At 36.5% G+C, this 144179-nt stretch overlaps 4 protein-coding genes across 5 annotated transcripts; 2 read left to right on the top strand and 2 right to left on the bottom strand.

Annotated features, from left to right (window-relative positions):
- The first annotated feature begins 56073 nt into the window (after window positions 1-56073).
- Window positions 56074-59160, top strand: LOC146739524 (uncharacterized). The gene has a single exon (XM_085502841.1). The coding sequence runs from the start codon at window positions 56074-56076 to the stop codon at window positions 59158-59160; it is 3087 nt and encodes a 1028-aa protein (XP_085358967.1).
- A 35-nt stretch (window positions 59161-59195) lies between these two features.
- On the top strand, window positions 59196-60791 carry LOC102802649 (uncharacterized). Its single transcript, XM_085502842.1, has one exon. The coding sequence runs from the start codon at window positions 59196-59198 to the stop codon at window positions 60789-60791; it is 1596 nt and encodes a 531-aa protein (XP_085358968.1).
- Window positions 60792-67020: 6229 nt separating this feature from the next.
- On the bottom strand, window positions 67021-120512 carry LOC102803519 (transient receptor potential cation channel subfamily M member-like 2). Its single transcript, XM_085502843.1, has 27 exons — window positions 120390-120512; window positions 116434-116964; window positions 115685-115779; window positions 114628-114793; window positions 113858-114038; window positions 111533-111702; window positions 100630-100849; window positions 99292-99457; window positions 98297-98447; window positions 96497-96569; window positions 95140-95246; window positions 94725-94859; window positions 92621-92713; window positions 92452-92493; window positions 92054-92210; window positions 91484-91615; window positions 90621-90720; window positions 89636-89861; window positions 88958-89260; window positions 87996-88139; window positions 87205-87459; window positions 72599-72773; window positions 72101-72257; window positions 71660-71847; window positions 71331-71463; window positions 70600-70707; window positions 67021-68059 (listed from the first exon to the last, which is right to left on the bottom strand). The coding sequence occupies exons 2-27, from the start codon at window positions 116932-116934 to the stop codon at window positions 67240-67242; spliced, it is 4998 nt and encodes a 1665-aa protein (XP_085358969.1). The 5' UTR covers window positions 116935-116964; window positions 120390-120512; the 3' UTR covers window positions 67021-67239.
- Window positions 120513-124282: 3770 nt separating this feature from the next.
- Window positions 124283-144039, bottom strand: LOC100367784 (xanthine dehydrogenase/oxidase-like). 2 transcript variants are annotated; one of them, XM_085502997.1, is made up of 32 exons: window positions 143949-144039; window positions 140933-141072; window positions 140242-140299; window positions 140020-140116; window positions 139171-139276; window positions 138577-138765; window positions 138331-138390; window positions 138087-138161; window positions 137785-137926; window positions 136881-137045; window positions 136601-136677; window positions 136263-136359; window positions 136049-136158; window positions 135413-135606; window positions 134927-135086; window positions 134646-134729; window positions 134120-134237; window positions 133555-133606; window positions 132691-132826; window positions 132101-132220; window positions 130693-130911; window positions 130420-130553; window positions 130095-130269; window positions 129434-129625; window positions 128778-128923; window positions 128522-128597; window positions 127803-128027; window positions 126897-126971; window positions 126750-126802; window positions 126174-126360; window positions 125462-125650; window positions 124283-124683 (listed from the first exon to the last, which is right to left on the bottom strand). In XM_085502997.1, exons 2-32 carry the CDS (start codon window positions 141008-141010, stop codon window positions 124510-124512), a joined length of 3963 nt encoding a protein of 1320 aa, XP_085359123.1. In that variant the 5' UTR covers window positions 141011-141072; window positions 143949-144039; the 3' UTR covers window positions 124283-124509. The 2 variants fall into 2 exon arrangements, with proteins under 2 accessions (XP_085359123.1, XP_085359124.1); XM_085502998.1 differs by lacking the exons at window positions 140020-140116; window positions 140242-140299; window positions 140933-141072; window positions 143949-144039 and adding an exon at window positions 139429-139850.
- Between the last annotated feature and the right edge of the window lie 140 nt (window positions 144040-144179).

Genomic DNA, 144179 nt, shown 5'->3' on the forward strand with positions numbered 1-144179 from the left:
ATTCCCGATATGTAAGCAGATTATCGCCACTGCGAACCGAAAATCGAAGAAAAACTGCTTACAAAGTTATAAAAAGCGATTGCAAAGATTGTACATTCGTTTGGCAATGTTACATATGATATTATATTGACGGGTTCCATAGTCAAAAGTTCGAAAACGTAAATATATATTTCGCACATTGCCGTTAAAGTAGCGTACTATCAGTCGGAGCATGTAGAGGTCATAGGTCAATTCAAGAAGTTACTTGTACAAACGCTACCAAGTTTGAAACAGTTTCAAAAATGAAATAGCCGCCAGTTCGAGTATATTTCAAATTACGTAAGCAGGAGTGTGGGTAGTTGAAGAGACAAAGTTTAAAGTTAAGTTCAATCGGGCATGGTTAGTTCTTGCATGGGAGACTGCCTGAAAAAAACAGCCGGGGATTTTTTTTTTGATTTCATCACTTACATATCAAAGATATGAGACAACGTTCGTGCATCTTTTTTTCACTGTGATGTAAATTATTGTTAGTAGAAAGAAATGGAAATTTAGGCTTGTTTCCAAATTCATGAACATTTTTCCAATTTCCCTATTATTTTCGGAGATCAAGTTGGTGACGCTGTCGGCACATAGTCGGGTTTGACCTGTTAAGTTACCGTGAAAAGTCGTACAAAGTGAACGCAAAGTTGTGCAAAGTGATCACAAAGTTTGTAGATGTATTTGTATGTTTGCCCTAAGTTGTTGGCATATAGAAACACGCAATTGTAAAGTTAAACAAATGAATAAAAGCGAGATGAAAACAGCCTATATTAGCAGAGTATCAAATGAGCTGACAGACCGTAAAGATGATAGAAACAGCATGCAAAGTTGATAAAAGCGTTCAAAACGTTGGCGGAGTTGCATGTATATATAACCTAAGTCATTGCAATGCCAATCCCGCAGTTAAATTTCGAAAACATTAAGTATATGTCTAGAAAATTCCCGATATGTAAGCAGATTATCGCCACTGCGAACCGAAAATCGAAGAAAAACTGCTTACAAAGTTATAAAAAGCGATTGCAAAGATTGTACATTCGTTTGGCAATGTTACATATGATATTATATTGACGGGTTCCATAGTCAAAAGTTCGAAAACGTAAATATATATTTCGCACATTGCCGTTAAAGTAGCGTACTATCAGTCGGAGCATGTAGAGGTCATAGGTCAATTCAAGAAGTTACTTGTACAAACGCTACCAAGTTTGAAACAGTTTCAAAAATGAAATAGCCGCCAGTTCGAGTATATTTCAAATTACGTAAGCAGGAGTGTGGGTAGTTGAAGAGACAAAGTTTAAAGTTAAGTTCAATCGGGCATGGTTAGTTCTTGCATGGGAGACTGCCTAAAAAAAACAGCCGGTGATTTTTTTTTTGATTTCATCACTTGCATATCAAAGATATGAGACAACGTTCGTGCATCATTTTTTCACTGTGATGTAAATTATTGTTAGTAGAAAGAAATGGAAATTTAGGCTTGTTTCCAAATTCATGAACATTTTTCAAATTTCCCTATTATTTTCGGAGATCAAGTTGGTGACGCTGTCGGCACATAGTGGGGTTTGACCAGTTAAGTTACCGTGAAAAGTCGTACAAAGTGAACGCAAAGTTGTGCAAAGTGATCACAAAGTTTTTAGATGTATTTGTATGTTTGCTCTAAGTTGTTGGCATATAGAAACCCGCAATTGTAAAGTCAAACAAATGAATAAAAGCGAGATGAAAACAGCCTATATTAGCAGAGTATCAAATGAGCTGACACTGACCGTAAAGATGATAGAAACAGCATGCAAAGTTGATAAAAGCGTTCAAAACGTTGGCGGAGTTGCATGTATATATAACCTAAGTCACTGCAATGCCAACCCCGCAGTTAAATTTCGAAAACATTAAGTATATGTCTAGAAAATTCCCGATATGTAAGCAGATTATCGCCACTGCGAACCGAAAATCGAAGAAAAACTGCTTACAAAGTTATAAAAAGCGATTGCAAAGTTTGTAGATTCGTTTGGCAATGTTACATATGATATTATATTGACGGGTTCCATAGTCAAAAGTTCGAAAACGTAAATATATATTTCGCACATCGCCGTTAAAGTAGCGTACTATCAGTCGGAGCATGTACAGGTCATAGGTCAATTCAAGAAGTTACTTGTACAAACGCTATCAAGTTTAAAACAGTTTCAAAAATGAAATAGCCGCCAGTTCGAGTATATATCAAATTACGTAAGCAGGAGTGTGGGTAGTTGAAGAGACAAAGTTTAAAGTTAAGTTCAATCGGGCATGGTTAGTTCTTGCATGGGAGACTGCCTAAAAAAACAGCCGGGGATTTTTTTTTTATTTCATCACTTGCATATCAAAGATATGAGACAACGTTCGTGCATCTTTTTTTCACTGTGATGTAAATTATTGTTAGTAGAAAGAAATGGAAATTTAGGCTTGTTTCCAAATTCATGAACATTTTTCCAATTTCCCTATTATTTTCGGAGATCAAGTTGGTGACGCTGTCGGCACATAGTGGGGTTTGACCAGTTAAGTTACCGTGAAAAGTCGTACAAAGTGAACGCAAAGTTGTGCAAAGTGATCACAAAGTTTGTAGATGTATTTGTATGTTTGCCCTAAGTTGTTGGCATATAGAAACCCGCAATTGTAAAGTCAAACAAATGAATAAAAGCGAGATGAAAACAGCCTATATTAGCAGAGTATCAAATGAGCTGACACTGACCGTAAAGATGATAGAAACAGCATGCAAAGTTGATAAAAGCGTTCAAAACGTTGGCGGAGTTGCATGTATATATAACCTAAGTCATTGCAATGCCAATCCCGCAGTTAAATTTCGAAAACATTAAGTATATGTCTAGAAAATTCCCGATATGTAAGCAGATTATCGCCACTGCGAACCGAAAATCGAAGAAAAACTGCTTACAAAGTTATAAAAAGCGATTGCAAAGATTGTACATTCGTTTGGCAATGTTACATATGATATTATATTGACGGGTTCCATAGTCAAAAGTTCGAAAACGTAAATATATATTTCGCACATTGCCGTTAAAGTAGCGTACTATCAGTCGGAGCATGTAGAGGTCATAGGTCAATTCAAGAAGTTACTTGTACAAACGCTACCAAGTTTGAAACAGTTTCAAAAATGAAATAGCCGCCAGTTCGAGTATATTTCAAATTACGTAAGCAGGAGTGTGGGTAGTTGAAGAGACAAAGTTTAAAGTTAAGTTCAATCGGGCATGGTTAGTTCTTGCATGGGAGACTGCCTAAAAAAAACAGCCGGTGATTTTTTTTTTGATTTCATCACTTGCATATCAAAGATATGAGACAACGTTCGTGCATCATTTTTTCACTGTGATGTAAATTATTGTTAGTAGAAAGAAATGGAAATTTAGGCTTGTTTCCAAATTCATGAACATTTTTCCAATTTCCCTATTATTTTCGGAGATCAAGTTGGTGACGCTGTCGGCACATAGTGGGGTTTGACCAGTTAAGTTACCGTGAAAAGTCGTACAAAGTGAACGCAAAGTTGTGCAAAGTGATCACAAAGTTTTTAGATGTATTTGTATGTTTGCTCTAAGTTGTTGGCATATAGAAACCCGCAATTGTAAAGTCAAACAAATGAATAAAAGCGAGATGAAAACAGCCTATATTAGCAGAGTATCAAATGAGCTGACACTGACCGTAAAGATGATAGAAACAGCATGCAAAGTTGATAAAAGCGTTCAAAACGTTGGCGGAGTTGCATGTATATATAACCTAAGTCACTGCAATGCCAACCCCGCAGTTAAATTTCGAATACATTAAGTATATGTCTAGAAAATTCCCGATATGTAAGCAGATTATCGCCACTGCGAACCGAAAATCGAAGAAAAACTGCTTACAAAGTTATAAAAAGCGATTGCAAAGTTTGTAGATTCGTTTGGCAATGTTACATATGATATTATATTGACGGGTTCCATAGTCAAAAGTTCGAAAACGTAAATATATATTTCGCACATCGCCGTTAAAGTAGCGTACTATCAGTCGGAGCATGTACAGGTCATAGGTCAATTCAAGAAGTTACTTGTACAAACGCTATCAAGTTTAAAACAGTTTCAAAAATGAAATAGCCGCCAGTTCGAGTATATATCAAATTACGTAAGCAGGAGTGTGGGTAGTTGAAGAGACAAAGTTTAAAGTTAAGTTCAATCGGGCATGGTTAGTTCTTGCATGGGAGACTGCCTAAAAAAACAGCCGGGGATTTTTTTTTGATTTCATCACTTGCATATCAAAGATATGAGACAACGTTCGTGCATCTTTTTTTCACTGTGATGTAAATTATTGTTAGTAGAAAGAAATGGAAATTTAGGCTTGTTTCCAAATTCATGAACATTTTTCCAATTTCCCTATTATTTTCGGAGATCAAGTTGGTGACGCTGTCGGCACATAGTGGGGTTTGACCAGTTAAGTTACCGTGAAAAGTCGTACAAAGTGAACGCAAAGTTGTGCAAAGTGATCACAAAGTTTGTAGATGTATTTGTATGTTTGCCCTAAGTTGTTGGCATATAGAAACCCGCAATTGTAAAGTCAAACAAATGAATAAAAGCGAGATGAAAACAGCCTATATTAGCAGAGTATCAAATGAGCTGACACTGACCGTAAAGATGATAGAAACAGCATGCAAAGTTGATAAAAGCGTTCAAAACGTTGGCGGAGTTGCATGTATATATAACCTAAGTCATTGCAATGCCATCCCCGCAGGTAAATTTCGAAAACATTAAGTATATGTCTAGAAAATTCCCGATATGTAAGCAGATTATCGCCACTGCGAACCGAAAATCGAAGAAAAACTGCTTACAAAGTTATAAAAAGCGATTGCAAAGTTTGTAGATTCGTTTGGCAATGTTACATATGATATTATATTGACGGGTTCCATAGTCAAAAGTTCGAAAACGTAAATATATATTTCGCACATTGCCGTTAAAGTAGCGTACTATCAGTCGGAGCATGTAGAGGTCATAGGTCAATTCAAGAAGTTACTTGTACAAACGCTATCAACTTTAAAACAGTTTCAAAAATGAAATAGCCGCCAGTTCGAGTATATTTCAAATTACGTAAGCAGGAGTGTGAGTAGTTGAAGAGACACAGTTTAAAGTTAAGCTCAATCGGGCATGGTTAGTTCTTGCATGGGAGACTGCCTGAAAAAAACAGCCGGAGATTTTTTTTTTGATTTCATCACTTACATATCAAAGATATGAGACAACGTTCGTGCATCTTTTTTTCACTGTGATGTAAATTATTGTTAGTAGAAAGAAATGGAAATTTAGGCTTGTTTCCAAATTCATGAACATTTTTCCAATTTTCCTATTATTTTCGGAGATCAAGTTGGTGACGCTGTCGGCACATAGTGGGGTTTGACCAGTTAAGTTACCGTGAAAAGTCGTACAAAGTGAACGCAAAGTTGTGCAAAGTGATCACAAAGTTTGTAGATGTATTTGTATGTTTGCCCTAAGTTGTTGGCATATAGAAACCCGCAATTGTAAAGTCAAACAAATGAATAAAAGCGAGATGAAAACAACCTATATTAGCAGAGTATCAAATGAGCTGACTGACCGTAAAGATGATAGAAACAGCATGCAAAGTTGATAAAAGCGTTCAAAACGTTGGCGGAGTTGCATGTATATATAACCTAAGTCATTGCAATGCCAACCCCGCAGTTAAATTTCGAAAACATTAAGTATATGTCTAGAAAATTCCCGATATGTAAGCAGATTATCACCACTGCGAACCGAAAATCGAAGAAAAACTGCTTACAAAGTTATAAAAAGCGATTGCAAAGTTTGTAGATTCGTTTGGCAATGTTACATATGATATTATATTGACGGGTTCCATAGTCAAAAGTTCGAAAACGTAAATATATATTTCGCACATTGCCGTTAAAGTAGCGTACTATCAGTCGGAGCATGTAGAGGTCATAGGTCAATTCAAGAAGTTACTTGTACAAACGCTATCAAGTTTAAAACAGTTTCAAAAATGAAATAGCCGCCAGTTCGAGTATATTTCAAATTACGTAAGCAGGAGTGTGGGTAGTTGAAGAGACAAAGTTTAAAGTTAAGCTCAATCGGGCATGGTTAGTTCTTGCATGGGAGAGTGCCTGAAAAAAACAGCCGGGGATTTTTTTTTTGATTTCATCACTTACATATCAAAGATATGAGACAACGTTCGTGCATCTTTTTTTTCACTGTGATGTAAATTATTGTTAGTAGAAAGAAATGGAAATTTAGGCTTGTTTCCAAATTCATGAACATTTTTCCAATTTCCCTATTATTTTCGGAGATCAAGTTGGTGACGCTGTCGGCACATAGTGGGGTTTGACCTGTTAAGTTACCGTGAAAAGTCGTACAAAGTGAACGCAAAGTTGTGCAAAGTGATCACAAAGTTTGTAGATGTATTTGTATGTTTGCCCTAAGTTGTTGGCATATAGAAACCCGCAATTGTAAAGTTAAACAAATGAATAAAAGCGAGATGAAAACAGCCTATATTAGCAGAGTATCAAATGAGCTGACTGACCGTAAAGATGATAGAAACAGCATGCAAATTTGATAAAAGCGTTCAAAACGTTGGCGGAGTTGCATGTATATATAACCTAAGTCATTGCAATGCCAATCCCGCAGTTAAATTTCGAAAACATTAAGTATATGTCTAGAAAATTCCCGATATGTAAGCAGATTATCGCCACTGCGAACCGAAAATCGAAGACAAACTGCTTACAAAGATATAAAAAGCGATTGAAAAGTTTGTAGATTCGTTTGGCAATGTTACATATGATATTATATTGACGGGTTCCATAGTCAAAAGTTCGAAAACGTAAATATATATATCGCACATTGCCGTTAAAGTAGCGTACTATCAGTCGGAGCATGTAGAGGTCATAGGTCAATTCAAGAAGTTACTTGTACAAACGCTATCAAGTTTAAAACAGTTTGAAAAATGAAATAGCCGCCAGTTCGAGTATATTTCAAATTACGTAAGCAGGAGTGTGGGTAGTTGAAGAGACAAAGTTTAAAGTTAAGCTCAATCGGGCATGGTTAGTTCTTGCATGGGAGACTGCCTGAAAAAAACAGCCGGGGATTTTTTTTTTGATTTCATCACTTACATATCAAAGATATGAGACAACGTTCGTGCATCTTTTTTTCACTGTGATGTAAATTATTGTTAGTAGAAAGAAATGGAAATTTAGGCTTGTTTCCAAATTTATGAACATTTTTCCAATTTTCCTATTATTTTCGGAGATCAAGTTGGTGACGCTGTCGGCACATAGTGGGGTTTGACCAGTTAAGTTACCGTGAAAAGTCGTACAAAGTGAACGCAAAGTTGTGCAAAGTGATCACAAAGTTTGTAGATGTATTTGTATGTTTGCCCTAAGTTGTTGGCATATAGAAACCCGCAATTGTAAAGTCAAACAAATGAATAAAAGCGAGATGAAAACAGCCTATATTAGCAGAGTATCAAATGAGCTGACTGACCGTAAAGATGATAGAAACAGCATGCAAAGTTGATAAAAGCGTTCAAAACGTTGGCGGAGTTGCATGTATATATAACCTAAGTCATTGCAATGCCAACTCCGCAGTTAAATTTCGAAAACATTAAGTATATGTCTAGAAAATTCCCGATATGTAAGCAGATTATCGCCACTGCGAACCGAAAATCGAAGAAAAACTGCTTACAAAGTTATAAAAAGCGATTGCAAAGTTTGTAGATTCGTTTGGCAATGTTACATATGATATTATATTGACGGGTTCCATAGTCAAAAGTTCGAAAACGTAAATATATATTTCGCACATTGCCGTTAAAGTAGCGTACTATCAGTCGGAGCATGTAGAGGTCATAGGTCAATTCAAGAAGTTACTTGTACAAACGCTATCAAGTTTAAAACAGTTTCAAAAATAAAATAGCCGCCAGTTCGAGTATATTTCAAATTACGTAAGCAGGAGTGTGGGTAGTTGAAGAGACAAAGTTTAAAGTTAAGCTCAATCGGTCATGGTTAGTTCTTGCATGGGAGACTGCCTGAAAAAAACAGCCGGGGATTTTTTTTTTGATTTCATCACTTACATATCAAAGATATGAGACAACGTTCGTGCATCTTTTTTTCACTGTGATGTAAATTATTGTTAGTAGAAAGAAATGGAAATTTAGGCTTGTTTCCAAATTCATGAATATTTTTCAAATTTCCCTATTATTTTCGGAGATCAAGTTGGTGACGCTGTCGGCACATAGTGGGGTTTGACCAGTTAAGTTACCGTGAAAAGTCGTACAAAGTGAACGCAAAGTTGTGCATAGTGATCACAAAGTTTGTAGATGTATTTGTATGTTTGCCCTAAGTTGTTGGCATATAGAAACCCGCAATTGTAAAGTTAAACAAATGAATAAAAGCGAGATGAAAAGAGCCTATATTAGCAGAGTATCAAATGAGCTGACTGACCGTAAAGATGATAGAAACAGCATGCAAAGTTGATAAAAGCGTTCAAAACGTTGGCGGAGTTGCATGTATATATAACCTAAGTCATTGCAATGCCAATCCCGCAGTTAAATTTCGAAAACATTAAGTATATGTCTAGAAAATTCCCGATATGTAAGCAGATTATCGCCACTGCGAACCGAAAATCGAAGAAAAACTGCTTACAAAGTTATAAAAAGCGATTGCAAAGTTTGTAGATTCGTTTGGCAATGTTACATATGATATTATATTGACGGGTTCCATAGTCAAAAGTTCGAAAACGTAAATATATATTTCGCACATTGCCGTTAAAGTAGCGTACTATCAGTCGGAGCATGTAGAGGTCATAGGTCAATTCAAGAAGTTACTTGTACAAACGCTATCAAGTTTAAAACAGTTTGAAAAATGAAATAGCCGCCAGTTCGAGTATATTTCAAATTACGTAAGCAGGAGTGTGGGTAGTTGAAGAGACAAAGTTTAAAGTTAAGCTCAATCGGGCATGGTTAGTTCTTGCATGGGAGACTGCCTGAAAAAAACAGCCGGGGATTTTTTTTTTGATTTCATCACTTACATATCAAAGATATGAGACAACGTTCGTGCATCTTTTTTTCACTGTGATGTAAATTATTGTTAGTAGAAAGAAATGGAAATTTAGGCTTGTTTCCAAATTTATGAACATTTTTCCAATTTTCCTATTATTTTCGGAGATCAAGTTGGTGACGCTGTCGGCACATAGTGGGGTTTGACCAGTTAAGTTACCGTGAAAAGTCGTACAAAGTGAACGCAAAGTTGTGCAAAGTGATCACAAAGTTTGTAGATGTATTTGTATGTTTGCCCTAAGTTGTTGGCATATAGAAACCCGCAATTGTAAAGTCAAACAAATGAATAAAAGCGAGATGAAAACAGCCTATATTAGCAGAGTATCAAATGAGCTGACTGACCGTAAAGATGATAGAAACAGCATGCAAAGTTGATAAAAGCGTTCAAAACGTTGGCGGAGTTGCATGTATATATAACCTAAGTCATTGCAATGCCAACTCCGCAGTTAAATTTCGAAAACATTAAGTATATGTCTAGAAAATTCCCGATATGTAAGCAGATTATCGCCACTGCGAACCGAAAATCGAAGAAAAACTGCTTACAAAGTTATAAAAAGCGATTGCAAAGTTTGTAGATTCGTTTGGCAATGTTACATATGATATTATATTGACGGGTTCCATAGTCAAAAGTTCGAAAACGTAAATATATATTTCGCACATTGCCGTTAAAGTAGCGTACTATCAGTCGGAGCATGTAGAGGTCATAGGTCAATTCAAGAAGTTACTTGTACAAACGCTATCAAGTTTAAAACAGTTTCAAAAATAAAATAGCCGCCAGTTCGAGTATATTTCAAATTACGTAAGCAGGAGTGTGGGTAGTTGAAGAGACAAAGTTTAAAGTTAAGCTCAATCGGTCATGGTTAGTTCTTGCATGGGAGACTGCCTGAAAAAAACAGCCGGGGATTTTTTTTTTGATTTCATCACTTACATATCAAAGATATGAGACAACGTTCGTGCATCTTTTTTTCACTGTGATGTAAATTATTGTTAGTAGAAAGAAATGGAAATTTAGGCTTGTTTCCAAATTCATGAATATTTTTCAAATTTCCCTATTATTTTCGGAGATCAAGTTGGTGACGCTGTCGGCACATAGTGGGGTTTGACCAGTTAAGTTACCGTGAAAAGTCGTACAAAGTGAACGCAAAGTTGTGCATAGTGATCACAAAGTTTGTACATGTATTTGTATGTTTGCCCTAAGTTGTTGGCATATAGAAACCCGCAATTGTAAAGTTAAACAAATGAATAAAAGCGAGATGAAAAGAGCATATATTAGCAGAGTATCAAATGAGCTGACTGACCGTAAAGATGATAGAAACAGCATGCAAAGTTGATAAAAGCGTTCAAAACGTTGGCGGAGTTGCATGTATATATAACCTAAGTCATTGCAATGCCAATCCCGCAGTTAAATTTCGAAAACATTAAGTATATGTCTAGAAAATTCCCGATATGTAAGCAGATTATCGCCACTGCGAACCGAAAATCGAAGAAAAACTGCTTACAAAGTTATAAAAAGCGATTGCAAAGTTTGTAGATTCGTTTGGCAATGTTACATATGATATTATATTGACGGGTTCCATAGTCAAAAGTTCGAAAACGTAAATATATATTTCGCACATTGCCGTTAAAGTAGCGTACTATCAGTCGGAGCATGTAGAGGTCATAGGTCAATTCAAGAAGTTACTTGTACAAACGCTATCAAGTTTAAAACAGTTTCAAAAATGAAATAGACGCCAGTTCGAGTATATTTCTAATTACGTAAGCAGGAGTGTGGGTAGTTGAAGAGACAAAGTTTAAAGTTAAGCTCAATCGGGCATGGTTAGTTCTTGCATGGGAGACTGCCTGAAAAAAACAGCCGGGGATTTTTTTTTTGATTTCATCACTTGCATATCAAAGATATGAGACAACGTTCGTGCATCTTTTTTTCACTGTGATATAAATTATTTTTAGTAGAAAGAAATGGAAATTTAGGCTTGTTTCCAAATTCATGAACATTTTTCCAATTTTCCTATTATTTTCGGAGATCAAGTTGGTGATGCTGTCGGCACATAGTGGGGTTTGACCTGTTAAGTTACCGTGAAAAGTCGTACAAAGTGAACGCAAAGTTGTGCAAAGTGATCACAAAGTTTGTAGATGTATTTGTATGTTTGCCCTAAGTTGTTGGCATAGAGAAACCCGCAATTGTAAAGTCAAACAAATGAATAAAAGCGAGATGAAAACAGCCTATATTAGCAGAGTATCAAATGAGCTGACTGACCGTAAAGATGATAGAAACAGCATGCAAAGTTGATAAAAGCGTTCAAAACGTTGGCGGAGTTGCATGTGAATATAACCTAAGTCATTGCAATGCCAACCCCGCTGTTAAATTTCGAAAACATTAAGTATATGTCTAGAAAATTCCCGATATGTAAGCAGATTATCGCCACTGCGAACCGAAAATCGAAGAAAAACTGCTTACAAAGTTATAAAAAGCGATTGCAAAGTTTGTAGATTCGTTTGGCAATGTTACATATGATATTATATTGACGGGTTTCATAGTCAAAAGTTCGAAAACGTAAATATATATTTCGCTCATTGCCGTTAAAGTAGCGTACTATCAGTCGGAGCATGTAGAGGTCATAGGTCAATTCAAGAAGTTACTTGTACAAACGCTATCAAGTTTAAAACAGTTTCAAAAATGAAATAGCCGCCAGTTCGAGTATATTTCAAATTACGTAAGCAGGAGTGTGGGTAGTTGAAGAGACAAAGTTTAAAGTTAAGCTCAATCGGGCATGGTTAGTTCTTGCATGGGAGACTGCCTGAAAAAAACAGCCGGGGATTTTTTTTTTGATTTCATCACTTGCATATCAAAGATATGAGACAACGTTCGTGCATCTTTTTTTCACTGTGATGTAAATTATTTTTAGTAGAAAGAAATGGAAATTTAGGCTTGTTTCCAAATTCATGAACATTTTTCCAATTTCCCTATTATTTTCGGAGATCAAGTTGGTGACGCTGTCGGCACATAGTGGGGTTTGACCTGTTAAGTTACCGTAAAAAGTCGTACAAAGTGAACGCAAAGTTGTGCAAAGTGATCACAAAGTTTGTAGATGTATTTGTATGTTTGCCCTAAGTTGTTGGCATATAGAAACCCGCAATTGTAAAGTCAAACAAATGAATAAAAGCGAGATGAAAACAGCCTATATTAGCAGAGTATCAAATTAGCTGACTGACCGTAAAGATGATAGAAACAGCATGCAAAGTTGATAAAAGCGTTCAAAACGTTGGCGGAGTTGCATGTATATATAACCTAAGTCATTGCAATGCCAACCCCGCAGTTAAATTTCGAAAACATTAAGTATATGTCTAGAAAATTCCCGATATGTAAGCAGATTATCGCCACTGCGAACCGAAAATCGAAGAAAAACTGCTTACAAAGTTATAAAAAGCGATTGCAAAGTTTGTAGATTCGTTTGGCAATGTTACATATGATATTATATTGACGGGTTCCATAGTCAAAAGTTCGAAAACGTAAATATATATTTCGCACATTGCCGTTAAAGTAGCGTACTATCAGTCGGAGCATGTAGAGGTCATAGGTCAATTCAAGAAGTTACTTGTACAAACGCTATCAAGTTTAAAACAGTTTCAAAAATGAAATAGCCGCCAGTTCGAGTATATTTCAAATTACGTAAGCAGGAGTGTGGGTAGTTGAAGAGACAAAGTTTAAAGTTAAGCTCAATTGGGCATGGTTAATTCTTGCATGGGAGACTGCCTGAAAAAAACAGCCGGGGATTTTTTTTTTGATTTCATTACTTGCATATCAAAGATATGAGACAACGTTCGTGCATCTTTTTTTCACTGTCATGTAAATTATTTTTAGTAGAAAGAAATGGAAATTTAGGCTTGTTTCCAAATTCATGAACATTTTTCCAATTTCCCTATTATTTTCGGAGATCAAGTTGGTGATGCTGTCGGCATATAGTGGGGTTTGACATGTTAACTTACCGTGAAAAGTCGTACAAAGTGAACGCAAAGTTGTGCAAAGTGATCACAAAGTTTGTAGATGTATTTGTATGTTTGCCCTAAGTTGTTGGCATATAGAAACCCGCAATTGTAAAGTCAAACAAATGAATAAAAGCGAGATGAAAACAGCCTATATTAACAGAGTATCACATGAGCTGACTGACCGTAAAGATGATAGAAACAGCATGCAAAATTGATAAAAGCGTTCAAAACGTTGGCGGAGTTGCATGTATATATAACCTAAGTCATTGCAATGCCAACCCCGCAGTTAAATTTCGAAAACATTAAGTATATGTCTAGAAAATTCCCGATATGTAAGCAGATTATCGCCACTGCGAACCGAAAATCGAAGAAAAACTGCTTACAAAGTTATAAAAAGCGATTGCAAAGTTTGTAGATTCGTTTGGCAATGTTACATATGATATTATATTGACGGGTTCCATAGTCAAAAGTTCGAAAACGTAAATATATATTTCGCACATTGCCGTTAAAGTAGCGTACTATCAGTCGGAGCATGTAGAGGTCATAGGTCAATTCAAGAAGTTACTTGTACAAACGCTATCAAGTTTAAAACAGTTTCAAAAATGAAATAGCCGCCAGTTCGAGTATATTTCAAATTACGTAAGCATGAGTGTGGGTAGTTGAAGAGACAAAGTTTAAAGTTAAGCTCAATCGGGCATGGTTAGTTCTTGCATGGGAGACTGCCTGAAAAAAACAGCCGGGGATTTTTTTTTTGATTTCATTACTTGCATATCAATGATATGAGACAACGTTCGTGCATCTTTTTTTCACTGTGATGTAAATTATTTTTAGTAGAAAGAAATGGAAATTTAGGCTTGTTTCCAAATTCATGAACATTTTTCCAATTTCCCTATTATTTTCGGAGATCAAGTTGGTGATGCTGTCGGCATATAGTGGGGTTTGACATGTTAACTTACCGTGAAAAGTCGTACAAAGTGAACGCAAAGTTGTGCAAAGTGATCACAAAGTTTGTAGATGTATTTGTATGTTTGCCCTAAGTTGTTGGCATATAGAAACCCGCAATTGTAAAGTCAAACAAATGAATAAAAGCGAGATGAAAACAGCCTATATTAACAGAGTATCACATGAGCTGACTGACCGTAAAGATGATAGAAACAGCATGCAAAATTGATAAAAGCGTTCAAAACGTTGGCGGAGTTGCATGTATATATAACCTAAGTCATTGCAATGCCAACCCCGCAGTTAAATTTCGAAAACATTAAGTATATGTCTAGAAAATTTCCGATATGTAAGCAGATTATCGCCACTGCGAACCGAAAATCGAAGAAAAACTGCTTACAAAGTTATAAAAAGCGATTGCAAAGTTTGTAGATTCGTTTGGCAATGTTACATATGATATTATATTGACGGGTTCCATAGTCAAAAGTTCGAAAACGTAAATATATATTTTGCACATTGCCGTTAAAGTAGCGTACTATCAGTCGGAGCATGTAGAGGTCATAGGTCAATTCAAGAAGTTACTTGTACAAACGCTATCAAGTTTAAAACAGTTTCAAAAATGAAATAGCCGCCAGTTCGAGTATATTTCAAATTACGTAAGCAGGAGTGTGGGTAGTTGAAGAGACAAAGTTTAAAGTTAAGCTCAATCGGGCATGGTTAGTTCTTGCATGGGAGACTGCATGAAAAAAACAGCCGGGGATTTTTTTTTTTGATTTCATTACTTGCATATCAAAGATATGAGACAACGTTCGTGCATCTTTTTTTCACTGTGATGTAAATTATTTTTAGTAGAAAGAAATGGAAATTTAGGCTTGTTTCCAAATTCATGAACATTTTTCCAATTTCCCTATTATTTTCGGAGATCAAGTTGGTGATGCTGTCGGCACATAGTGGGGTTTGACCTGTTAAGTTACCGTGAAAAGTCGTACAAAGTGAACGCAAAGTTGTGCAAAGTGATCACAAAGTTTGTAGATGTATTTGTATGTTTGCCCTAAGTTGTTGGCATATAGAAACCCGCAATTGTAAAGTCAAACAAATGAATAAAAGCGAGATGAAAACAGCCTATATTAGCAGAGTATCAAATGAGCTGACTGACCGTAAAGATGATAGAAACAGCATGCAAAGTTGATAAAAGCGTTCAAAACGTTGGCGGAGTTGCATGTATATATAACCTAAGTCATTGCAATGCCAACCCCGCAGTTAAATTTCGAAAACATTAAGTATATGTATAAAAAATTCCCGATATGTAAGCAGATTATCGCCACTGCGAACCGAAAATCGAAGAAAAACTGCTTACAAAGTTATAAAAAGCGATTGCAAAGTTTGTAGATTCGTTTGGCAATGTTACATATGATATTATATTGACGGGTTCCATAGTCAAAAGTTCGAAAACGTAAATATATATTTCGCACATTGCCGTTAAAGTAGCGTACTATCAGTCGGAGCATGTAGAGGTCATAGGTCAATTCAAGAAGTTACTTGTACAAACGCTATCAAGTTTAAAACAGTTTCAAAAATGAAATAGCGGCCAGTTCGAGTATATTTCAAATTACGTAAGCAGGAGTGTGGGTAGTTGAAGAGACAAAGTTTAAAGTTAAGCTCAATCGGGCATGGTTAGTTCTTGCATGGGAGACTGCCTGAAAAAAACAGCCGGGGATTTTTTTTTTGATTTCATTACTTGCATATCAAAGATATGAGACAACGTTCGTGCATCTTTTTTTCACTGTGATGTAAATTATTTTTAGTAGAAAGAAATGGAAATTTAGGCTTGTTTCCAAATTCAAGAACATTTTTCCAATTTCCCTATTATTTTCGGAGATCAAGTTGGTGATGCTGTCGGCACATAGTGGGGTTTGACCTGTTAACTTACCGTGAAAAGTCGTACAAAGTGAACGCAAAGTTGTGCAAAGTGATCACAAAGTTTGTAGATGTATTTGTATGTTTGCCCTAAGTTGTTGGCATATAGAAACCCGCAATTGTAAAGTCAAACAAATGAATAAAAGCGAGATGAAAACAGCCTATATTAGCAGAGTATCAAATGAGCTGACTGACCGTAAAGATGATAGAAACAGCATGCAAAGTTGATAAAAGCGTTCAAAACGTTGGCGGAGTTGCATGTATATATAACCTAAGTCATTGCAATGCAAACCCCGCAGTTAAATTTCGAAAACATTAAGTATATGTCTAAAAAATTCCCGATATGTAAGCAGATTATCGCCACTGCGAACCGAAAATCGAAGAAAAACTGCTTACAAAGTTATAAAAAGCGATTGCAAAGTTTGTAGATTCGTTTGGCAATGTTACATATGATATTATATTGACGGGTTCCATAGTCAAAAGTTCGAAAACGTAAATATATATTTCGCACATTGCCGTTAAAGTAGCGTACTATCAGTCGGAGCATGTAGAGGTCATAGGTCAATTCAAGAAGTTACTTGTACAAACGCTATCAAGTTTAAAACAGTTTCAAAAATGAAATAGCGGCCAGTTCGAGTATATTTCAAATTACGTAAGCAGGAGTGTGGGTAGTTGAAGAGACAAAGTTTAAAGTTAAGCTCAATCGGGCATGGTTAGTTCTTGCATGGGAGACTGCCTGAAAAAAACAGCCGGGGATTTTTTTTTTGATTTCATTACTTGCATATCAAAGATATGAGACAACGTTCGTGCATCTTTTTTTCACTGTGATGTAAATTATTTTTAGTAGAAAGAAATGGAAATTTAGGCTTGTTTCCAAATTCATGAACATTTTTCCAATTTCCCTATTATTTTCGGAGATCAAGTTGGTGATGCTGTCGGCACATAGTGGGGTTTGACCTGTTAACTTACCGTGAAAAGTCGTACAAAGTGAACGCAAAGTTGTGCAAAGTGATCACAAAGTTTGTAGATGTATTTGTATGTTTGCCCTAAGTTGTTGGCATATAGAAACCCGCAATTGTAAAGTCAAACAAATGAATAAAAGCGAGATGAAAACAGCCTATATTAGCAGAGTATCAAATGAGCTGACTGACCGTAAAGATGATAGAAACAGCATGCAAAGTTGATAAAAGCGTTCAAAACGTTGGCGGAGTTGCATGTATATATAACCTAAGTCATTGCAATGCAAACCCCGCAGTTAAATTTCGAAAACATTAAGTATATGTCTAAAAAATTCCCGATATGTAAGCAGATTATCGCCACTGCGAACCGAAAATCGAAGAAAAACTGCTTACAAAGTTATAAAAAGCGATTGCAAAGTTTGTAGATTCGTTTGGCAATGTTACATATGATATTATATTGACGGGTTCCATAGTCAAAAGTTCGAAAACGTAAATATATATTTCGCACATTGCCGTTAAAGTAGCGTACTATCAGTCGGAGCATGTAGAGGTCATAGGTCAATTCAAGAAGTTACTTGTACAAACGCTATCAAGTTTAAAACAGTTTCAAAAATGAAATAGCGGCCAGTTCGAGTATATTTCAAATTACGTAAGCAGGAGTGTGGGTAGTTGAAGAGACAAAGTTTAAAGTTAAGCTCAATCGGGCATGGTTAGTTCTTGCATGGGAGACTGCCTGAAAAAAACAGCCGGGGATTTTTTTTTTGATTTCATTACTTGCATATCAAAGATATGAGACAACGTTCGTGCATCTTTTTTTCACTGTGATGTAAATTATTTTTAGTAGAAAGAAATGGAAATTTAGGCTTGTTTCCAAATTCATGAACATTTTTCCAATTTCCCTATTATTTTCGGAGATCAAGTTGGTGATGCTGTCGGCACATAGTGGGGTTTGACCTGTTAACTTACCGTGAAAAGTCGTACAAAGTGAACGCAAAGTTGTGCAAAGTGATCACAAAGTTTGTAGATGTATTTGTATGTTTGCCCTAAGTTGTTGGCATATAGAAACCCGCAATTGTAAAGTCAAACAAATGAATAAAAGCGAGATGAAAACAGCCTATATTAGCAGAGTATCAAATGAGCTGACTGACCGTAAAGATGATAGAAACAGCATGCAAAGTTGATAAAAGCGTTCAAAACGTTGGCGGAGTTGCATGTATATATAACCTAAGTCATTGCAATGCCAACCCCGCAGTTAAATTTCGAAAAATTAAGTATATGTCTAGAAAATTCCCGATATGTAAGCACATTATCGCCACTGCGAACCGAAAATCGAAGACAAACTGCTTACAAAGTTATAAAAAGCGATTGCAAAGTTTGTAGATTCGTTTGGCAATGTTACATATGATATTATATTGACGGGTTCCATAGTCAAAAGTTCGAAAACGAAAGTACATATTTCGCACATTGCCGTTAAAGTAGCGTACTATCAGTCGGAGCATGTATAGGTCATAGGTCAATTCAAGAAGTCACTTGTACAAACGCTATCAAGTTTAAAACAGTTTCAAAAATGAAATAGCCGCCAGTTCGAGTATATTTCAAATTACGTAAGCAGGAATGTGGGTAGTTGAAGAGACAAAGTTTAAAGCTAAGCTCAATCGGGCATGGTTAGTTCTTGCATGGGAGACTGCCTGAAAAAAACAGCCGGGGATTTTTTTTTTGATTTCATCACTTACATATCAAAGATATGAGACAACGTTCGTGCATCTTTTTTTCACTGTGATGTAAATTATTTTTAGTAGAAAGAAATGGAAATTTAGGCTTGTTTCCGAATTCATGAACATTTTTCCAATTTCCCTATTATTTTCGGAGATCAAGTTGGTGACGCTGTCGGCACATAGTGGGGTTTGACCTGTTAACTTACCGTGAAAAGTCGTACAAAGTGAACGCAAAGTTGTGCAAAGTGATCACAAAGTTTGTATATGTATTTGTATGTTTGCCCTAAGTTGTTGGCATATAGAAACCCGCAATTGCAAAGTCAAACTAATGAATAAAAGCGAGATGAAAACAGCCTATATTAACAGAGTATCACATGAGCTGACTGACCGTAAAGATGATAGAAACAGCATGCAAAGTTGATAAAAGCGTTCAAAACGTTGGCGGAGTTGCATGTATATACAACCTAAGTCGTTGCAATGCCAACCCCGCAGTTAAATTTCGAAAACATTAAGTATATGTCTAGAAAATTCCCGATATGTAAGCAGATTATCGCCACTGCGAACCGAAAATCGAAGACAAGCTGCTTACAAAGTTATAAAAAGCGATTGCAAAGTTTGTAGATTCGTTTGGCAATGTTAAATATGATATTTTATTGACGGGTTCCATAGTCAATAGTTCGAAAACGAAAGTACATATTTCGCACATTGCCGTTAAAGTAACGTACTATCAGTCGGAGCATGTAGAGGTCATAGGTCAATTCAAGAAGTTACTTGTACAAACGCTATCAAGTTTAAAACAGTTTCATAAATAAAATAGCCGCCAGTTCGAGTATATTTCAATTTACGTAAGCAGTAGTGTGGGTAGTTGAAGAGACAAAGTTGAAAGTTAAGCTCAATCGGGCATGGTTAGTTCTTGCATGGGAGACTGCCTGAAAAAACAGCTGGGGATTTTTTATTTGATTTCATCACATACATATCAAAGATATGAGACAACGTTCGTACATCTTTTTTTTCACTGTGATGTAAATTATTTTTAGTAGAAAGACATGGCAATTTAGGCTTTTTTCCAAATTCATGAACATTTTTCCAATTTCCCTATTATTGTCGGAGATCAAGTTGGTGACGCTGTCGGCACATAGTGGGGTTTGACCTGTTAAGTTACCGTGAAAAGTCGTACAAAGTGAACGCAAAGTTGTGCAAAGTGATCACAAAGTTTGTAGATGTATTTGTATGTTTGTCCTAAGTTGTTGGCCTATAGAAACCCGCAATTGTAAAGTCAAACAAATGAATAAAAGCGAGATGAAAACAGCCTATATTAGTCAGAGTATCAAATGAGCTGACTGACCGTAAAGATGATAGAAACAGCATGCAAAGTTGATAAAAGCGTTCAAAACGTTGGCGGAGTTGCATGTATATATAACCTAAGTCATTGGAATGCCAACCCCGCAGTTAAATTTCGAAAACATTAAGTATATGTCTAAAAAATTCCCGATATGTAAGCAGATTATCGCCACTGCGAACCGAAAATCGAAGAAAAACTGCTTACAAAGTTATAAAAAGCGATTGCAAAGTTTGTAGATTCGTTTGGCAATGTTACATATGATATTATATTGACGGGTTCCATAGTCAAAAGTTCGAAAACGTAAATATATATTTCGCACATTGCCGTTAAAGTAGCGTACTATCAGTCGGAGCATGTAGAGGTCATAGGTCAATTCAAGAAGTTACTTGTACAAACGCTATCAAGTTTAAAACAGTTTCAAAAATGAAATAGCGGCCAGTTCGAGTATATTTCAAATTACGTAAGCAGGAGTGTGGGTAGTTGAAGAGACAAAGTTTAAAGTTAAGCTCAATCGGGCATGGTTAGTTCTTGCATGGGAGACTGCCTGAAAAAAACAGCCGGGGATTTTTTTTTTGATTTCATTACTTGCATATCAAAGATATGAGACAACGTTCGTGCATCTTTTTTTCACTGTGATGTAAATTATTTTTAGTAGAAAGAAATGGAAATTTAGGCTTGTTTCCAAATTCATGAACATTTTTCCAATTTCCCTATTATTTTCGGAGATCAAGTTGGTGATGCTGTCGGCACATAGTGGGGTTTGACCTGTTAACTTACCGTGAAAAGTCGTACAAAGTGAACGCAAAGTTGTGCAAAGTGATCACAAAGTTTGTAGATGTATTTGTATGTTTGCCCTAAGTTGTTGGCATATAGAAACCCGCAATTGTAAAGTCAAACAAATGAATAAAAGCGAGATGAAAACAGCCTATATTAGCAGAGTATCAAATGAGCTGACTGACCGTAAAGATGATAGAAACAGCATGCAAAGTTGATAAAAGCGTTCAAAACGTTGGCGGAGTTGCATGTATATATAACCTAAGTCATTGCAATGCCAACCCCGCAGTTAAATTTCGAAAAATTAAGTATATGTCTAGAAAATTCCCGATATGTAAGCACATTATCGCTACTGCGAACCGAAAATCGAAGACAAACTGCTTACAAAGTTATAAAAAGCGATTGCAAAGTTTGTAGATTCGTTTGGCAATGTTACATATGATATTATATTGACGGGTTCCATAGTCAAAAGTTCGAAAACGAAAGTACATATTTCGCACATTGCCGTTAAAGTAGCGTACTATCAGTCGGAGCATGTATAGGTCATAGGTCAATTCAAGAAGTCACTTGTACAAACGCTATCAAGTTTAAAACAGTTTCAAAAATGAAATAGCCGCAAGTTCGAGTATATTTCAAATTACGTAAGCAGGAATGTGGGTAGTTGAAGAGACAAAGTTTAAAGCTAAGCTCAATCGGGCATGGTTAGTTCTTGCATGGGAGACTGCCTGAAAAAAACAGCCGGGGATTTTTTTTTTGATTTCATCACTTACATATCAAATATATGAGACAACGTTCGTGCATCTTTTTTTCACTGTGATGTAAATTATTTTTAGTAGAAAGAAATGGAAATTTAGGCTTGTTTCCGAATTCATGAACATTTTTCCAATTTCCCTATTATTTTCGGAGATCAAGTTGGTGACGCTGTCGGCACATAGTGGGGTTTGACCTGTTAACTTACCGTGAAAAGTCGTACAAAGTGAACGCAAAGTTGTGCAAAGTGATCACAAAGTTTGTATATGTATTTGTATGTTTGCCCTAAGTTGTTGGCATATAGAAACCCGCAATTGCAAAGTCAAACTAATGAATAAAAGCGAGATGAAAACAGCCTATATTAACAGAGTATCACATGAGCTGACTGACCGTAAAGATGATAGAAACAGCATGCAAAGTTGATAAAAGCGTTCAAAACGTTGGCGGAGTTGCATGTATATACAACCTAAGTCGTTGCAATGCCAACCCCGCAGTTAAATTTCGAAAACATTAAGTATATGTCTAGAAAATTCCCGATATGTAAGCAGATTATCGCCACTGCGAACCGAAAATCGAAGACAAGCTGCTTACAAAGTTATAAAAAGCGATTGCAAAGTTTGTAGATTCGTTTGGCAATGTTAAATATGATATTTTAATGACGGGTTCCATAGTCAATAGTTCGAAAACGAAAGTACATATTTCGCACATTGCCGTTAAAGTAGCGTACTATCAGTCGGAGCATGTACAGGTCATAGGTCAATTCAAGAAGTTACTCGTACAAACGCTATCAAGTTTAATTTAAAACAGTTTCAAAAATGAAATAGCCGCCAGTTTGAGTATATTTCAAATTACCTAAGCAGTAGTGCTGGTAGTTGAAGAGACAAAGTTTAAAGTTAAGCTCAATCGGGCATGGTTAGTTCTTGCATGGGAGACTACCTGAAAAAACAGCTGGGGATTATTTTTTTGATTTCATCACATACATATCAAAGATATGAGACAACGTTCGTACATCTTTTTTTCACTGTGATGTAAATTATTTTTAGTGGAAAGACATGGAAATTTAGGCTTTTTCTCCAAATTCATGAACATTTTTCCAATTTCCCTATTATTTTCGGAGATCAAGTTGGTGACGCTGTCGGCACATAGTGGGGTTTGACCTGTTAAGTTACCGTGAAAAGTCGTACAAAGTGAACGCAAAGTTGTGCAAAGTGATCACAAAGTTTGTAGATGTATTTGTATGTTTGTCCTAAGTTGTTGGCATATAGAAACCCGCAATTGTAAAGTCAAACAAATGAATAAAAGCGAGATGAAAACAGCCTATATTAGCAGAGTATCAAATGAGATGACTGACCGTAAAGATGATAGAAACAGCATGCAAAGTTGATAAAAGCGTTCAAAACGTTGGCGGAGTTGCATGTATATATAACATAAGTCATTGGAATGCCAACCCCGCAGTTAAATTTCGAAAATATTAAGTATATGTCTAGAAAATTCCCGATATGTAAGCAGATTATCGCCACTGCGAACCGAAAATCGAAGACAAACTGCTTACAAAGTTATAAAAAGCGATTGCAAAGTTTCTAGATTCGTTTGGCAATGTTACATATGATATTATATTCACGGTTTCCATAGTCAAAAGTTCGAAAACGTAAATATATATTTCGCACATTGCCGTTAAAGTAGCGTACTATCAGTCGGAGCATGTACAGGTCATAGGTCAATTCAAGAAGTTACTTGTACAAACGCTATCAAGTTTAATTTAAAACAGTTTCAAAAATGAAATAGCCGCCAGTTTGAGTATATTTCAAATTACCTAAGCAGTAGTGTTGGTAGTTGAAGAGACAAAGTTTAAAGTTAAGCTCAATCGGGCATGGTTAGTTCTTGCATGGGAGACTGCCTGAAAAAACAGATGGGGATTTTTTTTTGATTTCATCACATACATATCAAAGATATGAGATAACGTTCGTACATCTTTTTTTCACTGTGATGTAAATTATTTTTAGTGGAAAGACATGGAAATTTAGGCTTTTTCTCCAAATTCGTGAACATTTTTCCAATTTCCCTATTATTTTCGGAGATCAAGTTGGTGACGCTGTCGGCACATAGTGGGGTTTGACCTGTTAAGTTACCGTGAAAAATCGTACAAAGTGAACGCAAAGTTGTGCAAAGTGATCACAAAGTTTGTAGATGTATTTGTGTGTTTGTCCTAAGTTGTTGGCATATAGAAACCCGCAATTGTAAAGTCAAACAAATGAATAAAAGCAAGATGAAAACAGCCTATATTAGCAGAGTATCAAATGAGATGACTGACCGTAAAGATGATAGAAACAGCATGCAAATTTGATAAAAGCGTTCAAAACGTTGGCGGAGTTGCATGTATATATAACCTAAGTCATTGGAATGCCAACCCCGCAGTTAAATTTCGAAAATATTAAGTATATGTCTAGAAAATTCCCGATATGTAAGCAGATTATCGCCACTGCGAACCGAAAATCGAAGACAAACTGCTTACAAAGTTATAAAAAGCGATTGCAAAGTTTGTAGATTCGTTTGGCAATGTTACATATGATATTATATTCACGGTTTCCATAGTCAAAAGTTCGAAAACGTAAATATATATTTCGCACATTGCCGTTAAAGTAGCGTACTATCAGTCGGAGCATGTACAGGTCATAGGTCAATTCAAGAAGTTACTTGTACAAACGCTATCAAGTTTAATTTAAAACAGTTTCAAAAATGAAATAGCCGCCAGTTCGAGCATATTTCAAATTACGTAAGCAGTAGTGTGCGTAGTTGAAGAGACAAAGTTTAAAGTTAAGCTTAATAGGGTATCGTTAGTTTTTGCATGGGAGACTGCCTGAAAAAAACAGCCGGGGATTTTTTTTTTGATTTCATCACATATATATCAAAGATATGAGACAACGTTCGTGCATCTTTTTTTTTCACTGTGATGTAAATTATTTTTAGTAGAAAGACATGGAAATTTAGGCTTGTTTCCAAATTCATGAACATTTTTCCAATTTCCCTATTATTTTCGGAGATCAAGTTGGTGACGGTGTCGGCACATAGTGGGGTTTGACCTGTTAAGTTACCGTGAAAAGTCGTACAAAGTGAACGCAAAGTTGTGCAAAGTGATCACAAATTTTGTAGATGTATTTGTATGTTTGCCCTAAGTTGTTGGCATATAGAAACTCGCAATTGTAAAGTCAAACAAATGAATAAAAGCGAGATGAAAACAGCCTATATTAGCAGAGTATCAAATGAGCTGACTGACCGTAAAGATGATAGAAACAGCATGCAAAGTTGGTAAAAGCGTTCAAAACGTTGGCGGAGTTGCAAGTATATATAACCTAAGTCATTGGAATGCCAACCCCGCAGTTAAAATTCGAAAATATTAAGTATATGTCTAGAAAATTCCCTATATGTAAGCAGATTATCGCCACTGCGAACCGAAAATCGAAGACAAACTGCTTACAAAGTTATAAAAAGCGATTGCAAAGTTTGTAGATTCGTTTGGCAATGTTACATATGATATTATATTGACGGGTTCCATAGTCAAAAGTTCGAAAACGAAAGTACATATTTCGCACATTGCCGTTAAAGTAGCGTACTATCTGTCGGAGCATGTATAGGTCATAGGTCAATTCAAGACGTTACTTGTACAAACGCTATCACGTTTAATTTAAAACAGTTTCAAAAATGAAATAGCCGCCAGTTCGAGCATATTTCAAATTACGTAAGCAGTAGTGTGGGTAGTTGAAGAGACAAAGTTTAAAGTTAAGCTTAATAGGGTATCGTTAGTTTTTGCATGGGAGACTGCCTGAAAAAAACAGCCGGGGATTTTTTTTTTTATTTCATCACATATATATCAAAGATATGAGACAACGTTCGTGCATCTTTTTTTCACTGTGATGTAAATTATTTTTAGTAGAAAGAAATGGAAATTTAGGCTTGTTTCCAAATTCATGAACATTTTTCCAATTTCCTTATTATTTTCGGAGATCAAGTTGGTGACGCTGTCGGCACATAGTGGGGTTTGACCTGTTAAGTTACCGTGAAAAGTCGTACAAAGTGAACGCAAAGTTGTGCAAAGTGATCACAAATTTTGTAGATGTATTTTTATGTTTGACCTAAGTTGTTGGTATATAGAAACCCGCAATTGTAAAGTCAAACAAATGAATAAAAGCGAGATGAAAACAGCCAATATTAGCAGAGTATCATATGAGCTGACTGACCGTAAAGATGATAGAAACAGCATGCAAAGTTGATAAAAGCGTTCAAAACGTTGGCGGAGTTGCATGTATATATAACCTAAGTCATTGCAATGCCAACCCCGCAGTTAAATTTCGAAAACATTAAGTATATGTCTAGAAAATTCCCGATATGTAAGCAGATTATCGCCACTGCGAACCAAAAATGGAAGACAAACTGCTTACAAAGTTATAAAAAGCGATTGCAAAGTTTGTAGATTCGTTTGGCAATGTTACATATGATATTATATTGTCGGGTTCCATAGTCAAAAGTTCGAAAACGTAAATATATATTTCGCACATTGCCGTTAAAGTAGCGTACTATCAGTCGTAGCATGTAGAGGTCATAGGTCAATTCAAGAAGTTACTTGCACAAACGCTATCAAGTTTAATTTAAAACAGTTTCAAAAATGAAATAGCCGCCAGTTTGAGTATATTTCATATTACCTAAGCAGTAGTGTTGGTAGTTGAAGAGACAAAGTTTAAAGTTAAGCTCAATCGGGCATGGTTAGTTCTTGCATGGGAGACTGCCTGAAAAAAACAGCCGGGGATTTTTTTTTTGATTTCATCACTTACATATCAAAGATATGAGACAACGTTCGTGCATCTTTTTTTCACTGTGATGTAAATTATTTTTAGTAGAAAGAAATGGAAATTTAGGCTTGTTTCCGAATTCATGAACATTTTTCCAATTTCCCTATTATTTTCGGAGATCAAGTTGGTGACGCTGTCGGCACATAGTGGGGTTTGACCTGTTAACTTACCGTGAAAAGTCGTACAAAGTGAACGCAAAGTTGTGCAAAGTGATCACAAAGTTTGTATATGTATTTGTATGTTTGCCCTAAGTTGTTGGCATATAGAAACCCGCAATTGCAAAGTCAAACTAATGAATAAAAGCGAGATGAAAACAGCCTATATTAACAGAGTATCACATGAGCTGACTGACCGTAAAGATGATAGAAACAGCATGCAAAGTTGATAAAAGCGTTCAAAACGTTGGCGGAGTTGCATGTATATACAACCTAAGTCGTTGCAATGCCAACCCCGCAGTTAAATTTCGAAAACATTAAGTATATGTCTAGAAAATTCCCGATATGTAAGCAGATTATCGCCACTGCGAACCGAAAATCGAAGACAAGCTGCTTACAAAGTTATAAAAAGCGATTGCAAAGTTTGTAGATTCGTTTGGCAATGTTAAATATGATATTTTATTGACGGGTTCCATAGTCAATAGTTCGAAAACGAAAGTACATATTTCGCACATTGCCGTTAAAGTAGCGTACTATCAGTCGGAGCATGTACAGGTCATAGGTCAATTCAAGAAGTTACTCGTACAAACGCTATCAAGTTTAATTTAAAACAGTTTCAAAAATGAAATAGCCGCCAGTTTGAGTATATTTCAAATTACCTAAGCAGTAGTGTTGGTAGTTGAAGAGACAAAGTTTAAAGTTAAGCTCAATCGGGCATGGTTAGTTCTTGCATGGGAGACTACCTGAAAAAACAGCTGGGGATTATTTTTTTGATTTCATCACATACATATCAAAGATATGAGACAACGTTCGTACATCTTTTTTTCACTGTGATGTAAATTATTTTTAGTGGAAAGACATGGAAATTTAGGCTTTTTCTCCAAATTCATGAACATTTTTCCAATTTCCCTATTATTTTCGGAGATCAAGTTGGTGACGCTGTCGGCACATAGTGGGGTTTGACCTGTTAAGTTACCGTGAAAAGTCGTACAAAGTGAACGCAAAGTTGTGCAAAGTGATCACAAAGTTTGTAGATGTATTTGTATGTTTGTCCTAAGTTGTTGGCATATAGAAACCCGCAATTGTAAAGTCAAACAAATGAATAAAAGCGAGATGAAAACAGCCTATATTAGCAGAGTATCAAATGAGATGACTGACCGTAAAGATGATAGAAACAGCATGCAAAGTTGATAAAAGCGTTCAAAACGTTGGCGGAGTTGCATGTATATATAACATAAGTCATTGGAATGCCAACCCCGCAGTTAAATTTCGAAAATATTAAGTATATGTCTAGAAAATTCCCGATATGTAAGCAGATTATCGCCACTGCGAACCGAAAATCGAAGACAAACTGCTTACAAAGTTATAAAAAGCGATTGCAAAGTTTCTAGATTCGTTTGGCAATGTTACATATGATATTATATTCACGGTTTCCATAGTCAAAAGTTCGAAAACGTAAATATATATTTCGCACATTGCCGTTAAAGTAGCGTACTATCAGTCGGAGCATGTACAGGTCATAGGTCAATTCAAGAAGTTACTTGTACAAACGCTATCAAGTTTAATTTAAAACAGTTTCAAAAATGAAATAGCCGCCAGTTTGAGTATATTTCAAATTACCTAAGCAGTAGTGTTGGTAGTTGAAGAGACAAAGTTTAAAGTTAAGCTCAATCGGGCATGGTTAGTTCTTGCATGGGAGACTGCCTGAAAAAACAGATGGGGATTTTTTTTTTGATTTCATCACATACATATCAAAGATATGAGACAACGTTCGTACATCTTTTTTTCACTGTGATGTAAATTATTTTTAGTGGAAAGACATGGAAATTTAGGCTTTTTCTCCAAATTCGTGAACATTTTTCCAATTTCCCTATTATTTTCGGAGATCAAGTTGGTGACGCTGTCGGCACATAGTGGGGTTTGACCTGTTAAGTTACCGTGAAAAATCGTACAAAGTGAACGCAAAGTTGTGCAAAGTGATCACAAAGTTTGTAGATGTATTTGTGTGTTTGTCCTAAGTTGTTGGCATATAGAAACCCGCAATTGTAAAGTCAAACAAATGAATAAAAGCAAGATGAAAACAGCCTATATTAGCAGAGTATCAAATGAGATGACTGACCGTAAAGATGATAGAAACAGCATGCAAAGTTGATAAAAGCGTTCAAAACGTTGGCGGAGTTGCATGTATATATAACCTAAGTCATTGGAATGCCAACCGCGCAGTTAAATTTCGAAAATATTAAGTATATGTCTAGAAAATTCCCGATATGTAAGCAGATTATCGCCACTGCGAACCGAAAATCGAAGACAAACTGCTTACAAAGTTATAAAAAGCGATTGCAAAGTTTGTAGATTCGTTTGGCAATGTTACATATGATATTATATTCACGGTTTCCATAGTCAAAAGTTCGAAAACGTAAATATATATTTCGCACATTGCCGTTAAAGTAGCGTACTATCAGTCGGAGCATGTACAGGTCATAGGTCAATTCAAGAAGTTACTTGTACAAACGCTATCAAGTTTAATTTAAAACAGTTTCAAAAATGAAATAGCCGCCAGTTCGAGCATATTTCAAATTACGTAAGCAGTAGTGTGCGTAGTTGAAGAGACAAAGTTTAAAGTTAAGCTTAATAGGGTATCGTTAGTTTTTGCATGGGAGACTGCCTGAAAAAAACAGCCGGGGATTTTTTTTTTGATTTCATCACATATATATCAAAGATATGAGACAACGTTCGTGCATCTTTTTTTTTCACTGTGATGTAAATTATTTTTAGTAGAAAGACATGGAAATTTAGGCTTGTTTCCAAATTCATGAACATTTTTCCAATTTCCCTATTATTTTCGGAGATCAAGTTGGTGACGGTGTCGGCACATAGTGGGGTTTGACCTGTTAAGTTACCGTGAAAAGTCGTACAAAGTGAACGCAAAGTTGTGCAAAGTGATCACAAATTTTGTAGATGTATTTGTATGTTTGCCCTAAGTTGTTGGCATATAGAAACTCGCAATTGTAAAGTCAAACAAATGAATAAAAGCGAGATGAAAACAGCCTATATTAGCAGAGTATCAAATGAGCTGACTGACCGTAAAGATGATAGAAACAGCATGCAAAGTTGGTAAAAGCGTTCAAAACGTTGGCGGAGTTGCAAGTATATATAACCTAAGTCATTGGAATGCCAACCCCGCAGTTAAAATTCGAAAATATTAAGTATATGTCTAGAAAATTCCCTATATGTAAGCAGATTATCGCCACTGCGAACCGAAAATCGAAGACAAACTGCTTACAAAGTTATAAAAAGCGATTGCAAAGTTTGTAGATTCGTTTGGCAATGTTACATATGATATTATATTGACGGGTTCCATAGTCAAAAGTTCGAAAACGAAAGTACATATTTCGCACATTGCCGTTAAAGTAGCGTACTATCTGTCGGAGCATGTATAGGTCATAGGTCAATTCAAGACGTTACTTGTACAAACGCTATCACGTTTAATTTAAAACAGTTTCAAAAATGAAATAGCCGCCAGTTCGAGCATATTTCAAATTACGTAAGCAGTAGTGTGGGTAGTTGAAGAGACAAAGTTTAAAGTTAAGCTTAATAGGGTATCGTTAGTTTTTGCATGGGAGACTGCCTGAAAAAAACAGCCGGGGATTTTTTTTGTTATTTCATCACATATATATCAAAGATATGAGACAACGTTCGTGCATCTTTTTTTCACTGTGATGTAAATTATTTTTAGTAGAAAGAAATGGAAATTTAGGCTTGTTTCCAAATTCATGAACATTTTTCCAATTTCCTTATTATTTTCGGAGATCAAGTTGGTGACGCTGTCGGCACATAGTGGGGTTTGACCTGTTAAGTTACCGTGAAAAGTCGTACAAAGTGAACGCAAAGTTGTGCAAAGTGATCACAAATTTTGTAGATGTATTTGTATGTTTGACCTAAGTTGTTGGTATATAGAAACCCGCAATTGTAAAGTCAAACAAATGAATAAAAGCGAGATGAAAACAGCCAATATTAGCAGAGTATCAAATGAGCTGACTGACCGTAAAGATGATAGAAACAGCATGCAAAGTTGATAAAAGCGTTCAAAACGTTGGCGGAGTTGCATGTATATATAACCTAAGTCATTGCAATGCCAACCCCGCAGTTAAATTTCGAAAACATTAAGTATATGTCTAGAAAATTCCCGATATGTAAGCAGATTATCGCCACTGCGAACCAAAAATGGAAGACAAACTGCTTACAAAGTTATAAAAAGCGATTGCAAAGTTTGTAGATTCGTTTGGCAATGTTACATATGATATTATATTGTCGGGTTCCATAGTCAAAAGTTCGAAAACGTAAATATATATTTCGCACATTGCCGTTAAAGTAGCGTACTATCAGTCGTAGCATGTAGAGGTCATAGGTCAATTCAAGAAGTTACTTGTACAAACGCTATCAAGTTTAATTTAAAACAGTTTCAAAAATGAAATAGCCGCCAGTTTGAGTATATTTCATATTACCTAAGCAGTAGTGTTGGTAGTTGAAGAGACAAAGTTTAAAGTTAAGCTCAATCGGGCATGGTTAGTTCTTGCATGGGAGACTGCCTGAAAAAACAGCTGGGGATTTTTTTTTGATTTCATCACATACATATCAAAGATATGAGACAACGTTCGTACATCTTTTTTTTCACTGTGATGTAAATTATTTTTAGTAGAAAGACATGGAAATTTAGGCTTGTTTCCAAATTCATGAACATTTTTCCAATTTCCCTATTATTTTCAGAGATCAAGTTTTTGACGCTGTCGGCTCATAGTGGGGTTTGACCTGTTAAGTTACCGTGAAAAGTCGTACAAAGTGAACGCAAAGTTGTGCAAAGTGATCACAAAGTTTGTAGATGTATTTGTATATTTGCCCTAAGTTATTGGCATATAGAAACCCGCAATTGTAAAGTCAAACAAATGAATGAAAGCGAGATGAAAACAGCCTATATTAGCAGAGTATCTAATGAGCTGACTGACCGTAAAGATGATGGAAACAGCATGCAAAGTTGGTAAAAGCGTTCAAAACGTTGGCGGAGTTGCAAGTATATATAACCTAAGTCATTGGAATGCCAACCCCGCAGTTAAATTTCAAAAATATTAAGTATATGTCTAGAAAATTTTCTATATGTAAGCAGATTATCGCCACTGCGAACCGAAAATCGAAGACAAACTGCTTACAAAGTTATAAAAAGCGATTGCAAAGTTTGTAGATTCGTTTGGCAATGTTACATATGATATTATATTCACGGGTTCTATAGTCAAAAGTTCGAAAACGTAAATATATATTTCGCACATTGCCGTTAAAGTAGCGTACTATCAGTCGGAGCATGTACAGGTCATAGGTCAATTCAAGAAGTTACTTGTACAAACGCTATCAAGTTTAATTTAAAACAGTTTCAAAAATGAAATAGCCGCCAGTTTGAGTATATTTCATATTACCTAAGCAGTAGTGTTGGTAGTTGAAGAGACAAAGTTTAAAGTTAAGCTCAATCGGGCATGGTTAGTTCTTGCATGGGAGACTGCCTGAAAAAACAGCTGGGGATTTTTTTTTGATTTCATCACATACATATCAAAGATATGAGACAACGTTCGTACATCTTTTTTTTTCACTGTGATGTAAATTATTTTTAGTAGAAAGACATGGAAATTTAGGCTTGTTTCCAAATTCATGAACATTTTTCCAATTTCCCTATTATTTTCGGAGATCAAGTTTTTGACGCTGTCGGCTCATAGTGGGGTTTGACCTGTTAAGTTAACGTGAAAAGTCGTACAAAGTGAACGCAAAGTTGTGCAAAGTGATCACAAAGTTTGTAGATGTATTTGTATGTTTGTCCTAAGTTGTTGGCATATAGAAACCCGCAATTGTAAAGTCAAACAAATGAATAAAAGCGAGATGAAAACAGCCTATATTAGCAGAGTATCAAATGAGCTGACTGACCGTAAAGATGATAGAAACAGCATGCAAAGTTGATAAAAGCGTTCAAAACGTTGGCGGAGTTGCATGTATATTTAACCTGAGTCATTGCAATGCCAACCCCGCAGTTAAATTTCGAAAACATTAAGTATATGTCTAGAAAATTCCCGATATGTAAGCAGATTATCGCCACTGCGAACCGAAAATCAAAGACAAACTGCTTACAAAGATATAAAAAGCGATTGCAAAGTTTGTAGATTCGTTTGGCAAAGTTACATATGATATTATATTGACGGGTTCCATAGTCAAAAGTTCGAAAACGTAAATATATATTTCGCACATTGCAGTTAAAATAGCGTACTATCAGTCGGAGCATGTAGAGGTCATAGGTCAATTCAAGAAGATACTTGTACAAATGCTATCAAGTTTAAAACAGTTCCAAAAATGAAATAGCCGCCAATTCGAGAATATTTCAAATTACGTAAGCACTAGTGTGGGTAGGTGAAGAGGCAAAGTTAAAAGTTAAACATAATCGGGCATGGTTAGTTCTTGCATGGGAGACTGCCTCAGAAAACCAGCTGGGAATTTTTTTTTGATTTCATCACATATATCAAAGATATGAGACAACGTTCGTGCATCTTTTTTTTCACTGTGATGTAAATTATATTTAGTAGAAAGACATGGAAATTTAGGCTTGTTTCCAAATTCATGAACATTTTTCCAATTTCCCTATTATTTTCGGAGATCAAGTTGGTGACGCTGTCGGCACATAGTGGGGTTTGACCTGTTAACTTATCGTGAAAAGTCGTACAAAGTGAACGCAAAGTTGTGCAAAGTGATTACAAAGTTTGTAGATGTATTTGTATGTTTGACCTAAGTTGTTGGTATATAGAAACCCGCAATTGTAAAGTCAAACAAGTGAATAAAAGCGAGATGAAAACAGCCTATATTAGCAGAGTATCATATGAGCTGACTGACCGTAATGATGATAGAAACAACATGCAAAGTTGATAAAAGCGTTCAAAACGTTGGCGGAGTTGCATGTATATATAACCTAAGTCATTGCAATGCCAACCCCGCAGTTAAATTTCGAAAACATTAAGTATATGTCTAGAAAATTCCCGATATGTAAGCAGATTATCGCCACTGCGAACCAAAAATGGAAGACAAACTGCTTACAAAGTTATAAAAAGCGATTGCAAAGTTTGTAGATTCGTTTGGCAATGTTACATATGATATTATATTGACGGGTTCCATAGTCAAAAGTTCGAAAACGTAAATATATATTTCGCACATTGCCGTTAAAGTAGCGTACTATCAGTCGGAGCATGTATAGGTCATAGGTCAATTCAAGAAGTTACTTGTACAAACGCTATCAAGTTTAAAACAGTTTCAAAAATGAAATAGCCGCCAGTTCGAGCATATTTCAAATTACGTAAGCAGTAGTGTGGGTAGTTGAAGAGACAAAGTTTAAAGTTAAGCTTAATAGGGTATCGTTAGTTTTTGCATGGGCGACTGCCTGAAAAAAACAGCCGGGGATTTTTTTTTTGATTTCATCACATATATATCAAAGATATGAGACAACGTTCGTGCATCTTTTTTTCACTGTGATGTAAATTATTTTTAGTAGAAAGAAATGGAAATTTAGGCTTGTTTCCAAATTCATGAACATGTTTCCAATTTCCCTATTATTTTCGGAGATCAAGTTGGTGACGCTGTCGGCACATAGTGGGGTTTGACCTGTTAAGTTACCGTGAAAGGTCGTACAAAGTGGACGCAAAGTTGTGCAAAGTGATTACAAAGTTTGTAGATGTATTTGTATGTTTGACCTAAGTTGTTGGCATATAGAAACCCGCAATTGTAAAGTCAAACAAATGAATAAAAGCGAGATGAAAACAGCCTATATTAGCAGAGTATCATATGAGCTGACTGACCGTAAAGATGATAGAAACAACATGCAAAGTTGATAAAAGCGTTCAAAACGTTGGCGGAGTTGCATGTATATATAACCTAAGTCATTGGAATGCCAAGCCCGCAGTTAAATTTCGAAAACATTAAGTATATGTCTAGAAAATTCCCGATATGTAAGCAGATTATCGCCACTGCGAACCGAAAATCGAAGAAAAACTGCTTACAAAGTTATAAAAAGCGATTGCAAAGTTTGTAGATTCGTTTGGCAATGTTACATATGATATTATATTCACGGGTTCCATAGTCAAAAGTTCGAAAACGTAAATATATATTTCGCACATTGCCGTTAAAGTAACGTACTATCAGTCGGAGCATGTAGAGGTCATAGGTCAATTCAAGAAGTTACTTGTACAAACGCTATCAAGTTTAATTTAAAACAGTTTCAAAAATGAAATAGCCGCCAGTTTGAGTATATTTCAAATTACGTAAGCAGTAGTGTTGGTAGTTGAAGAGACAAAGTTTCAACTTAAGCTCAATCGGGCATGGTTAGTTCTTGCATGGGAGACTGCCTGAGAAAACCAGCTGGGTTTTTTTTTTGGTTTCATCACATACATATCAAAGATATGAGACAACGTTCGTACATCTTTTTTTTTCACTGTGATGTAAATTATTTTTAGTAGAAAGACATGGAAATTTAGGCTTTTTCTCCAAATTCATGAACATTTTTCCAATTTCCCTATTATTTTCGGAGATCAAGTTGGTGACGCTGTCGGCACATAGTGGGGTTTGACCTGTTAAGTTACCGTGAAAAGTCGTACAAAGTGAACGCAAAGTTGTGCAAAGTGATCACAAAGTTTGTAGATGTATTTGTATGTTTGTCCTAAGTTGTTGGCATATAGAAACCCGCAATTGTAAAGTCAAACAAATGAATAAAAGCGAGATGAAAACAGCCTATATTAGCAGAGTATCAAATGAGATGACTGACCGTAAAGATGATAGAAACAGCATGCAAAGTTGATAAAAGCGTTCAAAACGTTGGCGGAGTTGCATGTATATATAACATAAGTCATTGGAATGCCAACCCCGCAGTTAAATTTCGAAAATATTAAGTATATGTCTAGAAAATTCCCGATATGTAAGCAGATTATCGCCACTGCGAACCGAAAATCGAAGACAAACTGCTTACAAAGTTATAAAAAGCGATTGCAAAGTTTCTAGATTCGTTTGGCAATGTTACATATGATATTATATTCACGGTTTCCATAGTCAAAAGTTCGAAAACGTAAATATATATTTCGCACATTGCCGTTAAAGTAGCGTACTATCAGTCGGAGCATGTACAGGTCATAGGTCAATTCAAGAAGTTACTTGTACAAACGCTATCAAGTTTAATTTAAAACAGTTTCAAAAATGAAATAGCCGCCAGTTTGAGTATATTTCAAATTACCTAAGCAGTAGTGTTGGTAGTTGAAGAGACAAAGTTTAAAGTTAAGCTCAATCGGGCATGGTTAGTTCTTGCATGGGAGACTGCCTGAAAAAACAGATGGGGATTTTTTTTTTGATTTCATCACATACATATCAAAGATATGAGACAACGTTCGTACATCTTTTTTTCACTGTGATGTAAATTATTTTTAGTGGAAAGACATGGAAATTTAGGCTTTTTCTCCAAATTCGTGAACATTTTTCCAATTTCCCTATTATTTTCGGAGATCAAGTTGGTGACGCTGTCGGCACATAGTGGGGTTTGACCTGTTAAGTTACCGTGAAAAATCGTACAAAGTGAACGCAAAGTTGTGCAAAGTGATCACAAAGTTTGTAGATGTATTTGTGTGTTTGTCCTAAGTTGTTGGCATATAGAAACCCGCAATTGTAAAGTCAAACAAATGAATAAAAGCAAGATGAAAACAGCCTATATTAGCAGAGTATCAAATGAGATGACTGACCGTAAAGATGATAGAAACAGCATGCAAAGTTGATAAAAGCGTTCAAAACGTTGGCGGAGTTGCATGTATATATAACCTAAGTCATTGGAATGCCAACCGCGCAGTTAAATTTCGAAAATATTAAGTATATGTCTAGAAAATTCCCGATATGTAAGCAGATTATCGCCACTGCGAACCGAAAATCGAAGACAAACTGCTTACAAAGTTATAAAAAGCGATTGCAAAGTTTGTAGATTCGTTTGGCAATGTTACATATGATATTATATTCACGGTTTCCATAGTCAAAAGTTCGAAAACGTAAATATATATTTCGCACATTGCCGTTAAAGTAGCGTACTATCAGTCGGAGCATGTACAGGTCATAGGTCAATTCAAGAAGTTACTTGTACAAACGCTATCAAGTTTAATTTAAAACAGTTTCAAAAATGAAATAGCCGCCAGTTCGAGCATATTTCAAATTACGTAAGCAGTAGTGTGCGTAGTTGAAGAGACAAAGTTTAAAGTTAAGCTTAATAGGGTATCGTTAGTTTTTGCATGGGAGACTGCCTGAAAAAAACAGCCGGGGATTTTTTTTTTGATTTCATCACATATATATCAAAGATATGAGACAACGTTCGTGCATCTTTTTTTTTCACTGTGATGTAAATTATTTTTAGTAGAAAGACATGGAAATTTAGGCTTGTTTCCAAATTCATGAACATTTTTCCAATTTCCCTATTATTTTCGGAGATCAAGTTGGTGACGGTGTCGGCACATAGTGGGGTTTGACCTGTTAAGTTACCGTGAAAAGTCGTACAAAGTGAACGCAAAGTTGTGCAAAGTGATCACAAATTTTGTAGATGTATTTGTATGTTTGCCCTAAGTTGTTGGCATATAGAAACTCGCAATTGTAAAGTCAAACAAATGAATAAAAGCGAGATGAAAACAGCCTATATTAGCAGAGTATCAAATGAGCTGACTGACCGTAAAGATGATAGAAACAGCATGCAAAGTTGGTAAAAGCGTTCAAAACGTTGGCGGAGTTGCAAGTATATATAACCTAAGTCATTGGAATGCCAACCCCGCAGTTAAAATTCGAAAATATTAAGTATATGTCTAGAAAATTCCCTATATGTAAGCAGATTATCGCCACTGCGAACCGAAAATCGAAGACAAACTGCTTACAAAGTTATAAAAAGCGATTGCAAAGTTTGTAGATTCGTTTGGCAATGTTACATATGATATTATATTGACGGGTTCCATAGTCAAAAGTTCGAAAACGAAAGTACATATTTCGCACATTGCCGTTAAAGTAGCGTACTATCTGTCGGAGCATGTATAGGTCATAGGTCAATTCAAGACGTTACTTGTACAAACGCTATCACGTTTAATTTAAAACAGTTTCAAAAATGAAATAGCCGCCAGTTCGAGCATATTTCAAATTACGTAAGCAGTAGTGTGGGTAGTTGAAGAGACAAAGTTTAAAGTTAAGCTTAATAGGGTATCGTTAGTTTTTGCATGGGAGACTGCCTGAAAAAAACAGCCGGGGATTTTTTTTGTTATTTCATCACATATATATCAAAGATATGAGACAACGTTCGTGCATCTTTTTTTCACTGTGATGTAAATTATTTTTAGTAGAAAGAAATGGAAATTTAGGCTTGTTTCCAAATTCATGAACATTTTTCCAATTTCCTTATTATTTTCGGAGATCAAGTTGGTGACGCTGTCGGCACATAGTGGGGTTTGACCTGTTAAGTTACCGTGAAAAGTCGTACAAAGTGAACGCAAAGTTGTGCAAAGTGATCACAAATTTTGTAGATGTATTTGTATGTTTGACCTAAGTTGTTGGTATATAGAAACCCGCAATTGTAAAGTCAAACAAATGAATAAAAGCGAGATGAAAACAGCCAATATTAGCAGAGTATCAAATGAGCTGACTGACCGTAAAGATGATAGAAACAGCATGCAAAGTTGATAAAAGCGTTCAAAACGTTGGCGGAGTTGCATGTATATATAACCTAAGTCATTGCAATGCCAACCCCGCAGTTAAATTTCGAAAACATTAAGTATATGTCTAGAAAATTCCCGATATGTAAGCAGATTATCGCCACTGCGAACCAAAAATGGAAGACAAACTGCTTACAAAGTTATAAAAAGCGATTGCAAAGTTTGTAGATTCGTTTGGCAATGTTACATATGATATTATATTGTCGGGTTCCATAGTCAAAAGTTCGAAAACGTAAATATATATTTCGCACATTGCCGTTAAAGTAGCGTACTATCAGTCGTAGCATGTAGAGGTCATAGGTCAATTCAAGAAGTTACTTGTACAAACGCTATCAAGTTTAATTTAAAACAGTTTCAAAAATGAAATAGCCGCCAGTTTGAGTATATTTCATATTACCTAAGCAGTAGTGTTGGTAGTTGAAGAGACAAAGTTTAAAGTTAAGCTCAATCGGGCATGGTTAGTTCTTGCATGGGAGACTGCCTGAAAAAACAGCTGGGGATTTTTTTTTGATTTCATCACATACATATCAAAGATATGAGACAACGTTCGTACATCTTTTTTTTCACTGTGATGTAAATTATTTTTAGTAGAAAGACATGGAAATTTAGGCTTGTTTCCAAATTCATGAACATTTTTCCAATTTCCCTATTATTTTCAGAGATCAAGTTTTTGACGCTGTCGGCTCATAGTGGGGTTTGACCTGTTAAGTTACCGTGAAAAGTCGTACAAAGTGAACGCAAAGTTGTGCAAAGTGATCACAAAGTTTGTAGATGTATTTGTATATTTGCCCTAAGTTATTGGCATATAGAAACCCGCAATTGTAAAGTCAAACAAATGAATGAAAGCGAGATGAAAACAGCCTATATTAGCAGAGTATCTAATGAGCTGACTGACCGTAAAGATGATGGAAACAGCATGCAAAGTTGGTAAAAGCGTTCAAAACGTTGGCGGAGTTGCAAGTATATATAACCTAAGTCATTGGAATGCCAACCCCGCAGTTAAATTTCAAAAATATTAAGTATATGTCTAGAAAATTTTCTATATGTAAGCAGATTATCGCCACTGCGAACCGAAAATCGAAGACAAACTGCTTACAAAGTTATAAAAAGCGATTGCAAAGTTTGTAGATTCGTTTGGCAATGTTACATATGATATTATATTCACGGGTTCTATAGTCAAAAGTTCGAAAACGTAAATATATATTTCGCACATTGCCGTTAAAGTAGCGTACTATCAGTCGGAGCATGTACAGGTCATAGGTCAATTCAAGAAGTTACTTGTACAAACGCTATCAAGTTTAATTTAAAACAGTTTCAAAAATGAAATAGCCGCCAGTTTGAGTATATTTCATATTACCTAAGCAGTAGTGTTGGTAGTTGAAGAGACAAAGTTTAAAGTTAAGCTCAATCGGGCATGGTTAGTTCTTGCATGGGAGACTGCCTGAAAAAACAGCTGGGGATTTTTTTTTGATTTCATCACATACATATCAAAGATATGAGACAACGTTCGTACATCTTTTTTTTTCACTGTGATGTAAATTATTTTTAGTAGAAAGACATGGAAATTTAGGCTTGTTTCCAAATTCATGAACATTTTTCCAATTTCCCTATTATTTTCGGAGATCAAGTTTTTGACGCTGTCGGCTCATAGTGGGGTTTGACCTGTTAAGTTAACGTGAAAAGTCGTACAAAGTGAACGCAAAGTTGTGCAAAGTGATCACAAAGTTTGTAGATGTATTTGTATGTTTGTCCTAAGTTGTTGGCATATAGAAACCCGCAATTGTAAAGTCAAACAAATGAATAAAAGCGAGATGAAAACAGCCTATATTAGCAGAGTATCAAATGAGCTGACTGACCGTAAAGATGATAGAAACAGCATGCAAAGTTGATAAAAGCGTTCAAAACGTTGGCGGAGTTGCATGTATATTTAACCTGAGTCATTGCAATGCCAACCCCGCAGTTAAATTTCGAAAACATTAAGTATATGTCTAGAAAATTCCCGATATGTAAGCAGATTATCGCCACTGCGAACCGAAAATCAAAGACAAACTGCTTACAAAGATATAAAAAGCGATTGCAAAGTTTGTAGATTCGTTTGGCAAAGTTACATATGATATTATATTGACGGGTTCCATAGTCAAAAGTTCGAAAACGTAAATATATATTTCGCACATTGCAGTTAAAATAGCGTACTATCAGTCGGAGCATGTAGAGGTCATAGGTCAATTCAAGAAGATACTTGTACAAATGCTATCAAGTTTAAAACAGTTCCAAAAATGAAATAGCCGCCAATTCGAGAATATTTCAAATTACGTAAGCACTAGTGTGGGTAGGTGAAGAGGCAAAGTTAAAAGTTAAACATAATCGGGCATGGTTAGTTCTTGCATGGGAGACTGCCTCAGAAAACCAGCTGGGAATTTTTTTTTGATTTCATCACATATATCAAAGATATGAGACAACGTTCGTGCATCTTTTTTTTCACTGTGATGTAAATTATATTTAGTAGAAAGACATGGAAATTTAGGCTTGTTTCCAAATTCATGAACATTTTTCCAATTTCCCTATTATTTTCGGAGATCAAGTTGGTGACGCTGTCGGCACATAGTGGGGTTTGACCTGTTAACTTATCGTGAAAAGTCGTACAAAGTGAACGCAAAGTTGTGCAAAGTGATTACAAAGTTTGTAGATGTATTTGTATGTTTGACCTAAGTTGTTGGTATATAGAAACCCGCAATTGTAAAGTCAAACAAGTGAATAAAAGCGAGATGAAAACAGCCTATATTAGCAGAGTATCATATGAGCTGACTGACCGTAATGATGATAGAAACAACATGCAAAGTTGATAAAAGCGTTCAAAACGTTGGCGGAGTTGCATGTATATATAACCTAAGTCATTGCAATGCCAACCCCGCAGTTAAATTTCGAAAACATTAAGTATATGTCTAGAAAATTCCCGATATGTAAGCAGATTATCGCCACTGCGAACCAAAAATGGAAGACAAACTGCTTACAAAGTTATAAAAAGCGATTGCAAAGTTTGTAGATTCGTTTGGCAATGTTACATATGATATTATATTGACGGGTTCCATAGTCAAAAGTTCGAAAACGTAAATATATATTTCGCACATTGCCGTTAAAGTAGCGTACTATCAGTCGGAGCATGTATAGGTCATAGGTCAATTCAAGAAGTTACTTGTACAAACGCTATCAAGTTTAAAACAGTTTCAAAAATGAAATAGCCGCCAGTTCGAGCATATTTCAAATTACGTAAGCAGTAGTGTGGGTAGTTGAAGAGACAAAGTTTAAAGTTAAGCTTAATAGGGTATCGTTAGTTTTTGCATGGGCGACTGCCTGAAAAAAACAGCCGGGGATTTTTTTTTTGATTTCATCACATATATATCAAAGATATGAGACAACGTTCGTGCATCTTTTTTTCACTGTGATGTAAATTATTTTTAGTAGAAAGAAATGGAAATTTAGGCTTGTTTCCAAATTCATGAACATGTTTCCAATTTCCCTATTATTTTCGGAGATCAAGTTGGTGACGCTGTCGGCACATAGTGGGGTTTGACCTGTTAAGTTACCGTGAAAGGTCGTACAAAGTGGACGCAAAGTTGTGCAAAGTGATTACAAAGTTTGTAGATGTATTTGTATGTTTGACCTAAGTTGTTGGCATATAGAAACCCGCAATTGTAAAGTCAAACAAATGAATAAAAGCGAGATGAAAACAGCCTATATTAGCAGAGTATCATATGAGCTGACTGACCGTAAAGATGATAGAAACAACATGCAAAGTTGATAAAAGCGTTCAAAACGTTGGCGGAGTTGCATGTATATATAACCTAAGTCATTGGAATGCCAAGCCCGCAGTTAAATTTCGAAAACATTAAGTATATGTCTAGAAAATTCCCGATATGTAAGCAGATTATCGCCACTGCGAACCGAAAATCGAAGAAAAACTGCTTACAAAGTTATAAAAAGCGATTGCAAAGTTTGTAGATTCGTTTGGCAATGTTACATATGATATTATATTCACGGGTTCCATAGTCAAAAGTTCGAAAACGTAAATATATATTTCGCACATTGCCGTTAAAGTAACGTACTATCAGTCGGAGCATGTAGAGGTCATAGGTCAATTCAAGAAGTTACTTGTACAAACGCTATCAAGTTTAATTTAAAACAGTTTCAAAAATGAAATAGCCGCCAGTTTGAGTATATTTCAAATTACGTAAGCAGTAGTGTTGGTAGTTGAAGAGACAAAGTTTCAACTTAAGCTCAATCGGGCATGGTTAGTTCTTGCATGGGAGACTGCCTGAGAAAACCAGCTGGGTTTTTTTTTTGGTTTCATCACATACATATCAAAGATATGAGACAACGTTCGTACATCTTTTTTTTTCACTGTGATGTAAATTATTTTTAGTAGAAAGACATGGAAATTTAGGCTTGTTTCCAAATTCATGAACATTTTTCCAATTTCCCTATTATTTTCGGAGATCAAGTTTTTGACGCTGTCGGCTCATAGTGGGGTTTGACCTGTTAAGTTAACGTGAAAAGTCGTACAAAGTGAACGCAAAGTTGTGCAAAGTGATCACAAAGTTTGTAGATGTATTTGTATGTTTGTCCTAAGTTGTTGGCATATAGAAACCCGCAATTGTAAAGTCAAACAAATGAATAAAAGCGAGATGAAAACAGCCTATATTAGCAGAGTATCAAATGAGCTGACTGACCGTAAAGATGATAGAAACAGCATGAAAAGTTGATAAAAGCGTCCAAAACGTTGGCGGAGTTGCATGTATATATAACCTGAGTCATTGCAATGCCAACCCCGCAGTTAAATTTCGAAAACATTAAGTATATGTCTAGAAAATTCCCGATATGTAAGCAGATTATCGCCACTGCGAACCGAAAATCAAAGACAAACTGCTTACAAAGATATAAAAAGCGATTGCAAAGTTTGTAGATTCGTTTGGCAAAGTTACATATGATATTATATTGACGGGTTCCATAGTCAAAAGTTCGAAAACGTAAATATATATTTCGCACATTGCAGTTAAAATAGCGTACTATCAGTCGGAGCATGTAGAGGTCATAGGTCAATTCAAGAAGATACTTGTACAAATGCTATCAAGTTTAAAACAGTTCCAAAAATGAAATAGCCGCCAATTCGAGAATATTTCAAATTACGTAAGCACTAGTGTGGGTAGGTGAAGAGGCAAAGTTAAAAGTTAAACATAATCGGGCATGGTTAGTTCTTGCATGGGAGACTGCCTCAGAAAACCAGCTGGGGATTTTTTTTTTGATTTCATCACATATATATCAAAGATATGAGACAACGTTCGTGCATCTTTTTTTCACTGTGATGTAAATTATTTTTAGTAGAAAGAAATGGAAATTTAGGCTTGTTTCCAAATTCATGAACATGTTTCCAATTTCCCTATTATTTTCGGAGATCAAGTTGGTGACGCTGTCGGCACATAGTGGGGTTTGACCTGTTAAGTTACCGTGAAAGGTCGTACAAAGTGGACGCAAAGTTGTGCAAAGTGATTACAAAGTTTGTAGATGTATTTGTATGTTTGACCTAAGTTGTTGGCATATAGAAACCCGCAATTGTAAAGTCAAACAAATGAATAAAAGCGAGATGAAAACAGCCTATATTAGCAGAGTATCATATGAGCTGACTGACCGTAAAGATGATAGAAACAACATGCAAAGTTGATAAAAGCGTTCAAAACGTTGGCGGAGTTGCATGTATATATAACCTAAGTCATTGGAATGCCAAGCCCGCAGTTAAATTTCGAAAACATTAAGTATATGTCTAGAAAATTCCCGATATGTAAGCAGATTATCGCCACTGCGAACCGAAAATCGAAGAAAAACTGCTTACAAAGTTATAAAAAGCGATTGCAAAGTTTGTAGATTCGTTTGGCAATGTTACATATGATATTATATTCACGGGTTCCATAGTCAAAAGTTCGAAAACGTAAATATATATTTCGCACATTGCCGTTAAAGTAACGTATTATCAGTCGGAGCATGTAGAGGTCATAGGTCAATTCAAGAAGTTACTTGTACAAACGCTATCAAGTTTAATTTAAAACAGTTTCAAAAATGAAATAGCCGCCAGTTTGAGTATATTTCAAATTACGTAAGCAGTAGTGTTGGTAGTTGAAGAGACAAAGTTTCAACTTAAGCTCAATCGGGCATGGTTAGTTCTTGCATGGGAGACTGCCTGAGAAAACCAGCTGGGTTTTTTTTTTGGTTTCATCACATACATATCAAAGATATGAGACAACGTTCGTACATCTTTTTTTTTCACTGTGATGTAAATTATTTTTAGTAGAAAGACATGGAAATTTAGGCTTGTTTCCAAATTCATGAACATTTTTCCAATTTCCCTATTATTTTCGGAGATCAAGTTGTTGACGGTGTCGGCACATAGTGGGGTTTGACCTGTTAAGTTACCGTGAAAAGTCGTACAAAGTGAACGCAATGTTGTGCAAAGTGATCACAAATTTTGTAGATGTATTTGTATGTTTGCCCTAAGTCGTTGGCATATAGAAACTCGCAATTGTAAAGTCAAACAAATGAATAAAAGCGAGATGAAAACAGCCTATATTAGCAGAGTATCAAATGAGCTGACTGACCGTAAAGATGATAGAAACAGCATGCAAAGTTGATAAAAGCGTTCAAAACGTTGGCGGAGTTGCACGTATATATAACCTAAGTCATTGGAATGCCAACCCCGCAGTTAAATTTCGAAAACATTAAGTATATGTCTAGAAAATTCCCGATATGTAAGCAGATTATCGCCACTGCGAACCGAAAATCAAAGACAAACTGCTTACAAAGTTATAAAAAGCGATTGCAAAGTTTGTAGATTCGTTTGGCAATGTTACATATGATATTAAATTGACGGGTTCCATAGTCAAAAGTTCGAAAACGTAAATATATATTTCGCACATTGCCGTTAAAATAGCGTACTATCAGTCGGAGCATGTAGAGGTCATAGGTCAATTCAAGAAGATACTTGTACAAATGCTATCAAGTTTAAAACAGTTCCAAAAATGAAATAGCCGCCAATTCGAGAATATTTCAAATTACGTAAGCACTAGTGTGGGTTGGTGAAGAGGCAAAGATTAAAGTTAAGCTTAATCGGGCATGGTTAGTGCTTGCATGGGAGACTGCCTCAGAAAACCAGCTGGGAATTTTTTTTTTGATTTCATCACATACATATCAAAGATATGAGACAACGTTCGTGCATCTTTTTTTTCAATGTGATGTCAATTATTTTTATTAGAAAAACATGGAAATTTAGGCTTGTTTCCAAATGCATGAACATTTTTTCAATTTCCCTATTATTTTCGGAGATCAAGTTGGTGACGCTGTCGGCACATAGTGGGGTTTGACCTGTTAACTTATCATGAAAAGTCGTACAAAGTGAACGCAAAGTTGTGCAAAGTGATTACAAAGTTTGTAGATGTATTTGTATGTTTGACCTAAGTTGTTGGCATATAGAAACCCGCAATTGTAAAGTCAAACAAATGAATAAAAGCGAGATGAAAACAGCCTATATTAGCAGAGTATCATATGAGCTGACTGACCGTAAAGATGATAGAAACAACATGCAAAGTTGATAAAAGCGTTCAAAACGTTGGCGGAGTTGCATGTATATATAACCTAAGTCATTGGAATGCCAACCCCGCAGTTAAATTTCGAAAACATTAAGTATATGTCTTGAAAATTCCCGATATGTAAGCGAATTATCGCCACTGCGATCCAAAAATCGAAGACAAACTGCTTACAAAGTTATAAAAAGCGATTGAAAAGTTTGTAGATTCGTTTGGCAATGTTACATATGATATTATATTGACGGGTTCCATAGTCAAAAGTTCGAAAACGTAATTATATATTTCGCACATTGCCGTTAAAGTAGCGTACTATCAGTCGGAGCATGTAGAGGTCATAGGTCAATTCAAGAAGTTACTTGTACAAACGCTATCAAGTTTAAAACAGTTTCAAAAAAGAAATAGCCGCCAGTTCGAGTATATTTCAAATTACGTAAGCAGTAGTGTGGGTAGTTGAAGAGACGAAGTTTAAAGTTAAGCTTAATAGGGTATCGTTAGTTCTTGCATGGGAGACTGCCTGAAAAAACAGCCGGGGATTTTTTTTTTGATTTCATCACATACATATCAACGATATGAGACAACGTTCGTGCATCTTTTTTTCACTGTGATGTAAATTATTTTTAGTAGAAAGAAATGGAAATTTAGGCTTGTTTCCAAATTCATGAACATTTTTCCAATTTCCTTATTATTTTCGGAGATCATGTTGGTGATGCTGTCGGCACATAGTGGGGTTTGACCTGTTAAGTTACCGTGAAAAGTCGTACAAAGTGGACGCAAAGTTGTGCAAAGTGATTACAAAGTTTGTAGATGTATTTGTATGTTTGACCTAAGTTGTTGGCATATAGAAACCCGCAATTGTAAAGTCAAACAAATGAATAAAAGCGAGATGAAAAGAGCCTATATTAGCAGAGTATCATATGAGCTGACTGACCGTAAAGATGATAGAAACAACATGCAAAGTTGATAAAAGCGTTCAAAACGTTGGCGGAGTTGCATGTATATATAACCTAAGTCATTGGAATGCCAAGCCCGCAGTTAAATTTCGAAAACATTAAGTATATGTCTAGAAAATTCCCGATATGTAAGCAGATTATCGCCACTGCGAACCGAAAATCGAAGAAAAACTGCTTACAAAGTTATAAAAAGCGATTGCAAAGTTTGTAGATTCGTTTGGCAATGTTACATATGATATTATATTCACGGGTTCCATAGTCAAAAGTTCGAAAACGTAAATATATATTTCGCACATTGTCGTTAAAGTAACGTACTATCAGTCGGAGCATGTAGAGGTCATAGGTCAATTCAAGAAGTTACTTGTACAAACGCTATCAAGTTTAATTTAAAACAGTTTCAAAAATGAAATAGCCACCAGTTTGAGTATATTTCAAATTACGTAAGCAGTAGTGTTGGTAGTTGAAGAGACAAAGTTTCAACTTAAGCTCAATCGGGCATGGTTAGTTCTTGCATGGGAGACTGCCTGAGAAAACCAGCTGGGTTTTTTTTGGTTTCATCACATACATATCAAAGATATGAGACAACGTTCGTGCATCTTTTTTTCACTGTGATGGATATTATTTTTAGTAGAAAGACATGGAAATTTAGGCTTGTTTCCAAATTCATGAACATTTTTCCAATTTCCCTATTATTTTCGGAGATCAAGTTGGTGATGCTGTCGGCACATAGTGGGGTTTGACCTGTTAAGTTACCGTGAAAAGTCGTACAAAGTGAACGCAAAGTTGTGCAAAGTGATCACAAAGTTTGTAGATGTATTTGTATGTTTGCCCTAAGTTGTTGGCATATAGAAACCCGCAATTGTAAAGTCAAACAAATGAATAAAAGCGAGATGAAAACAGTCTATATTAGCAGAGTATCAAATGAGCTGACTGACCGTAAAGATGATAGAAACAGCATGCAAAGTTGATAAAAGCGTTCAAAACGTTGGCGGAGTTGCATGTATATATAACCTAAGTCATTGGAATGCCAACCCCGCAGTTAAATTTCGAAAACATTAAGTATATGTCTAGAAAATTCCCGATATGTAAGCAGATTATCGCCACTGCGAACCGAAAATCAAAGACAAACTGCTTACAAAGATATAAAAAGCGATTGCAAAGTTTGTAGATTCGTTTGGCAATGTTACATATGGTATTATATTGACGGGTTCCATAGTCAAAAGTTCGAAAACGTAAATATATATTTCGCACATTGCCGTTAAAATAGCGTACTATCAGTCGGAGCATGTAGAGGTCATAGGTCAATTCAAGAAAATACTTGTACAAATGCTATCAAGTTTAAAACAGTTTCAAAAATGAAATAGCCGCCAGTTCGAGTATATTTCAAATTACGTAAGCAGTAGTGTGGGTAGTTGAAGAGACAAAGTTTAAAGTTAAGCTTAATCGGGTATCGTTAGTTCTTGCATGGGAGACTGCCTGAAAAAAACAGCCGGGGATTTTTTTTTTTTGATTTCATCACATACATATCAAAGATATGAGACAACGTTCGTGCATCTTTTTTTCACTGTGATGTAAATTATTTTTAGTAGAAAGAAATGGAAATTTAGGCTTGTTTCCAAATTCATGAACATTTTTCCAATTTCCCTATTATTTTCGGAGATCAAGTTGGTGACGCTGTCGGCACGTAGTGGGGTTTGACCTGTTAAGTTACCGTGAAAAGTCGTACAAAGTGGACGCAAAGTTGTGCAAAGTGATTACAAAGTTTGTAGATGTATTTGTATGTTTGACCTAAGTTGTTGGCATATAGAAACCCGCAATTGTAAAGTCAAACAAATGAATAAAAGCGAGATGAAAACAGCCTATATTAGCAGAGTATCATATGAGCTGACTGACCGTAAAGATGATAGAAACAACATGCAAAGTTGATAAAAGCGTTCAAAACGTTGGCGTAGTTGCATGTATATATAACCTAAGTCATTGGAATGCCAAGCCCGCAGTTAAATTTCGAAAACATTAAGTATATGTCTAGAAAATTCCCGATATGTAAGCAGATTATCGCCACTGCGAACCGAAAATCAAAGACAAACTGATTACAAAGATATAAAAAGCGATTGCAAAGTTTGTAGATTCGTTTGGCAATGTTACATATGATATTATATTGACGGGTTCCATAGTCAAAAGTTCGAAAACGTAAATATATATTTCGCACATTGCCGTTAAAATAGCGTACTATCAGTCGGAGTATGTAGAGGTCATAGGTCAATTCAAGAAAATACTTGTACAAATGCTATCAAGTTTAAAACAGTTTCAAAAATGAAATAGCCGCCAGTTCGAGTATATTTCAAATTACGTAAGCAGTAGTGTGGGTAGTTGAAGAGACAAAGTTTAAAGTTAAGCTTAATCGGGTATCGTTAGTTCTTGCATGGGAGACTGCCTGAAAAAAACAGCCGGGGATTTTTTTTTTTTTTGATTTCATCACATACATATCAAAGATATGAGACAACGTTCGTGCATCTTTTTTTCACTGTGATGTAAATTATTTTTAGTAGAAAGAAATGGAAATTTAGGCTTGTTTCCAAATTCATGAACATTTTTCCAATTTCCTTATTATTTTCGGAGATCAAGTTGGTGACGCTGTCGGCACATAGTGGGGTTTGACCTGTTAAGTTACCGTGAAAAGTCGTACAAAGTGAACGCAAAGTTGTGCAAAGTGATTACAAAGTTTGTAGATGTATTTGTATGTTTGCCCTAAGTCGTTGGCATATAGAAACCCGCAATTGTAAAGTCAAACAAATGAATAAAAGCGAGATGAAAACAGCCTATATTAGCAGAGTATCAAATGAGCTGACTGACCGTAAAGATGATAGAAACAGCATGCAAAGTTGATAAAAGCGTTCAAAACGTTGGCGGAGTTGCATGTATATATAGTCATTGCAATGCCAACCCCGCAGTTAAATTTCGAAAACATTAAGTATATGTCTGTAATGTATACTTGTACTCATGTTATATATATTTGTGTGACGCCCCTTACTTGTAGGTCATTGGAGATGACCCCTAACACGTGATGTAAGTTATTCTCTGGTATGACGACATTCTTGTAATGGCGGCCTGTATGAAACATCGTGTGAATGAATAAAAGCTATTTCTGCCTCACTGGTTGGACTTGTGTGAATACATTACATATTGGCGACGAGGTAAACTGGCAAGTACTCCAAGATTCATTTCGTTTATCAATATTGAATGAAAATGGCATCTTTTGGGAAAATTGAAGAGTTCAATGTGGCAGACGAAGAATGGTCACACTATACGGAACGCGTGACGCAATACTTCATCGCAAACGAAATTACTGATACGACAAAGCGTCGAGCTGTTTTACTGAGTGTCTGTGGGGCAAAAACGTATAGTTTAATGCGTAGCTTGGTGTCGCTCGACAAACCTTCCGACAAGACGTACACAGAACTTTGTGAATTAATGCAAGCATATTACCACCCGAAGCCATCGCCCATTGTTCAACAGTTTAAGTTCAATTCGCTAGTTAGAAAACCGGGTCACTCTGTTGCCGAGTTTGTAGCAGATCTCAGACACTGAGACATATTGCTGAACACTGTGATTATGGGGCTACTTTGCAAGAGATGCTACGGGATAGGCTAGTATGTGGCATCTAGGATGATCGCATACAGAGAAGGCTACTGTCCGAATCAGCACTTGATTTCAAGAAAGTCATGGAACTTGCGCAAGGTATTGAAATTGCAACGAAAAATGCAACAGATATTCAAGTATTGAAATCAGCCACTCCACAAGGGAGGGAAGAGAAAGTTCACACAGTTCAAGAGGTCAAACCCAAGAAAACTAACCAGAATAAACAGAGAGGTTCTGGTAGTCATGGAAACCACAGTGGCAACAACCAAGGTAATACCAAACCATGTTACCGTTGTCTGGGGAAATATCATTCACAGGAAATGTGTCGTTTCAAAGATTCTGAATGTCATCATTGTCACAAGAAAGGACACATTGCCAAAGCATGCAAAAGTAAACAACATGGTAAACAAGCATGGAAACGAAAGGATGATCAACATGCAACAAACTTAGTACAAAGTGACATTAGTTCAGAAACTCTTGACACTAGTTATACACTTTTCAATGTTGTGGGGTCAGATCAAGAGAAAGTGTGCCCTCTAGAGGTCGATTTTCAGATAAATGATAAGCCTGTAACCATGCAAATTGATACTGGGGCATCTGTGTCTCTGATGAGCGTAGAAACATATGTTAATGTTTTAGGTAAAATACCAGCTCTTAGTAAATCTACCTCTGTGCTTAGTACATATACTGGTGAGAAAATCAGAGTATTGGGTGCAATGAATGTTCATGCTAGGTATAATAGTCAAAGTGCTACTGTTCCAATCCTAGTAGTTGAAGGATGTGGTGCAAATTTATTAGGCCGAAATTGGTTGAAGGTATTCAAGCTAAAATGGGCTGATATTTGTCATATTAAGAGTTCACAGTTTCATGAAACACTGGTGGACAAGTATGCTGAAGTATGCAAGAAGTATGCAAGTATGCAAGAAGGGTTAGGCACTGTTAGGAAAATGTCCGGGAAAATTCATGTAGACCCAAATGCCCAACCAAAATTCTTCAAGCCTCGCCAAGTACCATATGCGATGAAAGCAAAAGTTAACCTAGAATTGGATCGACTTCTCCGTGATGGAATCATAGAGCCAGTTGAGTTCTCTGACTGGGCCACACCTATTGTCCCTGTTCTGAAGGATAATGGAAATGTCCGTATTTGTGGGGATTACAAGGTAATGATAAACCAGGTGTCAAAGGTCAACACATATCCAATTCCAAGAATTGAAGATTTATATGCTACATTGAGTGGAGGAAAAACCTTTACCAAGCTCAACTTAAGCAATGCATATCTACAACTTCCTCTGGATGAAGATTCCAAGAAATATACCACAATAAATACACTCCGTGGTCTCTTCCAGTATAACCACCTCCCATTTGGTGTTTCTTCATCACCGTCGATATGGCAGAAATGTATGGACAGTCTATTGCAAGGTATACCACATGTCTGTGTATACATTGATGATATTCTGATTACTGGGGAGTCAGAATCTGAACATTCGCAGAATTTAGAGACAGTTTTGTGCAAGTTATCCGAAGCGGGGATTCGAGCAAGAAAAGATAAATGTATTTTCAATGCAAAAGAAGTAGAATACCTGGGATACAAAATTGATACTGAAGGGTTACATCCTGTTGAAAGTAAGGTCCGTGCTATAATGGAAGCACCCATTCCACGTAATGTCACAGAATTACAGTCATATTTGGGTTTTCTCAATTTCTATGGTCGTTTTGTGGGTAATCTGTCTACCGTGTTAGCCCCACTACACCTGTTACTAAACAAAAACACAAAATGGTTCTGGGGTAAAAAACAGGATGATGCTTTCAGGAAATCCAAAGAGTTGTTAAATACTTCAAGGTTGTTGGTTCATTATGATCCAAGTAAGGATTTGTTACTTGCATGTGATGCATCTCCTTATGGTATTGGAGCCGTACTCTCTCACATCACAAGTGAAGGCTCAGAGAAACCGATCGCATTCGTTTCGCGTACATTGGCACCAGCAGAAAAAAACTATTCACAGCTCGAAAAGGAGGGACTTGCAGTTGTATTTGGGGTTAAGAAATTTCATAATTATCTCTTTGGTAAGCACTTTAAAATATTGAGTGACCTTACAGTCATTATTTAATGAAGACAAAGGTGTACCAATTATGACCTCGCCACGAATACAACGATGAAGTTTAACATTGTCTGCATATGACTACACATTCGTGTATAGACCCGGAAAACTGATGGGTAAAGCAGATGCACTAAGTAGGTTACCGTTACCTGAAAGTCCACCAGAAATTCCTATGCCAACAGATACTGTATTATTAATGGAGTTCTTAGATGTTTCACCAGTGACTGCAAGTGATATTAAGAAATGGACAGACCGCGATCCAGTCCTATCACATGTTCGAAGATTTATTCATCATGGTTGGCCAGCGAGTATAAGGGTGGATGAATCAGAATTAAAGCCATATTTTGTCCGCAAAACAGAATTGAGTGTGCAAGACGACGTCATTCTTTGGGGAAGTAGAGTGATTGTGCCAGCACAGGGCCAATTACTACACGAGTCTCATCCTGGAATTGTCCGAATGAAGGTCTTTTCACGAAATTATGTTTGGTGGCCATATCTGGACAAGGATATTGAAGCTACTGTGCAGAGTTGTAATGCATGCCAGATCAATGCTAAACTACCACCCACAACGCCCATGCATCCATGGGAATATCCTAAAGGACCTTGGGATCGTGTTCACATTGACTTCGCAGGACCTTTCCTGAACCGAATGTTTCTCATTGTGACTGACGCTTATTCCAAGTGGATGGAGGTAATTCCAATTGTTAGTACAACATCAGAAGCTACAATAAATAAACTGAGAGGACTGTTCTCATCGCAGGGATTACCAACTACACTGGTATCAGACAACGGTTCCCAATTCACAAGCAGTGAATTTCAAGCATTTATGAATGCAAATGGTATTATCCATTTAACGTCTCCACCATATCATCCGGGATCAAATGGCCTGGCAAAACGATCGGTTCAGACGTTCAAAGAAAGAATGAAAAAGCCTTGTAGTGGGAGTGTGGAAACAAAGTTGTCAAGATTTCTGTTCAAATACAGTGACACCACACTCTACGACAGGTAAAACGCCTGCAGAGCTACTTATGGGACGAAAATTAAGGACACATTTGGACTTACTACAACCAAATGAGCGATGTGGCTGCTGTTGCCCGAGCAACCGAAACTTTGCTGCGTTCCCGCGCTTTGTTTAGCCTCGTTCACTTGTCGGCGTGCTATGTACACGTGAAAGACGTCTTCTTTCGAATTTTACTACAGGTTATACTAATAGGTACTGTAGTTTTGTTGTTTAGACTTGTTCCTGATTCTTTTAGTGCTCCCACTCGTTTATTTATCTCACGGCAGTTTTTGGTGTTGTGCGCGCTCTGTACGAGGATTGGGGCAGACGCCATTTTTCGCTTTCACTGGAAGTGAAACGCTCATTTCACTGCATCTAGTTTTCGTCTTTTTCGCTGCCCAAGTAACGTTTATGCTGCCAACGAGGTAGGTAACGTTTGAGGAGTTACTAGAGAATTACTTGAGAAGACTTTTGTTATGTTTAGACTTAGTTTGGTAGCCTTATCGATTTAGTTGATTTACGTTGGCATAGTTTACATGCCGAGTCGCCGTCAGTTGTGTAGTTGAGTTGACACTCGTGTAGTTGAGTTTACACTCATCTAAGATTCTCAGTCGTTTTCTATATTTTGTGTGTACATGTACGATAGATTCGTCTAGTATCGCCACTAGGTGGCGCACTATGCTGTATATCATTGCCTATCTATTTGAATAGTAGCACTGGTACTTATTACAATACGAATACGCAAGTTCATGTTATTATTTTCTGAACGTATACTCTTGTATTTCACAGTTTTGACGGTGTTACAATCTTCTCAATATTGTTCGTCATAAATAAAGTGAAGGTTACATCAGTATTTTGCGTTGGTTACTGGGGCAGCTACAGTCAAAACTCGACAGTCAACAATTTCTGGTCGAAACTATAGTCATTGCTGTGAGGTCAAAGAAAGGAATTGCCTGCACTATCCACTGCATCGTATCGTATACTAAGCTGAACGTCCAGATGTCATTCGGATAGACTTCGCTACTATCAAGACAATCAGTGGACACTCGAAAGCACTCTATACAGCAGATGGAGGATACAGCTATTCTTCAGAATACCGTTGACAACAGAAGACTGTTACATATAGACACAAGATTGCAAGATCCAGTACATTTGAACATTGTATGAAACATGCATGTTGTATATAACATTTGACATTTGTGTACACAAGCAGACAGTGAATGTCATTGATTTAATTATCAAACATGAACTGTGTTGGACATTGAGTTACTTGCTTGAATTTAGTATAGCTCTCAGGTGTCGCGGCCAATGAGAATTGTGATATAGAATAAGACTCAATCTGCATACTGAGTATACTCTGCATTTATAATTCAAATATTTGTTGAACTTGGTGTCATTTAGTGTCATATTTGGAATCTGTGCTATTAGCAAGCTCGACATCTGTACTTGGCTTACTCTTGCGCTCTGTGCTTTTCCATTGTAGTCGGGATTGTTTGTTTACCACACTCCCAGCCAAATAGTGAGCGTATCTGCCTTTTGAAATAGATTGTGAATTAGTGTTTAGTCAATTTTGATTCAATTTAACCATACAGTTTAATAGTCTCTTTTCAGATATGGCTGATGAGGCCATCACACCAACAGACATTAGTCCACATGACAATGATGTGCCACCAGAGGCACAGATGGGATTGAGTGGAATTCCCGTTGAAAGTCAAACTGAGGAAGAGACAAGTCAACTGCGGAGGTCAGAAAGAACATGGAAACTTACAGAAAAAGCAATACAGTATAGAAGTGAAGTACTAACAGGTAAATTCTGGGAAAATCATTTTGATCTAATAACCATTATAGATAATGCACAGAAACTTGTAACTGAGCCAACCATAGACGAAGAGAAATTGACAGCAGTCAAATTGGATATTGAAAACTGCTGAAAAGTATTGCAAGATGTGGTTGAAGAGCATCTTTGTGTCCTGCCAGGCGAAGAGAGTACAGTGTTAGGAAAGGCTCTCGACAAGATTTCTGAAAGCTCCAGACAGGCCATCAATCAACTTGATAAAGCTCAAATAGTATTTAACAACAACAAAGACCTCATGTCAAGGTTGCATATCAAGCATGAGGGATCAAAAGCATCTTCAGTCTCCAGATATTCCAAAGCTTCAAGCAGTTCATACCGACGTCGAGAAGCCGCAGCAGAGGCAGCTGCCTTGAAAACTAAGTTGGAAGCCCAAGTACTCCTTAACAAGAAACAAGAAATGATAGAACAAATTGAGTTTGAAGAAAACCAAAGAAGTTTGGAAGAAAAATGAAGGAGTTTACATACTGAAAGGAAAATGTCTAATTTGAGACGGGAATTAGAAGAACAGAAACTAGCTGCCGAGTTGAAGGCAGAAGAAGCAAAACTGAAAGTGTATAGCGATGAAGAAGATGACTCTGATTCAATTCGCAGCACATCTCAACTGTCAAAGAAAGTGCCTTATCTTAAGCACTTGTCCAACTGTAAATAAGGAAATGGTACCTCCTGAGAAATGTGCTCCTCCAACGCCATACACCAAGAACATGAACACAGACACTCAAGCTCACCTACCATCTTCAGAGTTGACAGCAGAAATATTTGCCCGGACAATTGCTATGAGCCGTCTACCTACTCCTGAACCACAAGTCTTTACTGGAGACCCACTTCAATACCCAGATTGGATATCGTCATTCACCACCTTGATCGGAAGTAGAGGCATTCCACAGGGTGAGAAAATTCATTACCTGAAACGTTATTTAGGAGGCCAGGCAAGGGAAGCAGTGAGTGGATTCTTTCTTCTACAGAGCCAAAATGCCTTTGAGGAAGCAAAATGTGTTCTTGAAAAGAGATTTGGCAATCCCTTCGTCATTGCGGAAGCCTTCAGATCAAAGCTTGATTTGTGGCAAAAGATTCAAACCAGGGACAAAACAGGTTTACGAAGATATGCAGACCTACTACAACAGTGTGTTGTGGCTGCTACTGAAATCCGAGAACTCCATATACTTGATGACATGAGAGAGAACAGGAGATTAGTATCTAAACTACCAGAATTGTTAGGTCATAGGTGGAATCGTCTTATTGCTAGAAACAAAAGAGAGCGTGGATGTTACCCGTTGTTTCGAGACTTCGCTACCTTTGTTATGGAGGAGTCAGAAATATTAAATGATCCTGTTGTAGTTTTTGAACCAAAGCAATTTAATGCAATGGAACCAGATGGTAATCATACTTACAGGAAGTCGAATAATTACTCTCGTTCGCAACCTTCGAAAAGGTCATTAGCAACTACGGTTCAAACAGTTGATAAATCAAATGAATGCATATTCTGTGATAAGGGAAATCACACTGTTCAAGATTGTCGAAACTTTTCCCGAAGAACCATGGACGAAAGAAGAGACTTTATAATGAAGAAAGGCCTCTGTTTGGGTTGTTTTGGAGAAGGTCACATGTCAAGACAGTGCACCAACAGGTGTGAGTGCAAGGTTTGCCATAAGAAACACCCTACTAGTTTACATGACAGAGATAAAAACTCTAAATCAGGTAACAAGACATCTGAAACCCATGAGATTGAACAAAAAGAAGCTACCTGCCACAAAGTGTTAAGCGGTAACAAAGAATCAGTTTCCTCCATGGTAGTGCCAGTATGGGTATCGTGCAAGGAAAACCCAGGTAGTGAGATGCTGGTCTATGCTCTGCTCGACACTATGTCAGATGTCACATTTATATTGGACCAGATCGGGGAAGACCTACAAGCACACTCTAGCCCAGCAAAGCTACGTTTGTCAACGATGACTTCAAAGGGAGACCTTGTAGAAAGTCATAAATATGAAAATCTTGTGGTGAGAGGATTTAACTCTACTTCAGGGATTCCTCTTCCAACAACATATTCCAGAGATCATATCCCACTGGACAGGTCCCACATCCCAACACCTAAAACTGCTCGTGAATGGTCTCACCTTTGTAGGATTGCAGATCTGCTGACTCCTAAGCAGGACTGCCCAGTTGGTTTGTTAATTGGATACAACTGCCCAAGTGCTTTAGCACCCCAGAATTGCGTCTTAGGTAGTGGCAACCAACCATATGGTGTAGAAACTAAACTCGGTTGGAGCATTGTTGGTGGATCTCAGACTCAACTTTCAGAGGAATTCGATGCATTTGGTCACACCCACACGGTTGTTAGCAGAACCATACATAACCCCATCAAGCCTGACGAGCAATCAAACGTGATGTATGTATATAAGACTCCAATCAAAGAAGTCACCATTGCTGATTTGCTGAGTATCGTAGAAAGAGACTTCAGAGATGAAGATTATAAGACTATGTCTCAAGAAGACATGAAGTTTATAGAAATCGTATCAAATGGTATTCGGCAGAGAGAAGATGGGTATTATGAGATGCCGCTACCATTTAGGAATGAAAAACCCCCACAGTTACCAAATAATCGTCAAGCAGCCATGCATCGTGCCGTAGGCTTGTTGAAACAATTCCAGAGAAAACCAGAATATCAAAATCATTACACCACTTTCATGAGAGAGATACTAAAGAGAGGTGATGCAGTAATGGTCCCACATGATGAGCCACTGACATCAACACCATGGTATATACCTCATCATGGAGTATACCATCCCAGAAAACCAAATAAAGTAAGAGTTGTCTTTGATTGCAGCGCTCGTTACCAGGGTTCAAGCTTGAATGACCACCTTTTGTCAGGTCCAGACTTGATCAACCCCTTAATTGGAGTACTCTGCAGGTTCCGTGAACACCCAATTGCCTTGACATGTGATGTGGAGAAAATGTTCCATCAGTTTCGTGTGAAGCCCGAACACCAAGACTTTCTCAGGTTTTTGTGGTGGGAAGACGAAGACTTCACACAACCCCCAGTTGACTTTAGGATGAAAGTCCATTTGTTTGGAGCTGTTTCATCGCCAGCATGTGCGAACTTCGGCTTAAAACAACTTGCCAAGGACTACAAGCACCTTGGAGAGAACGCTTCAGAATTCTTGAAAAACAACTTCTATGTTGATGATGGGTTGAAGTCGGAACAAAGTGTAGAAGCTATGAAGGATCTCATTCACAATGCTGTTGAGATCTGTGAAAAGGGTAACTTGCGGCTACACAAAATAAGTTGTAATAATTCTGAGTCCAAAAGAGCGACTATAACACAGACTGACCTTGAACCCAGTCAGAAGAGTTTTTCGCCAGAGAAGGTTTTAGGTATACTGTGGTGCATCGATTCAGATACCTTTTGTTTTAAGTTGACATTAAAGGATCACCCCTTGACTCGTCGTGGGATTCTAGCAACAGTTGCCTCAATTTACGACCCCTTAGGTCTTATTTCGCCTTTAGTCTTAGTTGGGAAGATGATACTTCAAAGAATGTGCCAGGACAGATCAGATTGGGATGACCCATTGCCAGATGATCTTCGTCCAGATTGGGAACGCTGGAAAGCCGAGCTGTTGAAACTGAGATCAAAATTCCGCGATGCTTCATTCCAGATGGTTTGGGTCAAGCAGTCTCAGTACAACTTCACCACTTTCCTGACTCATCGTTTTCTGGTTATGGACAATGTTCATATGTGTGTCTGAAGACCACAGATGAAAGGGTACACTGTGCCTTAGTCATGGCGAAGGCCAGAGTTGCCCCATTGAAGCCTGTAACTATACCTAGACTGGAACTACAAGCTGCAACAATTTCAGCAAAGGTTTCTAAGGTTCCTGAGACAGAAATGGGCTATAAAGACATGTCACATCATTTTTGGACAGATTCCAAGGTAGGCTTGGGATATATAAAGAATGATACAAAGAGACTCAAGATGTTTGTCGCGAACAGGGTTCAGCGAATTAGAGAAGTTTCCCAGCCAGCACAGTGGAAATATGTTCCAACCACTGATAACCCTGCAGATCATGCCACACGTGGTCTAACAGCTGATGAAATCGCCAAATCCAACTGGCTTACAGGCCCTAAGTTTTTGTGGGAAACGGAGGCTTCACCTCAGACTGCAGACATTGACTTGGAAATCCCACCAGATGATGTAGAGGTCAAACCAACAGTTGTACATATTGTACAGAGAATGAAGTTCACTAGCTTCATAGAGAGGATGAGCAGATTTTCTAGCTATTCAAAGGCAGTGACAGCAGTGGCAGTCATTGTTGAATGTTCACTTAAGAAACGGGGAAAGCTATTCTCCAAAATACAGGTTAGAAACTTAGCAGAGACAAACCTTATCAGAGTTATACAGCAAGAAGCATTCAAAGACAGTATACAGAATCTCCAGAAGAGATACACTTCTAGTCGTAGAGTAGATCCTCTAAAGAACCTGGACCCCTTTCTCGATGAGAATGGTTTGCTACGGGTGGGAGGCAGATTGAAAAGGTCAGCCTTCTTATATGGAGTGAAGCATCCAATTTTGTTGCCAAAGAGAAACCATTTCTCAACATTGGTTGCAAGTCATTATCATGACTGCATAGGTCATCAAGGTCGAGGCATGACTATCAACGAGATTCGGAACCATAGATACTGGATTGTTGGGTGTCGTTCGACAGTGTCGTCCCTGATCCAAAACTGTGTTACGTGCAAAAAACTGAGAGGAAGAAGAGTGACACAAAAAATGGCAAACCTCCCAGAAGACAGGACAGAACCCTCTCCACCATTTACCCACTGTGGACTGGACTGTTTTGGACCGTTTATGATCAAAGAAGGACGAAAGGAGCTGAAGAGGTATGGGTTAATCTTCACGTGTCTCGCATCAAGAGCTGTTCATATTGAGGTCTTAGATGATATGTCTACGGATTCGTTCATCAATACATTGAGATGCCTTATTGCCATTCGAGGAAAGGTCCTCATGATTCACTGTGACCAAGGAACCAACTTTGTTGGTGCGAGTCATGAATTGAAGGAGAATCTTAACAAGTTAAACATTGATAGTATCGCAAGAAAACTTCTCCCCCAAAATTGTGAGTTCTTATTTAACACTCCTTCATCAAGCCACATGGGCGGAGTATGGGAGAGGCAGATCCGGACTATCAGAAGTGTCTTAGATGGAATCCTGATCCAGAATGGAACCCAGCTGGATGATTTGGAAGACCCTAATGGACTCCTTTCTCTATCGCCAAACAATATTCTCACAATGAAGTCTGGAATTGTCACCCCTCCACCTCCTGGAGATTTTGTGAGGGAAGATATATATGCGAGAAAGAGGTGGCGCAGAGTCCAATAATTGGCTAATCTGTTCTGGACAAGGTGGGAAAAAGAATATTTGTACAATCTTCAGTCAAGGAAAACCTGGCAAGGTACCAAAGAAAATACAAGAGTTGGTGATATAGTTATGCTAAAGGACGAGAACATCTTTCGCTCTGATTGGAGGTTAGCTAAAGAGACCTATCCCTCTAGTGATGGTCTTGTGAAAAAGGTAAAGCTACTAATGGCCACTCCGAACTTAGATAAAACAGGTAAACCAATTTACAATAGAACATTTTTAGACCGTCCAATTCATAAGCTGATTCTTCTCATTTCCTGTCATGAAGGATTGAAATGATGTTACTTCTTCTACTGAGTAGACACAGTAGTTGACCATGATCGTTCACATGTTTTACATTGATAAGGCGATATTTGTTTATTCCGAATACCTCCTCTTTTTAGTAATCATCTTGGATGATTTGGATGGGAGTGTGGCTGCCGTTGCCCGAGCAACCGAAACTTTGCTGCGTTCCCGCGCTTTGTTTAGCCTCGTTCACTTGTCGGCGTGCTATGTACACGTGAAAGACGTCTTCTTTCGAATTTTACTACAGGTTATACTAATAGGTACTGTAGTTTTGTTGTTTAGACTTGTTCCTGATTCTTTTAGTGCTCCCACTCGTTTATTTATCTCACGGCAGTTTTTGGTGTTGTGCGCGCTCTGTACGAGGATTGGGGCAGACGCCATTTTTCGCTTTCACTGGAAGTGAAACGCTCATTTCACTGCATCTAGTTTTCGTCTTTTTCGCTGCCCAAGTAACGTTTATGCTGCCAACGAGGTAGGTAACGTTTGAGGAGTTACTAGAGAATTACTTGAGAAGACTTTTGTTATGTTTAGACTTAGTTTGGTAGCCTTATCGATTTAGTTGATTTACGTTGGCGTAGTTTACATGCCGAGTCGCCGTCAGTTGTGTAGTTGAGTTGACACTCGTGTAGTTGAGTTTACACTCATCTAAGATTCTCAGTCGTTTTCTATACGATTATGCAAGTCATATTCCATGTACAGTTTGTAATCTATTCGTATGAGCTCAGATTCATGTATAACTTTACCATATTTTGTGTGTACATGTATGATAGATTCGTCTAGTCTCGCCACTAGGTGGCGCACTATGCTGTATATCATTGCCTATCTATTTGCATAGTAGCGCTGGTACTTATTACAATACGAATACGCAAGTTCATGTTATTATTTTCTGAACGTATACTCTTGTATTTCACAGTTTTGACGGTGTTACAATCTTCTCAATATTGTTTGTCATAAATAAAGTGAAGGTTACATCAGTACATGTATTTTGCGTTGGTTACTGGGGCAGCTACAAGCGATCAACTGTACTTCGTGCTCAAGCAAAGCAAAAATCTGGGCATGACACGCATACAAAGTCCAGAGAGTTTGAAGTTGGAATGACTGTGTTTGTCTACAACTTTAGGCCAGGTCCACGTTGGTTAAATGGTAGAGTAGTAGAGAAAAATGCTTCTTCTTATATAGTTAGATTAGAAGATGGTCGTGAGGTGAGACGCCACTCTGATTATGTTAGATTATCTAAAGTAGGGTTTAGTACAGGTTGCGACATGTATAGTTCCCTTTCTACACATGATGGTGACAGAGAGATGCATGTTCCAGCAGTTTTACCATCTAGTTCAGGGGAAAATTTAGTAAGTAAACAGATTCCGATCGAACCACTTGTTTCTCCTAGTAAACCGTTGTTGCCTGTACCTGCTACACCCAAACCAATGTTGAGGGTTTCTACACGCATAAGAAAACCACCAGTTCATTTAGATTTATGAGTTTTTACTGTTATGTATTTTTGATGTTTTCAAAGTTCAAAGAATATACCCATATCCATGATGTGGATTACTATTGTGAAACCAAACCTGTAGAGTAGGGAAAATTGATGCTGAGGATCCATTTGAGGGTGATTTGTGCGAGTAACCTCTCCCCTCTGATGATAGGATTTAACGTTTATTGTTATTTTGTTAAAGAAGGCAAAGAACATTTGAATTTAAACTTTGAGATTCTATTGTACAAGTTCTCAGCTTAAAAAGGGGGAAGTGTAATGTATACTTGTACTCATGTTATATATATTTGTGAGACGCCCCTTACTTGTAGGTCATTGGAGATGACCCCTAACACGTGATGTAAGTTATTCTCTGGTATGACGACATTCTTGTAATGGCGGCCTGTATGAAACATCGTGTGAATGAATAAAAGCTATTTCTGCCTCACTGGTTTGACTTGTGTGAATACATTACAATGTCTAGAAAATTCCCGATATGTAAGCAGATTATCGCAACTGCGAACCGAAAATCGAAGACAAACTGCTTACAAAGTTATGAAAAGCGATTGCAAAGTTTGTAGATTTGTTTGGCAATGTTACATATATTATATTGACGGGTTCCATAGTCAAAAGTTTGAAAACGTAAATATATATTTCTCACATTGTCGATAAAGTAGCGGACTATCAGTCGGAGCATGTAGAGGTCATAGGTCAATTCAAGAAGTTACTTGTACAAACGCTATCAAGTTTAAAACAGTTTCAAAAATGAAATAGCCGCCAATTCGAGTATATTTCAAATTACGTAAACAGTAGTGTGAGTAGGTGATATTATATTGACGGGTCCCATAGTCAAAAGTTCGAAAACATAAATACATATTTTGAAAATTGCCGTTAAAGTAGCGTACTATCACTCGGAGCATGTAGAGGTCATAGGAAGTTGTGCGAAGCGATTGCAAATTCTGTAGATGTATTTGTATATTTGAGTCATAGTTTATCATTAATAGCGGGATGAATCATATATCCATGGTAGACAGAACATTTCTTGTCATCCATATTGATTAAGTAATAAAGTTTTTACATTTACGTGAAGGTCGTAGTTAATATTTTGCATAAATTACATTACTTGCCAAATTTACTATGCATGCCCCTAATCCTTTCAACCATACAATTAGTACATGCAACAGTGCAAATATTTTTTGCTAAAAATATATTATTGGAGTTTATTTTCACTCGTCTTTAATGAGTTGAAGTGAAAATAAATTATTTTACAGTATTGTCTCATGCAATCATTACTTCTTGCTTTACAAAATCTGTAACTGTGTTTTACCACCTGGAATGTCCAGGGATCAATTACTCGCTGCCACCAAGCCGGAATACACCGGCGCAATCTGTGTGTGACCATGGGTTCGGCAGTTCTACTTGGCAGCAATCTCTCGTTCCATCGAGGTGAGTCCCCTTAAGGTTTGTAGGAGTCAAGAAGTTCAGACTCTGTCCGTGCTGAACATATGCCCATCCCCATTGTCGCAGACGGAAGCATCAAACTTGTTTCCCCTGCGACCTGGATGGGCGAACACCCAAGGGAGAGAAGGATCTACCACCTGGTTCCTTTTTCCTGGGGGACGCACCACTCTCTTTCCTCCCCCGGAGGCCAGTGGGTGCATGCCAACTTTGGTTGTTACGTTTTTCCACTTTCACCTGTACCATCTGGTCAATGGCATCCCGAAGCACCAAGACTGCTCCTTCCATCTTCAAATCAAAAGAGGGTGGAGGAGGTCCAGTCTGCGTAACTGACCCAGTGACTCAGTTAGCTTGCCAAAACAGCATCCCGCTGCACAGAGGTAGTCCCTGTCAGATGACATTGCGAGATAACCCGTGTAGCCATGCGAGCCGTGTTCTGAGTTTTCAGAGTCGTGGAGATGTCACATAATGCATTCTAGTGTGCCGGCCACAAACTCAAAAGTTAATGGGTCGCAACTCTGCTGTCAGGGCGTGGCCTTCCCCCTTTACCTGTCCCACCAAACAAAAATTTGTTGTACCGGGGCCCACGAAAGAAACCGAAGGGTCCGGTCGGGGCGTGAGATTTAGCTCAAAACTCTGCTGGCTTCGGTATCAGACACCGCACCGATCGGATAGTGCTTGGTTCAGTGGAAAGCATTAGGCCTATATTCCGCAGGGAACCAACATCCACCCATCAAACCACCCACTATGTCCAGCACTCAGCCAGTTGTGTTGCGTCTGGAATTAAAAAACTGACACAATGAAGTCCAATAAGTGGTCAAATGCATCAGCCAAGTTTTTTGTTAGCGGTACACACAGGACACGGGCCCCTAATAAGAATCGTAGATTAATGCCTACAGTTCAAAATAGTCATTTTGACTGACCGAAGTCTATGGTGGGTAATTAAACGTAGTGAATGGTGTTAACACATTATTAACATGTGACCATGTACACTTTGCTTACACTGGCCTTGGTATGGCAACCAATTGTTTCTGTTACCAATACGCACAACTAAAGGTATGTTTTTCTTTAGCATCATTTAATACTAATGGAAAATCGTGGGATGGGACTGATGGGTGCATTTACGAAAAAGATGTCATTACCATGTAGAGAAAGAGAGTGGCAAACTTAATTGTCATCAAGGTTGAGACCAATATACAATGCAGTTGCCATCAAAGTTTTAAAAAATAGAAACAGACATAGAAGACTTTTCAATAACTCTCCATATTTAATGCTGCAACATCATACCTTCAAAAGCAACTTAAAATGTATAAACTGGTAAGCGATATACACAGCTACACTTAAACAGATTCAAAAACAAGTCAATAGTTGACATTTTTATTTTTGAATTCTGCTATGAAAAGCCATAAAAACAAGATTCTAACCGGTTTTCTACACTATCAAATTTGGAAATGTCAGCCGTCTTGAAAAATAAGGGATGTAAGAAAAAAAGTGTTTGATCTGAAGTTCTATACCCAAATAATTTGTAACACACATTGTAGCTCTCTGCAACACTGTATGTCAGCATAAAATAAAAATAAGTTCAGTGAAACTAAATATATATTCAGCTATTTCCCAGAAGCCACCTGGACTCTTCCTGTCATAGTATCATAAGGCTTAGTCCTGAGCAGGATTTATGTCTTGCAAAATAAACCCAATATGTCTAAATTAGGTGTACGTAATTACACAAATCAAGGCATTATTAGGAAGGAACGACACAAACAAGATTATTAAATAATACAAAAAAATCAACAATATTTGATATTGTATTAAATACAATATGTGTAAAATAAACACATGTTATTATATAAATGTGTGGACACTTACCACTTGATTGTAGATGATAGATATTGGACGGTCAAAAACTGAAATATTATATATATACAAAGTATAAAATATGTAAATGCATACATTGCTGAAAACATTAAAAATAGAGATACTATGATTATCTGTACAAAATCCTCATTACTATTATTTGCATCATAATCTTCACCAATTATTATCGAGCAAAAAACGTCTCTCAAATTTCACATAATTTACAACCTGATTAAAAATATGGAATGACAGAGACAAGATGTGTGTATAATAATATTTACATATTTCTACATATACACTTCAGGTTATAAAAAGATATCCTGTCCTATACATATTCAGCCTTTAATATATCTTGCAAAAATTGGAATTTTATGGTGTTTTTTTATAAAGATATTTACAAAAACTATAATCTACTATACAAACATATACAGTTATGATTGATATGTTACACTATAACCTTCATATTTTATACACATTAATTAGAATGAATTTGTTGCATGTGTGCATAATTACGTCAAAGATCCCAAACAAAAGATACTCCAGTACTGGAATGCTACTGTGTGACAGTATTTACAATGCATTTAAAGCTCTGACAGTTTGTGTATGCATCATTTGTAACTGTTACCGTTAAAAGAGTTAATTATTCACTGGGTTTTAATTTTGCTTATTTCGCTGACTGAAAAATGCACTAAAAAACCAGTGAAATATGTAAAATTGAGCATAGAACACATTATCTAAATGATAAAACCGTGAATTTAAAACCCACTGAATATACCTGAAATAGTAAATCAGTGAAATTTAAACCCAGTGAAAATTTGTAATTTGACAGTACCTTGTACTATCTAAGTGAAATCACTTACACATGTGATGTACTGACTCCACTGACTATCCCTTCAATTGAGTCTTTCAATATCAAAGCCAACATTTGTCACCTTTCTCAAACTGATAATTTTGTTCATATTGTTTCAAACATTTTAATCTGATCCAAAATTAGCAAAGAAATGAAAAAAAAAAACATAAAATGTAAAAAAAAGTCTATAGCATCACAGAATGCAGTTGTCGCTAGGAATCAATTATACAAATAAAATGAACAACACCCTCAGATGAACACTGATTAGTTTTTTATATTCTCTAACTTGTATTAAAATAAGCATTAATTTGTCGAATTGATTTATTGCATATAGCACACTTGCATATGTTCTATATGATCTTATAAATCCTAGATAATATTCAATTTTTTTTATAGAAGACAAATAATCACGATATTAATATACCTAGTCATATTATTAATCTGTACAAACTAGTGTCAAGATAAATACTGGATTCACTATAGAGGGCATTCATTCACAAATTAGAATCAGAATGGTGTTCATCTGTACCACTTTTCGGACAACCGTGTATCAATTGTTCTCGATATGAAAGCTGTGATGGTGGTTTTTCTTTTTGCTTGATTCGTGATTTTGACAGCCAAGCCTCAGATGGTAGACTAGGTGCAGTACCATAAAGGAGTTGGTCACGATAGGTTTGTGGTTCATATTCCGTACTAACTGCATGAGGTAATGAAGATGATGTTGGATGACGGTGTAATTTCTTCTGATGTGTCAAGCCGGTATCTAAATCACCATCAACAGTAGATGCAGGGGAGGTTGGTAAAGAACCTTGCAAAAGTCGTTCACGGTAAGTCAGTGGTGGTTGCCTCTGGTAGTCACTGTCTACCTTGTCAATACTAACAGCATGTGATGATCCAGGAGACAATGGCAATGAACCCTGTAGTATTAGCTTCTTATAGGTGGACTCTGATAGTCCTGGCTCAGCATGATCTGTGGTGTCCACACCCTCAAAGGAACTCCCAAGTCTCAGCAACTGTCGTCGCTCCTCATCATCATGGAGATTGTGTTTTGAATGCTTGGTTTGTGGTGTTTGCGTATAATACACATGATGAACTTCTTTAGCTTCTTTCAAAACCTTCTCTTTCTCAACTTTTATCATCTCTTGTTGAGTAGTTTGAATTGAATTCAATAGATCGATAATATTCTCCATATTGCCTTCTAGCTTTTCAACTCTTTCTTTCAGTTCATCATTTCTACTATCTGTGTTGTCTGTTGCCAATCCTGATATAAAGGATTCAGATGGTGATCTCTGACTTGACATCACTTTACGAGCCCTGTGACGACAAATAAACAGGGAAAAATTATTATTGATACAATGAAGTTATTTTAACAGTATGTGTAATATTAATGTGTCAACCTTCAAGTAAGCCTTATTCAGCATATTTGAACATAAACCTTTAACAAGAAGTAAATAATTTGTTTTACATAATATATAATATATATTAATATATATATAATATATATTGACCATAGATTATGTATTTTTCATGCATTTTTTTGTGTCAAATAAAATATACTATACTATAAAAATCATCAAATGACACAGTACAGTGTGACTATCATTGTGGCTATACAAGAAGTAAGGAGCTATACAGTTGTACCATTTTTTTGTGAGACAAATTTTCAAAAGACATTTTTTAAATTCATATGCCCATAACATTCAACCAGGCACCTCCCTTGTTGTGACAAAACGTTGTTCTGTGAATGAACTATGTACATGTAACCTAATTCAGGAATAAACATTAGTGGCTGAGATAAAGATGATTAAACATAGTTGTTCTCATAGTGACTGAGATGTGGTGTTGTTTCAATCAAATTAAGCACAGAGAATAGAATTGAAACAAGCCATAGGGATGCAGTTATTTCCACAAAATGTCTGCCATGTGTGAAACAGACCTTTGATGTACTGAGTAAACTTAATATTAGACATTCTATCACTCTTGGGCCCAGCTTTAGCTGTGGGAACTGTCAAGTACTAAGGTAACAACTGTGATTCTATATCACAAGATGATGACAAGTTTCAAGGGCGGTTCCCCTATAAAGTAATTAAAACTGCCCATCTTCCGTAAACAGATACACATGAGAAACTATGTGTTTATTGTTGCATTACCAATGACATTGACCAACAGCTGCTAAACTAACATTTAGTCAGTCCCCAGTGAAACTTTTAGCAGTCAACAGCTCAAGTATGAGGCTCCTGCAAGATGACACTGTACGTTGTACTGTTACATACAGTCAATGATAGCTGGAAAGACCACAGACTATAGGGGTTACAAATGACTCTGTATCCAATGATGGATAACTCTATGTAGGCTACCTATTCCTGATCTTTGCCAGTACCTTTGTGTCACTGCTTGACTACTTGCTGTCTGCTACCGCATTGAGCTCCAGATCTGAACTTGCTACAATAACTTTACTCAACTGCGCACAGCTACTCTCCTCATCTCCATTGTGTGGGAGAACTACAATGTATACACCGTGGGCTTGACTTTCATCACGTGATCATCACTGAAGTTTGACACTGACTCTTTATTACCATTTTTCACTAAGCTGATCAGATAAGTCTTTCTCTTTATATGCTAGCATATTAATTGTGATAGGGATATTTAGTATTAAATTTAGTTGTTATTATTTTATTCGAATGTGTATTGTGCTTTATTATGTCAGTCTGCCCCTATAAAATTTCTATCTTGCCTTCCCGACTCCTGCAGAGACCATTTTGAAATCCTAGCCTAGACCGCCAAACCACATCTACCACACATGTATCCATCCTTAAATCATAGCATATACAGTGACCCCTCGCTAAGTCGCGCCTCGGTAAGTCGCGATTCGGCTAAGTCGTGGGTACTTGGATGGCTCCCAAAATTTCTATTGTGTTTTGACAGCAGTTTTGAAGTACAAAGACTAATGTTGTTAACTAACCGTTAAAGAGACAACTTAACACCTACTGTCCGTCAATTGCTGAGACGCAATGAGCAACAGTGGCCTTACTCAAGGTGTCAACAGGAGTGTCGAGTAGTGACCGTACGTACTTCTCGGCCGGTCCCATTTTGGTATACCTCTAAAAAACTTGCTACAATGAGTTGAATTCATTATCTGATTTCTATTTCTCAATTGAGCAGCATGTCAAAGCGAAAGCTATCAAGCCTGTTCGTACACCATAAACTCACAGCGATCGACCGTGTCAAGAAGAGGTGAAACCAAGTTAAGGGTTGCACGTGATCTAGCAGTGGTTGAGCCCAATATTCGTAGGTGGGTAAAAATACAAGTAAATTTGTTTTCAAAGTTGACTGAGAGATGGGACTGAACAAAAAAACATGCGAAATTGTCCGACAAGAATGGTCTGCCGGAACTCTACTCTCTGGTCCCATCACCCAATGCAAAGCACACAACTCAGATATGACGACTTTGAATTTGAGGCCAGTTCAGGGTGGTTTTTGCGATGGCAAAGAATACACACTATACACGCAGTCTCAATCTAAGGCGAAGCTCGATCTGCGAACATGGACGCTGTCAGAACTTTTCCCGAAAAAAATGCTTGATTTTTCAGTACAAAATGGCCACTATTCGACCATCTTGAATCAGATCGGGAAACAAATTGATGTGCATATGTATAATATTATATATGATGTATGTTTGAATGTAATCAGTCCAGGCATGTCTAAGATATAGGTCCGGACGCATGCACAGATGCACAGACACATGGACGCATGGACACGCAGAGGTCAAACCATAAGTCCCTGTTTTCGGACTGCGTCCGAACAGGGACTAATAAAATATTTCACAGTACACATACAGTATAATGGCAACTTACACATCCTGTAAAGAGACAGCTGAATCGCTAATACGGCCAGTGCCACCCCAGTGACCAGTAGTGACAGACTCTCGGATGTCTTCAAGTTCTAACATTACTTGATCAAGTCTGAAAAATATAGAAATAAATGATAAAAAAAATGATTATGGTTCAATTCTAGACAGTAATTCACTACTGAACAAGCCATTAATAAGAATGTCACTTCCCTTTGTCTTATTGTATCTATATGAATAATGTATGGTCTTTATTTATATATGTTTTTTTTTTTGTACAAAACCTGTCAGTCTATTTTTAAGATCTATACAGTGAGCAAGTCAGCCATTGTATATAGGACCATGACATTAATATAAAGATGTGTGTAACAATATATTGTGTTTGTATACTAACAATATAGCTGGAGAATATGCATTTGAGATGCAAGCAGAATATCTAACATCTAAATGGCTGCCAAAATAGAACTCAATTCATAAGCCCCTAGAACAATCGATTCATAGAACAACAGATATGCACTGGACTGTCCTTGTATTGAAGTAGCAGGCAACGATTTTGAGACAAGTGCATAGTCTAGAATGGCAATACATGTGAAGAGCATTATTTTAATGTCAATAATAAAATAAATCCTTTTCATTTGGTACTTTTCTTTATTCTTATAACATCACAAGTCACATATAATGACATAATTTGGACATCTGAATAGTGTTCTACCTTGAAACTAAAAAAGAAAATTATACCTTTGACCAGTTTTCTGCATTCGAATTTCTGGGATCAAGTCAGTATTCTTTTGTTTCTTGATAAAGTAGTTATCCACTTGTTTTTTCTCAAAATTGTTGAGTTCCAAGACTTCATCCTCATCAAGTTTAAGTTCTGTTTGGAGAGAAGAAAAGCACTTTTACAACACTGATATATCAATTTACAATAAAAATAAAAATAAAGAATATTGAAAGTAATGAAGATATCTGTGAAGACAGTGCCCTCATCATCAAATGAGAATCAAATGTTGGGTGGCAAAGCCGATCAAGATGAATAAGAGTGCACCCTCTATTATGAGCGCAACACTTACTGAAATCTGTAGATGGGTTAGGAGATCCTCTACATCGACTAACAATGTACCAATAAAGTCTCCAGATATGGTTGAAAAATATCAGTGGTGGCACTAGTGTTGGTCTGTCAAAATATTCATAAATCAACTCATATCGATAAAATCTCCAAATGGTCTCAGATTTATCATTTACTTTCTGGAATATGTAACTGTGACAGGAGAGATAAAAAACAATATAATAAATAAATTGGTACAATAATATCCCAACTTCCAATATACTATTTGGTGTGTCTGCAACTAGATATATCATCTTTTACAACTACCGGTATGCAGAATTGTAATTGCAATATTAGATATATATATATACCAAGTTTAGCAGCAATCTTAACTTGTTCAATGGATGTGACAATCATAATGTGAATAAGTTAGCGATGTACATAACACAAAATATGCAATCCTCACCTGAACATAGCAATGAGTAGATTAAGCAATAGCACATTGGATAACAGCATGTACACCCCTGTGAAAAATGGTACAACCCACCGAAAATCATCTTGCATTGGTGGACAGTGACCATTCAAGCGAGGTTCAGCTTGACATGTCTCATTATCAAGGCGACCTGCAAAAAAAAAACATGCAAATGTGAATATTTTGTAAATCTATTATGTTTTCATGAATATCATGGAACAGTGATCCAAAATCAAGTCAATTTTGCACTTGGGTACTCAAGACAGGAAGGTGGTAGCTTTGTGTAGATTTCATACTTGTGACCTTCATCAATTTATCAACAATTTTGGTTTTAATAATCTGATACAAATAATTATTTCCCATTGCTCTATTGGTAGTGCATGTGTTTATGTAAATAACATAGGTAGTACTTGTGATCAAAAAATAAATCACATTTTAATACCATTATTATGGCATACAAGCACAACACTAAAAACAATAACAGACACTCACCTTCAATTTCCTCTAAGAAAAGTTCACCATACATCTGCCAGTATGGTTTGTAGATTACTTTAGGAATTAACATGAGTGATGGTTCATGGTTGGGATATAATAAAGCCTCACATGCCACACCAAATGCCATCATGAAAACTATCAATATTATAACAAAGAACAACATGTCTTGCAACTATAATGAGGAAAGAAAACAGAAAATGGGAGTGAGTGTTAGAGTTAGGGTTAGGGATGGGGGGGGGTACAAAAGGAACTCTTGCCTTGTAATTGAAGCATATTAAGTAAATGAAAAGTTGTATGTATTGTAGACTTATTCTGATCATATACATACTTCTTTCATTTATACACCAGATGTGCATGAACTACTAATAGAGCAAATAATCTGTGCTTTATACATGGTGTCAATGTCAATGTAGGAATTATCAATCGGTGCTTTATACATGGTGTCAATGTCAATGTAGGAATTATCAATCTGTGCTTTATACATGGTGTCAATGTCAATGTAGGAATTATCAATCTGTGCTTTATACATGGTGTCAATGTCAATGTAGGAATTATCAATCTGTGCTTTATACATGGTGTCAATGTCAATGTAGGAATTATCAATCTGTGCTTTATACATGGTGTCAATGTCAATGTAGGAATTATCAATCTGTGCTTTATACATGGTGTCAATGTCAATGTAGGAATTATCAATCTGTGCTTTATACATGGTGTCAATGTCAATGTAGGAATTATCAATCTGTGCTTTATACATGGTGTCAATGTCAATGTAGGAATTATCAATCTGTGCTTTATACATGGTGTCAATGTCAATGTAGGAATTATCAATCTGTGCTTTATACATGGTGTCAATGTCAATGTAGGAATTATCAATCTGTGCTTTATACATGGTGTCAATGTCAATGTAGGAATTATCAATTTGTGCTTTATACATGGTGTCAATGTCAATGTAGGAATTATCAATCTGTGCTTTATACATGGTATCAATGTCAATGTAGGAATTATCAATCTGTGCTTTATACATGGTGTCAATGTCAATGTAGGAATTATCAATCTGTGCTTTATACATGGTGTCAATGTCAATGTAGGAATTATCAATCTGTGCTTTATACATGGTGTCAATGTCAATGTAGGAATTATCAATCTGTGCTTTATACATGGTGTCAATGTCAATGTAAGAATTATCAATTTGTGCTTTATACATGGTATCAATGTCAATGTAGGAATTATCAATCTGTGCTTTATACATGGTGTCAATGTCAATGTAGGAATTATCAATCTGTGCTTTATACATGGTGTCAATGTCAATGTAGGAATTATCAATCTGTGCTTTATACATGGTGTCAATGTCAATGTAGGAATTATCAATCTGTGCTTTATACATGGTATCAATGTCAATGTAGGAATTATCAATCTGTGCTTTATACATGGTGTCAATGTCAATGTAGGAATTATCAATTTGTGCTTTATACATGGTGTCAATGTCAATGTAGGAATTATCAATCTGTGCTTTATACATGGTGTCAATGTCAATGTAGGAATTATCAATTTGTGCTTTATACATGGTGTCAATGTAGGAATTATCAATCTGTGCTTTATACATGGTGTCAATGTCAATGTAGGAATTATCAATTTGTGCTTTATACATGGTATCAATGTCAATGTAGGAATTATCAATCTGTGCTTTATACATGGTGTCAATGTCAATGTAGGAATTATCAATCTGTGCTTTATACATGGTGTCAATGTCAATGTAGGAATTATCAATTTGTGCTTTATACATGGTGTCAATGTCAATGTAAGAATTATCAATCTGTGCTTTATACATGGTGTCAATGTCAATGTAGGAATTATCAATCTGTGCTTTATACATGGTATCAATATCAATGTAGGAATTATCAATTTGTGCTTTATACATGGTGTCAATGTCAATGTAGGAATTATCAATCTGTGCTTTATACATGGTGTCAATGTCAATGTAGGAATTATCAATTTGTGCTTTATACATGGTATCAATGTCAATGTAGGAATTATCAATCTGTGCTTTATACATGGTGTCAATGTCAATGTAGGAATTATCAATCTGTGCTTTATACATGGTGTCAATGTCAATGTAGGAATTATCAATCTGTGCTTTATACATGGTATCAATATCAATGTAGGAATTATCAATCTGTGCTTTATACATGGTGTCAATGTCAATGTAGGAATTATCAATCTGTGCTTTATACATGGTATCAATATCAATGTAGGAATTATCAATCTGTGCTTTATACATGGTGTCAATGTCAATGTAGGAATTATCAATCTGTGCTTTATACATGGTGTCAATGTCAATGTAGGAATTATCAATTTGTGCTTTATACATGGTGTCAATGTCAATGTAGGAATTATCAATCTGTGCTTTATACATGGTGTCAATGTCAATGTAGGAATTATCAATCTGTGCTTTATACATGGTGTCAATGTCAATGTAGGAATTATCAATCTGTGCTTTATACATGGTGTCAATGTCAATGTAGGAATTATCAATTTGTGCTTTATACATGGTGTCAATGTCAATGTAGGAATTATCAATTTGTGCTTTATACATGGTGTCAATGTCAATGTAGGAATTATCAATTTGTGCTTTATACATGGTGTCAATGTCAATGTAGGAATTATCAATCTGTGCTTTATACATGGTGTCAATGTCAATGTAGGAATTATCAATCTGTGCTTTATACATGGTGTCAATGTCAATGTAGGAATTATCAATCTGTGCTTTATACATGGTGTCAATGTCAATGTAGGAATTATCAATCTGTGCTTTATACATGGTGTCAATGTCAATGTAGGAATTATCAATCTGTGCTTTATACATGGTGTCAATGTCAATGTAGGAATTATCAATTTGTGCTTTATACATGGTGTCAATGTCAATGTAGGAATTATCAATTTGTGCTTTATACATGGTGTCAATGTCAATGTAGGAATTATCAATCTGTGCTTTATACATGGTGTCAATGTCAATGTAGGAATTATCAATCTGTGCTTTATACATGGTGTCAATGTCAATGTAGGAATTATCAATTTGTGCTTTATACATGGTGTCAATGTCAATGTAGGAATTATCAATTTGTGCTTTATACATGGTGTCAATGTCAATGTAGGAATTATCAATCTGTGCTTTATACATGGTGTCAATGTCAATGTAGGAATTATCAATCTGTGCTTTATACATGGTATCAATGTCAATGTAGGAATTATCAATCTGTGCTTTATACATGGTGTCAATGTCAATGTAGGAATTATCAATCTGTGCTTTATACATGGTGTCAATGTCAATGTAGGAATTATCAATCTGTGCTTTATACATGGTGTCAATGTCAATGTAGGAATTATCAATCTGTGCTTTATACATGGTGTCAATGTCAATGTAGGAATTATCAATCTGTGCTTTATACATGGTGTCAATGTCAATGTAGGAATTATCAATCTGTGCTTTATACATGGTGTCAATGTCAATGTAGGAATTATCAATCTGTGCTTTATACATGGTGTCAATGTCAATGTAGGAATTATCAATCTGTGCTTTATACATGGTGTCAATGTCAATGTAGGAATTATCAATCTGTGCTTTATACATGGTGTCAATGTCAATGTAGGAATTATCAATCTGTGCTTTATACATGGTGTCAATGTCAATGTAGGAATTATCAATCTGTGCTTTATACATGGTGTCAATGTCAATGTAGGAATTATCAATCTGTGCTTTATACATGGTGTCAATGTCAATGTAGGAATTATCAATCTGTGCTTTATACATGGTGTCAATGTCAATGTAGGAATTATCAATCTGTGCTTTATACATGGTGTCAAAGTCAATGTAGGAATTATCAATCTGTGCTTTATACATGGTGTCAATGTCAATGTAGGAATTATCAATCTGTGCTTTATACATGGTGTCAATGTCAATGTAGGAATTATCAATTTGTGCTTTATACATGGTGTCAATGTCAATGTAAGAATTATCAATTTGTGCTTTATACATGGTGTCAATGTCAATGTAGGAATTATCAATCTGTGCTTTATACATGGTGTCAATGTCAATGTAGGAATTATCAATTTGTGCTTTATACATGGTGTCAATGTAGGAATTATCAATCTGTGCTTTATACATGGTGTCAATGTCAATGTAGGAATTATCAATTTGTGCTTTATACATGGTGTCAATGTCAATGTAGGAATTATCAATCTGTGCTTTATACATGGTGTCAATGTCAATGTAGGAATTATCAATTTGTGCTTTATACATGGTGTCAATGTCAATGTAGGAATTATCAATCTGTGCTTTATACATGGTGTCAATGTCAATGTAGGAATTATCAATCTGTGCTTTATACATGGTGTCAATGTCAATGTAGGAATTATCAATCTGTGCTTTATACATGGTGTCAATGTCAATGTAGGAATTATCAATCTGTGCTTTATACATGGTGTCAATGTCAATGTAGGAATTATCAATCTGTGCTTTATACATGGTGTCAATGTCAATGTAGGAATTATCAATCTGTGCTTTATACATGGTGTCAATGTCAATGTAGGAATTATCAATCTGTGCTTTATACATGGTGTCAAAGTCAATGTAGGAATTATCAATCTGTGCTTTATACATGGTGTCAATGTCAATGTAGGAATTATCAATCTGTGCTTTATACATGGTGTCAATGTCAATGTAGGAATTATCAATTTGTGCTTTATACATGGTGTCAATGTCAATGTAAGAATTATCAATTTGTGCTTTATACATGGTGTCAATGTCAATGTAGGAATTATCAATCTGTGCTTTATACATGGTGTCAATGTCAATGTAGGAATTATCAATTTGTGCTTTATACATGGTGTCAATGTAGGAATTATCAATCTGTGCTTTATACATGGTGTCAATGTCAATGTAGGAATTATCAATTTGTGCTTTATACATGGTGTCAATGTCAATGTAGGAATTATCAATCTGTGCTTTATACATGGTGTCAATGTCAATGTAGGAATTATCAATTTGTGCTTTATACATGGTGTCAATGTCAATGTAGGAATTATCAATCTGTGCTTTATACATGGTGTCAATGTCAATGTAGGAATTATCAATCTGTGCTTTATACATGGTGTCAATGTCAATGTAGGAATTATCAATCTGTGCTTTATACATGGTGTCAATGTCAATGTAGGAATTATCAATTTGTGCTTTATACATGGTGTCAATGTCAATGTAGGAATTATCAATCTGTGCTTTATACATGGTGTCAATGTCAATGTAGGAATTATCAATCTGTGCTTTATACATGGTGTCAATGTCAATGTAGGAATTATCAATTTGTGCTTCATACATGGTGTCAATGTCAATGTAGGAATTATCAATCTGTGCTTTATACATGGTGTCAATGTCAATGTAGGAATTATCAATCTGTGCTTTATACATGGTGTCAATGTCAATGTAGGAATTATCAATCTGTGCTTTATACATGGTGTCAATGTCAATGTAGGAATTATCAATTTGTGCTTTATACATGGTGTCAATGTCAATGTAGGAATTATCAATCTGTGCTTTATACATGGTGTCAATGTCAATGTAGGAATTATCAATCTGTGCTTTATACATGGTATCAATGTCAATGTAGGAATTATCAATCTGTGCTTTATACATGGTGTCAATGTCAATGTAGGAATTATCAATCTGTGCTTTATACATGGTGTCAAAGTCAATGTAGGAATTATCAATCTGTGCTTTATACATGGTGTCAATGTCAATGTAGGAATTATCAATTTGTGCTTTATACATGGTGTCAATGTCAATGTAGGAATTATCAATCTGTGCTTTATACATGGTGTCAATGTCAATGTAGGAATTATCAATTTGTGCTTTATACATGGTGTCAATGTCAATGTAGGAATTATCAATCTGTGCTTTATACATGGTGTCAATGTCAATGTAGGAATTATCAATCTGTGCTTTATACATGGTGTCAATGTCAATGTAGGAATTATCAATCTGTGCTTTATACATGGTGTCAATGTCAATGTAGGAATTATCAATCTGTGCTTTATACATGGTGTCAATGTCAATGTAGGAATTATCAATCTGTGCTTTATACATGGTGTCAATGTCAATGTAGGAATTATCAATCTGTGCTTTATACATGGTGTCAATGTCAATGTAGGAATTATCAATCTGTGCTTTATACATGGTGTCAATGTCAATGTAGGAATTATCAATCTGTGCTTTATACATGGTGTCAATGTCAATGTAGGAATTATCAATCTGTGCTTTATACATGGTGTCAATGTCAATGTAGGAATTATCAATCTGTGCTTTATACATGGTGTCAATGTCAATGTAGGAATTATCAATTTGTGCTTTATACATGGTGTCAATGTCAATGTAGGAATTATCAATCTGTGCTTTATACATGGTGTCAATGTCAATGTAGGAATTATCAATCTGTGCTTTATACATGGTGTCAATGTCAATGTAGGAATTATCAATCTGTGCTTTATACATGGTGTCAATGTCAATGTAGGAATTATCAATCTGTGCTTTATACATGGTGTCAATGTCAATGTAGGAATTATCAATCTGTGCTTTATACATGGTGTCAAAGTCAATGTAGGAATTATCAATTTGTCCTTTATACATGGTGTCAATGTCAATGTAGGAATTATCAATCTGTGCTTTATACATGGTGTCAATGTCAATGTAGGAATTATCAATCTGTGCTTTATACATGGTGTCAATGTCAATGTAGGAATTATCAATCTGTGCTTTATACATGGTGTCAATGTAGGAATTATCAATCTGTGCTTTATACATGGTGTCAATGTCAATGTAGGAATTATCAATCTGTGCTTTATACATGGTGTCAATGTCAATGTAGGAATTATCAATTTGTGCTTTATACATGGTGTCAATGTCAATGTAGGAATTATCAATCTGTGCTTTATACATGGTGTCAATGTCAATGTAGGAATTATCAATTTGTGCTTTATACATGGTGTCAATGTCAATGTAGGAATTATCAATCTGTGCTTTATACATGGTGTCAATGTCAATGTAGGAATTATCAATCTGTGCTTTATACATGGTGTCAATGTCAATGTAGGAATTATCAATCTGTGCTTTATACATGGTGTCAATGTCAATGTAGGAATTATCAATCTGTGCTTTATACATGGTGTCAATGTCAATGTAGGAATTATCAATTTGTGCTTTATACATGGTGTCAATGTCAATGTAGGAATTATCAATCTGTGCTTTATACATGGTGTCAATGTCAATGTAGGAATTATCAATCTGTGCTTTATATAGTATGATTATGAATATAATTTATAATCTGTGTTAATGCTCAATTATGACATGCATTGACTAAGCTGGCATCCCCCTTTCATATTTTGACACCTCCCATGCCACATTGTACTTCATGCAATATTTGCTCACATTTCGTCCTTCAGTCGGATTTACATTAATTAACACCAGACTGTTCATTCGCTTATCCGTGCTCGCATCCTCTTCAAGCATCAGTTCATTTTGCCGCACCGTACGATACACATCGTCTCAGCAGAATTCCTTGCTAAAGCATTTCAGCCATTCATTTTGTCACAAATACCAGTTTTTCTTCACAACATCCAGTTCCAACATGCCTCGAGGACGCGGAAGATCTAACACCAGCCGTGGCGGTCGCAAGTCTCAACGAAATCGTCGTACTCCAGCTCGCTTCCAAAATGTTGCGACTATAGACGTAACTGACTCACCTCCGCAAGAATCGTCAGCACACAATGGAGATCCCACTGTACTACAGTCCACGAACTTCCCCAGCGATGTCATCACAGTTAGCAGAAGCGAACTCGCAGATCTCGTTCGTAGCCTACAACAGCAAGGAAACTGTCAAACGCAGCCGAATAATAATTCGCAACCGCCGGCTGCTCCACAACTGTCGGCAAGCCTCGTGTCATCACGCGACCCAAGCCAAACAACGCCATCAAGTTCGACGCCAATTGACTCTCTCACAAATAACAGCCTTCCGATTACCTTGCCAATAGCTAGTCAACATAATGCGATCGTACACAATAATACCGCTCATCAAGACAATTCGATGTTTCAACAACTTCCAGCTACTACAAGCCAAGCATCGCTAGCTCACGCTAATCCTAGTCAACAAAGTTTTGCTACCGGGGGTCATTTCAACGCAACCAACATGGCCGCTCCCATACAACGTTTCGCCGGTGAGGGCATTCTCACTTCCGCTTCCGGTATCAACACTGCGACACAGGCGATGCCGATGATGAACAATGCCAGCATTGCAGTTCCTCCTATCATCCCACCTGCAGACTTGTTTTTACCATACGTCGACCAGCAAATACTCAATCAACTAGCAAACCGGGGTAAGTTTGTTGATTTGTCCGATTTACACCCTGACTCAAGAAAACCAAATGCCACCCAGATCTCAAACACCCGAGTGGCTTTGGACTCTGACGATCCCTCAGTCGCTGTTCTCTCAAAACATGCAAAAAAGAATGAAATTCGCGATTTAGCAAACTGGCTGGAATGTTGGTCAACATTTGCTGCCTATAGGGCACATTATTTTCCCCATGAGGCTGTACATTTATTCAATTACCAGCGTCACATCGCCAGCCGAGCTCTTGAGTTCAAGCCAGAAGCATGGGTCACCTATGACAAAGAATTCCGTCTAGATTACTCACGTTACCCTGGCCTACGGAACTGGAGTTTGCCTAACAACCAACTTGACTACAAATTCTGTCAACAAAAACTCCATCTGCTCATTCCAACATGTCCTGACTGTCATCAGAAAGGTCATACCAAACAGGAATGCCAACGAAGCAGGAATCCTTATACATGGGTGAACGAATCTGCTGACAATTATAACAATACAGTGTGCCGTAATTTCAATCAAGATCGCTGCGAAACTCCATGCCGGTATAATCGTCTCCACATTTGTTCGTCTTGCCACTCTGCAGGCCACACTGCCACTAGCCACCGCGATACCGAGACGAAAAACCAGCTTTTTCGTGGCTACACACCACGACCCTTTCACGCCAATGATCATGCCAGCTCACGTGGTCGAAAATATGCACCCAAGCACACCTCTTAAGCTCGATTCCTTTGCGCAAGAACTGCACGATCACCCGGACAAATCATTCGTAGCAGCCATTTTATTTGACATTTCTCATGGGGCTAACCTTGGATTTCGCGGCAAGCACTACCCAAGATCTACACGCAACGCCAAGTCCGCTCGCATCAACCCCTCTATCATCACAGAATCAATCCAAAAAGAACTCAAACTTGGTCACACTATCGGACCATTTAAACGTCCTCCCCTCAAAAACTTTGTCTGTAATTCTCTTGGCCTACGGCCTAAGAAAAGTGGGGGTTTTCGCATTATCATGGATCTCTCCCAACCTACACTTGACAGCGTCAATGACAATATCTCAAAAGAAGATCATTCATTGGTCTACTCACGCATCGATGATGCTGTAGCCTTCATTCACAAGCATGGCCATGGCTCCTTACTCGCAAAAATCGATGTTAAACACGCATTTCGCTTATGCCCAGTTCGGAAGGAAGACTGGCACCTGCTCCGGTTTTTTTGGGAAGGATGCTATTTCTTCGACCGTGTGCTGCCATTTGGGCTTCGCTCAGCACCATACCTCTTCAACCGCATTGCTGATGCCATTCACTGGATCGTTAGTCATCGCGCAAGGAATAAGGATTTTCTACACTACCTAGACGATTTCCTGACAGTTGGACCGGCAAACTCTAACGCCTGCCAGCACAATATGGATGTTATGCTGCAAAGTTGTCACCACTTGGGGGTACCCATTGCTACAGAAAAGGTTGAGGGTCCCTGCTCTGTCATCACCTTTCTAGGGGTGGAGCTTGACACTGTCAACATGGTTATTAGACTACCTAAGGACAAACTTGCGGATCTACTTGTCAAGCTGCCAAGCTGGTTGACCCGCCATACATGCTCGAAACGTGAATTGCTCTCCCTCATTGGATGCCTCAGTTTCGCATGTAAGTGCATACCAGCCGGCCGCATCTTCCTGAGGAGCATGATTGATATCAGCATGACAGCCACCAGTCTTTCTCAAGTCATAACACTCACTGACGAATTCTGGCACGACGTTCAATGGTGGTGTGACTTCTTGCCATCTTGGAACGGCACAGCATCCCTCCTCAACCCAAACTGGATACCGTCCCCAGAATTCGAACTGTTTACAGACGCCTCAGCAACACTTGGCTACGGGGAGGGTCATTGGTTCGCAAACACCTGGCCTACATTCATTACAAATGACCCTTTATACTCTATTGCCTGGAAGGAACTTCTACCAATTCTACTATCTTCCTTAATTTGGGGCCACTCGTGGTATGGTCTTCGAATACGGTTTCACTGCGATAACATATCAGTTGTCCAAATATGGAAAAAAGGCTCCTCATCATGTCCACGGATCATGCAACTTGTCCGACTGCTGTTCTTCACTGCAGCATCTAATAACTTTCACGTCATGATCTCACATATCTCAGGGTTTAATAACGATATCGCTGACTCTCTCTCTCGCCAACAGATATTGCGGTTTCAACGACTGGCACCTCAGGCAGACAGGGTCCCAACCAAAACTCCGGACCTGTGCACCCTCTTAACGGCTCCGATGTGCGACGTGGTCCCGTCAACCTCACACAACAAGCCTGCCACTACATCAACCTGAGCATTGCACCAGGTACACGACGGACATATCATGCGGGACAAACTCGCTATCTTCTCTTCTGTCGCATGTATGGAATGAATCCTTATCCACTAACGCAACGCTCAACGATTCTGTTTATGACACATCTCGCAACATCGTCACTTACCTATGGCACGCTAAAAGTTTACCTCGCAGCTATCATCCGTGCACACATCGAAGCTGGCTTCACCTCATCAATACGCGACGACCTCCTGCTTCACTTCACTATGCAAGGCATTAAAAGACATCACGGCGTGCCAAATCGTGTAAAACTCCCAATCACCATTGCACTAATGCGAATGCTTAAGAACACCGTCGCAAACCATCCCACTATTTGCGACCATGACAAAGCTATGTTGTGGTCTGCCTTTACACTGGCGTTCTTCGGCTTCTTGAGAGTCAGCGAATTTGTCGCACCCACGTCAATGACCTTCGATCCACAACGCACTTTACTGACGGCAGACATCACGTGCAACACAGACCTCGTCATTGCGCTCAAGGCGTCTAAGACAGACCCATTCCGCCGGGGATGTAACATCATCATCGCACCCTCACAGTCATCGGTCTGCGCTGTGCAGGCATACCAGGCGTACAAAGCACTACATAGTTCCGTCGCTCACCTACCCGCATTCCAGTTCGCCAACAGTAATTTCCTCACGCGGCAAGCTGTTAGCAACCACATTCGAGACCTTCTCACTCGCGCATCTGTACCAGATGTTAACCATTACACTACTCACAGTTTCCGCAGTGGTGCAGCCACGACAGCTGCCGACGCAAATCTTCCGGACTGGTTGATCAAGGCACTGGGCAGGTGGCGCAGCGACGCCTACCAGACGTACATTCGCACACCCCCCAGCATCATCCGCTCAGTTCCGGGTCACTTGTCACTTGCTCTTCCTTAACTGTAATTTCGACATTTGTCTTGAGATTTCATTTCGTTTTCGTTACATGTATTTGCAGTGTATTTAGTTTAATGTTTTATCGGTCTAACCATGCTTTGTTTTATCCTATCGCGATAGACTTTGTAACACATCATCCTGCCTTTAAATTTGGGGGTTTCCACCACAGACCAAGCAGACTTTACACGGGTACCCACGCTGTCCATCCCCCTGGGGTTGTGAGTCTATCTGCAGGCTCCCGCCAGGGGGACGCCAGCCATGACGCCCGCCTGTACAGTCTCTGCTGGTGGAAGGTTGCAACCAGGTACCACGCGCTCGGCGTCATGATGCAATTCACAGGCGAGTCGCATCATGGAGCTGTTCGCTGCGACGCCTGCGTCTGCAATTCGCTCCCCCTTCCACTTTTGCCAAAACCTTGTGTCTTGTGTCATTTATTGAAGCATTAATAGTATGATTATGAATATAATTTATAATCTGTGTTAATGCTCAATTATGACATGCATTGACTAAGCTGGCATCCCCCTTTCATATTTTGACACCTCCCATGCCACATTGTACTTCATGCAATATTTGCTCACATTTCGTCCTTCAGTCGGATTTACATTAATTAACACCAGACTGTTCATTCGCTTATCCGTGCTCGCATCCTCTTCAAGCATCAGTTCATTTTGCCGCACCGTACGATACACATCGTCTCAGCAGACCTCCCACCCACCCATTCATGCAAAGGTCTCTATATACCAATTTCTATACCATTACCGATCTCACTCAACTTCAAGTGTAACTCATGTTTATCTGCTCATGAACAACCTTAGCAATAAACAGGTAAGGGGGTTTCCACCACAGACCAAGCAGACTTTACACGGGTACCCACGCTGTCCATCCCCCTGGGGTTGTGAGTCTATCTGCAGGCTCCCGCCAGGGGGACGCCAGCCATGACGCCCGCCTGTACAGTCTCTGCTGGTGGAAGGTTGCAACCAGGTACCACGCGCTCGGCGTCATGATGCAATTCACAGGCGAGTCGCATCATGGAGCTGTTCGCTGCGACGCCTGCGTCTGCAATTCGCTCCCCCTTCCACTTTTGCCAAAACCTTGTGTCTTGTGTCATTTATTGAAGCATTAACATGGTGTCAATGTCAATGTAGGAATTATCAATCTGTGCTTTATACATGGTGTCAATGTCAATGTAGGAATTATCAATCTGTGCTTTATACATGGTGTCAATGTCAATGTAGGAATTATCAATCTGTGCTTTATACATGGTGTCAATGTCAATGTAGGAATTATCAATCTGTGCTTTATACATGGTGTCAATGTCAATGTAGGAATTATCAATCTGTGCTTTATACATGGTATCAATGTCAATGTAGGAATTATCAATCTGTGCTTTATACATGGTGTCAAAGTCAATGTAGGAATTATCAATCTGTGCTTTATACATGGTGTCAATGTCAATGTAGGAATTATCAATCTGTGCTTTATACATGGTGTCAATGTCAATGTAGGAATTATCAATCTGTGCTTTATACATGGTGTCAATGTCAATGTAGGAATTATCAATCTGTGCTTTATACATGGTGTCAAAGTCAATGTAGGAATTATCAATCTGTGCTTTATACATGGTGTCAATGTCAATGTAGGAATTATCAATTTGTGCTTTATACATGGTGTCAATGTCAATGTAGGAATTATCAATTTGTGCTTTATACATGGTGTCAATGTCAATGTAGGAATTATCAATCTGTGCTTTATACATGGTGTCAATGTCAATGTAAGAATTATCAATTTGTGCTTTATACATGGTGTCAATGTCAATGTAGGAATTATCAATCTGTGCTTTATACATGGTGTCAATGTCAATGTAGGAATTATCAATTTGTGCTTTATACATGGTGTCAATGTAGGAATTATCAATCTGTGCTTTATACATGGTATCAATGTCAATGTAGGAATTATCAATCTGTGCTTTATACATGGTGTCAATGTCAATGTAGGAATTATCAATTTGTGCTTTATACATGGTGTCAATGTCAATGTAGGAATTATCAATTTGTGCTTTATACATGGTGTCAATGTAGGAATTATCAATCTGTGCTTTATACATGGTGTCAATGTCAATGTAGGAATTATCAATCTGTGCTTTATACATGGTGTCAATGTCAATGTAGGAATTATCAATTTGTGCTTTATACATGGTGTCAATGTCAATGTAGGAATTATCAATCTGTGCTTTATACATGGTGTCAATGTCAATGTAGGAATTATCAATTTGTGCTTTATACATGGTGTCAATGTCAATGTAGGAATTATCAATCTGTGCTTTATACATGGTGTCAATGTCAATGTAGGAATTATCAATCTGTGCTTTATACATGGTGTCAATGTCAATGTAGGAATTATCAATCTGTGCTTATACATGGTGTCAATGTCAATGTAGGAATTATCAATCTGTGCTTTATACATGGTGTCAATGTCAATGTAGGAATTATCAATCTGTGCTTTATACATGGTGTCAATGTCAATGTAGGAATTATCAATCTGTGCTTTATACATGGTGTCAATGTCAATGTAGGAATTATCAATCTGTGCTTTATACATGGTGTCAATGTCAATGTAGGAATTATCAATCTGTGCTTTATACATGGTGTCAATGTCAATGTAGGAATTATCAATCTGTGCTTTATACATGGTGTCAATGTCAATGTAGGAATTATCAATCTGTGCTTTATACATGGTGTCAATGTCAATGTAGGAATTATCAATCTGTGCTTTATACATGGTGTCAATGTCAATGTAGGAATTATCAATTTTTTTTCAATAAAAAAGTGCAGCTGTATAATAATAAGAATTAATGCTGCTACAGGATAATAGTCTTAGAGAAAATTCCATGGTGTTCACAAACAATGAAAACATCCAGCACTTTACCATTCGTTTGATCATGATGATTTTGGGTCCAATTTCTTTCTGAAAGAATCCCATATGTAGTAATCTGAACATGAAAACCATCAGGGTTATGCTGTACATGATTCTGGCTATCATAAACTGAGGTCCATCCAATGAGAAGCGTAGAGTTATTGAGATGCTATATAACAATATCATGGCCAAATCAAATCTATTCCAAACATCATCAAACCAGCTACGAATCTTGAAGCGTAGTGACTTGGCTTCTCGAACCAAAATCTGAAATAATATTAACACACACAGTATGAGTTATATAATGCACCAAGCTGATTTTATTTTAGGCTTTTAAAAAAGTCACAAATAAAACCCACATATAACCCTTTTTTTTCATAATTTTGATCAAGATCTTTAGCCAATAGAAATTTATGTCCATTTGGTAAAAAGTTATAGAAATAATATAGAAAAATAGTTACAAATAGGTAAAATGTTGCATCAAAGTTTTGGCAGAAAAAAATATGGTGATCAAATGGTTAATAACATGGATCAGAATTAATTAGACTTTTCAATCCTGAATTTTGAATCACTGTGCAATTAATTTTTCACACTTTCAATAAACTTATATAGTGCAGAAAAAAGTCAAATTTTGAAGAGTTTGATTTACAATATCCATAAAAAAATATACAAAAATACATTGGGGCTACTTTGTGGGAACTCACTCAATTTTACTGAAGTAGTGAAATGGTTGTAGGCTAACTTTAACGTGAAAAGAGGTGTAAAGAAGTTCAATCTACAATTAATGAATACTACATACTGACCTGTCTGCCTTCTTCTAAAGCAAGACTAGCAACCCATATCATCGTCAACCACTCCCATTTACCTGGTGATGCAGGCTGACTAGCAGGTCGTAAATCAGTTAATGTGAAAAAACTAAACATCACCAGGAACATCACATACACAAGCTGTAATGCCAGATGAAACAGACAAATATTATAAACAAGTCAGTGTCAATTATAAACAATAAAAGATATCATGTCTGAGAAACAGTTGATAATATGTTTGAATTTTTTTTTTATTTTTGACAAGACATGTTCAAGAAGGATGTATGGACAAATGAATAATAAAAGTCTGATGGGACTAATCATAATGATGAAAAGACAGGAAAAAATGAATGGATCCTGTAACATACAGTAGTGTTAATGACCAAGTGATTATGCACGTATGATGTATCATTGCAAGGAAAGGATGTATAAAAGGTTATTACAAGGATACCTCAAAGTATGCACTCAGACAGTACGCTGTTGCATGACCTCCACTGCCTCCACTGCGTGTTGGTTGATACTCCCACTGTACTGTCTTCGTGCATACTTTGAGGTATCCTTGTAATAACCTTTTATTATATACCGGTAATGATTATTATACTACTAATAATTACTTTATTTTCATTTGAAATTTATTTTAGCAGAAGGGATTTACATTTTTTCATATATTTTGCATTCAACTCTTCAAAAAACGGTGAAAAAAATTCATGAAAAACAACCAAAATATCTTTTCAGGAAATATAAATTCCAGCTAAAATAAAGTATTTGACAGTATATAGAAAGTCAATTTATACAAATAGTGAAGCATCATTACTTTCAATATTACTTGAAAACCAAAATTCCATCTGAGGATTTCATTGCTAATATTTTAAATTCAGTTAAACAATTATACCACAGTCAATTGGTTATTGAAACCAAAGGAAAAGTTGTTTTGCAAGATTGATATATATTATACGTACACCATTGAGAATGAACTTGGTAACTGGTGCTGTATAGAAATAATAAATAGCCCGAAAGATACTGAGTCTGTCTGACTCAGTAGATAAACCAAGTTTAGTAATCTTCCTTGAAGTGGATCTGTGCATTAGAGATTGCTCAGTTAAGCTAATGCCAGTGATTCGTGTCTGTAACTGTGGGCGTGTATTCGTGCCATCCACTGCATCATAGTACTCAACATGCTCCTCCCACTCATCGTCATAGTCTTCTTCTTTCGTAGAGAATTTGATTAGAAATATGAAGCATGGAATAACTGCCAGGATCAACTGCAGAGGGTAGAGACAGAATTGTATTAGTTTTCATTTTCATGAGAGATCTCATGACAAAGATGACAAACATGCATTTATTCTGAATGAACATGTTTCTTCATATTTTCAAAAAATAATAAATGAAATATACAACATAATGAGTACCAATAAGATTTTGTTTTAACCTGGTTTCTATTACCAGTATGTCTTATATGTGCTAAACTGATCTTAGCATAAATTTTCAAAACATTTTTCAGATAGATTTAGTGAGTTTCACATACTATAATAACATTTAACTTTTGTATATTACAAGTAAATTTTTCTCCCACAATAAATTTGCTTTGTACATGCAAAATGTGAATTTGAAAATACCGGTATATAGGAGATACTAACCCTCCAATATGATGTATGTAAATGCATATTTCCTTTCCAAATTCGGTTTAGTTTATTTTGACAGCAACTGTGGTCCATAAATTCCATTTGAGACGCTGAGTCGGCAATTGACATGCATGTTGTATGTCCCCAGTGAGGTAATTCCCGTACAACAAGTAACTGGGACTTCTTCTTGTCTCTGTTGTAACACTCGGTTAATACATCTCTACCCAATAGTTGATATTCCCTACAAACAAGACAGGTGAACTACTATTATTTTTTACCCTAGGTTGTCATGTGTGCATGACCACCACATGTAAAATAGCTAACAAGGATTCCAGTAAATATATGACAATACAGTTACTAGAGTTGCTATATGGAATTCATGCATTTTTAAAAAGAACATGGACATTTTATTGAGTTTCACTTTTATGCATGTGTGTTTGTAAGAGTAAACAATTATGCTAGATAGTGGTTTGAATTTGAATGGTGAACTGCATGATTGGTTTTACTTCAAAGCTCATTTTATCTGAATATATTTACAGTCAACTAATTTATTCAGTCTTGTAAACATGTGCTTTGGTTAAGGATTGTGATTGGCTATCATTCACAGTACAAAGGTCATACAAATTTAAATATGTTTGAAGGTGAAAGGAATTCTAAATAGCAGATCAGCAGTGATTAGCACGCTATTAACTAATACTGTAAAATGACTAATTTTCACTGGGCTTTGCTGATTTATCATTTCAGGCATATTCAGTGGGTTTTGAATTCATGGTTTTATCATTAAGATAATGTGTCCTATGCTGAATTTTACATATTCACTTGGTTTTAATTTAGCGCATTTTCCAGTCAGTGAAATAAGCAAAATTAAAACCCAGTGAATAATTAATCGTTTTACAGTATAACTGTCACTTTATTATATTTTCTAAAACTTGATTTAAACTTTTCATCATGAAAATATAAAGTTTCATCAATGGTAAAACATAACATGTTAATAACCTACATAGAATGATTACGAAGATCTTGAGAAAGTTCAAGTTCCTCTTCAGCAGCAGCAATCTTAGACAGCGCCCTCAATAGTTTACCAGCAACAAGGGCTCCACCTGCAGAATGTAATAGTTTAAGTCTATTATTCAGTTTACTTGCATCACTGAATGATTCCATGCACCATTTCACAATTAACATATTTAATAATAATAGTCATGCAACTATCTCCATGGCAATCAAAATTGTATTAAATAAGGAATATGGTAAAGTAACACAATTTTCAGTTACTGTAAAAGGATTAATTATTCACTGGGTTTTAATTTAGCTTATTTCGCTGACTGGAAAAATGCGCTAAATTAAAACACAGTGAATATGTAAAATTTAGCATAGAACACATTATCTAAATGACGAAACCGTGAATTTAAAACCCACTGATTATGCCTGAAATGGTAAATCAGTGAAATTTAAACCCAGTGAAAATTAGTCATTTTCAGTTATTTGCTAAATAAAACGTAGCTCAATTACACACACTGAACAGTTATATCATACAATACAAATATAATACAAACCCCATTAGATATACCATACATGCTTTATTGGTATGCAAATTATAGAGGTGATTCTATCATTGAAAAAATAAGATATTTTGATAATTCAGTCTACAAGAATTTTTGGTTTATATGCTTTTATCAGAGCTGCACTTGTAATAGATCAAATACTGTAGTCCCAATAAAGATAGAAAATAATTCACTGGTTACTGTCGATTAACATGAATCATACAGTGTTTGCTCTTAGACATTTAGAAGAGTACTGTGAAAAGAGATGCGACATTTCTCTCCTATTCATCAATACTACCCATATGAACAACTTCTTGCTTACCTATATGACTTGAACCCCATTGCCAGAAGAGACGAGACATTTCTCTTCTATTCATCAACACTGCCCATAAAAACAACTCCTTCTCTGCATACTCAAACTTAAATTCATCTCTTTCTCTTGAAAGACTTTTATCTGCATAAATAAAATAAGACAGAACAAATTTAGTAGAAGTGATACTAAAGCCACTCTATAATCACTCATCTACTTGATTGGTCACATGGTTTGACAGCCATCTTCGATTTACTGAAAACATTTTTTTTTAAAAGATCTTTGACTAATATATGCTGTACAGAATTTATCTTTCGATATATAGCGGAGTAATATGGTTTTGATTAGTCATTTGAAATCCGTAAAAACTTTAATATAAAATGTTATACATGTATTTAAAAATCAAGTTCTCAAGAACCATTTGCCCACTTACCGGTATCTGAAATTTGGTATGCATTATCTATAAACATCAAAATGATTATGATTTAATCTAACCCTGAAAGCAATTAATTGCTGCTTTAGTATAATTATATATATTTCTGATGTTATTGATTCAGTTTTGTAATTGAAATAAAAAAATACCTTCATGATGTTCATGCTGTGTTCTGGGTCCTGATGGATCCACAACAAATATATCAGATGAATAATTCAATGGATATTCATCACCCATGAGTCTAGTCAATAAGGAACCAACTAATGGAAGTAAATATCTATTCCACTGATCTTTTGTTGGCCACATCTAAAAGAAAAACAAAAGCTAAAATTAATATGTTTTGAACATTTGATGGCGCTATTCAATGTGCTTACATCTGTAACAAAGTGAATAGTGATTGTGATAATATTACTTTACTTGGGTTATAATACAGAATATATCTCAATGTAATTCACAGGAAGGCTAATTTTAAGGATATAAATCCCCAGCCTTTATTAGAAGCAAGCACAACACAGTTGTACCATAATTGCAGGATCCATATACTAACCTTACAACAGCCACAACAAGTAGTGCAACTCCATGAGGCGTGCTGTGTGAAGTAAAAATAAATCATTTACAACACAAAAATAAATTGTTACTGTCAGTACTTTTAAAGCACTGCAAAACAAAAACACATAAATCATCATAAAATACAAGTCATTACATGACTCACTCACCATACGTTGTTTCCGTAAAGCGATTTGTACTTTTACCAATTCTACTGTCATGACAGAAGCTTCTTCAGGAGAGTTTTGTGGGTTGTACAATGTCTGTGGGGATAGGAAATCAATGATACACTATTACAAACAAATATCTATGTGTATGTATTTCAGACACTCAATATACTAGCCACTTATCTTTCTTTAAGATGCAATATTGATGAAAATATGTATTTTCTAAAATTTTGGTTTGATGTGGATAAAATTTGATTTGAGTAATCATACAGTAACAATTTTGCTTTTAAAGCATACTGTGCAGTAGTCATTGATGAATAATGAAAAAAAAACTTATACTCATGTGTGTGATTGTTTTTGTACGTACCAAAACAATTACTGTATTTATCCGGGTAAGAGCTTATGCCCGGGAAAATGCCCCCAACCCCCACCCCCCAATTTTGATTAAATATAGAAATTGAGGTCAGGTCTTTTTTCTACACTTTTTCTAAAAACTATTTTTTGGTTGTTGTATTAACAGTTGACAGAGAAGCAAGTGTCGCACTTGTATTGCTTTAGCATCATCGACAATGAAACCAAAATTGACATATTGTAGCAACCCATACCCGGGAGAGTGGTTGAAAACACGTTGTTTTGGCTTCATAAAATATTTGGTAGCAGCTTGTGAATCCATAACTGGGGCCAGCAATTTTGCAATGTCAAGCCGAAGACTGATAACTTTCTTTCATCACAGCTATTGCATTTCTGTCATGGAAATTATTCTTCTGTCGTTAGACAAGCCCACCATACCATGCCCATACAGTGAGAAATTCCAACCGCCAGAACTTGCTGAATGATAACTTTTACCATGATTGATGAGTGTGTAGTCTGATAGGAAAGCAATGTTGACTTGGCCTCCACTAGTAGTGATGTCATTCTTAGCCAATCAGTAAAACAGATGCTTAAAGGTCAAAGATGATTGACAGATGGTAAACAAAAGCATTGTGTGCCATCACATCAGAGGGACCCCATTATCTTGTCTTTATATTTTGATTAGATGTGAATTAAAAGTGCCACGCTGATAGACTGCGAAATCCATGGATTAAATGTGCTAAATCCTAATTGTGTCATTGACAAACTTCAGGACGAAGCTGTAGAGATTTTGTTTGACAGCGACAGTGACACCGAATTGGACTTCAAGGGTTTTGACCTTTACAAAGATGACAATCAACATACAAATAGAGATCTGAGAAGTTTCCTAAAACAATTATGAAATTTAGAATTTCTACTGTGTAAATTATTATTGATCTTGTATTTGTTAGAACCGGAAATAATTTTACGCAGTTTGACCCCTGACATTTTAGTTCATTTTGAATTCACAAAGTATTGGGTGTGTTTGTCGGCGGGGAAATCCTAATTCAAATGATTCTTCACTGTTGATTTTTATTATTTCTGGTTTATTTGTCACATTATAAGCAATAAATTATTTTTGTTTTACTTCTAATGTTGCGTATTGATCATTTATTTCCATTGCATGTTTTCATTTGCCATTCTATTCCCTGTCACAGTTCAATCTGAGTGCTGTCAATCTTCACGAATTTTCATTTTTTTTTTTGCAGGAAATATGCCCGCCCCTATTTTTTGGCAATTTTCCCAAGTTCAGGACTTTGGGTGCTTACCCGGATAAATACGGCACTGCACACTCACATTAGAGTTTCTTTGAATGAATACTTGGATATGAGCTTCAAGAACAATGTCATTAGTTCATATTAAACCATAATCAAATGTATTTATCAACATGCAGCATAAAACAGCAGTAATTAAATATTCAATGTCCTAATCTATATTGCATCTTTAAAAAATATGAAGAATGCAGCTGGAAATGAGTATGGTTTTTCATTTATAATAATTTAGGTAAATATTACTCAGAAAGTGAGAAAAAATGTTTGCTTGATATATATGTCTACCTTCAAAATACATCTTGAAGAAGAATTCTGACTTTAGGAAGCTACGTTCATTTCTTGTCATAAAACACTAAAATAAGTGGTTATTATGCTTAATATCCTTATACTGCATACATGTACATTCATCTGTAAAATCTGATAAAAAATTTGCAATATTATAATACCTGCTGATAAAGGTAGTGTAGTCTCTTTATAGTCAAGAATCTTTTCAAGAATATACCATGATCAAGTAATACTTCTACAAACTCTACTCTGTTTAGAATCAGTGCTGTCAGCATGGCATCTTCAAGTGTAATATCCTATGACAAAAGTAGGAATAAGAATTTACAAATATCTGTTAGATCATAAAAACCCAATTATAGATATCTTACCTCTTTTCAAGCTATTACAAATGTACATTGCAACCAAAAGAGCATTAAATTGAATGTGAAATTTTCAGCAAACTTGTTTGAATATATGAATAAGAATTTGCATCATATAGAAATATAATGTCATTGTATAGCAGGGCTTGAAGTTCATAGAGACATCAAAGTATAATGCAGTGTAGACAAATAGTGAAATGGTGTAACATAAACATACCTGCCATTCCATTCTTCTTTCAGGGGCAAATATTTCTTGTCTAGAAATGTCTGCTCTGTTCCATGCTAATGCTAGATTCAACTGGGTTTGTACTGAACCAGATCTCGCTATCATGAAAACAAAGGAAACACACATTGATAAGTTATGTAACTGAAAAATAGCATTCATTTATAAATGCAAAAATCTATATTGTGGATATGTGACATCCCTATACAGGGATCTCGCCAGCCCAATGGGAGTGCCAGTCACTCATGAATATTAATGAGCTATATGAATTTTAATGAGCCCGGTCATTATTGGAGTCACAATTTAGAAGAATTTAAGTTTGAAAATGAAACGTTCTCAAAATGCAAATGCTGCAGACTAAAAAAGATACAAATAAATTATTGTTGCAATTGATGTCTATTGTAAAAGGTTTAATGAATTTCGTGAATATCACAAGCTTTTTACCCCAAAAACACTCTCCTTTAATAAATTGACCATGTAATTATTTGGCAGATTGATGTAATTTATTATTCATACCATCAGCTTCTAAAACATTTGCAGTAATAAGCGAACAAATAAAACTTCCAATAGATCATCAAAGTTAAGATGTGGCAAAACTTACTTCACAAAACTTACTTTTTGAAATAAAAGTAAAATTGGACTTGAATTTATCGGGAGCGATTATTTTTGATCACTCGATCGCTTCGAAAAAAAAACACAGACCCCCCAATGATGTTTGTTACGAATTAGTTGACTGGCATATGTCCTTTGAGTCAATGGGTCAAGAATGCCATTAACCAATCAGAAGGCCACATCGTAATGCAGGTAGAACCCAAAGTTTTCCAAATGGTAGCGATCATAAAAATAACATTGCGAAAGAAAAGCGATGTCGTAGCACAATGTGTTGGAATCTGGATGAAATTGATTTTGAATTTTAGCTTTCAATTTAAAGACTGTGTCTATTGTCAGAAAGTATTTACTTAAACAAACAAAGAGGTGTTAATTTTACAAAAATGATTTAGTATTGTTTATAAACCGCCACCAAATCGTGCGACTAGGTCGCACAATTGTTTACAAATGATAATCCACGACTGGCAGGATGCGTGCTAGTCAGTACACAATTATAATAACACTTGAAAAATGGTCTGAAGCATTTCCGCAGTGGTCGCTAATTTTGAGTTCCAGTCGGGCCTATTATATGTACCATTGTTACATCAGTATACGCTAGATATAACATGGACTACATCTCCGAACACTGTACCCTAGATATAACATGGAGTATATCCCTGAAACTTGTTCAAACATAAGGCTTTCAAGTTCAAAAGTGATTTTTATCATTGCTGGAAATATCTGAAATGATCATTCTTCTTACCTTTCAATAACGCATATAAGATCGTCCCATCAATGTCTCTGTGGTCAGCATCTTGAATTCGGAATACAGTGATCTACAAAGCGTTAGAAGGGAATTAATTTTATTATCCCACAGGTAAGTTGAAATTAATGGATCTAATAATTAATGGATATTACATGTACAATTGTCACATTACATAGTACATGTACCATTGTCACATTCACATAGTACATGTACCAGTGTCACATTCACATAGTACGTACATGTACCAGTGTCACATTCACATATTACATGTACAATTGTCACATTACATAGTACATGTACCATTGTCACATTTACATTGTACATGTACCATTGTCACATTTACATAGTACATGTACCATTGTCACATTTACATAGTACATGTACCATTGTCACATTCACATAGTACATGTACCATTGTCACATTTACATAGTACATAACACCAATGTCACATTTACATAGTACAGGTACCATTGCCACATTCACATAGTACATGTGCCATTGTCACATTCACATAGTACATGTACCATTGTCACATTCACATAGTACATAATACCATTGTCACATTTACATAGTACATATACAATTGTCACATTCACATAGTAAATGTATCAGTCACATTTACATAGTACATGTATCATTGTCACATTTACATAGTACATGTACCATTGTCACATTCACATAGTACATGTACCATTGTCACATTTACATAGTACATGTACCATTGTCACATTTACATAGTACATAATACCATTGTTACATTTACATAGTACATATACAATTGTCACATTCACATAGTAAATGTATCATTGTCACATTCACATAGTACATGTACCATTGTCACATTTACATAGTACATGTACCATTGTCACATTTACATAGTACATGTACCATTGTCACATTTACTTAGTACATAATACCATTGTCACAATTACATAGGACATGTACCATTGTCACATTTACATAGTACATAATACCATTGTCACATTTACATAGTACATATACAATTGTCACATTCACATAGTAAATGTATCATTGTCACATTTACATAGTACATGTATCATTGTCACATTTACATAGTACATGTACCATTGTCACATTCACATAGTACATGTACCATTGTCACATTTACATAGTACATGTACCATTGTCACATTCACATCACATAGTACCATTGTCACATTCACATCACATAGTACATGTACCATTGTCACATTCACATAGTACATGTACCATTGTCACATTCACATAGTACATGTACCATTGTCACATTCACATCACATTCACATAATACCATTGTCACATTCACATCACATTCACATAATACCATTGTCACATTCACATAGTATATGTACCATTGTCACATTCACATCACATTCACATAATACCATTGTCACATTCATGTCACATTCACATCACATTCACATAATACCATTGTCACATTCACATCACATTCACATAATACCATTGTCACATTCATGTCACATTCACATCACATTCACATAATACCATTGTCACATTCACATCACATAGTACATGTACCATTGCCACATTTACATAGTACATAATACCATTGTCACATTCACATCACATAGTACATGTACCATTGTCACATCACATTCACATAATACCATTGTCACATTCACATCACATAATACCATTGTCACATTCACATCACATTCACATAATACCATTGTCACATTCACATCACATTCACATAGTACCCTTTTCACATTCACATTGCATGTGGCAGCTCAGATAATTTGTTTCCCCACACAGAAATACGGAGATATACATACAAGGTTTCTTCTACTTATACAGGACTCCACCCAATCAATGTATTCCTCCACAGTTTTCTGAGTCTCATCGTTTATTCTCAACTTAAATGCTCTGACTATCCTTCTTCGTATGTCTTCCCTGTCAACATCCTTACTAATATTACTGTCACTGCTGAATTAAAAATAAAAACATCCAGATTAGATAATTTGCTCATATCATAATGAGGCTGGTATGATGTCATTGTAATTGTTGTTATAACAACACATCAGCATTTTACCTTATTAGGAAATTTGAAATCTATATAATTAATGACGAAATACTCACAGTGATTTGAAATACTATTATGTCTTTTTTACATTAATCAATATTATATATCTTACATGTATAAATAAAATATGTTTTTTAAATGCAGCCCGGCAATCCCTTGTCTATTATCAACAATTTTTCGTTGCCAGAGTGATTCACATCCCAAATTCCCCCGGCATATCTATTATCTAACCTATCTGTTAAACTGAATTAAAGATATCATCAAAAAATCATAGAAGATTGGGTAAAGATCGATCATTGTTGGCCTCAAAATTTGTTCACTTTGAAACACATTAGGGCAATATTAATCGACTGTTCTTTGCGTTATTCTAAAAAAAATTGTTTCATGAAATATATGAAAGTTTCAAACTCAAGTTATGTAAGGGTGTGGGAAAATTTTTGTTCAAAATAAATGGAAGATGTACTGTAGTACATCTATGAATGATGAAAGATGATTGTTCAAATTGTACAGTTTTCTAAATTTCAATCATGTAAATGCACTTTCCCTCAAATCTGCGACTCTATATACCAAGAGGTTGCATACATGACCTCAGTAAAACATCACAGTTGTCATAACTTATGATAGTAAAAATAAAACAAAATGTTGGGATGACAAACTGGAGGACACACTAAGAAATCCCTCAATTGCCAAGATATAGTGGTTAGGCAATGGCTGAATAAACAGAACTTGGCTGGCAAAGATGCTTACCCATCAGTTGGCTTTGTTTTCTTGTATGCATAGGCAATGATGTCAGCAGCTCTGCCACTGCCTTCAACTATTACTGCTGGCATATTCTTTTCTGTTGACTCATACACAGTCTTCAATGTATTAGGACCACCTTCCACAACAACCAAAACAACAGGTACTCTTTCACCTTGAAAATAAATTGCAATTATTATATAATAGATACATGTATCTATCTATCTAGCTCAATATCATCAATATATCTATAAATATCTAAAGGACATTCAGCAAGTCAATCAAGTGAAGTGATGCAGGTTTTTCTTTCTAGAAAAAATGAACAAGAGAGAGCACACATAGGCAAAAGAGTGACCAAGCTAGCACCATTTTAATGGTGTATCTATTCCCATTGAAATATTTTATATAATTTTAGTGTATTGGCACATTGTCAGCTAGTGTTGCCGGGAAGTTTTCACAAAGAAAAATATATTTGAGAAAGATTTCATGTTGCATGGCAGCACAGAAGTGCGCAGTTCTAGAAATATATTTATGACTTGAAAGTTCAATCCACAATTCGGTAAGAAGGCACCAGCCGAGAGTATCAGGGTGCTGCACCCCTGTTCCCCAGTTTAGAAAACCCCTGTGATGAATGTATACTATGGTGAAAGTGGCTTCCAAATATTTTATAAAACACTAAATGTACATATAGTGAACTTGTTTAAAAACCATCTACTCCATTTATAGCAACTGTTATTATTCTATAGGTTACAGAGAGTCATCACTGTCTGCATGCAGACTGTCTACCTTTTCAAGGTAACTTAAGTATGATTGTGTTGACATTGTTCGTCATACTATCACAATGTCACTGATCTATTTGACTATCCTGTCTAGTAACTACATGTAGCATATATACATTGTGTCTTGAGTACAACAATTACAGTTAAAGCTGCATACTGACTTTGCATATAAAACATCACATGAGAATGATGCTGTTTTAGCTAGAAAAATTAAGGTAAATTACCAGTAGTTATCCTGCCCTCAGATCACTGGTACTGAAGGGTGTTAGCCTGCCCTCACATCACTGGTACTGGAGGGTCATATCCGTTAGACAAATATATCTACAGTGTATTTCACTTTGAGGACAAACAAAGCCTTCTAACTTAACCAGTGTCTAATGTTTACAAAATATAAGCTTAAATTCAGACGCCTCTTATATTCATATTTTGCAATTAATTTCACATCACGCATCCACAATCTCAACAGTTGATAGTTTATATATTGGTTAGAAGATGATACCTCACAAATTGGGAATGCAACTTTAATGCAAATAATGGACATGATTTTACAACATCTATATACACTCACAATGCTTATCTTCCATGTCGCCAACCTGCTTATCAGAAATAAACTTTTCATCAGCAATGTATTTTTCCAGTGCAGCTCTGAGTTCAATATCAGCTCCATATTTTCCACATGTGCCGTTGTCTACTAAGATGAAGTGTGTGTGGTTGCTGTCCAATGCAGCTGTATTACGACCTCCTTTCAGATCTTTAGCAGGATAATATGCAGGCCATAGATGTTTATTCTAAATTGTAAAAGAAATTATATAAATATTTGGCATGTGAAAGACAAAACAAACAGTATAAAAATACAACATAAAGCAGAAGCCTGAAAGTAAGAACAAGACACTGCACATTATGCATCTGTAGTCTACAAATCCCCATGCGGCAATACTCACCCATATCACCATACTCACAAATTCTACCACACATACCTTATTATCATTCAATGCATCTCTATTGTCTACAATGCTTCATGTGGCAATGCTCACCAATATCACCATACTCACACACCCAACCATACATACATTATTTCCATCAATGCATCTTTGTTGTCTACATTACCCCATGTGGCAACACTTGCCCACATCACCATACTCGTTCACACTACCATACATACCTTATTTCCATCCAATGCATCTTTGTTGTCGACAATGCCCCATGTGGCAACACTCGCCCACATCACAATACTCGCACACACTACCATACAAACCTTATTTCCATCCAATGCATCTTTGTTGTCGAAAATGCCCATGTAGCAACACTCGCCTACATCACCATACTCACAAACTCTACCATACATACCTTATTTCCATCCAATGCATCTTTGTTGTCTACAATACCCCATGTGGCAACACTCGCCTACATCACCATACTCACAAACTCTACCATACATACCTTATATCCATCCAATGCATCTTTGTTGTCTACAATACCCCATGTGGCAACACTCGCCTACATCACCATACTCACAAACTCTACCATACATACCTTATTTCCATCCAATGCATCTTTGTTGTCTACATTACCATATGTGGCAACACTCGATCACATCACCATACTCGCACACACTACCATACATACCTTATTTCCATCCAATGCATCTTTGTTGTCGAAAATACCCCATGTGGCAGCACTCACCCATATCACCATACTCACACACTCCACCATACATACCTTATTTCCATCCAATGCATCTTTGTTGTCTACAATACCCCATGTGGCAACACTCGTCTACATCACCATACTCACAAACTCCACCATACATACCTTATTTCCATCCAATGCATCTTTGTTGTCTACAATACCCCATGTGGCAGCACTAGCCCATATCACCATACTCACAAACTCCACCATACATACCTTATTTCCATCCAATGCATCTTTGTTGTCTACAATACCCCATGTGGCAACACTCGCCTACATCACCATACTCACACACTCCACCATAATACCTTATTTCCATCCAAGGCATCTTTGTTGTCTACAATACCCCATGTGGCAACACTCGCCTACATCACCATACTCACAAACTCCACCATACATACCTTATTTCCATCCAATGCATCTTTGTTGTCTACAATACCCCATGTGGCAACACTCGTCTACATCACCATACTCACAAACTCTACCATACATACCTTATTTCCATCCAATGCATCTTTGTTGTCTACAATACCCCATGTGGCAACACTCGCCTACATCACCATACTCACGAACTCTACCATACATACCTTATATCCATCCAATGCATCTTTGTTGTCTACAATACCCCATGTGGCAACACTCGCCTACATCACCATACTCACAAACTCTACCATACATACCTTATTTCCATCCAATGCATCTTTGTTGTCTACATTACCCCATGTGGCAACACTCGATCACATCACCATACTCGCACACACTACCATACATACCTTATTTCCATCCAATGCATCTTTGTTGTCTACAATACCCCATGTGGCAGCACTCACCCATATCACCATACTCACACACTCCACCATACATACCTTATTTCCATCCAATGCATCTTTGTTGTCTACAATACCCCATGTGGCAGCACTCGCCCATATCACCATACTCACACACTCCACCATACATACCTTATTTCCATCCAATGCATCTTTGTTGTCTACAATACCCCATGTGGCAGCACTCACCCATATCACCATACTCACAAACTCCACCATACATACCTTATTTCCATCCAATGCATCTTTGTTGTCTACAATACCCCATGTGGCAGCACTCGCCCATATCACCATACTCACAAACTCCACCATACATACCTTATTTCCATCCAATGCATCTTTGTTGTCTACAATACCCCATGTGGCAACACTCGCCTACATCACCATACTCACAAACTCCACCATACATACCTTATTTCCATCCAATGCATCTTTGTTGTCGAAAATACCCCATGTGGCAACACTCGCCTACATCACCATACTCACAAACTCTACCATACATACCTTATTTCCATCCAATGCATCTTTGTTGTCTACAATACCCCATGTGGCAACACTCGCCTACATCACCATACTCACGAACTCTACCATACATACCTTATATCCATCCAATGCATCTTTGTTGTCTACAATACCCCATGTGGCAACACTCGCCTACATCACCATACTCACAAACTCTACCATACATACCTTATTTCCATCCAATGCATCTTTGTTGTCTACATTACCCCATGTGGCAACACTCGATCACATCACCATACTCGCACACACTACCATACATACCTTATTTCCATCCAATGCATCTTTGTTGTCTACAATACCCCATGTGGCAGCACTCACCCATATCACCATACTCACACACTCCACCATACATACCTTATTTCCATCCAATGCATCTTTGTTGTCTACAATACCCCATGTGGCAGCACTCGCCCATATCACCATACTCACACACTCCACCATACATACCTTATTTCCATCCAATGCATCTTTGTTGTCTACAATACCCCATGTGGCAGCACTCACCCATATCACCATACTCACAAACTCCACCATACATACCTTATTTCCATCCAATGCATCTTTGTTGTCTACAATACCCCATGTGGCAGCACTCGCCCATATCACCATACTCACAAACTCCACCATACATACCTTATTTCCATCCAATGCATCTTTGTTGTCTACAATACCCCATGTGGCAACACTCGCCTACATCACCATACTCACAAACTCCACCATACATACCTTATTTCCATCCAATGCATCTTTGTTGTCGAAAATACCCCATGTGGCAGCACTCACCCATATCACCATACTCACACACTCCACCATACATACCTTATTTCCATCCAATGCATCTTTGTTGTCGAAAATACCCCATGTGGCAGCACTCACCCATATCACCATACTCACAAACTCCACCATACATACCTTATTTCCATCCAATGCATCTTTGTTGTCTACAATACCCCATGTGGCAGCACTCGCCCATATCACCATACTCACAAACTCCACCATACATACCTTATTTCCATCCAATGCATCTTTGTTGTCTACAATACCCCATGTGGCAACACTCGCCTACATCACCATACTCACACACTCCACCATAATACCTTATTTCCATCCAAGGCATCTTTGTTGTCTACAATACCCCATGTGGCAACACTCGCCTACATCACCATACTCACAAACTCCACCATACATACCTTATTTCCATCCAATGCATCTTTGTTGTCGAAAATACCCCATGTGGCAGCACTCACCCATATCACCATACTCACACACTCCACCATACATACCTTATTTCCATCCAATGCATCTTTGTTGTCTACAATACCCCATGTGGCAGCACTCGGCCATATCACCATACTCACAAACTCCACCATACATACCTTATTTCCATCCAATGCATCTTTGTTGTCTACAATACCCCATGTGGCAGCACTCGCCCATATCACCATACTCACAAACTCCACCATACATACCTTATTTCCATCCAATGCATCTTTATTGTTTACAATACCCCATGTGGCAGCACTCGCCCATATCACCATACTCACACACTCCACCATAATACCTTATTTCCATCCAAGGCATCTTTGTTGTCTACAATACCCCATGTGGCAACACTCGCCTACATCACCATACTCACAAACTCCACCATACATACCTTATTTCCATCCAATGCATCTTTGTTGTCTACAATACCCCATGTGGCAACACTCGTCTACATCACCATACTCACAAACTCTACCATACATACCTTATATCCATCCAATGCATCTTTGTTGTCTACAATACCCCATGTGGCAACACTCGCCTACATCACCATACTCACAAACTCTACCATACATACCTTATTTCCATCCAATGCATCTTTGTTGTCTACATTACCCCATGTGGCAACACTCGATCACATCACCATACTCGCATACACTACCATACATACCTTATATCCATCCAATGCATCTTTGTTGTCTACAATACCCCATGTGGCAACACTCGCCTACATCACCATACTCACAAACTCTACCATACATACCTTATTTCCATCCAATGCATCTTTGTTGTCTACATTACCCCATGTGGCAACACTCGATCACATCACCATACTCGCACACATTACCATACATACCTTATTTCCATCCAATGCATCTTTGTTGTCGAAAATACCCCATGTGGCAGCACTCACCCATATCACCATACTCACACACTCCACCATACATACCTTATTTCCATCCAATGCATCTTTGTTGTCTACAATACCCCATGTGGCAACACTTGCCTACATCACCATACTCACAAACTCCACCATACATACCTTATTTCCATCCAATGCATCTTTGTTGTCTACAATACCCCATGTGGCAACACTCGTCTACATCACCATACTCACAAACTCTACCATACATACCTTATTTCCATCCAATGCATCTTTGTTGTCTACAATACCCCATGTGGCAACACTCGCCTACATCACCATACTCACGAACTCTACCATACATACCTTATATCCATCCAATGCATCTTTGTTGTCTACAATACCCCATGTGGCAACACTCGCCTACATCACCATACTCACAAACTCTACCATACATACTTTATTTCCATCCAATGCATCTTTGTTGTCTACATTACCCCATGTGGCAACACTCGATCACATCACCATACTCGCACACACTACCATACATACCTTATTTCCATCCAATGCATCTTTGTTGTCGAAAATACCCCATGTGGCAGCACTCACCCATATCACCATACTCACACACTCCACCATACATACCTTATTTCCATCCAATGCATCTTTGTTGTCTACAATACCCCATGTGGCAGCACTCGCCCATATCACCATACTCACAAACTCTACCATACATACCTTATTTCCATCCAATGCATCTTTGTTGTCTACATTACCCCATGTGGCAACACTCGATCACATCACCATACTCGCACACATTACCATACATACCTTATTTCCATCCAATGCATCTTTGTTGTCGAAAATACCCCATGTGGCAGCACTCACCCATATCACCATACTCACAAACTCCACCATACATACCTTATTTCCATCCAATGCATCTTTGTTGTCTACAATACCCCATGTGGCAGCACTCGCCCATATCACCATACTCACAAACTCCACCATACATACCTTATTTGCATCCAATGCATCTTTGTTGTCTACAATACCCCATGTGGCAACACTCGCCTACATCACCATACTCACACACTCCACCATAATACCTTATTTCCATCCAAGGCATCTTTGTTGTCTACAATACCCCATGTGGCAACACTCGCCTACATCACCATACTCACAAACTCCACCATACATACCTTATTTCCATCCAATGCATCTTTGTTGTCGAAAATACCCCATTTGGCAGCACTCACCCATATCACCATACTCACACACTCCACCATACATACCTTATTTCCATCCAATGCATCTTTGTTGTCGAAAATACCCCATGTGGCAGCACTCACCCATATCACCATACTCACAAACTCCACCATACATACCTTATTTCCATCCAATGCATCTTTGTTGTCTACAATACCCCATGTGGCAGCACTCGCCCATATCACCATACTCTGAAACTCCACCATACATACCTTATTTCCATCCAATGCATCTTTGTTGTCTACAATACCCCATGTGGCAACACTCGCCTACATCACCATACTCACACACTCCACCATAATACCTTATTTCCATCCAAGGCATCTTTGTTGTCTACAATACCCCATGTGGCAACACTCGCCTACATCACCATACTCACAAACTCCACCATACATACCTTATTTCCATCCAATGCATCTTTATTGTCGAAAATACCCCATGTGGCAGCACTCACCCATATCACCATACTCACACACTCCACCATACATACCTTATTTCCATCCAATGCATCTTTGTTGTCGAAAATACCCCATGTGGCAGCACTCACCCATATCACCATACTCACAAACTCCACCATACATACCTTATTTCCATCCAATGCATCTTTGTTGTCTACAATACCCCATGTGGCAGCACTCGCCCATATCACCATACTCACAAACTCCACCATACATACCTTATTTCCATCCAATGCATCTTTGTTGTCTACAATACCCCATGTGGCAACACTCGCCTACATCACCATACTCACACACTCCACCATAATACCTTATTTCCATCCAAGGCATCTTTGTTGTCTACAATACCCCATGTGGCAACACTCGCCTACATCACCATACTCACAAACTCCACCATACATACCTTATTTCCATCCAATGCATCTTTGTTGTCGAAAATACCCCATGTGGCAGCACTCACCCATATCACCATACTCACACACTCCACCATACATACCTTATTTCCATCCAATGCATCTTTGTTGTCTACAATACCCCATGTGGCAGCACTCGCCCATATCACCATACTCACAAACTCCACCATACATACCTTATTTCCATCCAATGCATCTTTGTTGTCTACAATACCCCATGTGGCAACACTCGCCTACATCACCATACTCACACACTCCACCATAATACCTTATTTCCATCCAAGGCATCTTTGTTGTCTACAATACCCCATGTGGCAACACTCGCCTACATCACCATACTCACACACTCCACCATAATACCTTATTTCCATCCAAGGCATCTTTGTTGTCTACAATACCCCATGTGGCAACACTCGCCTACATCACCATACTCACACACTCCACCATAATACCTTATTTCCATCCAAGGCATCTTTGTTGTCTACAATACCCCATGTGGCAACACTCGCCTACATCACCATACTCACAAACTCCACCATACATACCTTATTTCCATCCAATGCATCTTTGTTGTCGAAAATACCCCATGTGGCAGCACTCACCCATATCACCATACTCACACACTCCACCATACATACCTTATTTCCATCCAATGCATCTTTGTTGTCGAAAATACCCCATGTGGCAGCACTCACCCATATCACCATACTCACAAACTCCACCATACATACCTTATTTCCATCCAATGCATCTTTGTTGTCTACAATACCCCATGTGGCAGCACTCGCCCATATCACCATACTCTGAAACTCCACCATACATACCTTATTTCCATCCAATGCATCTTTGTTGTCTACAATACCCCATGTGGCAACACTCGCCTACATCACCATACTCACACACTCCACCATAATACCTTATTTCCATCCAAGGCATCTTTGTTGTCTACAATACCCCATGTGGCAACACTCGCCTACATCACCATACTCACAAACTCCACCATACATACCTTATTTCCATCCAATGCATCTTTATTGTCGAAAATACCCCATGTGGCAGCACTCACCCATATCACCATACTCACACACTCCACCATACATACCTTATTTCCATCCAATGCATCTTTGTTGTCGAAAATACCCCATGTGGCAGCACTCACCCATATCACCATACTCACAAACTCCACCATACATACCTTATTTCCATCCAATGCATCTTTGTTGTCTACAATACCCCATGTGGCAGCACTCGCCCATATCACCATACTCACAAACTCCACCATACATACCTTATTTCCATTCAATGCATCTTTGTTGTCTACAATACCCCATGTGGCAACACTCGCCTACATCACCATACTCACACACTCCACCATAATACCTTATTTCCATCCAAGGCATCTTTGTTGTCTACAATACCCCATGTGGCAACACTCGCCTACATCACCATACTCACAAACTCCACCATACATACCTTATTTCCATCCAATGCATCTTTGTTGTCGAAAATACCCCATGTGGCAGCACTCACCCATATCACCATACTCACACACTCCACCATACATACCTTATTTCCATCCAATGCATCTTTGTTGTCTACAATACCCCATGTGGCAGCACTCGCCCATATCACCATACTCACAAACTCCACCATACATACCTTATTTCCATCCAATGCATCTTTGTTGTCTACAATACCCCATGTGGCAACACTCGCCTACATCACCATACTCACACACTCCACCATAATACCTTATTTCCATCCAAGGCATCTTTGTTGTCTACAATACCCCATGTGGCAACACTCGCCTACATCACCATACTCACAAACTCCACCATACATACCTTATTTCCATCCAATGCATCTTTGTTGTCTACAATACCCCATGTGGCAACACTCGTCTACATCACCATACTCACAAACTCTACCATACATACCTTATATCCATCCAATGCATCTTTGTTGTCTACAATACCCCATGTGGCAACACTCGCCTACATCACCATACTCACAAACTCTACCATACATACCTTATTTCCATCCAATGCATCTTTGTTGTCTACATTACCCCATGTGGCAACACTCGATCACATCACCATACTCGCACACACTACCATACATACCTTATATCCATCCAATGCATCTTTGTTGTCTACAATACCCCATGTGGCAACACTCGCCTACATCACCATACTCACAAACTCTACCATACATACCTTATTTCCATCCAATGCATCTTTGTTGTCTACATTACCCCATGTGGCAACACTCGATCACATCACCATACTCGCACACATTACCATACATACCTTATTTCCATCCAATGCATCTTTGTTGTCGAAAATACCCCATGTGGCAGCACTCACCCATATCACCATACTCACACACTCCACCATACATACCTTATTTCCATCCAATGCATCTTTGTTGTCTACAATACCCCATGTGGCAGCACTCGCCCATATCACCATACTCACAAACTCCACCATACATACCTTATTTCCATCCAATGCATCTTTGTTGTCTACAATACCCCATGTGGCAACACTCACCCATATCACCATACTCACACACTCCACCATACATACCTTATTTCCATCCAATGCATCTTTGTTGTCTACAATACCCCATGTGGCAGCACTCGCCCATATCACCATACTCACAAACTCCACCATACATACCTTATTTCCATCCAATGCATCTTTGTTGTCTACAATAGCCCATGTGGCAGCACTCGCCCATATCACCATACTCACAAACTCCACCATACATACCTTATTTCCATCCAATGCATCTTTGTTGTCTACAATACCCCATGTGGCAACACTCACCCATATCACCATACTCACACACTCCACCATACATACCTTATTTCCATCCAATGCATCTTTGTTGTCTACAATACCCCATGTGGCAGCACTCGCCCATATCACCATACTCACAAACTCCACCATACATACCTTATTTCCATCCAAGGCATCTTTGTTGTCTACAATACCCCATGTGGCAACACTCGATCACATCACCATACTCGCACACACTACCATACAAACCTTATTTCCATCCAATGCATCTTTGTTGTCCACAATACCCCATGTGGCAGCACTCGCCCATATCACCATACTCACAAACTCCACCATACATACGTTATTTCCATCCAATGCATCTTTGTTGTCTACAATACCCCATGTGGCAGCACTCGCCCATATCACCATACTCACAAACTCTACCATACATACCTTATTTCCATCCAATGCATCTTTGTTGTCTACAATACCCCATGTGGCAACACTCGCCTACATCACCATACTCACACACTCCACCATAATACCTTATTTCCATCCAAGGCATCTTTGTTGTCTACAATACCCCATGTGGCAACACTCGCCTACATCACCATACTCACAAACTCCACCATACATACCTTATTTCCATCCAATGCATCTTTGTTGTCTACAATACCCCATGTGGCAACACTCGTCTACATCACCATACTCACAAACTCTACCATACATACCTTATATCCATCCAATGCATCTTTGTTGTCTACAATACTCCATGTGGCAACACTCGCCTACATCACCATACTCACAAACTCTACCATACATACCTTATTTCCATCCAATGCATCTTTGTTGTCTACATTACCCCATGTGGCAACACTCGATCACATCACCATACTCGCACACACTACCATACAAACCTTATTTCCATCCAATGCATCTTTGTTGTCTACAATACCCCATGTGGCAACACTCGCCCATATCACCATACTCACACACTCCACCATACATACCTTATTTCCATCCAATGCATCTTTGTTGTCTACAATACCCCATGTGGCAGCACTCACCCATATCACCATACTCACAAACTCCACCATACATACCTTATTTCCATCCAATGCATCTTTGTTGTCTACAATACCCCATGTGGCAGCACTCACCAATATCACCATACTCACAAACTCCACCATACATACCTTATTTCCATTCAAGTCATCTTTGTTGTCTACAATACCCCATGTGGCAGCACTCACCCATATCACCATACTCACAAACTCTACCATACATACCTTATTTCCATCCAATGCATCTTTGTTGTCTACAATACCCCATGTGGCAGCACTCACCCATATCACCATACTCACACACTCCACCATACATACCTTATTTCCATCCAATGCATCTTTGTTGTCTACAATACCCCATGTGGCAATACCTAATGCATAGACAGGCTTCTCTTCAGTCTGGGTGTGTTCCTTGGCTTCCTCATCTACAGCTTCACCTACTATCTTCATCACCCCTTCTGCTGTACCACCAGTTATGATCCAAGCACCTGATACACAAACAACAGGTCATGTAATATTTTTCAGTATTATTTTAAAATGATAAACTAAAAGAATCAAAATATCTTCAGTACACCTGATAATTAATTTTGGCTAATTAGTTGTTATGACAGATTGATATGTAGAACAAAATAGTTTATTTTGTTATAAATTATTGTTTCACAAAGTTCACTTGATTAAGTTAACACATACATATGGAGGGTTTCTAATTTTATGTGAACATGTCATTGTCAATAACATCGTTCCCATTCATTTTTTAGTGTAAACAATAAAAGATGTAGATGAATTATAATTAGATGAGCAGGGAGTATTCAGAATGTTAACAAGATGATGTCATTCCATATTCCACCTTATCCAGGTTTTATTCAGTCAAAATGACTAAGATTCTCACATCACACATAAATCAGTTAAATATTTCAAATCAAATAACAAAACAAAACATTGTGTCTATTGTTCATATAAAAACCAGTTATACCATGTTTGAGAAATGGTTAAGGACATGTGAAAGCCATTCTCCAGTCAAATCACAAAATTAATTAACATGCACCAGTAAATCACCATGAGCAATGTCAATACCAAGTTTGAATGAATTTGGCACAGGCATTCAGAGAAACAGTTGATGACAAGTTCAAATTTTGTGATTTCATTTTTTAGGAAAATCAAAAATATTCGAAGACATCATTAAACCTATCTTATCTTACCTTTGTATATTTTAAATCAAATCACAAAACAAAATGACATGCATCAGTAACACACCATAAGTGAATACTAATTTTGTATAAGTCAAGGTATGTCTGAACAAATGTTGATGGCATGTTCAAATGTTAATTTTTGAAGTCTATTGGGGAAAAATTGCTGTCATGCAGTCAATCAAAGGTCAAATCAAACTTTAAAAAAAAGGAATCAATTTGCATATTTATTCCATTATGACTTGGTTTTGCACCAACTTTTGAACTCAGTTCAAGAATTTCTATAGATATGATGATAGACAGATGCATGAATGTTGTGATCAATGAACAAAACTAAATCTGTTTCGGATTTCATCTAATGGAGACTAAAAATACTGGTCTGCAATTTTATTCCATTGATAATACCTTTTTTCAGGTATATTATGATAATTTATGTGTTTATCTGATATGTAGTGTCTTCACAAACAATTACTGGTATTAAACTGACTAAATGACATCAAGAGGTGTTTGATTGATTAAGGTAGAGATGCAGTTTACCTGACAGGTATTTTAATTACTTAATTAGGAAACCAAGATGATCTCTCTTGTCCACAAGACTATATATTTTTGCAAAGCTTAATGTATGAATTTAAAATTTTGTTTATGGACACTGTAGTTTGAAATGTGCACAAAAAAGTGCTTTTTTGGTCAAAGGGAATTTAAAAAAAATTAGCTTCTAAACCATGCTTCTGTTTCCTGTCAAAATTGATTTATGGGAACATCTGTTTACTATGAAGAAAGTGCTGTCTTGAAAACTGTCTACCAGTTGTCAATTTTGCAGGGCAGCAGCTCAAATTTCACTACTTCAAGTTTATGCATAAATTAACACCCAGGCTAGTTGTCTGTAGATTGTTGTAACACTGTTCAACCAAGAACAGTGTCCTGACGGTGTTTTGAAGATAAACACATTGTCAATCAATTGTGAAAATTTCAAAACAAAAGGTCACTGCGTCTAGGAGCTACTTTTTTTTCAAAGTTCTGGGATGTGCACTAAAAAGAAGCTGAGATAATTGCTAATTTGCATAACCATTCACTCAGTAAGAAGTTTGCTAATGCTCATAATTAAAATGGCTGTAACAGTTCCAAATTTAAATGTATTGTCGTTTTGTTAAAAGTTAAATATAGCGCATAATATGGAGATCCCGTCATTACTTTTTTTCACCATGTTTCTTTTTGATTATTTATTTACAGCCTTGCTAAATCTTGCTAAGAATTCAAAAGTGAGTATGTTTGTATCTGTTTTCTATATTTTAAAATCGTCTTTTGAGTATGTTTCACTATTCACATTTCTACAAAATTTTAACAGTCTATAGCCAAGACTGTTTGGATAATAAAAAGCAAAAAAAAAAAAATGTCACTCCCAAGTGCCCACGAACCTGCATCTCTACCTTAAATTACATGTTTAATGTTGACTCACCAGTGCTAGTAGCTGCCTTCATCAATCCTCTGTGAAATAAAGCTCTCAGTCTGTCTTTCAGTATAAAATCCTTAGCACCACCTGTAACTGATATTAACACATTGGGTGGTTTCATTCGCCAGTGTTCTGTTAGTAACTTCCATATTATCTCTGGATCAGTTCTGTAATCTAAGCGCACATACTATAACAAAAAAATAAAAAATATATCAATATAGTACCAATAACAATATAATTTAGTTTTCAGTAAAAAAGCTATATTTATATTGTTACACTCATTCTAAAGTTTTTTTTATTTGATGTAAACAATGTTTAGCTACATTGTATGCATTCCAGATTATGTAATTGCATTTTAATAGTTTTCTGATTTTACAGCGATAAAATGCATGATAGAAATAGAATCCTATTACTGTATGCAAACAATCATTATGCGAGATGTACATTTTTTTTGCTGCTATTATTCCCAATTAGCTTTTACATCTAGGTTGTCGCTAGTATGTACAAAGAGAAAAATTGCATCTACGTTTGCTGAAAAACAGTCTTCTAAACGACTTGTAATCCCCTTCCTTTTGTTGTCATGCTCAGTAGCTCAGTAACATAGCAATCTGACAACTCATCTATTGCATAAATTTGTGTATTATTTTTTAGATTGAAAAACTTACCATAATTATGTAATTCAAATGAAATGACAGTATATGCTGGCTGCACTGCTTCTTTTAGTTGTCTGCAGTGTATCAAATGAATTCATATACCCATACATGAGACACACTTACCAGGGCTTTTTTCTTAGCCTGTCCATAGCCTGTGAATTCTACTTGACCAAATGAATTAGATGCTTCAGTTACTGTGCATGACTTAGGTGTCCATTCACCACTGCTATGTTTAATAAAACCTTCTTGGTGATTGTTCAAGGAGCGACCACAACAACACATAGCAATACTACAAAACACAAAACATATACAATATGTACTGGAAAACACTGGTCAAATACACAACATTTCTCATTATTGATATTAGGGGCTATAGCGGGCATGGGCTAATGAAGTTTTGACATATTTCGTTCATATATTTGATTCATGCATTATTTCATTCTCACTCTTTTAACCAAAGTGATTCCCAAGGAACACCCAAATTATAATATTTCATATTCAGAATTAATTAAAAAATAACAATTATTAGAATTATTAGAACTCTTCATATTCAATGAACAAAAGAACAGAATACTAGAATTAAGTAATCAAGTAAAATGATTGGGTGCACAACAATGCAAACTGACCTTGGTAAACTCAACAAAAGAACTGTTCAACAAGAGTTCACCATTGTTAAAGTAGACACAAAGGTACAAGAATAAAGGAACATTCCACCGTGTATTGTCACATTACATATTATGTAAAATATCCAATGCTAGTCTAATACAGATCACCAAGAGAAACTACAGTAAAACATGGATATAATCCTAGTTTAGCATACACACATATAGCATACTACTAATAATTTCATTGAAAAATAAGATTGCAGATTTATTTATTAAATGTACACTATATGTGAAAAACACAAATTAATCTAATTTATTTTTTTAACCAATTTCAGAGGCAGTTTCGAAGAAGAAGTCTAAAATGTGCAAAAAAGTTGTTTGAATGAAAAAAGTTGATGGATGAAATACGTCTACATAGACATACAGATGATGACAGGTTGGTCAACCTATGAGCTCTGTCCTAATCATTTTGATGACAGCAAAGTAATAATTTTTATCAAACAGACTTTAAGACACATTGACAATTATTATTTATCAAATATTTTTAACAGCAACAAATTAGTGAATATAAGTACCTTGGATCGGTTGTACTCCATTTCTCATCTCTGATGAAGTATCTGCATCTTCGCATTTTTATATTTGATGTCACAAATTCCTTCAACATTTCTCTCTGTGAAGAAACCATTCAACCATCTTTTATCAGTATAATATAAATTAAATTTTGCCCAAGTAATATCAATCACCAACTGAAATAGTAGGGAGAATTACATGTACATGTGGATTAAATTTCACCTAGCTCTTTGCTCGACTATTAATACCAATAGTATAAATAAGATCCTCAAATCTGTGTAAGGTTTGGTACACTTGTTTTGCCACCAAAATACATAAGGCAAGTTCATCGTTGAATTAAGTTAGATGCAATCAAAAATTCACAACTATGCAAGTGAGAGTTGTGTTGCTCTAGCAGGCTCAAGTTCAGGCTCAAGTTATGATGTGAGTAAAAAAGATTGAAGTTGTCTCTGCTATAATCTCCTGTTGAAGTCACTGGAGATGTACTTGGTGAAATGAACAAGAACACAATTCCCGACATAATTCATTTAAATGCACACATCAAATGAAGTTTTGCAACATGTTTTTTTTTTTTAAATTTGCTCTCCTTCATAATGATTTCCTTGCTATGTTCTGTGTGAAAATTGTGAATTAAAAGGATACAAATTCAAAACTTTTGAAATTAATTATTTTGTAATCTCCTTCCTGTTGTTGTCACGCTCAGTAGCTCAGTAACATAGCAACCTGACAACTCATCTATTGCATGTATACTTACAGGGGATAACATGGTTGTCTTCCTCTTGTAATGACTACTAGGTGAAATAGTACTGGATCTCCTCTGAAGTCGCATTGGTCTCTCAGGTTGTCCTTGATTATTACTACTAACTGTTCTCAGGATATCTGATATTGATCTTGGTGTCTTCTCTTCATTCTGTTGGGATGACTCTCCAACAGGTGTCAAGAGATGAACCTGTTTTGCAGGTTTGGGTGATAACTCACTTTTGACGTTGGACGGTTCATCACTGAAAGATGCATAATTTTGTCGCTTGTGGAGCACAGATTTTAGTTTCACATCACTAGAAGTTTGATCTGTTTCTGTTTTCTCATCAGTACCTTTCACATCCATATCCAATTTTCCTTTCCGCTTCTGCAATATTCTTCTATTAGGATCTTTTTCTTGCGTTGCACTTTTCACACTAACTAAGTGGAGTTCATCAGTTACTTCACGTTCTTCATCGCTGGGACTGACTCGTGGATCTCTTTTGGTGTGATGCATGTTCACAGAGAGTCAATTCACCATTCAATGCTGTGGAAAAATTAAAGTAACAATGATTCATTTCACAAAATCCCTTAATATCTCATACATAATCATGTGATTTTATTTTATTTTGACATATATTTTAGAAAACCAAACTGGAAATCATGACTCCACTTTAATGACATGGTCAAATATTTAAATTTTAAGAAAGTCTTAGAACATATGTGATAATAACAGAACCCTATGGTTTTGCCCTGCTGTTTGTGTGGTATGCAATTTATTTTCATTTGAGATGTGGTGTAACCATGCTGTAGTTTCAGGAATACATCACATCGCACAAGGACATGAGATTTATTATCATCTATTATTATTACGGTATACATAGATGCCGTTATTATAATGTAGATGCCGTATATAAATATATATTTGTATAAAGGCAACTGTAACTACCTCAAAGTCACATCAAGCAGTGTAGTACCTAATGCAGCATCCCAGTTTGAGCATGCAGAGTAAGAATGCGATGGGAGGGCATGGCCAATATATTTCCTGGCTTTTAGAAAGCAATTATAAAGAGTAATATATAACTAAAAAATACAGACAGGATGATATAGCTTAATTTCCAAGATGCAACTAAAATGAACCAAAAAAAGTATATGTTAGAGACATACAATGTACCTATATGTATATGCAAAACTTGATTTGCCAGCTAGTACTAATCCCTTTTTATGGTACCACCTTAGCTACTCTATTGACATTGGTTGTTTATTCTGTTGATTTAGCTCTTGAGCTGACTGATAAGTACAAAACATGCATGTTTCATATGAAAACAGTTGTAAGCAGTAATTTTAATAAAGGAATCAGGGTTTGTCTGCATTATAGACATCAGGGTTTGTCTGCATTATAGATATCAGGGTTTGTCTGCATTATGGATATCAGGGTTTGTCTGCATTATGGATATCAGGGTTTGTCTGCATTATAGATATCAGGGTTTGTCTGCATTATAGATATCAGGGTTTGTCTGCATTATAGATATCAGGGTTTGTCTGCATTATGGATATCAGGGTTTGTCTGCATTATAGATATCAGGGTTTGTCTGCATTATAGATATCAGGGTTTGTCTGCATTATAGATATCAGGGTTTGTCTGCATTATAGATATCAGGGTTTGTCTGCATTATAGATATCAGGGTTTGTCTGCATTATAGACATCAGGGTTTGTCTGCATTATGGATATCAGGGTCTGTCTGCATTATAGATATCAGGGTTTGTCTGCATTATAGATATCAGGGTTTGTCTGCATTATAGATATCAGGGTCTGTCTGCATTATAGATATCAGGGTTTGTCTGCATTATAGAAATCAGGGTTTGTCTGCATTATAGATATCAGGGTTTGTCTGCATTATAGATATCAGGGTCTGTCTGCATTATAGATATCAGGGTTTGTCTGCATTATAGACATCAGGGTTTGTTTGCATTATGGATATCAGGGTCTGTCTGCATTATAGATATCAGGGTTTGTCTGCATTATAGACATCAGGGTTTGTCTGCATTATAGATATCAGGGTTTGTCTGCATTATAGAAATCAGGGTTTGTCTGCATTATAGAAATCAGGGTTTGTCTGCATTATAGATATCAGGGTTTGTCTGCATTATAGATATCAGGGTTTGTCTGCATTATAGATATCAGGGTTTGTCTGCATTATAGATATCAGGGTTTGTCTGCATTATAGATATCAGGGTTTGTCTGCATTATAGATATCAGGGTTTGTCTGCATTATAGACATCAGGGTTTATCTGCATTATAGATATCAGGGTTTGTCTGCATTATAGAAATCAGGGTTTATCTGCATTATAGATATCAGGGTTTGTCTGCATTATAGATATCAGGGTTTGTCTGCATTATAGAAATCAGGGTTTATCTGCATTATAGATATCAGGGTTTGTCTGCATTGTAGATATCAGGGTTTGTCTGCATTATAGATATCAGAGATGCGTTATATAAAACTCAGAGGATGGTTAATTTCTTGGCTCATAGGATTTTCCAAATGGAGGTTAATTATTATTGATAACGGTCTGTACTCACTAATTGTATCTCCAACATTGTCCACAATATCATCAATGGATTTACCATTGTCATACTGCCTCCCTTAGCAATTGACATTTATTGTGGAATCAAAATCACTAACTGCTAATTTTGTCATTGCAAGTAGCCACTACTGTGGAAGTGAGACTGGGTATGAATTGACATCAATAGTAGATGCCCTATTTTTTACATGTATGAGCACATTATGCAGGCATCATCCAGTCATTTATTGTGTTTTAACGTATGTCCTTGAAATATCCAATAACAAAAAAAGAACTGGACAATTGTCTACGGTAAATGTATGTACATGTACATGTGTGAACTTTGAATAGGGTTGGTCCAAACACGTCTGGGATACAAGTACAGAACAAACCTATGAACATACATTTTGTACATGTATGCACAGAGTGTGAAATCCAGACCCTGTTTTTTGAACTTTGAACTTTAATATTTTTAGCTAAAATAAGTACATTTTAGCAATTTATCATGACTTGGCAAAGTAACCACATGTTATTCTTGTGCACTGAATGTTTACCTAGTGTGTTTATTGGCTTTGCAGGCTGTGATTTATTCCTATGTTAGTGACACGTATAATAAATATTAATAATTTGTATGGTAAAACAGATTAAGGTAGTGATTCAACTGTTTACATATATTTGTATATTTAACCTTGTACTTTTTAGAAAAATTAATGGAACCAGATTTTATTTTGTTCTATTTTATGATGCCTGGATCTAGTTTGGATGAGAAAACGGATAAATTAAATTAAAGTCAATACTTAGCAGGAAATCCTGACTTGTCTATTACATGTATCACATGTATTACATGTACATGTATGTATTAATTGATTAATTGATGCATGATTAAGGGATGGACCATCAGAAACTTTGAGGGGCAATGGCAGAATTTAAAAAAAACGAAATGCACAGAAAAAAATCATGGACAATTCTGCATGCTTGATTCTCAGGGAAAAAATATTCTGCATACTAGTAGAGTTTCTGCCATCCCTCGCCGCAGCGTTTCTAATGGTCCGTCCCTAAATTGAATGAACCGCGTAACAATCAAACGATACAATACACCACTAAGTACTGCACTGGACTTTACTTTCGTTTTTAAACCTTTGGACAAGTTTTTTTTCACATATACATACAATTGACACTAAATTGTGACGTCTAACGCCCCTCACAGTGGCCAGCAGATAGTCTTTTTTAAGAAAACGATCAGTGTTCAAAAAATAGACCCAGACCACCGTCCCTCAACACTTGAGGAACGGTGCCCAGACGAACTGTTGACATATCTCCTGGCAACAAGTTGTTCATTATCTGTCGTTGAAATAACATAGGTAACTCAAAATTAAGGTAACTAAGTTTCCGGATTAGATCTGTTCTTACCTGTGGAAATAAATCACAGAATCTTGTGATTTTCAACGCAACGGTTCATGTCGATACCACGTCTTAAAGAAACCAAAAGAAAGCATTCTCTTGTCTTGAACGTCACCATTTTGTTTCCCATAATCCTTTGCTCTCTGTAAGTGGGCGTTTCACTTTTGGAAGTCAAGTTGCCGGGACAACTGGTCACCGATACCACCTACCGGTGTATCCCGAGTTAAAGGCCCGTGGTTGTCGTCGCACCGTGTGTAAAATACATTGTTTGTTCAGAGGCGGCGGCACGAAATGTTTCATCATGGGAGGGGGGTATCTGAATAACCAACCTTGCACCGAAGTCGCGACCTTACAAGGGGGTTCGGGGGCATGCTCCCACTTAAAAATGTTGAAATCTAGACCCTCTGAAACGCTATTCCCTGCATTTTGAGGAGCATTTTTTGCTGACACAAAGGGTTTCAGCTTGTTTTTCAAGTTGGAGGGACGACGCCCCCAAACATTTGTTTTGACGGGGAGACCCCCGGGCGTGCCGCCGCGCCACTATTGTTTAATTGAAATTGGAATAAGCGCTGCTCGGGGATCACCGTGTTTTAAAATTTCCACCTTGGATGACAACACAAATGGGAGTGGCCTCAACCGTGAACCCGAAAAGAGGGCGCACCATAGTACAAGGGTTTAATGTGATGCCGGTTATTCCGAATGTTAATGGTAAGAGGGTTCTAATTAATCGCGGGATAATTCGTACCGATTACAAGTACAGTAACTATGAAGACACACATGATAGTTCTACGGTTATACGACAATACCAAAGCTAATTCAGAAAGCGCAAATTGCAGAACAAGTAGGAAGTAGCACAGAGTCTCGCTGTCATTTCTTTTCTCGTGAACAACCTCTGTGTGTTCGCGTTGATCGGAAATGGCATACTGAAATGAATAGTTATGAATACAATGGTCAGATTTTACAGTCGATTCACGCTAATTTATTTTAAATTTCGACCATACTTTTAAATTGAAATAGAAACACAACATTGTATATAATTAATATAGTATTAGGGCCCAATTTACGCTAATTTATTTTAAATTTCGACCATACTTTGAAATTTCGACTTCTACGTTATCTTGTTTTGACTACACGTAAATACCAAAAATACGAGGAATCAGGCGAACTGGTAATCGGGCGAAATGGCAATCGGGCGAAATGGTAATCGGGCGAACAGGTAATCGGGCGGAACCGTTCGGGCGAAGTGGTAATTGGGCGAAATGCCCCCAATTCGGTAAATCTTCCAACTGATGAACATTGAATACAATGGCGTTTTTGGTGCTTAGCCCGAGCACAGTCCCTCAACATGCACATTCATGCATATTTTCTTAGCACGGACTAAGGAGCTGTGAGTGAACGCTACCATTTTGTAAGTACTACCTGTTGCTTTCAGTTCAATGAAGTTCTACAAAATTCTCCTCTAATATCAAGTGTTAGTGCAACGTTACTTACACCAAGTATAGACTGATAGAATTGACCATATACCAAACTATTATGATTAATTCATATGCTCAAATTTCAGATCAAACAATCAAAATAAGCGTGATTTATAGATCAAAATGTGTTAAACATATAAAAGATGATACCAATTCATGGCGTATACCAGTATGGTGAATAGTCACGTGATTAATGCCTTCATTGTCTCGACACTGAATGGTTCAATGGTGTATTGTTTCGAAGGTAAACAAATTCCTTCTTGGCTTTTATAATTTTATTATTTATTATGAAATTCATGACAGATCATGACTTTAGTTTTCTCCATATTCATATCTACTAGCCAGCGTTATCTTATTTTCCCTTGACGACTCCACCTGCATGATAACCGTGCATGTACACAGATGACCAGGCGATGTTCATTGATTGCTATCGACAAAACCAAACCATCTGTCGTATATTTTGTAATTCATGGATGATTAAATGAGTTATTATCTTTGTGTATTTTTAGATTATTCATTTTCCTCATTTGTTGTAATTTTTGACATTGTAACTTCTTCTATTTGATCACCGAGTTTAACCGAAGCTCCTAGATCAATAGAGTAGCATGCAGGCAACCAGCGCGAACAACTCCCAGTGTTTCTAGGTTCTGAAAAGTTTCCCTCACGGGTTCTGTATCAAGTAATATAGACTGTCGACAGTTCTCGGGCCTAATAAAGAGTCACTTATTTTCAAACGCCGTAGGTGTGTTAACCTTACGGCCCTCGCTTGAAAAATGCTTTTGGCATTTCGTTATAACGCCTTTAGCGTTTGAAAATAAGAATGTATTAGGCAGAGAACTGTCGACAGTCTACAAGTAATATTGAAAACTAATATGCAATTAGACTCGTTGGTGAAGGTATTGTATGTGGATTGTAACTGCATGTACCTCCCAAGGCGTGGACCTCTGCTGATGCCTGAACTTCAGTATTTCAATGTATATTTCAGATAAGTTCGATTTATTTGAACTAATGAAATTTAATTAGACACATGACGATGACATGAATATTCACTTATTTCGAGCTCCATACTAATTATTGGGAAATAATGGGCAACACAGATCCTGTGCCTACATTTCTGCCTCTATTAAATTTGCCTTTTTAAATACATTTTTATAACCAGAAAGATATAATTAAAATTACGGAGCAATTGAAATATACAAATTTGTGAAGAGTAGAATTGCTAATATACCGATTACTAGAGGGAATTGCGCGTTTCGTCGCGCGAATGATAATCATTGATTGGAATGACGTGCTTATCAACTTTGGTAATATGCTACTGACAGAGCCATATCCAGGGTTAAAGACCGATATGGTATATAAACCCGCGCTGGTGGAGTATATTATTCAAATGAAGTCGCGATCGTCCTCGCCGAAAGTAACAATGGTGAGTAAAAGCTCAACAAAAACAGTGGCCACATTTGCGTTGTTCATATATTTACGATTTAATTAGCGACCGCTCATTAGATGATTTGAAACATCTTCGTCATAATAATATTTAGGTACTTGAACAAGTGTTGTCACAGTCGTTCCTTAAGGCTGAGGACTCCACAAATTCCAATATCGGAAATATCAAATGACAAAATTCACGTTCTGGTTCACGAGTCTTTACAATGTCCCCAAAATGAATTCGTATTGAGGATCTGAATATTGTGCTCCGTGTTTTCACTGTGACTGGGGAATCTAACACACATTATAAATAATGACATTGTACTCTCCTCACCTAGGTCTATAGTGGTTTTGAAAATAGCAAATACTTAGTGTGTGCACTGCCAAAGAGAATGAAGGTAATTATTAGAGATTGTTGGTTGTATTGTCAGAAATGCATATCAAATTTCCGCGTGGGGCATGTAATTATCGCAATTATATTGTATCCAATCTACTAATTAGACTTTAGGTTTTGCGCCGTGACTTCGAAAGTACGTGATGTAACTTCACTAATTAGTCGTGGAAAGTTGAATATGGAATTAGGGAGTCATTCTATTCATTATGCAAAGTCTAGGGATATATTGTCTTGCTATCATTAGTTGAATACTAGTATGGGTAGTGCATAAGAGGGCTTAATACCTTTAGGTTAATGAAGAAAGCGGAATAGTAGGAAGTAACTAAACTTAACCATGCTTACGCTTACAAATTAAAACGCGTATGTATGAACAGCAGTGGTGTATCTCCAGGTTGGAGAAATGTGAAGCGTGGTTATTAAACTTTGGGATAGACAGGGACAGTTTTGTATATTTTAGATAAGGGAAAGGGATACGTAATTGAATACCATGGTTGACGCAGTGGTAATGGTGTACTAGTATGTATTATGCTGGATATTTACTATATTACTTCAGTTAATAATTATTATTCAACTAGTAAACGCATTTGCTAAACAAACTAAGACTGAGCTTTGAAAGTTACTTTATTATGTCTATGTGAAAATACTTTACCGAACACTGGGGTTGGGTGTACTCTAACCACAGTATGTTAAAGCGGAGATGTTGTCATCTGTGTATGCATGAGTTGTTACCGTCGTTTAGGATTACAGGAATAGATTATAATTGGTATTTTTGTGCACTCAATATTGTATGATAAAATACAAGTATTCCAGGTCGGTGGCACAACTACAGCAAATCTTAAATTTTATTGCAAATGTCGTCAATACATGCGAGCCTAATTTTTTCAGGTGTTGATGGAGCATCAAGTCTGAAGTATCCACGAACTCCTTCGTCTGATCTAGCAGCCGCTACAGCATATTTAATAGCCATCAGTACTGATACTCCAATCATTACTGTCATTTCTCCCACACCCTAGCAAATAAAAACAGATTGTCAGTTTATATATATGTGTGTATCATATATTAATATATTAATTCATTTTCGTTCAGAAAAATGCCTATAAATGCAGTATGACAGTATTGTTGGCCATATGCGTATCCTACTACCAAACAAACTGTTGCGAAGCACTAATTATCGATAGACTAATATTTCACACACGTTTATATGGTTATTTTAATTACAAATACCATGCAGTTCATACAAGTAACAAAGCGATGTTTTAATTAAGGATACAATGAAACTGATGTTTAGTTTCCCTTCGCTTTCGTGAGAAAAATGTTTTTAAAAGTTGCAAACACAGTTGTAAAACACCCCCAAACAGCGCCCAAACAAAATGTGCTTATTATAATTACTTAACTACGCTCACGTTGATATTTTGGCGGGACGGCCACTATGTGGATTTAGGCATTGATCTGTGCCACTGATTTCATTGGGTTGGGTTGAATATACGAATTGATTTCTAATTTCTGTTTCTTTGTTGAATAGTTCAAATGGTTCCACATCGTGCCTTACGAGATGTACAATAATATATGTCTCTCAGGAATTTTAGTAAGATTTGTTAAATATGTAAATTTATTACTAAAATCCTGATTTATGAAATACTTTTGAAGCAACTTTGTGTATTATACATATAGTGCACCGAAGAGCCACTGTCATACTGACTGAGGGTTGAATATCTCGAATTTCAATGGACAGATGTTTTGAATCGTAATATGCATTTTTTAATATATAATTGTTTGGTTATACTGACCCGTGCTGAGAATACCCCAGCTTCGTTTGGTGCGTCTGGCAATAGTGATACGTTGAACCTTCTCGGTGTGTCACTGATCCACGGTATTTTGTACATTCCGGGACCCTTTGTCAGTAATTCCCCTTTAGGTGAATATCTAAGTTCTTCAAGGCAATAATAACCATATCCCATCATGAAAGCACCTTCAATCTGTAATGCCAAGTTATTATACATCAATTTATGTTGAATATCATTATACAAATTAATTATCAAAACAAGAACACACCACTTGATCCGAAAGAAATCACAATAGTAGTTATATTTAAACAGATACATGTGATATCATGCAGATCCAAGTGCAAACTGAATTTTATTGCTGCCTTAATGTAAAATGTGTTGCGCACATTTTTTACTTCAAAAAGTTTGTTTCCTGTTTCTGTGGAAAACTATTATTGTTTTTCCACCAATATACCTGTCCAGCAAGCTGAGACAATTATTTATATAAAAAAATACCCACTAATTTCTAGTCACGACTATTCTTTCAACATTTAAATAAAACTCTCTCGATAGAAACAGTTCATCAATAATGTTATAAATGAAATATTTTTTATTAAGTTACATTAATTTAATTTTTAATTTTCATTTGAATTGGCTTCACATGGGAGCCAAAACGGCGACTAGGAAGACCACGTGTTTCTTGTAATGTTCAAACAAACAGAGACGTAGAATTTACCTGTCCAATATCTAGTGCTGGATTCAGACTATTGCCACTATCTATTACAATATTCATCTGTCTTATATAGTGATCACCAGTTAAACAATCAATCTCCACTTCACAACATCCGGCGCCATAAGAAAAATAGTACATAGCACGACTACTTCCTGGATCATCGCAGTCAAAGCCGAATTTGCCTTCATAACTATGGGTATAATATACAATATGTTAGTAAGTTGACCCGAATGAATCGATATTTATTGCATTGTCTCATATAATAGTATCGTGTCTACTATCATGGTTACGTACGCATGGAATAGTGGAACATTAGACGCGATTGAAGGGAGATAATGGTACCCTATTTAAAATCAAGTCACGTGGTTCACAACGAGATTCTGGCAGCTATTTGTGTCTAATGTCGATTGGACAGCTGTCAACATTTGACAACATTTGGCAGACGAACACATCAGAGTTTTCAAAATATTGTATAATGCCAAAAACAACGTGCAAATTGGTGTATTGTAGATAACTAAAATGGGAAATTGGGTATTTTGGGGTGTCGATTATGTATATTTGTTGTATACTATAACATACTTGAAATGTCCCGTTGCAGATAGACTGACTCTGTTTTGGTAGGCGATATTCACCTGCAAAAATAAATAATATTTGCATTAATAATAACTGCCATCTTAGTTGTCAGTAGTATATATGTGAGAGAATAAGTGAATTAACATTGTATACCCATTCTTTCCATGTGCCATTGGGGTTGTCTTTAATGAATGGATTCAGTCTTCCCATCAATATTTCACAAGCATTCTGTAAAAGAAGAGTATATCACTCATATAAATGCAGTTTGAATATTATATATACTAGCAATGTAAGTAATATGTTGAAAATATACAATTTAAATTAGCTAACTTGCATACATTAAGTGTCAATTTATCAAGAGCAAATTACCATTGACAGCTCTTGTGTTTACAGAATACAAAAAATCAAACTGATAAGTTTTCACAGTTTTGAATAAACATAATGTTTGTTGGGTCAAGCAATCCCACGGTTTTGGGGACTAAGGCCTTCCACCTAATCAGAATATAAACCACAATACGCTTAGTTTCAGCTTTACGATTGTTAAAATTTTATTTTGCAAGTGTAACAATATATGTATATCTAATTCCAAATCAGCACTTTAATCATTATTTTTAGTATTTAGTTATTAGGTTAGAGTGATGTAATTATGTAATTAACACATGGTAATTACAAAAGAAGATGATCGTGTAACATAAAACGTGGTGGGGTCAAGTGACATAATAAGATGCAGGTGACGAAATGTATACAGCAGTTTTTCAGTGGTTAGCGACCATAAATGGTTCAATTTTTTAATGTATGAATTTATTCTATGCTGTTGTTAACAAGACCCAAATAAATGTTTGCACCTTTTCAAGCAGTTTCTCAAAATATTTCATACTGGTCGAAGTTATCATCTCCAAGTTTTAAAAACATCGTGACAACATGATTTGATTGTGCAGAAATGAAACACTCAAATACTAAATAATAAATCTGCAAAAGTTTGTTGCATGTTCAGACTACGGTGGTTGAAATACACTGATAAATGATGATGGCAATTATATATAACTGCTTTGTACACACCTTTACAGCACTGCCAAATAGATCAGTGCCACTGGATGCAGCGGTCTGTATTGAGTTAGGAACTTTATCGGTACTTGTCTCAGTAATATGAATATAATCGCTAGAAATACCGAGAATACGACTAGCAATCTGTTTTGTCTTGGTAAACAACCCCTGACCCATTTCTATACCACCATGGCTGAGTAAAACCGAACCATCTAGATATATATGAACCAGTGCTCCTCCCTAATAATAATACATATATATTATAAGGTCATAAATATCATAAATTCCTTTAGACAATTGTGGGTGACATTATTTTAATCAGGTGATAGAATAGCATACGTTCCGATATTATCCATTAAATTCTCATTGGTTCATTACAGTACACACAATTATATATAAATAATATATGAGTCAGTTATGATTTTCATTTTGGCTGATGTTTTGATAAAAAAAAAATGTCTCCGAAGGCTGTGAAACTATCCATTTGTCCGCACATTTTCGATTACATAATGTTATATCCTCACTCAGAATGAAAAAAAAACACGTTGAATGTACAACTGCTGTGACAAGAATTGAAACGAAGGTAAGACTTATCATCTTAATGGCCAAGCAACTTTGTGGGTGTATAAAGTAATTGCTTGAGATCATTCTGGTAAGTGTTTGAGAGAATAAATTAAGATAATTTAATACAATAGATATTAATATTGATAATTCCACATCCAGGTTTTACTTACTACATGTGGTGGTAAAGGTCCTATGGCAGTTTTTACAGGAGTTATTGCAATCCCACGCTTCTTCCATCGAAAGGAACTATAAATGAAATATTATTCAGAAATAAAAAAATGCAAACATTACGCAATTGACAAAGTGAATAAATTAAATTAACCAATTACATCTTACTAAAAGTGGCTAAAGTCTTGCTGTATAATTAACCAGCTTAGATGTTCAGAAGAAATAACAAAGGAAACAACGACACGTGTAACTGCATACCTGTTGAATGTATCTACATCTTTCTGTAGATTGTAGTAATCACTCTGCTTGAGACACTCAATCCAGCATCTTCTTATGTTTCTGACATCTGGCATGTCTTGAAATAAACTGTCACTAAGTCCATCATACATATTTCTTTCTCTAACCTACAACAATATATGTATAAATATAGTGTTACATATGTAATTATGGTAAATGTGTCCAGCTAAGGGTTTATTGCTTTAGCAAATTTGTGCAGAACCATCCAATGGCCAGTAACAAATACATTGACAAATATTGAGATTATGGATAGATTGCCCAGTGATTTCGATTGAATAGCAAATCTGGTTCACCAACATACTGCCTTAGACTTCACGAACGTGTTTGAGATTACCAACCATTCCGGAGTCTCCGCTAAATTTCATTGGATATATCATACTGATTGTCAAAACGCAATCAATATGTTCAGTCAGATAGTTACATATGTCTGATGTTTCTGCCAACTGTGAAGTGTCCAATGCTTGTTTTGATTTGTATTGTTTACATGTTAGTTTTTTAAAAAATCTTTGTTCTGTCATTATCACCTACATACATCGTTCACATTTAACCTTCCTACAGTCAATGATTGAAAAAAGTATGAATATGGAATTTATATATATATAATTTTACATATCAACCTTTTCTGATGGAAACCCACATTCATTTGTCACGTGGTCTATGATTGTTTCCATAATTCCCATTGATTGTGGTGCTCCAAACCCCCGCATAGCGGTGCAGCTGGGTAGATTTGTCTTGCATAGTATGCCATCAATCTCATAAACTGGTATGTTGTACGTGTTATGCAAAGTGGCAAGTAATTGTTCCATCACCTAATGTAAGTAAGAATAATACAATTTACAGTAGGATCAAATTTGTATTATGCTTTTGTGTATACAGACTTATTGATATGACTTGTTCATACCCAGTCTTACTTTGTGTAGACAATGATTTCAAAATGATAATTGTGTCTTTATGCTACCATTTCCAAATATTGATGATGTCCTGAATAATGTCTGCATTTGAATACACTTGTGTAAATTTAAATTTATCAGATTATTTCATTCTGGGTAGGTACTTAAATTAGCAGTAAACATCCAGGAACGTATATCTTTACCTAGAAATCAACAAGAGCTAGTCCTGGCCATATCAGCTAAGCTAAATCCATTGAGAATAATATCTGGTACCACAAATTTGATCATTATTGATTCACAATTATATTTTCATAATTATTTATAAGAGTGAAATGAAAATCAATGTTTTAAACACATAATAGGGTTTCCCAATAAATGTGGAACTTACATTAACTGAACGACCAGTATAACATCCACCATTTAGAAATATCTTGGCTTGTAGAACTTTAAGAATTCCTTGCTTGGAGAATCCTACCTTGTACCTCGCTAGTACTGGATGTCTAGTACCAATAAATTGCATGTCAGTGTCCCGTGTAAGTGTACTTCGGATTGGTTTTGCAAGTCTGTTAAAAACATTAACAAATATAACATTATAAATAGTACATCGAATGGTACATTAGGAAGACTGCTTATATTTTTTATAATGGGGGGGGGGGGCTCAACTCATGATGAGAATAATTCGGAACTAGTCCTTACAAAATATTATAATTTACCTCTTAGCTGCCACTGCACACTTAGCAGCCTGTGATGTGACAAACTCAAATTTACCACCAAAAGCTCCTCCTAAACGCCGCGTTTTGCAGGTCACTTTATTGATTGGTATAGCTAATGTATCAGCAACTGCCCTCTGAAAATAATCAAAAGATTATAGTCAAACTGCCTACAGTATAAATGCGTACATGTGCGAGAATCGTATTATAAGTGATGATCACCAGACAGGTTTCAATAAAGATAATTGTAGTGCAGATAAGTCACATGAGTCATACCTGAACCATGGTTAAATTCCGGCATGTAGCAGATACAGTGATTTCACCATTTTCACCTGGTTTAACAATGCAACATTGTGTCTCCATATAATAATGACTCTGTCCACCAAGATATATCTCTCCTTCAATGACGTAATCCGATTGATCAAACGCTGACGTCACATTACCAACAGATATATGCTTATCATGTGGATGATAGGAGTTTGCATGTATAGCATCCTGAAATATTAAATTACTGATCGTGAACTTTGTAATCCAGCTTACATTAGACCATGGGCAAAATACAGTTTGTTTGCTATCTTTGCTCAAGTCTTTAGAATATTGTTGGGTAAATAACAAAAACACAAAATGACAATAGAATTCAACATAATGAGTTAATTTATTTAAATGGCATTTGGCACAAGAATGGATAATTACATAGTATGCTGTATAATTTTGGGGATGAGAGTTATTGATTTTTAAAAATATAGGTACCACAGACCAACAAAGAGTCGTAAAATTTTGACTCGGACATATTAAACACACCATGTTCTATTCGCAAAATCTGACATAAATTTGGCTTGAACAATATAGTAGTGCTGGTACTACTAACAACCCATTATGCATATGATACCAATAGTAAGCTCATTAAACTAGTTTCTTCATTTATTCAATTGTTTTAGGTATGACATCACAGGCCTGCATATTTCCATTCTATGTGGATGTTGGTTTACCAACAAAAACATACCCCCTCCCATTCATGGATTCATGTAGAATATATACGTGGTTTAATACATGCTGTTAACTGTTCCGCTTAAACACAATCCATCCTCCCATTACATTATCATTCGCGATTTCTAACATGTATTAGCATCTCTTATAAGATATACGAATATTCCGTAATAAAGCTTGCTGGTCCGTTTGGATCAACGACCACAATTTCAAATACATCACAATTGGACGCTTTCGGTAAATATGTCCAATCAAATACTCAAACGCCATTCATTCTGCTTACAGTGGCGAGGCATACTGAGTTGTATGTTCGAATCTCTCTGAGCAATTGACTTTATTGAACTTGATATTATACAGTATACAACAAGCATATAACCAAATATATACTGTAAAAGGATTATTTCTAGCACGAAAGATGTGTTATACTGTTGTAACAGTATAACACTGGTCTATATATTCCCGTGACTAAAATAACAAAATTGAAGACCAATTTCAGAATGAAAATTACAATGTTAACTAGTGATCGAGATTACATGCACATATAAACATGAAACACAAGACTTGGGCTCACAACTTGGCGTGTCTAAAAAAAGTGTTCAAACAATATAGAGTGCACCTAGGTGGTATTTTATCACATTTATCGAATATTCCCACCTGTGCGATATTGTGGATTGAAGGATTCTTGAACAAAACATACCTCAATTGTAAGTATATGTGGAAGGTCTTCATATTGAACTTTAACTAGTTTTGCAGCCTGACTCGCCAATTTTGGATCAACGGCCACAATTCCACCAATACATTGACCGTAGCATACCACCTAGAAAAAAGATCGAGCGGTTATGTACCATATAATCTGTTGTGTGCCTATACCTAAATTATACAATACATTGATGTTTTGCGAAGCTAAAAATTAATTCAAATACAATTCAGATAAGACAATTATAGTAATTTTCACATCTGTATATATGACACTTATGTCACATTGTTCTTGCACACTCTCTACAAAGGAACACGTGGAAATCGCAATTTAAATACTAGTATGTCTGACAAAATGAAAATCTAATGGCAAGTATCCCCTCACAAGATTGAGTCTTCTGGTAAACCCAATGTATACCCTTCTTTTTGAAGCTGCGTTATTGCGAATTAAGCGATAAATTACAACAATTCACTCAATGGAAATAAAGAGTAACAAACCAAAATATAAAATCAATAATGTGTACCATAATATCTTACATCTGATATTTATTTCATATTGGATTTGTCATACATTATATACAATGCACCTACTTGTTTGGATGCAAACACTTCTTCTTCTGGTTCGTTCGAAGAAGGGCTTTTCAAAGAATTGAGTCCAGGAACGTCTTCAGCACCAATGTAACATATTACACCATCTAAAGACGTAGCACCACTTGTGTCAATTGAGCTATTGGGAAAATTCACAATAAAAGATGTATTTAATAACTATATATGTGTATGATTTCTTTGGTTATTTGCACACCATTATGAGAAAAATCGTTTTGATTATGATAATTACAAAGAATCGGCTGTGGATAATGGATGAATGATATTTCTTACATTGAAATATGATATATATACATACATTTGTTGTTTTTGACGTACTTTAAATATATGTTTGTGTTGTTTTGGAGCTTTCATATGGCACGTGTATGTAAATCAGCGTGAAGGCTAATCATAACGACAACAAACGTTATATGGTGTGCTGTATGTATATGCGGATGGTCGTATTTACTGCAAGCTAGTTGATATTATAAAAGAATATGCCGGTAAGTTATATGTAGTCTATTACACGCCTAGCAATATGCAGTACGCGAACTACAATAGGAGTAAGTTAGTTAGTAGTATCAATGAAAAGATATTGGGATAATTGGAAATTAACAAATACCAACGCAATATAACTAACTACCTTTTTGGCGTATTTCACATGTGAGTACGATTTTGGTAGTGGATATACAATTATATACTACTAATTACCATCGCGTTGCCGATTATAACTCTGAATAATCTACTGCCCACCACCAAAATCATAATGCCGTTCTTTTATAATAATCACACAATTACCTAATAATTAACATAGTTCAAGGTAAAATTTAGCACATCATATAATATTGAATGAACATAAACAACACTTACACAATATTGGCATGTGCATGTGTACTAGTAACCATGGCAAAGAACAATTCACCTGCAATAATGGTAAAATACACTGATACGACCATTTGAAGTAACCATTTGGTAATGTACTCCCGGAATATGAATAACTTACACAACTATATCAATGAGATTTTGCGACCGGAACCACATGACCGAGGCTGTAAAGCTACAGCGTAGATTTACAAAAGCAAAAACCAACAAAGCTATAAATGTACAGCTTGTTCCAGCTACTGTTATAGCAGGGAACATATTGATGGACAGGAATATATAATTACAGTGTGGGCCAGGTACTGCGACATATTGAGTTTCTAAATTCACAGCGTGGGTCAAGTGATATTATACAATGGAAAACATTGACGAGTAATTTTCAGCATGAGCTAGTATTGGTATTGTACATTTATTGTACGTGAAATGTTATTTGACATTAGATATGAAAATTATAAGAAGACAGTATGAAACCCTAAATGAAGTTCTAAAACACATTTATGTTTTTATCTTTTTTAAAATCTAGTTGACTTTGCGCAAATATATGATTTGTAGTTACCTTCTTCACTCAGTGTGTCATCCATGAACACGGCTTCTCCGGTAACTAGCGCAAAACTTGATTCGTTCATAGAAGGTCGTCCAACAAGCTCGGTCTTTCGTTGAAGATCTGGGACACACTATAAATAAAATAAAACATGATATTACAGCCTCGGTAAGTTATCAAGTTTAAGAAATATATAAATCCTGAGCTTGGATGGTGAAAACCTGTCGGATAAAAAATGACCAGCAGTCGAGCAGTCGGTATGTTTGAACAAAATAACGGATAAATGCTTAATTTCGATGATTCTTCTAACATTAAAATGGCCGCCATTTGGCTATCTTGAACCAGATGAATCACCGAATGAATAATTGCGCGTATCTTCAAATTTGATGTGTGGCGTATAATTGTCATGAGCTCCCTTAAATTATAACTTCAGGTCACGGCGGGTGGATACTATTTTTATGACCCAAGCCCGTGGACACACCATCCTATCCATTGTCATGCACTTCACGTATGTAGATAAAATGGTTTGCGTGGTTCTTACCTGATATGACTGAGTGCCTGTAAATGGCATTTTCTTTGTCATGGTAACTGATGGTCGGCGTAAATCAGGCGATTTGACGATGTTCTAGAAAGAAGATTCCAATAATATATGAGACAAAAATAAATAAGTGAAACACAATTCGATTCATTGGATAATGTTTTTAATTAAAAAGCGCAAATTATGCACTAAAGCAGAATGTCTATTACCTACAATAAAAAATAGATCCAGTCTTGCAGAGAAATCAGTTTGTATACACAGACCAGACATACTATTGTACTAACCTTCAATGTACAATGTTCATTCATAACTTTAATAAAAAACTTAAAGAAAAAGCTTTGCAAAAGAGTCTTTCTATATTCCACCATTCTTAACTGTGACGATATTGGAAATTGTTCACTTAAAATTTGCATCACGTCTTTCAGTAGATCTTCATTCCACTTCCTTGTGAGCAAAGGTAAAAAACAATTGACTAATTTTGAAAACTCTCTGCTGTCTAACTAGAACATTGGTTTATTTAGGCAATGGACAAAGTACTCTACTGGAACGTAGGAGGGAACCTGTTCCAACATCACTTGCACAGGTAAATAGATCATATGTGGAGGTAATTACCCCGGCTACCGGGAATACTTGCAAAGGCGACTTGAGCATTTATCTACGTCGGATTTTATCTGCAAGTCAGCTGTTCGATCATAACATTGTCAGTTAATCAGAAATTACACAAAAAATAGCATAAACAACAACATAGCAAAACAGAAATGTATACTCACCTTCCCACAATATAATCAGATACGTGAGTTGCCATGGCAATAGTAGGTCCCATTCCACTGAAACAGATGCTCATTTCTTCGACTTTATCAGTATTCCATTCGAAGAGTACCCTCATTCCACAGCTGACTATGTCAATGTTTTTATCACGTCGATGAACATATTTATTAACTTTATATCCAGCACAATATTCATTCTGATGCATACATGTGAGATGAAGAAAAGTGGTAAAATAATACATGACGTATCTTTATTATTTATGTGAATTGCAACAATGTGGAACTATCAGACATTTGAAAGTTTGTCTGGACACAAGATAGATGAAAATGTAAATCACCCGGACAATAACACTATGAAATATGCTAGAGCCCCAGATTGACAACATTATCGAATTCGGGGGAAGATTTTTCAGCAAAGTGGTATGTCCTACTAATTCTGTATGTTTTCCTAATCAAATAATCTGTATATAACTTGAAGTGAAACTTTCATATAAATAGCCTGAAAATATAAGCTTTATGCCTTGAAGTCCTTTATTTCTCTCACTGATTTGACCATAAATTGTATTATACTTCTGGTTTGTGTATATTTTGTGTTCATGACTATTAATTTTGATTTGGTATGGTGTTATCTATACTCACCTCTTTGGAACAAGGAATACTAAGACTCACTAATACTTGATCAGAAGACAGGATAGTTTTTCTGTATCCAGTATAGAAATCCTTATTCATTGGTAGTGTATGAAATCCATCTGTTGGAAAAAAACAATTACGAGATGTTAGAATAAATAAGTCAGATGTATTTACATATATGAGTAGTTTTTCACAATGCACATTAGTTTTTGATAAATCATACCTTTATGAGATGCAATGTTTAGTGTGACTCCGGCAACCATTAGCAATGGATTGATGTCAGATAAGGGACTTGCAGTCATTATGTGACTACCAATTCCCTGCAAAAGTCAATAGATTAGTCACATGTGTTAAATTTGAGTCACTAAACCAAACCTTAGCAATTTAAAAAAAATGTAATTAACAAAAAAACCATTAGCTTTTGATGTCTTGTGAAAGTTAGATTATGTATTATGAATGTTATTGTGAATGGCAATGAGTGTTAATAGGGTTTGTGATAGAATTGTCGATCTTAAAAAATCCATAATTCAAATATAGTTCCAATGAACATTAGTTACTCACTGCAACGTTTCTTATTTGATTGTCTCCAACCGAATATAGCATATCCAGTATAGCCTGATAAACACGATTTGGGACACCTTTGAAAACAACAACAAACAGTTTAGAGTTATAGAGTTTGTAAACTTCATCGAAAGAATAAAATTACATTTTTATTTTCTGTTGGATGTATCATGTAATCCACGCCCCATCGTCTCATACGAGTTTAACGAGCTCCATGACGTTGTTCACATACCACGCACGAACTAGTGATTCGAAAGTTACAGCATAGTTCAATACTCACGGGGTAATTCATTTATTCGTTCGTTCAGTACGTCAATCATTCCCGCCATCGTGATAGACGCACCAAGTTTGATGGACGATTCTAACAGGTGTACTTGTTTCATCTCTGGTACATGAGAGACTGAGATGAGTGTACGCTGGATACCGATTGGTTTTGGCATAAAACCTAAAATATAATTTGTTGAAGCTTTAAAATGTGCCAGATATCATATTTTTGTTTAACACTTACAACCCCATATCGTTAGATTACATAAATAAATAAATATATTGGGTATCCGTCGAAGAACAAAACATATTTTAATGACACACTGTCAAAATGGTCAGGTTTAATAATTGTCGTCGCATATGAGTACCCAAGTTTATGGAAAGAAAACTTGTTAATTAGAGACAGTAAACTAACAAGCTTATTAACATTAGCTGCTATTTTGACACATGTAATGATACATTTTAACCGATAACTACAACATATGTACATCAAACAACAGGCAAATGAAATCACCAGCGCATATATTCATGGCCCCATCGACCGCATTGAGATGTTAGTAGTCACATTTTTCTTCGAAACATCGTAACTGGCTCATTTTTCGAAGCACCCAGTCATGATGTGACTGGCTTGGGCCGGATTGGCATAGCGATTTAATTATATCTTCGGTTCTTCTTTAATAGTCATTTATTTTAATTATTATAATGCAGCAAAAATGGAGTATGGTAATGTGTACAATTATATGTTTTTAAATGACGCATAAACAAATATTTTGCAATTTTATAGACCAACAGTCTACATTCAAAACTCGAATATGGTGCGGTAGGAGTGCGTTGTTCATAAAAAATAAAAATAAATCAACATATTTACATTAGAATTTGAATACCAGCTATCGTAAATTATCACATATCTAGATTCTTACCGACTTCAGCATTTCCAAGAACCAGTATAGCGTCTGGGATATCGCATTTGTACTTCAATAATTCCGCAAGTGTTGTAGGACGAATCCAAACGACGGATTTACCAGCAAAGAACACAGTCTTTCGGTGGAAGTGGTCATTTAACTGTGTGTTGAAAATATTACAATAACTGTGAAATATGAATAGTTCAACTGTTATATTATCTAATGAAATTATTTTCCTATACCACGTAGGTTACTGATTAACTATGAAAACACAATATTAATACGTTTAAGGAATTGGGTAATGGATATGTATGTTTTACCTGCAGTTCAGAAGGAAATATAGGCTCCTGTGTTTCGTTATAAGGTGCAAATTCGCCAGTTACTAGACTTGAATTCTAGACAATGGCAGATAAAAAGAAAGAAAATAATAAAAAAATGGGAATTATAATTAGAGCGTGATTCTGTAGATGTTATAGCAGCATAGTGGGATTAATGTCATATGACGTAATCCATTGAGCTAATCAGGACTCTCCTATTCATAATTCAGTAATAATATTGTCTTACATAATTTTCACTGCCTGTCGCTGCACACCCACACTTAGAAGGACTTCCACAGCAACCATTCTGAGGAAGAAAAATAAATATATAATGTAGCATTCGCCATAAAAAAGTATACAAATAACAATTAAACATGTATTGTCATTTGGAGTGGAAGTGAATTCACTTTTTCTGAACTGATAAAATCAAAATATATTCACAAAGAGAGTTTTTTTTCAATTCATTACTAACAAGGTCAATATTATTGTATACCTGTGCAAAGGTGTTGAATGCTTGTAATATTGGTCTGTATCCAGTACAACGACATAAATTACCCACCAAGGCCATTTCAATGTCCGCCACTGCTGGCAATGTGTTGTTACGTAACAAGGTGTACATTGACTTTACCATACCAGGTGTGCAAAATCCACACTGTAATCCATGGTACTTTGCAAGACGTTCCTGTTCAAAAAATTTTCAATAAGTTACCGTGATGCAATTCTCAAGTTAATCTTATACTGTATTAAATTGTGTATTATTATACGCAATTTAAATATTACTAAATTCATTGTAATATATAATATGAAAGCCAATAACTTTCACTCAGTTCTTAACTTAAACAAATAATTAGGAATATTATAATGTCAACCAATTACTGCAAACAAAATCTATTTATAGAATAATGTCGCAAACGTTATCCCACTTTGAAACGTTTTGTCAATGCATGGTGATTCGCCCGTTTCTTGTTTATTACTTCACCTACCTCCACTAAGTGTAACATCTTCCAACCTACCTGCACTTCCTCGTTGACTCATTATCTTCTATGATAGTAATTACAATACCATACAAAGAGGTAACTGTACTTACCTGCACTGGGTGTAACTTTGTCGTTGATCCAACACCTTCCACAGTAGTGATGGCCATACCATGTACAGAGCAGACAGGGGTATAACAAGCATTAATGGCGTGATGACTTTAAATATAAGAGAAATTAACATTCGTAAAATAACATATATTTGTAACAATTTATTTATAATTATATTATTCATTTATTTACTAATTCGTTGGTTTTCAGCGGGACTTTTAATTTACCTGTATTTCTGTACTACAAGCTAATAAAAATACCCTTTTAGAGTAAGGAATAAGACCGTCCCATTCATCTTTCGCACTCTACTCTTATATTTAAAATAGCATCGATACACTTAATTGACCAATTGTTTTGAAATATTCAGATAAGCATCAGTCTGTGGATCTTTTACCAGCACAAACATATACGTGAAAAGCCATCCTATGAACAGATAACAATTCATTACTCCAATTTTGTTGTTATGGGACAACGATTTGAAGTCAATTAATCGCATTTGATCTTAATATTTTTTGTTTTACCCTCCAATTTAACTAGATTACGAAGAAAAACCCAACACAAATATGTCTTATAATATAATATGATATTTGATACATAATGTGTGTATTACTGGAATAAAGTTTGGGTTTCTGGTTTAATAGCAAAAACACGGCTTTTCTGGAGCCCCTGTTAAAGTTGTTTTATCTACTTTATGATCACTTTCTTTCTATCGACTGTCCATTGTTAGTAGTCGCAGAATAAAGTTAGCATAATTCAAAAAGGCTTTAAAAAGTATGTCTTTTTGATATGCTGCTCACTGCACTTTATCATTAAATAAATACGTTGTCCGTGAAGGTTAATATAAAGGATACAGTATCTTTTTCTGTTGGTGGTCATATTTGGATAACATCACAGTGCATGCCCCACATCCACCTTCACCACAGCTAAATTTACTTCCTCTCAACCCAACTACAATGCTAAGTTAAGGAAGATCCATTTATGACTTTATGAAACCAGCTTTAAGAACACATGTATCATGAATTACGGAATATAACATCTGTCGAGATTCAATAAGTAAACATTTGCAAGGATACGTTTTCTTCGAATATAAATCAACAAATTCATTTCTGGATCCACACATTTATCGACAATCTTTTAGAGAAAATAATAATTTGGTTTCAATAAAATTGCATTACATAAATACATAAACTACTTTAGTTGAACAGTGCGTTAAATTATTGCAAAGCCCTCAGTTGCCCATGTTGTGCCACAATGGTGAATCATATTTTTACATGTCCATACCATAATTGGTGTGCTAGCTGTTTGGTAAGTAATCTAACACGAAGGAAGTGTACTATAGCAAACACTCACAGCCAGAACGACAGTTAATGCACTGGTGAACATAAATAGCGTACGCATAAAATAAAGTTTAGAACTCCTGTGTGCTAAGAGCTCATGAAGGTCTCCCTGAACGATTGGCAGTCTGTAGTTTATCAAAGAGCACCTACATGCATTCACGATATGGTCTAATTAACCAATATGCATGTACATATGTGACTTGCAGAACATGGCTACACGTCAGGAGCAAAGAGTCAAAAGAAAATGATCAATGACAGTGTTTATGTGTATTCGCTATAGAACTAGTCAGTGCCTTGAAACACGGGGCTCATATTCATAGTGCGTGTGTTTTTCAAGGTGTCGTTTTTCTGTACATCGTGTTGTTACACGAATGCACACTGTGGTAATATTATTGGAACGTTACGGTAGTATTTATTTAATATTTACCTTTCTTCCATTAACGAATAATACAAACTCATCAGGTTGCAGCTGGTCCACTTCAACATAATTCTTCACTGTATCCATGTTTACAGTCAAATGGCAGTCGTCACTTTAAGATTTTGCTCAGCACTGCAACGTTATATCTGCTATTATTAAAACATATAATTGGATTTTTTTAACAAGGCAATTGTTAGTGTTACAATATCTGCCGAACACCAGTGCATATAAAAATATTAATAAACTAGTTTGTGAGTATTACCAAAGTCTTTGGTATTACTACCTATTAAACAGGGTGAAAATGATATCAAAATATTTTGTTTTAAAATCCATTACAATTTTAAAATCTGATCTAATCTTACCTGGCACAAATTATAGTTTTAGAAAAAAAAATATATAAATATATATATAAATATCAACAATTTCCATGTACACAAATTATTTCTTACAATGAACATAATTGAATTTAACATAAAATGAGTTTGTTAAAATGATAATCTTGAATTTATTTAAGACATGACAGATAAAATTGCGAGGAGCGTTGTTGAATAAGTATGGTCAGGTTACGGGTAACAGAAAATTGAAGACATATGGCCATGACTAATCGAAGAACGAGATATATGGCTATGTACGTGAACGCCCTATAATAAGTACTGAAGAATTTGTTATTTGAGCTAAGAAACGTCTTTCCAATGTACCAATACATGCATTTCATTGTACTTATAGAAAGTCCATATCTCGTAATAATACTTGTATTTTGAAACCATAAAGATCGAACGATTTGATTTTGAATGTATGTTTTTTTATAGCTCAATGCCGTAATGGCAATCCTTGAGAGAGAATTATTGCATTGAGATACCCCTACTTCATCGAAATTAATCATTATCAAATGTGTATCACATTATTAAGCATGGAAATACCCAAACATACTTTCGCGTTTGACGAAACCTACGCGACGTTCGGAGGCCACTGCGACGCTGTGACCTTTGTTTGCCCTGTTTTTTGCTCGATACCAAGCATAACGTGGGGTCTCGCAGTCAACGAAAAATGGTCTGTTACAAGTTATTTACATGTTCATTTATATTGCAAGCTACGATGACTGGTCGCGACATTAATATATATAATTAATTATATGTTAACTGGATTTAACTCTCGTAAATGAATCAATTTGTTACTGTATAACTAATAATATGTCGTAATATTTGTTGTCTAAAAAGTTTATTTTAAATTATTTAAACGTCAATATTCAATAAATTGAACGTGAGTTGTTTTCCAGGTCTACTTGTGCAGCAATGTCTCTCTTTGATTTCAGATATATAATCTATGATAATAATATTCACATACAAATACGTAATTTTGAACATCGGAGAAGCAAGTTTAACTGGCAATGTAATGTGTGTAATGTAATTACCTGATAGAATATAAATAAATGCTTTATTTCAAAACAGCTCCCAACACATAAACATAATGAAGCACCATTTTAAAGACTAACCAGAGGCGGCGGGATGATATTTTGCATGGGGGGCAAGATCTGCTCACCATCCCTCACGGAATGATTATAGAAAACAAGCATATAAACTGCAAACACACAATACGGCGCAATTTGGTGAGAAAACTGCTTATATCATCACGAAAGTTACTAAGTCGGCGCGGAAGTTGTTTACATATCGGCAATTGTCATCATGGGCCACCGTAGTACAACCAATTATATATCACGACACTGTGAACGAATTTTGAATGACCCTGAATGACCCTATACATGCGATCTACAAGTGACAAATCAATAATACATTTACTTGGGACAGATCAGATCACGTAATACCAAAAAGGCGGACATTTGTGATTTTTGAATCTTCCCCTTTATTACTTAAGTTATCACTGGTATATAGTATCTGTTTTAGCCAGAAAAAAATATCTACTCTTCCAACATACTTGCGGTACATTTAGTACAACCCATGGCTAAAGGCAGTAGTGATTATTTCTACATAAACTCGTTTATAAAACTACTAGTGTATTATTATGAATAGATCCTCCCGAGTAAAAATCGGCAGCGTGACACACATACACCACTATATCGTTATACCTTTCCTTCCAATGAACTTAGCAGGTAAAAGCGAGCGTCCAAAGAGTGCGAAGCTCCCATAGTGTCATATCATATCCCTGTGCGCCATATTTGTCCGACCCTGTAGTGAGTATATTCTACTGTTTATCTGTTGCGTGTTACGGGGTGTTTTTTTAAACTATCTCTGAAAATAGGCCAGTACTGTTTGACACTAATGATCTAACCATGGTTACCCATATGGAAGGTAGTAAGTCCAACTATCTTCCAAGTTACTAGTAACTGTGACACAACAGAGCAAAGTGTGCCAGGTTTATAATTCTTTATTTATCGGATTTTGTATTAAAATAAGCAATTGAACGTTTACGCCCGTTGCCGGGTTTAGAGATTAACGGGACAGGGGTGAATACGCGTTAATTTACATAGTGGATGGTGGCTAAGCTTTGATATTAACATTAATTATAAGCACTTGATACAATCCTTCGAAACGGGCGGTTCCCAATAAAATACATTGTTGTGTGGGAGATTTATAAGGGAAGATGTTAAAAAAAGACTAACATATGTGCGAATCAATCAAAGGATACAATACTATAGAATTTGTCGAGGGATATATCTCATAAATAGGTGAAAATTGCATTATCAAAAAGGTCAGTCAGTCAGTTTATCGTCCAGCTGCCGAAAGTCTGTAACAATAATTTTTAATTGGTTTTATTTGTTTATTATGTTTTGAATTATTTTATGGTTTATGAAATAGAACATCATGAGTTTAGCCAAATTCGTTGCAGAAGTGAGTGAACCGTTAAAACAACAGTTCATGGTATTTAAAAATGTCACATAAATATATCTCTAACAGGCTGTGATTTCACACTAATTTCACTAATTTACTAGTTCAATAACGGAAATCAACTCCTTCACAGATTCATTGTTCGAAATAACCACGAGAACGTATGAAAATATTTAACTTACTGGTGAATCAGGATCCAGAGAGTGTTCTGTCGTTATTGGTCTGGCAAGTAGTGATATGTTAGACTGGTCTGTGATACCGCTGAATAATTCCTGTGTTGTTACTGTATGTACCAGTAGAAATACGAAAATTGTATTATTCAAAATGGCAAACAAACGAAAATACCCGGATGTGTGCGAATTACTGTATATGATTAACGGAACCGTTTTCATTAGATTTTTTGAATTAAATGA

This window comes from Saccoglossus kowalevskii, chromosome 8 (assembly GCF_978046115.1).
Source record: "Saccoglossus kowalevskii chromosome 8, keSacKowa6.1, whole genome shotgun sequence".
Taxonomy (NCBI): domain Eukaryota; kingdom Metazoa; phylum Hemichordata; class Enteropneusta; family Harrimaniidae; genus Saccoglossus; species Saccoglossus kowalevskii.

Bases quoted from the DNA above. Each gene is read 5' to 3' on its own strand.
- LOC146739524 (XM_085502841.1), top strand. From the start codon at position 56,074: ATGGTACCTCCTGAGAAATGTGCTCCTCCAACGCCATACACCAAGAAC.
- LOC102802649 (XM_085502842.1), top strand. From the start codon at position 59,196: ATGGCGAAGGCCAGAGTTGCCCCATTGAAGCCTGTAACTATACCTAGA.
- LOC100367784 (XM_085502997.1), bottom strand. From the start codon at position 141,010: ATGGATACAGTGAAGAATTATGTTGAAGTGGACCAGCTGCAACCTGAT. The intron at 135,087-135,412 runs GTGAGTATACAT...TTTGCTCACAAG, and splicing joins TCTGATTATATTGTGGGAAG to GAAGTGGAATGAAGATCTAC. The intron at 129,626-130,094 runs GTAAGTTCCACA...TACTTACATTAG, and splicing joins ATACTGGTCGTTCAGTTAAT to GTGATGGAACAATTACTTGC.
- LOC102803519 (XM_085502843.1), bottom strand. From the start codon at position 116,934: ATGCATCACACCAAAAGAGATCCACGAGTCAGTCCCAGCGATGAAGAA. The intron at 95,247-96,496 runs GTAAGAAGAATG...TTTTCATGATAG, and splicing joins CTTATATGCGTTATTGAAAG to CGAGATCTGGTTCAGTACAA. The intron at 94,860-95,139 runs GTATGTTTATGT...CTTTTGTCATAG, and splicing joins AAAGAAGAATGGAATGGCAG to GATATTACACTTGAAGATGC.